The sequence below is a fragment of the Ciona robusta genome, chromosome 2, assembly GCF_009617815.1.
Source record: "Ciona robusta chromosome 2, ASM961781v2".
Classification (NCBI taxonomy): domain Eukaryota; kingdom Metazoa; phylum Chordata; class Ascidiacea; order Phlebobranchia; family Cionidae; genus Ciona; species Ciona robusta.
The window spans coordinates 8,324,649-8,438,287 of record NC_143236.1 but is presented as its reverse complement, the minus strand read 5'-3'; the positions used below and the strand labels follow the sequence as shown (position 1 = coordinate 8,438,287).

At 36.3% G+C, this 113,639-nt stretch overlaps 12 protein-coding genes and 1 pseudogene across 20 annotated transcripts; 8 read left to right on the top strand and 5 right to left on the bottom strand.

The window, feature by feature from the left end:
* The first annotated feature begins 488 nt into the window (after window positions 1-488).
* LOC149740891 (importin-9-like) lies at window positions 489-4,560 on the top strand. The gene has a single exon (XM_089873455.1). The coding sequence runs from the start codon at window positions 767-769 to the stop codon at window positions 3,830-3,832; it is 3,066 nt and encodes a 1,021-aa protein (XP_089729581.1). The 5' UTR covers window positions 489-766; the 3' UTR covers window positions 3,833-4,560.
* Window positions 4,561-4,614: 54 nt separating this feature from the next.
* On the top strand, window positions 4,615-17,062 carry LOC149740890 (condensin-2 complex subunit H2-like). 2 transcript variants are annotated; one of them, XM_089873469.1, is made up of 15 exons: window positions 4,615-4,750; window positions 6,817-6,974; window positions 7,371-7,443; window positions 7,727-7,857; window positions 8,392-8,528; window positions 8,908-9,056; window positions 9,381-9,437; window positions 9,804-10,011; window positions 10,539-10,612; window positions 10,900-10,945; window positions 11,345-11,500; window positions 12,125-12,300; window positions 12,662-12,811; window positions 13,087-13,224; window positions 16,924-17,062. In XM_089873469.1, the coding sequence occupies exons 1-14, from the start codon at window positions 4,640-4,642 to the stop codon at window positions 13,219-13,221; spliced, it is 1,761 nt and encodes a 586-aa protein (XP_089729595.1). In that variant the 5' UTR covers window positions 4,615-4,639; the 3' UTR covers window positions 13,222-13,224; window positions 16,924-17,062. The 2 variants fall into 2 exon arrangements, with proteins under 2 accessions (XP_089729595.1, XP_089729593.1); XM_089873467.1 differs by lacking the exon at window positions 16,924-17,062 and having other exon boundaries at window positions 13,087-13,523.
* LOC149740889 (paxillin-like) lies at window positions 14,413-26,602 on the bottom strand. Of its 3 annotated transcripts, none has more exons than XM_089873481.1 (11): window positions 26,443-26,602; window positions 22,336-22,448; window positions 19,893-19,992; window positions 19,082-19,214; window positions 18,640-18,757; window positions 18,224-18,338; window positions 16,979-17,091; window positions 16,458-16,631; window positions 15,884-16,114; window positions 15,165-15,285; window positions 14,413-14,914 (listed from the first exon to the last, which is right to left on the bottom strand). In XM_089873481.1, the coding sequence occupies exons 1-11, from the start codon at window positions 26,453-26,455 to the stop codon at window positions 14,754-14,756; spliced, it is 1,392 nt and encodes a 463-aa protein (XP_089729607.1). In that variant the 5' UTR covers window positions 26,456-26,602; the 3' UTR covers window positions 14,413-14,753. The 3 variants fall into 3 exon arrangements, with proteins under 3 accessions (XP_089729607.1, XP_089729606.1, XP_089729608.1); XM_089873480.1 differs by lacking the exon at window positions 26,443-26,602 and adding an exon at window positions 22,961-23,117; XM_089873482.1 differs by lacking the exons at window positions 22,336-22,448; window positions 26,443-26,602 and adding an exon at window positions 20,515-20,651.
* A 2,440-nt stretch (window positions 26,603-29,042) lies between these two features.
* On the top strand, window positions 29,043-42,739 carry LOC149740888 (EF-hand calcium-binding domain-containing protein 6-like). 2 transcript variants are annotated; one of them, XR_016384445.1, is made up of 22 exons: window positions 29,043-29,230; window positions 30,137-30,278; window positions 31,381-31,556; window positions 31,888-32,035; window positions 32,274-32,383; window positions 32,676-32,813; window positions 33,855-34,007; window positions 34,249-34,310; window positions 34,581-34,699; window positions 35,245-35,387; window positions 35,712-35,825; window positions 36,214-36,367; window positions 36,646-36,824; window positions 37,224-37,346; window positions 37,685-37,834; window positions 38,491-38,627; window positions 39,184-39,326; window positions 39,609-39,810; window positions 40,281-40,469; window positions 41,287-41,373; window positions 41,798-42,414; window positions 42,592-42,739. XR_016384445.1 is itself a non-coding variant. In XM_089873016.1 (21 exons), the coding sequence occupies exons 1-21, from the start codon at window positions 29,145-29,147 to the stop codon at window positions 42,046-42,048; spliced, it is 3,006 nt and encodes a 1,001-aa protein (XP_089729142.1). In that variant the 5' UTR covers window positions 29,043-29,144; the 3' UTR covers window positions 42,049-42,739. The 2 variants fall into 2 exon arrangements, 1 of the variants encoding a protein (XP_089729142.1); XM_089873016.1 differs by having other exon boundaries at window positions 41,798-42,739.
* A 2,533-nt stretch (window positions 42,740-45,272) lies between these two features.
* On the top strand, window positions 45,273-66,635 carry LOC149740887 (uncharacterized). The gene is made up of 14 exons (XM_089873021.1): window positions 45,273-45,480; window positions 49,811-50,060; window positions 50,545-50,664; window positions 51,964-52,108; window positions 52,961-53,225; window positions 54,375-54,470; window positions 54,741-54,896; window positions 61,382-61,507; window positions 63,081-63,163; window positions 63,503-63,671; window positions 64,045-64,168; window positions 64,463-64,561; window positions 65,258-65,390; window positions 65,721-66,635. The coding sequence occupies exons 1-14, from the start codon at window positions 45,403-45,405 to the stop codon at window positions 65,824-65,826; spliced, it is 1,950 nt and encodes a 649-aa protein (XP_089729147.1). The 5' UTR covers window positions 45,273-45,402; the 3' UTR covers window positions 65,827-66,635.
* LOC149740886 (carbohydrate sulfotransferase 14-like) lies at window positions 66,052-69,767 on the bottom strand. Its single transcript, XM_089873025.1, has 3 exons — window positions 69,418-69,767; window positions 68,272-68,708; window positions 66,052-67,644 (listed from the first exon to the last, which is right to left on the bottom strand). The coding sequence occupies exons 1-3, from the start codon at window positions 69,535-69,537 to the stop codon at window positions 67,065-67,067; spliced, it is 1,137 nt and encodes a 378-aa protein (XP_089729151.1). The 5' UTR covers window positions 69,538-69,767; the 3' UTR covers window positions 66,052-67,064.
* Window positions 69,768-72,326: 2,559 nt separating this feature from the next.
* On the bottom strand, window positions 72,327-75,023 carry LOC149740885 (N-acetylated-alpha-linked acidic dipeptidase 2 pseudogene; annotated as a pseudogene). Its single transcript, XR_016384446.1, has one exon. The product of XR_016384446.1 is annotated as an N-acetylated-alpha-linked acidic dipeptidase 2 pseudogene (transcript).
* A 317-nt stretch (window positions 75,024-75,340) lies between these two features.
* LOC149740884 (BET1-like protein) lies at window positions 75,341-78,176 on the top strand. 2 transcript variants are annotated; one of them, XM_089873030.1, is made up of 4 exons: window positions 75,341-75,515; window positions 76,340-76,431; window positions 77,431-77,487; window positions 77,542-78,176. In XM_089873030.1, the coding sequence occupies exons 1-4, from the start codon at window positions 75,497-75,499 to the stop codon at window positions 77,707-77,709; spliced, it is 336 nt and encodes a 111-aa protein (XP_089729156.1). In that variant the 5' UTR covers window positions 75,341-75,496; the 3' UTR covers window positions 77,710-78,176. The 2 variants fall into 2 exon arrangements, with proteins under 2 accessions (XP_089729156.1, XP_089729155.1); XM_089873029.1 differs by lacking the exon at window positions 75,341-75,515 and adding an exon at window positions 76,048-76,195.
* A 493-nt stretch (window positions 78,177-78,669) lies between these two features.
* Window positions 78,670-81,699, bottom strand: LOC149740883 (SANT and BTB domain regulator of class switch recombination-like). Its single transcript, XM_089873017.1, has 2 exons — window positions 79,604-81,699; window positions 78,670-79,274 (listed from the first exon to the last, which is right to left on the bottom strand). Exons 1-2 carry the CDS (start codon window positions 81,472-81,474, stop codon window positions 79,028-79,030), a joined length of 2,118 nt encoding a protein of 705 aa, XP_089729143.1. The 5' UTR covers window positions 81,475-81,699; the 3' UTR covers window positions 78,670-79,027.
* Window positions 81,700-83,138: 1,439 nt separating this feature from the next.
* Window positions 83,139-92,561, top strand: LOC149740882 (potassium voltage-gated channel subfamily KQT member 1-like). 3 transcript variants are annotated; one of them, XM_089873018.1, is made up of 16 exons: window positions 83,139-83,811; window positions 84,020-84,156; window positions 86,852-87,025; window positions 87,419-87,509; window positions 87,919-88,045; window positions 88,122-88,200; window positions 88,355-88,425; window positions 88,880-88,990; window positions 89,572-89,642; window positions 89,705-89,815; window positions 90,105-90,205; window positions 90,514-90,798; window positions 91,097-91,172; window positions 91,302-91,452; window positions 91,767-91,846; window positions 92,344-92,561. In XM_089873018.1, the coding sequence occupies exons 1-16, from the start codon at window positions 83,533-83,535 to the stop codon at window positions 92,407-92,409; spliced, it is 2,010 nt and encodes a 669-aa protein (XP_089729144.1). In that variant the 5' UTR covers window positions 83,139-83,532; the 3' UTR covers window positions 92,410-92,561. The 3 variants fall into 3 exon arrangements, with proteins under 3 accessions (XP_089729144.1, XP_089729145.1, XP_089729146.1); XM_089873019.1 differs by lacking the exons at window positions 83,139-83,811; window positions 84,020-84,156 and adding an exon at window positions 85,778-85,893; XM_089873020.1 differs by lacking the exons at window positions 83,139-83,811; window positions 84,020-84,156 and adding an exon at window positions 85,818-86,002.
* On the bottom strand, window positions 92,491-98,615 carry LOC149740881 (uncharacterized). Its single transcript, XM_089873024.1, has 10 exons — window positions 98,338-98,615; window positions 97,033-97,170; window positions 96,589-96,676; window positions 95,867-96,088; window positions 95,201-95,397; window positions 94,713-94,758; window positions 93,761-93,944; window positions 93,181-93,377; window positions 92,773-92,945; window positions 92,491-92,707 (listed from the first exon to the last, which is right to left on the bottom strand). The coding sequence occupies exons 1-10, from the start codon at window positions 98,439-98,441 to the stop codon at window positions 92,584-92,586; spliced, it is 1,473 nt and encodes a 490-aa protein (XP_089729150.1). The 5' UTR covers window positions 98,442-98,615; the 3' UTR covers window positions 92,491-92,583.
* LOC149740880 (peroxisomal biogenesis factor 19-like) lies at window positions 97,049-102,787 on the top strand. The gene is made up of 2 exons (XM_089873028.1): window positions 97,049-97,135; window positions 100,996-102,787. The coding sequence occupies exon 2, from the start codon at window positions 101,012-101,014 to the stop codon at window positions 101,852-101,854; it is 843 nt and encodes a 280-aa protein (XP_089729154.1). The 5' UTR covers window positions 97,049-97,135; window positions 100,996-101,011; the 3' UTR covers window positions 101,855-102,787.
* On the top strand, window positions 102,786-107,546 carry LOC149740879 (E3 ubiquitin-protein ligase PHF7-like). Its single transcript, XM_089873022.1, has 6 exons — window positions 102,786-102,983; window positions 103,301-103,423; window positions 104,151-104,233; window positions 105,093-105,320; window positions 105,597-105,796; window positions 106,682-107,546. The coding sequence occupies exons 1-6, from the start codon at window positions 102,818-102,820 to the stop codon at window positions 107,415-107,417; spliced, it is 1,536 nt and encodes a 511-aa protein (XP_089729148.1). The 5' UTR covers window positions 102,786-102,817; the 3' UTR covers window positions 107,418-107,546.
* The last annotated feature ends 6,093 nt before the right edge of the window (window positions 107,547-113,639 follow it).

The following is a 113,639-nucleotide window of genomic DNA, read 5'->3' as shown; positions in this document are numbered from 1 at the left end:
TATAATCCAATTTTAGCGCAGAACAAACTTCGTCCAAGCAGTCAAGTAATGTAATGGCTGATTTAAAAATGCGCGGTGTTTTATGTGCTGCTTTAGGGTAATCAACGAAAAACGCGGACCAATAAACAGTGTTTACGAAATGGAATTTGCACGCTTTGAAATGGGATTGCATGTGTTTCCCATTTTTCTGACCTATAAGCTTTTTTTCATAATAATACAGCTACATTTTACGCACACTTTTACAATTTACACTTTAATTTATTTTAATTAGAACTTGGGTTTTTATTATATTAAACCTGAATATGGGTAAACTTGTATTTTAAGTTTAGCAGCCACGCTTTTTCTATTAATTATTCGTTTCAAATACATAGGTATTCAGCAAAAGTTTAAAATTTGCTTTCGATAATTAGGTCTGCGATTTTTATGTGAAACTGCACATGTTCGCGGGAAAATATGTTCGTTACGGCCGAGTGCACTCTATTTAAGATCATGCTGGAAAATTTTGTTTACGTTTTTTAGATGTTTTGCTTAAAATGTGTAGTTTCGGTCTATTAAAAGGTGCAATCTTTAAAATTACGTATATAATATTGTTGTTGATTTGTATTGTAGGTGTCTGCTTTATATCATAACATTTGTTTTGCGTTTTGGGGGTTAAAAATGTTTAGTTATGGTTAATTCCAATTAAAGGATGCATATCGTTACGTTAACGTGTAAATTGTTATTGTAGATTTTATTCTAAGTGTCTGTTTTATATTAGCAGATTAAAATGTCGGCTGACGGCGATTCAAAGGAAAAATTACGAGTTCATGTTCTCGAACTTCTGTCGCGAATCTTAGCGCCTGATTATGACGTCAGAAACGCTGCGGAAAAACAAATTAAAAGTTTGGAAGCAATTGACGAGTACGGTGTCCTACTCGCTGAATTGACGGTTAATTCTCAAAACGATTTAGCCATACGTCAATTGTCATCGTTGATATTAAAGCAATATGTTGAAGTGCATTGGATTAAAATAGCTGACAAGTTTCAGCCACCTGAGACTTCGCCCACGTCCAAGTCTTTGATAAAAGAGATTTTACCTCATGGCTTGGGCGATGGCAACAGCAAAATACGGTCAAGTGTTGCATATGCAATATCAGCCATAGCGCATTGGGACTGGCCCGATGAATGGCCTCAGTTGTTCCCACAACTCATACAAACTATCACAAGTGGCCAGCCCGACCTGGTGCATGGGGCTATGAGGGTTTTAACTGAATTCTGCCGAGAATTGACAGACACTCAAATCCCCCATATAGCACCTGTTATATTACCTGAGCTGTTAAAGATATTTCTACAGCAGGATCAGTTCAGTATTCGTACACGGTCCAGGGCTGTTGAAATATTCAACACTTGTATTTGCCTTATACACTCAACTGGGGATAATGAGACAGTTGGCCATTTACTTCCTTCTGCTTTTATATCAGAGCTTACCCAAGCCCTTACTAGATCTTTACAAGTCGCAAATGGCCCTGCTTCAGATTTTGGTCTCAAAAAAGACGTTTTAAAAACGTTAATAAATCTTGTTCGAAACGTCCCAAAACAAATAGGTGAAACTGTTCCGCTCGTGCTCACCACCGTGTGGCAGGAATTGATCCACGGCGCTGAATATTACGTGAGAAAGGAGGTTAATTGCTCCGAGGATGATTTAGAAACAGCGACAGATTCTGACGGTGAAGTCCTGAGTTTTGGAAGTTTGGTTTACTCAATGTTTGACTTCATTGAGAGTTTGTTGGATTCACATAAGTTTCGAAAGGTCGTGAAAAAGTCACTTGAGGAGCTGATTTATTACCTCATCATGTATATGCAGGTGACTGAAGAACAAACGCAAATCTGGATGCAGAACCCGGATCAGTTTGTAGAAGACGAGGAGGAAGAGACTTTTTCTTTTAGTGTCCGGATCTCGGCTCAAGATTTGTTCCTCGCTTGTTGTAGGGACTTTAAAAAAGAGAGTTCGTTAGCCCTTGTTTCCGCGATTCAACGACATTTAAATGAATCTCAAACCAAGCAGAGAAACGGGGACGAAAACTGGTGGAAAATAAATGAAGCGTGTTATCTTGCTCTTGGTTCTGTGCAAAGGTTGGTACTGGAAGCTATGGAGAAGTCGTTCGTTCAGTTTGATTTATATTCATTCCTCAGCCATGTTGTGTTTAACAACTTGACATCTGCTGATCTATTAGCAGGCAGGGCATTATGGCTTGCAAGCAGGTTCTCTAAGATAATGCCACAAGAAACCATGAAACAATTTCTAGAAGCCACAGTGCATGGTTTGGATGAAACGCATTCACCTCTTATTCGAATATCAGCAGTCCGTGCTGTATTCGCTTACTGTGAGAATCTATCAAACACAGATTTGGTTCAACTACTCACTCCATATTTATCTCCTCTATTGAGTGGCCTTCTTAGCATAGTTACTCAAGCTTCAGTGGAAGTATTAGCGCTTGTGCTCGAAACAATTCGAGTCGTCTTATCTCTCAACACAGAAATAACAACCCAGTATCAGGACAGGGTAATTCCCCTCGCTATAGCTGTGTTTTTAAAATACAGCAACGATCCTTTAGTTTCCTCCCTTGCTTCAGATCTATTAACAGAGCTTGCATCGCATGGAACTTGCAACAAACAGCTGCAGGAAAAACTTCTTCCCACCATTATAAGTATATTTAATGCTCCAGTTGGTAAAGTTACTCCAGCTCTGGTGTCGACTGCCATGGATATACTTGCTAATGTAATCAGAAAGATGAAGCCGCCGTTAGAAGACCTGTTTGTGCATTCAGCTTTTCCCGCTATGGTTAAATGTGCAGTTAATTCCGATGATAACGCAATTTTACAAAACGCTGGCGAATGTACGCGAGCTTTTATATCTGTTTCTATGGATCAATTGTTTGTATGGTCTGATTGTGATGGCAACAGTGGCGCTTATTACATCATACAACTCATCTCCTTGTTGTTAAGTCCGAAGTTAACTGAGCACAGCGCAACTTTCGCTGGCAGGTTGGTCTCCATGTTTCTGTGCAAAGCTGGAGACCGTTTGTCAACTGAAAATGTTGAAGCAATTCTTCGTTCAGTTCTTTGTAAACTACAGCAGTCTGCCACTCTCACAGTTGCTCAGTCTCTCATATTGATCTTTGCTCATTTAATCAACTTAAAAATTGAATCTGTCGTCACTTTTCTGTCCTCTCTCCCTACTGCCTCCGGTGACACAGCGTTGCATTACGTGATGACTGAATGGTGTGAGAAACAAAGTATGTTTTATGGAAGTTACGACAGAAAAATGAGCATCGTAGCGTTATCAAAATTGCTCGAATACGGGATTTCGTCGAACGACTCCCGTCTTATGAACATCAACGTGAAAGGCGACCGGATTTTCTCGGAAGGAATTCGCACTCGGTCCAAAACCGCAAAAGAGCCAGAGCGATGGACCGTAACGCCTCTGCTCGTTAAAATTTATAAACTTCTTCTTAACGAACTGCAAAGCCAGTTGGATTCTGATGGGAAAGAGAAAGATTTCTTCGAATGGGAAGATGAGAGTGATGATGATGGAAGCGGGGACGAAGAAGTTGACGGAAGACAAACTTTATCTGATCTTCTTAACGAGAACTCTGTCTTCGGAGTGGAGAGCGAGGAAGATTTTGACGATGATGATGAAGATGTGGCGAATGATCCTGTCAATCAAATCAACCTCAAAGATTTTATTTCAAACATCGTTCGTCAGTTTGCTGCGAGCGAAACTCATAACCAACATTTTGTTTCACATTTAAATGAAGAGGAAAAAATGACTTTGCAAAGGATTTCAACTTAAGATACAAACAATTTTAATTGGTAGGCTTACAAAATATGTATTATAAAAAATTAAAAATAATACTTAAAACATGTTTAATTTAAATAGAAATGTTTTTTTTTATATTGGCAAAATATTTTACAACCCAGTGATTATAGCAATTATTAAATCAACTTTAATTTAAATAGAACCCGTTTTTTGTTGTGTTTTTTTAAGAAAGCTGCAATAAGAGTAATGCTTACATTTGTTTATTTAAAACAAGTTTATATTTTATTGGAAACATAATCATTTTACAATTTTGAAATTCAAATGCTGTTCAGTTGTTAAAAATAATTTACATTGTTTAAAAAAATAGATGATTTCGTATTGAGCAGGTGAAAGTATTTTAATTTATTTTGCTTTTGAATGATGAAACGATATAACGCGATTTGCAATTGCATGAAGTGCTTGTTAAAATGCTTTTAGATTCATTTCTACCACCAACCTAATGTAACTACTTAACTGCATAACATTTAGATTTAGTAACTGCAGCAACCAAGGGACTTAGAACAAAACAAACTTATTTGCCCAAAACTGTTACATCTGTTCACAATTTATGTTTTATAACCAATTTGACCTTGATATTTGAATTTCTATTATTTTCCCAATTTTTTAAAACTAATGCACCTATAAAAAGGTTTACTGGTTCAGTAAAACCCCAAGTTCATGTCCTTGATTTTAACTTTCATATTGTTTTGTTTTCCAACAGACTATATAGATTTATAGTATATGCCTATGGTGTCAAATTAATTTAGTTTGTGTGACAAGAACCAACATAGTGACATCATAATGGGTGATCTCAATCATCAAAGGTTTGAATTCCTCCTTCATCCAATTAAAGATTTGACCAAGAATTGGAATATAAACATCGCTAATGTGCTTGAAGATTATTTAACTGAGGTGAAACGATGTTTTAAAGTATTGTAACTTGGAAGGTTTACAACGTTAAGATATTTTCAAAAATGAACTTGGAAGATGGGACATCAATTATTTTCATGTCCCATTTGGTAGTAAACAACGAACATTCAAAGAATTAGTGATGTACCGAATCGTTAAAAAAACGATTCGGCCGAAACCGAATATTCGGCCATTTGTGCCGAATCAATTCGGCCGAATCAACCGAATCGTTTATGACGTCATCCGAACCTACGGCGACGAGCGGTCGGTAAAAACGACATAAAGGAAAATACTTTATCATGGCACCGTGTCACGCACAAGTATCAACAATTTCAATATAAGTCTTTAATGTGGCAATAAAGCGTTGTGGGAAACATTAGTCTCCTAATAACGCGCGTATTTACGAACCAAAACTACAGGGAAGGTAAATCGTTGGGAGAAAAGCACAACGGTGACGGACGGGCGTGGATTAGATAAATTTAATTTTATTGCAACACGGACGAGCAGTTAATTCGAGAACTTAAAAATTCTTTACTGTAACGGCGTAACCATTGACAAAACCTGTGTTACGCAAACAAAAAAAAAATTATTTACTTTTGTGACGAAAATACATTGTGTATGAGCGTCCCATTTTACGCTCTGCGTCGGCTTGGGAAATAAAGGAAGACGCATGCGATAGCATACTTTCAACACTTAGTAAGGGAAGCAATCGTTGTGAATTTGTTCTTGTAGAAACCGACGAAATGCTAATCTCAGTCTAATTTGCAAGCAGCCTGTGCCCTGTGGTATATAAATTGTCGGATTTATATGAAATGTTTTTTGGATTTTGAATGTTACATAACGTAACATGTGTATATAAATTTTAAATTTAATATTTTAGGTGTAAAATTAATATCTTGCAACTGGGATTCACGAAACTCTGATTTTCGCGCGGTGCCCAAGACCGACGTTTTTGGCTTCTGTCCAAGCTCGGCCGGGACGATACTTAGCAATATTATATGACATTACAATTTGTGTTGGTTCTAATTTCCTGATAGCTTCGCTCCTCGCACTTATATTTGCATCAATTAAAATTCACATAATCGTGATTTACCTGCATTTATACTACTCACGGTTACTAGCTTAAAACTATACCGAGAGTAAAAAAAATATTCGAAAACTTTACTTTTACATTTTGTATTCTGCTTAGTGCTAAAAATGTGCAGGGGGTCGTGCGCAGACGCGTGCCCTATTTAGAGAGAAAAAGCGAGTGTTTCTTTATCGACGACCGGGAGCAGACGCGTGCACTATTTAGAGAGAAAAAGCGAGTGTTTCTTTATCGACGACCGGGAGCAGACGCGTGCACTATTTAGAGAGAAAAAGCGAGTGTCTCTTTATCGACGATCGGGAGCAGACGCGTGCACTATTAAGAGAGAAAAAGCGAGTGTTTCTTTATCGACGATCGGGAGCAGATTCGGTCGCGAATGTGACGAAGTTTATCAAAGTGCGCGTGTGCCATAGCCCATAGAACCGTATTCGAAATGATTAGCATTGCTATAAAGCATGACGATTAATTGAATTAAACTTATTTGTTGCAAATAGTCTTTAATTCTTATCTCACAAATTGCGCAAGTTCTTGCTAATCGTATTTATATTGTCTGTGAAAAAGTTCGGTTTTTGCCGAATCTTTACGCACGATTCGGCCAAAACCGAATCTTTGTCAAAATCGCTGATTCGGCCGAATAAATTCGGCAAACCGAAACTTCGGTACATCACTACAAAGAATCATAAAACTGTATTCTCACATAGACTGTTGTTAATTGTTTAAAACACGATCAGGATATTTGGATATTATGTGCTAAAGGTGTCCCATATTACCCCACCCCACAATGTATTATGTTTACAATCTATCACCTCAGAACTAATACTTTACATGGTATGAGAATGTCATAAGCAACTATTATAGTAGGGTGGGGGAAGATGGGACACTTTTTATTCTATTTTCTCATCATTTTTTTTACAATCTTAATACCACAGTTCGAGAAATGACTTTTTTTAATGACGGCAAAACAATATTTTATTTATTACAGCTGGAGAAAATGACGTTTTCGTTCGATGGGGGCAAAACCACTTTAAACTTTGCTGAAGCTTCCCTAATGATCCAGGGTACGGCTTGTGTTTGGGGGAGAAAGGTGGAATATCTTCATTCACTTGTTTATCAAACACTGGAGCTGATCAGGAATAATAAGTAGGTGGTGTTTATGGTGTGAATGTTTAATAAATGCAGAGATGGTTAGACACATAGTGTTTCGCAATTAAGTTTTATTTATAAATACAGTTCTGAAATGCTAAAGCTGACCTGCCCACCCCGCTACCCCACCTTTTAAAACTTTTGATAAAAATTACAGATTGCAAATTAACACTAGCATTTTGATTATCCAGAGTATTATAATGTATAAAAGATGATTTTCAAAAACCTAACTTTTAGTATGCACTTTGTAAAACAATTTGAAATGTTGGCTATTTATCGGTTTGTAAAAATAATAATCATGATTTGATCTATCTTGATGTGTTGTCCACATAAATTAAGATATGGAATATTTGTTCTGTAGCAATAATTTTAATTCTCTGTTGTAATGTAAAGGAAAAACACACATCATGATACAAATGAAGATCAAACGAATCAAACTCGTGTTTGTGGGGAAACTGAAGATCAGGTTAGTGTTTTGTTGGTTCATCAACATGGAAAACGTGGATAGAGAACAGTATATGGCTACCCGCAGTGGCGCAGCCAGAAAAAAAAACAAGAGGGGGGTTTAATCAGAAGATTTTCAAAAATTTTTTTTTTGATTAATTTTTTTCGGGTTTAAAGGGGGGGGGGGCGCGACACCCTAAACCCCCCTGGCTGCGCCATTGGCGACGCATGTCATATAACTACATTACCACATATACCTGTTCTATATATGCAATAAGTCAATAACAATAATATCTTTCCATCAGTTTCTCAACATGGATAACCTGAATGAAACCCCAAAGGAAGCCCCTCACCCTGATGACGTCCCGCTACTTATTGTGGGTTTATGTTTGCTTGGGGGCCCAGATGTAGATAATAGGGGTACACCGTTCAAAAAGTGAGTGACATTTAATGTTTTGATTTTTCTATATAATGTTATAACATTATGCTTTAACTGCTTAAGTTGGATGTTTATCTAGGAGAGTTTGAAAAAGCGTTTTCAGTTGTTAAGAACACAATTAGAAAATATGGAATATTATATTCTAACAAAAAGTGGGTGACACTCAATATTTTGATGTTCTTCTATTTCAATGTTTTGAACATATTTAGATATTTGTATCAAAGTATTACTCTGCCTTTTATTTGTGATTTTAATGGAATAATAGAAAATTGCCAAAAAGCCTCTTCCGGATTTATAATGTTCCTGACAGCCACACTAATGCTTCTATTTTGTTTCTTTGTTCTTGAAACTTGTCTTTTTAAATTTATATTCGTAAAAACAAACTCAATTTCTTTTTCCCTTTCTTTTAAAAGCTCCTGATATCGAGTTTGTTATAAAATGTATAAAAAAAGTAGATTGTTCAAAGTGAGTTTGTATTCTTAAATATATTCACATTTTATGATGTAACAACACCTCATTATGACATCACAGCACCCAAGGTGAAGTATTCAACTATTACAACGACTTCTGGGCGAATCAATCGACCCCAAACCTTACAGAAGGCCGAGCATTGTTGGAACAACCAAACAAACTCAGCAACAACGTGGTTCAACTACAAACCATACATGGTGGGTTCTTCTCGTTGTTTTTATTGTGTTTGTAGTTTTGTTGATTGTAGTCTATAAGTTCTTATTTGTTCTTGTTTTTTTGTTATTGTTTTGTTGGTTCAACTACAAACTGTACGTGGTGGGTTCTTTTTGTTGATTTGTAGCTTTTTATTTTTTCTTGTGCTTGTTCTTAGTCTTGTTGTTTTTATTGAGTTCTTCTTGTTTTATTGTGTTTGTAGTTTTGTATTTTTTTTTTTGTTCTTAGTCGTGTTGTTAGAACAGTTTTATACATTAGTTATTCTTGTTCATATTTTGCTTATTTATAAATTAATATTTTAATTTGTCAAACAATTCAAAACAGCAGCTAACTTGATTTTTTTTTTCTTTTTCCCACCCTTAGAAGCTCACAATGTTGATGTCACAATGGGAGATTTACCTGATGTAAGTTGTCATAGTGGTAATGATGATGTCATAAACGATAATGATGATGTCATAAATGATGTCACAATACAACCTGAACAACCTGTCAATGATGTCATAGAAGAAATAGTGAGTACATATTTACTAATTAATAATCATTATTTATATTTTGAGATATTTTGTCAGTTTTATCTCTTTTTATTTTAATGTTTTTAGAAATAATCGTTTTGCAGGATGGTAGACGAAATGTCGAAAGTACAATACATTTTTTTATCACCTAAGGCAGAAACAGGAGGAGTCGCTAAACCATTAATTGCATAATGCCTAGTAGCAGAAGTAGCAAAAAAAGAAAAGTCAAAAAGCACTCTGTTTTTTATACCAAATGGCTGTGAAAAGTTTATTTACATTATTCCTGGTGGCAGAAGTAAAAGAATTTTATATTTCTATGTTCAGGTTGAAGTTCGTCAGTTGCGACAACGATTCAAGCCTACAACACCGGATGTCGCCAATGTAAGTTTTATATGATGTTTGTGTGAGGCCATACATTATTAACAGCCCCCCCTCGACATGTTCAACAAATTTTTAGGGGTAATAGGCCAAATCTGGCCTAAATTCTAGCTTTTTAAGGACCTCATCCATATAGAATAGAACTGTTATACTTTTCCCATATTTCAGATCGTTTATCATTACTATTGGAGTGTTTTCAATTCCTAAACCACTCAGGACAAACCTAAGCCATACACCGTTAGCAAACCCCCAACCAGTACAACAAACATTTAATTTTAGGCTAATGGGCCAAATCTGGCCTAAATTCCAGCTTCTGAACGACCTCATCCATATAGAAATAGAACTGTTACATTTTTCCTGTTAATTTAGGTGGATACACCAATTGCAAACCCCCCGCCCTCCCAACCAATGTTGGACCCCCACACCCCATGCCCCGAGTCGCTATGGCAACCTAAACCTTTCAAGAAAGGTAACTGCTCTCGTCTGCCACCCGGTGTAAGCACTGGAAAGAAGCGGAAGAAGGCTGGTTGTCATGACAACGATGCTTCTATGCTGGGGGAGTTTATGGAAGACATGAGTGAGTTGTTATTTTTGTTTGTTTTTTTGGGGGGTATGTTTGCCAGGGTGTCTTTTTAATTTTTTTTCGTTCTTGTTTGTTATTGTTAGGAAGATATGAATGAGTTGTTGTTTTTGGGGTGTGTTTGCTTCTACTTGTTACTTGTTTTAGTATGTTTGTTTTTGTTGTTTTCCTGTTGAGTTGGTTGTTGTTGAACTTGTTGTTGCTTGCGTTAAAATATGTTTTATGAAAAGTATTTGTTTTGTTTTTATTTTTGGTTTGTTTATTCCTTATACTTGTTTTAGTGTGTCTGTTTTTGTTATTTTCTTGTTGGTATTTTTAAGTAACAAGTACGTGTTTGTTGTTTTTTCGTAGTTTTTGTTTTTGACTATTCTTGTTACTTTTTCTCTTTTTTATAAATTTAGTTTTAAATATTAATGTATGTTGTTAGTGACACCTCAAAAAACCCCTTATGTTACTCCTATGTTTACAGTGCGGTTTGCTATACGACTTACCGCAAATCTGCAATTGGCATTATTTATTTTTAGTGAAGAAACGTCAGCGATTTGTTTCAAAAGCTGAAGAAATTGAAAAGAAAAGAAGAATGTTGTGTTGGAGGGGGGTGAGTGGGGTGTTTGTTGTGTGGGGTGAGGTTCCACGGCTTGTGTGAAGTGCCACGGCATGTGTGAAGTGCCACGAAATGTTTCATTATTTCGCCTGGCATTAACTTTTATCTTTTAAAACTTTGGGTGCCTTGACTCGCTAAATAGTAGGTGCTTACACCCTACCCCCTGCCCCATCAATAAAATACTACATTTGTTTTAACATATTTATGTCTCTTATAAATGTTGACCACTTTGCAGCTTTGTTGTGTAACCAATTATTACAACATTATAATTTTTTATTCAGCTTCGTGAAAAACAAATTCAGAATAAAAGGAAACATTCAAAAGAAGGTAAGTCTTCGGTGCAACCGAATTTTAAAAAAATTAAATAGAAAAAATAAGGCAGCTGTGTTGAACTGTCCAGCTATTAAGTGCAATGGAAAAAAATGTTTTCTATTTTTCTATTTATTTTTATTTTTTTTATTTTTATTTATTTTTTATTTTTTATAAAGCAGCTGTGTGGGTCTGTCCAGTCATTTAAGAATTTAAACATAGTATGGACTGTGGTTTGGCTCTGTTTGTTTGGCTACGCTATCCCTTACCAAGGTACGAAAAATCTATGGATAATCTGAGGCTTGATATGGATTTTAAACTTCTTCACAATTATATGAAAAAAACTCGAAAATAAATAATAAACTTCATTAGTGATTAAAATCAAGAATTTCTGAGATATTAAAATTAAAATTCCAGTTTCATTGGTGGACGAGGTGTTTGCCACGAGTTTCCATGACGACCATAATGATGATGAGCGTTGCCATGGCAACGATGATGTCACTGATGATGTCATCAATGATGCGTTGGGGATCGATGGCCTCATGCTCGATGTCGAGGAGAATAGAGGGGGAGGTAAGAGGGTGGTTGTGATGTCACAATAAAGTTTGTTTTTGTTAGTTTTTTTATCCTGGGTTCAAGGCTCGACGCTGCCACCTACATCTGTGTTTATAACGACAGTCGTTTTCCGGCCACCTAAGGATAACTAAGTCAGATAAGTTAGTTTATTCATACGTTACAAATAAACCTTGTGTTTATTTAAGGCACATTCATTTATTTGCATTAGATTTCAATATTTTTATATAGTAGGGTGGGGGAAGATGGGACACTTTTGACTGTATTTACTCGTCCCATTTAGTAGTAAACAAAAAACATTCAAAGAATTATAAAACCGCATCCTCACGACTCCCATAGACCCGTGTTAACTGTTTAAAACATGATCAGGATATTTGGATATTTTGTGTTAAAGTTGTCCCATCTTCCCCCACCCTACTGCACATCAGGCTTGTTCTTAGCACACAAATAGAATACTTTTATTATTAGTACAAATAAATACAAAACCAAAAAATTTTACTTTTTTACAAATTTCCCTTTTCTTCCGTATCTGTATTCGACTTGTGTTTTTTAAGTCACATTCATTCACCTCTTACTTGTCTATTACATTACATCTTTTTATTTACTTTTTCCACGACCTTCCAGACCCCGAGATCGAAAGACTTCAAAGTTTCGTCGGAACTTTGGAAAATTACGAGGATCTTGTGCGACACCATGTGGAAAAGTTTTACGCATCAGCAAAATCTTATCGTAACGAGTCAGCGCTTTCACAGCGAGTCGTAGAATGGGAGAAATCGATCGCCCCCTCCTTGAGTGAAGAGGTTTGTGCTGCTTGCGTGAATTCATATTTAAAAGCGTGAATTTATATTTTGCGTGGATTTACATTTAAAATCTCTTGATTAAACTTTATTTGTCTATACGTTGTCGTTTCTATTCAATATGGGTGAGGTCCTGCAGCATGGCACAGCATTGGGCTGTATATAATATTAAGACCAGGATTGGCCCATTTCCCTAAAGTGGGATTGCATTAGTTTTAGATCTAAAATGTGTTTGTTAAAGAAACCACACAGTGGGAATGTTTGACTAAACTACTTGTTGTTGTACCGGTTGAAAGTTACGTAATAAAACCAGGACTATGTACGTATATGTATCCTATCTTGATATATTACCCCCTTTCCCCAGGACAAACACCCAGAGTTCGACATTCACACAGAAGGTGACGAGATGGTCAAACAATTTAATATTGTTGGCGAGACAAAGTACTTCTGCGATGTCATAAAGAGGGAACCCGTGTGGTCGATTTGTAGAAGGTTCTCCGCTACTTTGCAATTGGTGAGTGGATGGTGTTATTATTAAAACCTATATAACATATAATGAGCATCTGTACTCGTTTTAAAGCCGACCTAACACACTGTTTTTACAAATATATATATGTTGGCCACTGTCACAGTAAGACCACATTGTAAACCACCTAACCCCCCCCCCAAATCCACGCAGGCGAGTGGGAGAATTATTTTTTAGGTTTATTTTGAAAGTCATACACCCCGTGTCAGCTTTGTGGGTGATTATTTTCTCAACCCCACCTAACACCCCTCCCCTCCATGCAGGCGAACGATTTAAATTTCCTCCTCCAATCAGAAGGCGACCCTATTATGATGTCATCAGTCAACACATTGTCCCTCAAACTGCTGACTCAGCAAAAATCACGACAGCGACTCGACGGTTATTTGCCCGCTGCATGACTCGTATGTTGAACATAGAAATCATATTTTAGAATTATTTTGAACTGATTGTTTTTCGTAAAAAATGATATAAAGTTTGTATACGAAAACAGAACACCTGTGTTCGCTTAGTTTAACATTTTAGCTACGTGTTATATTACAGACATATAAGTACAGTGTAGCACACCATGGAACCTGGGATTTAGACCAGAGTTGGCCCATTACCCCAACATTGTATATGCACATTCTATTCTATATGGGTGAGGGCCTACAGTAAGGCATGCCATGGGACCTGGGATTTAGGCCAGAGTTGGCCCATTACCCCAACATTGTGTATGCACATTCTATTCTATATGGGTGAGGTCGTACAGTGAGGCACGCCATGGGACCTGGGATTTAGGCCAGAGTTGGCCCATTACCCCAACATTGTGTATGCACATTCTATTCTATATGGGTGAGGTCGTACAGTGAGGCACGCCATGGGACCTGGGATTTAAACCAGAGTTGGCCCATTACCCCAACATTATATAACCACATTCTATTCTATATGGGTGAGGTCCTACAGTGAGGCACGCCATGGGACCTGGGATTTAGACCAGAGTTGGCCCATTACCCCAACATTATATAACCACATTCTATACTATATGGGTGAGGTCGTACAGTGAGGCACGCCATGGGACCTGGGATTTAGACCAGAGTTGGCTCATTACCCCAACATTGTATATGCACATTCTATTCTATATGGGTGAGGTCCTACAGTGAGGCATGCCATGGGACCTGGGATTTAGACCAGAGTTGGCCCATTACCCCAACATTATATAACCACATTCTATACTATATGGGTGAGGTCCTACAGTAAGGCATGCCATGGGACCTGGGATTTATACCAGAGTTGGCTCATTTCCCCAACATTGTATATGATATGCACATTGACATTGTATTCTGTATGGGTGAAGTCCTACAGTGAGGTAAGCGGAACATGGGATTTAGGCTAGAGTTGGTCCAAAACCCTGACACCCAGGGTTCTACAACCCATTAGTGACCACTGGGTGGGAACAATTTCTGTTCACTGTCTTGCCCAAAGACATAAACTTATGAACCCTCACCCTAGCACTAATAAATGTGTACAAGGTATATAGACCATTCAAAGTTCACAACAGAAACCTGTGTTATAAGTTCTAATCTTTACCAGTCATAAAAATGGCACGTACGAAAAGCAGATTTTGATTTATTCAGGTTAATATAATTAAGCAATAATACATGATCACCGTAAAACACATTTCATCGCGAGTTTTTACAAAGTTATCATTCCAGTCTAAAAGAGGGGGCACCTAAAAAGTTGTGCAAAAATATTTTTGATTTAAATTAAAAATAAATAACTGCGAATTCTATTTTAATGGGTGTGTTAATTCGGAAGTTTTTAGGTGCTGAATTGGTAATATACAAAAGCATATGGTACGGTGTAATAAACTTAAAAGAAAAAAAATGTTTTTTTGGTAAAAACTTTAATTTCATTGGACAATTATAGGTCCAGGGGGAGTCCCAGATGGGGATTACCCAACATTAGGAAGGCCATAAAGCTTGGAGAAACATTGGTGGCAATATGGTTTGTCGTTTTGTTCTTTAAAAGTTCCCTTGTTGAGCTGTTTGAGACAAAACGCGCAAACAAAATGCTCGGGGTGGAATTTTTTGCCCATGGCTGTGATGCATCGACCTGACGGGATAAGTTTGATATTTAATTAACAACAAAAACTTTTTTCAATGACCCACGTAAATAATTAGGTTGTTAAATGAATGCAAGTTATTTTTAAAAACGAAACAAATTAGTTGGCCCATTACCTCGACACCTAGGAAAAAAATAATGAACCTACTTTTAAATTAACTTTTTACAAATTTACACGATTAGTCCAATTGAAATACACCTTAACAAATAAAATGTATGAAAAAGCAACGACAAAACAAACCTGTTATTGGCTTCTGGCATCCTGAACATAGAGATCCTCTTAATAAATGGTAATGTGTCTCGCAATAAGGCTGGCCATCTAGCTCAAAGAAGCTTCCATTTGTAAATGGAGCGAGGCATTCCTGTATAAAGGGGGGTCACTTTAGCTGTTGTAGCTAACTTGTATAGTGTAGATATTGTGAATTACCCAGTTTCAAAAAACATACAAGGGGGGGGTTAGATGTTGTTTTTACCTTGTAAAGCATTAACCAGTTTCAAAAACCAATATTTCCTGTTTTACCCAACACCTATATTTCCTATTAGAGGAGGTGGGGTATTGTTTAGCTGATGTTGCTACGATGTGAAGTTGATAAAAACTCAGTTTTAAGTTTCATTGTTTGTTTTGTAAAAGCCTATTTTGCTACTGCTGCAATGCACGGTATATTTTTCTTGAATTAATCTTTGGCTTAAGAGTTTTGAAATGCACGCTGCAAAACTTTATAGCAAGCTATGTTTCTATTTTAAAATCGTTAGCTTATAAGTGTGAATTATGTTGGCCAGCTTGTCAGCAACAATTTTAATGTAAAAAAATCAATATAATAACAAATGCACACAAAACTTAAATCAAATGTTTTGTTTTAAAAAAATGTAAAAGAATTTTTTGAGTGCAGGTGAATGCGTCAAGCTTCGCAGCAAAAGATTTATATCTTTGATTTAAAAATAAATTAAAACTAGACTCACCCTGCACACGAAACACTCTGGATGCCATTGTGCATTAAGTGCAGATATATAGTTGGTTAGGATTGGTTTCATGCACCCTCCACACTTAGGGGCGAACATATTATAGTAGTCGGCCCTGCAGTAAGGTTTTCCTTCAAACTCATGGAAGCCTTCATCTCCAAAGAAGTTGCTACACATGGCGCAGAAGAAATGCTCGGGGTGCCATGTCTTGTTAAGTGCTGTCACGCATTGCTGTAGATATATACGGGTTATCACTTATTCGTTACAATAAATGTTTAGAACATGTTGATGATATATATATATATAAGTTGGGTGAAAGTGTTTGTTAGTTTCGGATGTAATGGGCAAACCTTGGTTTAAATCCCAGGTTGCATTGTTGCAGGACTCACTCACATAGAATAGAATGTTACCTACCTATGAGTTTTAAGGCTAATTAATCAACCCTGCCGCATGCAAATGTAATTAGATTTAGAGTAATCTTGGTAACCTATCCATGCCCACCCATGTTAGGCGCTTATAAGATATACAGAGATGGTAAGATACCACAGTACTACTTATAAACAGACCAACTTACCCCCAACACCGGTTGCACACAATATGCGCACGTGGGCGAGAATAACTTATGATAATCCTTCTCGCAATAAGGTTTCCCATCCCTTTCAAAGAATGTCTTGGTCCCGATATCATTATCGCACACCACGCACACAAAGTGTTCAGGATGCCACACTTTACCCAATGCTGTGGTTACCTGTGATGTCATAAATATGATTGTTACCTTGTAGTTTAAACTGTGATGTTAACACTAAATATCAGTCTGTAAGATTTTTTAGTCAAATTTGTCTAAAAAGACCTTAACTTGCATTAATGGGGTCTAAATGATTACCCTGGGTGTTGGGGTAATAAACCTACATCTCAGGTCTCAGGTGTGCCTCACTGAAGACCTCACCCTTATACAATAGCATCTCTATTATTGAGTGTCTATAAACTGCCTCAGTGGGGTCTAGATGGTAGCACCCTGGGGCAATTCACTTATTTTACAGGATACAAAGAGATACAACAAATAAATAGACACCACACATCTCACAATATACACACCTCCCCCATAACTGGCTTCCCACATGCGCCACATATTCCTTTAGAAGCTGCTCGTATTCCTTGTTTAACAAGGTCGGTGTTCATGTCTTTTAACATCGCATCAAGATCGTTTGCTGTGGAGAATCAACATTGTTTGTTAATAATGGGTATTGTTTTTGCTGAATATTGCAGTAAATAGTAACTTTCGTAAATCCCAGGTCCCATGGCATGCCACATTGTAGAACCTCACCCATTTTAGATAGAATGTGCATATACAATGTTTGGGTAATGGGCCAACTCTGGTCTAAATCCCAGGTCCCATGGCGTGCCTCACTGTAGGACCTCACCCATATAGAAACGATGTTTATTTTATTAAATACCAGTTTTATGCACGAGATCACTACGTGCCTAATTATTTTCATTCAAGTCGTCATATTTGTTTATTGTTTTGTGACATCACAGTAGCTTTCTACTTGATATAAACAGCATTGTGACAAAACAATGAGTCATTGTATACAACAATCGATGGTTGATGAAACGCACTCGAACAAAAATAAATAACCAACCAACATAACAACATAATATACAGAGCTATTGGTTTATTACTTTATTCAATAATAAATTGTCAAACTGTTTTAAATGCAAGGAAACAGGAAGAGTTAAACACATAATTCCGTGAAATAAAACCAACTTTTCTAAAGTGTAATCTTAACTGATTAATGCAGTGTAGAAATCCAGGGCTGCCAGCATGGGCGCCAAACCTGGGGTGGCAGGGTGGGCAGGCCAACCCTAAGTTTTCTGCACTGCATTAATCAGTAAACATTACAGCCAAAAGTTAGATTTGTTTCATAGGATTATGTGTCTAACTATCCCTGCCTCCCCTGTGTTTCATAGTTTGGTGCACATGCAATGATTTACTTGTTTTAAACCCTTGGTCTTACAACACAAAACCACTAATGCTTTGGACACAAAAATCACATTATTTTGTAACCCACACAATTACAATGCAGTGTTACCCCTAATATTTGTGAGTATGATATTGCATCCTCAAAATGGGCATGTAGGAGTGATATACTTCCTGAAATTCACCTCCGGTCACCGAATGCCCGTTAATATCATACTAAAAAATATTATCCATGGCATTGCATTGTAATTGCAGGTTACAAAATGATGCAGTTTTTATAATGTTTTCTATGCAAAACACCATTTGTGGTTTGGATACACAAAATATTTATATTTTGTCGCATAAATATTTCTAAAACTTACGATTAGTTTGTTTTGGTGGTTCAACTTCAGTGGGTGAAGTCGGCTTTGATCTGGATTTATCCGGTTTGGCATAAGGTGGATCACTCTTGTCGCTACTTGTGCTTACTGTGGATGTCTGTGGGCGAACATGGGTTATTGTGGGGTTAGATATGGGGGGAGGGGGGGGGTTAGAACTTTACTCGAAAGTATTTACCAATTTCATTGACATAGAAACATCATAATAGGTTGAGTGGGGAAAATGGGACACCTTAGGGTGGGGGAAGATAGAATTATAAAATCGTATCCTCATGACTCCCATATACCGTTGTTAACTGTTTAAACGTGATCAGAATATTTTAATATTATGTGCTAAAGTGCCCCACCTTACCCCACCCTGCTATGTATACCACTAGCACAAACATAGAAATCATATTTACCCTTTGATCGACCTGGAACCCAACCAAGGAAGCCATGAGGTCATCAAGTTGTTGCGCGGCCGATGTTGCCGACACCGTGGGGGAACCACGATCAGATTTCTCACTTGAAGCTTGGGTTCTGTGATGAATTCAAGTTTTTAGTGGACTGGTAAAGTGCATTATAAGACAATGGCAGCGATATTAAGCAGGTTTTGTGGTGGTTAATGGATGGGAATTCATTTTAACTAAAACTGATTTTTGTTTAACCTGCTCCCTCTGTAAATATAATACCTGGAAATGAGCTTTTAGTACATTAAACCGGGTATTTTTGGTTACCATGTACATATATGCACAATGTTATTTGATAGTGTCTCTATTATTTCTCCATCAAGAGATAATACCTGAAAGTTTCACTTAACAATTTAAAAAAAACAACTAAAATGGATATCAATATTAAACTTACTTCTCGGGCACTTCCTCGGTCTCTTCTAGTTCATCGAGTATATTATCGATGTCAACCGTCTTTTTCTTAGGGGGTGGGGTAAGGGGTTTGTTGATAGGGGTGGTGGTTGGGGGGTGGGACTGGATGGTGGCTTCTGTGGAGGGCAGGGGTTAAATAATGGGATGTAGTAAGTCTTCGGTATAATAAATCTAAGACAATTAAGTTATAAAAAGGATAATTAAAGATGGCTGTACACAGTATCCGGAATTCGTCCGTTTTGTCCGGATTTCGCTGCCGCATGCGGAACTCAGTAATGGGTTTGCATACGATCCGGAATTCGTCCGTTTTGTCTGGATTTCGCTGCCGCATGCGGAACTCAGTAATGGGTTCGCATACGACTTCGCATGCCGGATACTGTGTACAGCCACCTCAAGAATGGAGGTTAGCTAATATCTTATATTGCAATTATGATTAATATACAAATTACATAAATCCTTCTAGGTTTACAATGGGGTAGTGTCAGGCCCCAGGTGTTGCTTACTGAAGGAGTTGTCAAAATTGTTAGCCATACTAACTAAATGATACTGGTCCAATCATGCAGAATCTGTATTATTTAGGTTTTGTCTAGAACTGTATGGTAGCACCCTGGGTGTTGTGGTAACGCTGCAACGGACCTTATTTATTCTAAAGATCTCATAGGTCTCTACAGTACAGATATAGAATAGAATCTATATTGTTGAGTGTCTATAAACTGTCTCAATAGAGTCCAGATCTAGGAGGTGTTGGGGTAATGGAGTAAGATAAAAAGATATTTATCTAAACAATAACTTACTCTGAGGCACGGGTGCTTCTGTCATGTACAATTCCTCCAATAGCATGTCCAGTTCATTTAGATTAGGGTTGTTCATTGTACTGCCGCTCGCGTTGTTGTTCTGTTGATTTAATAACTTGTTAAGTATTGTATGCACTATTACTGTTGCCATTTCTATTATATATGGGTGAGGTCCTTACTCCTTAGGAATTTAAGACCTTGGAAAAAAATTGACCCAACTGTTGGCATTTAGCAGTACTTGTAAAAGACTGAGTTAGACTTGGTGAAACATCTGCTTTATTATAATAAGTCTATACTCGATAATTGTAACCTTGATATTCATAAATAAGATTTTGCACAACAGACATAAAACTGTTTGCATTACCAGTGCTTGTAATAAACAGACTAAGTAGGCTTGGTTTGGTGAAACACAATAGTAAAATCTACTTAATGATTACGTTTTCTTACATACAAAACACAACTACTAATAGTTCTTTACTTCTGTACATTATTTTACAAAATAAGCCAAATAAATTATCATAATTATTATTTTTTAATATTAAGATTACAATTTTTACATTATTCTGCTTTTCTATATAATTCTTTACATTATTTTACAAAATAATAAGAAGAAGTAAATTACCATGGTGCTATTTAACTATCCTAATGCAAAGTGACACTTAACAGCAAACGCAGGTGTGGGCAGCTATATGCATGAATGGGTTTCAATACAAGCCACTTCCTTAAGCTATTTCTATCAAGTTAAACCTAACGCACTTCAATTCAAGCTAGGAAAACATAAACTTTTAAAAAAAGTTTCAACTTAAACTTGTATGGCTTAATTTATTTAGGGTATTTTAGACTTTATGTTAAAATAGATATAACCTAAATTTAAATTATTTTTGAAAACTGTTCTTTCTAAAGTTTTTGTTTCCATTACACACATGGAAGTACTACGCACATTTTTGTCATTGTTTACTATCTACTTTAAACTTATATTATAACTAGGTAATATTTATTTAACAGTATTATTTATGTATTAAAAAATTCTTTTCAAGTTAATATTATTTCTATATATAACACATATGATACTGTACTTTTGTCTAGTGGCAGTAGTGTTATACACATTTTTGGTATTATTTGTCTTTTATATTTATCTTCTTAAACTTATATTATAACTATGATATATTTATTTAACAGTTTTGTTAAAAAAAATGCCCAAAATATTAGCAATAGCATAAAGCTGAACACTAAACCACCTCGGCTATTACAACTACTTTAAAATTCCATTAAAACACACAACTTTTTTTAACAAAAACAAGATTAAATTTTTTCTTGCCGAAGTCCATAATATAGTATACCAACAAGCTACTACAAAATTTCATGAAAAAACTTATTTTTACATGATTAAGTAGAACAATGGACAATATGACAACAATGAACATTATGATTCACTGAACCATTTCCTTCATTTTATAAAATATGTCGCGAAATATAAAACCTTAAAACTAGCTGCAGTATATCACTGAGTTTGGCAGATATGCATAGCTACTATAAAGTTAGAATTCGCAATCGCAATTTGCACTTTTTTAAATTTATTAGTTGTTAAGATTTATTTATAAGCATAGCTACTATAAGTTAGAACTAGTGGACAAAATTTCCTTTTTTTTTCGTTTTAACAGTTGTTTAGAATTATTTTTCTGCTGCTAATTCATACCCTACCATACAACACTGTGCTGGACAGATATACATAACTAATTAATACCACAGGGTTAGAATTAGCAGGTGGAAAAGTTTGTTTTTTTGTTTTAACAGTTATTAAGATTCGATTATCTGCTGCTAATTAGTAACCTGCACTACCCTACAGCTTACAACACTGTGTTTGTAAGATATGCAAAGTTGATTTAATTCTAAACAGAATTGTAAAGGACGTTGCACACAGGATGTTATGATGCTGTTTCAGAGAAACTTTAGCATTCAGAGTAACCAGAAATGAGTTGTAAGAAAAAGTAGGGGGTTTGTATTTAAAAAGTCAAAAGCAGCAGGGAGTTTTCTACAAAATTCCAAGAAATAAATTAGGTATTTTAAAATATGCCAATTTTTAAATTATCATAGCACCCATAGTTATATCGTATACCTCAATTTTTAAATTTTGACCAGAGGTGACATGGTTAAAACACAGGTGATTAGAACACAACATATGACATGTATATGCACATAGAGAAGACTATATATACATTGTTGTGTGCATAGACAGGTGTTTTAATCGCCTGCGAATTAAATAATTAACAACGGTCTATGGGAGTCGTGAAGATACGGTTTTATAATTCTTTAAATGTTCTTTGCTAACTACCAAATGGGATGAGAAAATAGAACAAGTCCCATCTTCCCCACCCCACTATACTTATATGAAGTTAGCAAATGGTTTTCTATTAACCGAATATTTTCACACCTATCCACGCACCTGTTGTTTTAATGAAGTCTCAGGGGGAAATATGACATCATCATTCGTTGATTTTGTCGGGCTGTATCCCACTGGGGGAGGTATGGTCGCTTCTAAGTCTTGCAGTAATGCATCTGGTGGGTAATTAGATATTTAGTGCTCTACTAATTATACGTGTATATACTTAAATACAAGTTTACAATTTAAAAGCAGTCAATTAATTATTCTACAAGAGGGGGATTATATTGCATGGCAAGCTATGGGACCCATGAATTAGACCAGAGTTTGCCCATTACCCCAAAACCAAACAATGTTTTAACTATTAGTGAGGTCCTTTGGCAAGGTAACCATGGAGCCAGGATTTAGGCCAGAGTTAGCCGATTACCCCAACATTGTATTTGTATATGCACATTCTATTCTATATGGGTGAGGTCCTACAGTGAGGCATGCCATGGGACCTGGGATTTAGGCCAGAGTTGGTCCGATTACCCCAACATTGTATATGCACATTCTATTCTATATGGGTGAGGTCCTACAGTGAGGCACGCCATGGGACCTGGGATTTAGGCCAAAGTTGACCTATTACTCCCAAACTAATTAGATACTTTAATTAATTAATGTTTAATTAATCAACAAAATACATTACCGGTCGGCCTGTACATTTGTGTTGTAATTATCCACAAACAATCCTAACTATGACGTCAACAATGAAAGGTTCATTGATTAATATTAATCTGCATGACGTAACAAACAACATTCATTCACGATACTTCCAGAAATCGAAGTCGCGGTTTTACGTTTATTACGTCACAGTCATAACGCCAAATTCGGTAAACTCATCTTTTACGCTCAAAACAAAGCGGAAGTGTGACGTCACAATTGCATTGGAACTCAATTCATGACCTGCCTTCCTGTCGCTTTCTTTCTATGACGTCACAAACACTGCATATGTGACTCACGTTATACGTTTATTACGAAATAAAAACTACTTGTTACGAATCTAAATAATTCAGAAAAAACTCAACAAAACAATCATAAGAACAAACGGCATTATCGCGTCAATAAACAATCTCCTATTGTTAACTTGAATCGTTTATGACGTCATACGCAACGACAATCACGATTGTTCATTGAATTCTAAAATCTATCACGGAAAAATGAAATTCGCGTAACTGACTTCGTTCCTCTGTTACGTTAAATTACGTCACAATACGTGTATAATAAACATTGTTTAGGGCGGCCAAGATCTTAAATACGCGACCATACGCTATATTGGATTCTGCGGTTTCAATTTCTAACAAATTTAAATAAAATCTCGCCTTCAAAGTTATGTCTGCCGCTTTAGCTTGTAATTTAAGCTAAGCTAAGTAACTGTCAAGTTACGAACGAATGTTTAAAGTTAGAACTTCGCATACCGCATCGAACCGAGAAATATTCGCGACAAGGTACAAGAATTTTACTTTTTCGAGCATTTCCAGTGTTTCCGGGCGATTTTTCGCGGCAGTGTTGACAGTTTAATATTTTTTTCTATTATTCGCAATTTATTTTATGCAACTCGAATTGCATTCGGCAACACTGTCATAAAATTCCAGCTACGAAAGCCGAGTAAAACTTGTTCAAATTTGTTTACTTTTTGGTAAATTAAATGACGTTGAGTAATGTGATGACGTAATTTATGACGTAACGACAATAAAATAATACTAAAACCAAAAAATGAAATTTATTATTTATTTGGGCACGTGATAATTAATCGAGATTATTCTTTCACGCGATTAATTATTACGTCATAATCGTGAAACGCGACATCGGGTCAGCGCCTTATTTGGTTTAGGTTGGTTCGTCTGCCGTGAAATTCCGCGTGTAAGACGAACCGTGACGAGGCATGCCAAGAAAAAGACAACGCCGGTAAACAAATAAAAGCGCGAGAGTACCGCGAAAAAAATTAACAATAGTTACATGCATTATGGTTTTGTAATACTACAATATACTAACTCACACACAATTACAACGCTCGCTAAAAGTAAAATACTAAAACTTTAAACAACGTCGCGTATTTAGGCATATTTTAAAACGTAGCATGCCCCAAGCTTTATCAACACGCCAAAAACTAAGCGCAGATTCTTGAAAGTACTAGCAGTACACGTCTGTATTACGTTGAACTACGTAGATAAAACGCATTGAAAAGCAAGTGAGACGAAATCGGTCAAGGCGATAGATGGGCATACCGCGGAGCAACCATATATGGTAGGGTGTGAGCAGCGGTGGTGCCTTGAGCCACGATGGTCACACCACGAACATAAAGGACGCATACAACGGTATCGGAAACTACAACGTGTGTTGAAAACATACGTGTTGTATACAAGTGTTTACATTGGGATGTTAACTGTAGGATTTGTGGTTTAGCTTGGCTGTATTTCTGATAATATAGTAGGATGGGAGAAGATGGGACACCTATTAATTCTATTTTCTTGACAAAGAACATTCAAAGAATTATAAAACATTCTCACGACTAACATAGACCGTTGTTAATTGTTTAAAACACGATCAGGATATTTGGATATTATGTGCTAAAAGTGTCCCATCTTACCCCACCATACTAAGTTGTAATTAAGGGGTGGTAGAAAATATATGTTGGAATATAAAGAAATATTTATATGTAAACCTCATGCTCACTGTCAAGTTATACCATGGGTATTTTTTAATGCACCAGACACACATGGTGTATTCATACACCTTAAGCTTACTGTCAAGCTGTAACATGGGTGTCTTCTTATACACCAGACACACATGGTATATTCATACACCTCATGCTCACTGTCGAGTTATAACATGGGTGTCTTCTTATACACCAGACACACATGGTATATTCATACACCTCATGCTCACTGTCGAGTTATAATATGGGTGTCTTCTTATACACCAGACACACATGGTGTATTCATACACGATACACCTCATGCTCACTGTCGAGGTATAACATGAGTGTCCTGTTATACACCAGAGACACGTTTATACTTCTGTATTAAACTGCTTAAGATCAAAGAAAACAGCATTTAGTTTAAACAAACAACCACAGACTCAACAACAATGTGTTTTCTTATCTTTGGTATTCATTTAAACATTCCAATTGCCTCATAATGTTTTTGTAATCCCCATAGACAGGAATTCCTATGTGTTTTCACTGATAATAGTATCTTGTATCCTCAATGGAATAATTGAATGGAAATTATGAACTTTAATGTGGCGTAGCTTGCTATGTATTTGAACAGCAAACAATCAAATACTATGACATGTTTAAATATGACAACACAGTGTAAATTAAATAAAATTCAAGATATATTATCTAGAAACATTATAGGCACCAAACCTGGGATGGTAGGATGGTCAGGCCATTTTCTACACTACAGTAAACACTAAACAACAAACATTACTTATAACCAAATTTAAAAGTTAAATTTGTTTTACAAAATTGTGTGTCTATCTATCCCTGCCCTTCCCTGTGTTACTGTTTATACATTGGCCCCACACATAAACATAAATTGTTATTACAATTCTTTACAGTTGGACTTTAACCTGGTAAAGCTCATGTGACAGATTGACATTAGAAGTTTTTTTATAGTATTTTTTACATAACACCATACTCATCACTCAACAGATAAATTCTAATCAATCATATTTATATAAAAGTTTAGAATTATCAGCAAACCAATGATTACTAAACTCGAAGTTACAAACGTGGTGCAAGCGGGCACGAGGTTTATAAAACAGAACACCTGTGTTATATTGACTGTCGTTGCCCGCCATGCGAGGATAAATAAGTTACAAACGTGGTAACTCGTAAGTGGGGGCATGCGCATATTATTAAAATACAGAAGTAGTTATATCTAATATGAAATGGGTTCTTTTACCCCCTCCCTCACAACCTTATATAAATAGCCCCCCCCCCATAATATTAGATTTATCTGGAGTTCGGTCAACCCCGGTTTTGAATGCGATATGTTAGGGGTTGGTGGGGTAAGATTCTTCACTCAATAAGTTTTGTAATTTTGCTACTGCTATAAAATAAATGATCAGGTAACATAAAGAACATTAAACTGAAGTACAACAAACACAAACACCCAATCTTACCTAAGTCATCCATTTTGGTTGAGAACCTTTAATTTAAAGACACCAGATAAGATTTTTGAATTTTTCTAAAACAACGTATCAACAAAATAGATTTATGGTTACCTAAAATACTAATCTCTGATAAAACAGTGATTTTTTTAAGTTCTTTAAACTAAAAGTTTCATAAAATATGTGAATTTGAACTATAAATGTTGTCTAAAACGTCTATAATTCAGTAAAATCTCTACAAAATGTGTCCAAAACCTATTAGCTGTTAACTTACTCTAACTTCTGTGTATTGATCAAACAACTAATTTCTAATAACTGACGTCATTTAATCGGATTACGTATCCAGTGACGTAAGCCTCCTGTTGCTACCGCACTCCCCTGCGAAAAATAAATAATGACTTAAATATGTCTATGTCGGTGTATTTATACCCAGCATAGAAACTGTATAAACTAATTTGTGGTATTTTTAATAGAATTAAAAAAATAATTTTATATTTTCGTTGTTTTTTTAGCGTAAAATAAGAACTAAACGCTAGAACACTTTACAATGCTTTAAAATACTATTTGTGTTGTTATATAGCTGTTTATGTGCTACAAACTACTGGAATCGAGAGGTTAAATAAAATCGGCGTCTTAAATACGATAGATTAAAAATTCTTTTTTAAGGCCATGCATGCACCTGTTAAAATTTGTAAACGATTGCTGATTTAGTTTCATTAAATTATTCGTATCGGTGTTTTATATGCTAAAGCACTACCAATTCAAGCAAGCAGCTTCGTCGGTGTCTTTCTGAAAAAAACGTCTCAAAAAACAGCTATTAAAATGATACGATCATTGGCTTAAAGCCTTAAAGCCTTAAAGGCCCAAAACAAATGTAAAAGTTTTCTTTTCGGCTAATTGTTAGATACTGTTGAAGTGTTCACATAAATTCCATACCTGCTTTGTGGACCACACAGCGGGGGTTAGTATATAGCTATGGCGCAACAATAAGAGAAAGAATGCATGGATAATCTTATCCCAAAACGTACTATATATTTATATATAGCAGGGTGGGAAAGACGGGACACATTTAGCACATAATATCCAAATATCCCGATCGTGTTTTGAATGGTTAACAACGGTCTATGGGCGTTGTGAAAATATGGTTTTATATTTCTTTGAATGTTCTGTACGTTTAGATAGAACGAGAAAATAGGATGAACAGGTATCCCATCTTCCCCCACCGGCCCACCCCACTATATATGTAGGCCTATATATGTGTATATGTATTCATGTAAGTGTATATTCGATAACATTTCGCTCATCTTTTATCTTCGACAATATCACTTGTGACGTCATAAACCTCGATTCTTTCTTCGAAACCTGAACAAATACTTGGAGTGTATGAGATGTCTAGACGGTGAAGGTTATAACAGGGGATAGGAACTTGGAGTTTTAAGGTATTAGGTTCAAAACCAGGTTAAGGCAGTGGTAGGCGTTGTGTAGGCAATTAGTGCGGAAAAATATGATAAAATGTGTAGTATAGGGCGGGGGAGATAGGACAACTTTTTTATTCTATTATCTCGCCCCATTTGGTAGTAAACAAAAAACATTTAAAGAATTATAAAACCGTATCCTCGCGACTCCCATAGACTGTTGTTAATTGTTTAAAACACGGTCGGGATATTTGGATATTATGTGCTAAAAGTGTCCCATCTTACCCCACCCTTCTTATATATAAAAGACATACCGTATGTAATTAGTTAAATTGTATCTATGGGCACGCTAACCGCGTTGTATACTACAGTTCTTATGTCCCATGATTTAAAATCGATCCAGAATTAATGTCTTTATAAATGGTTTGGTGCGATGGACCTGTTGCACTCTGAGACATCGGATCTTTGTTAAATAACAAGGCATAGGTATTCGGGAACAATGCCCCTTTACAACGAAACAATGGCCTTTAATTACGCGCAGTGTTGGTAGAAAAACTGTAGAACGACGTGCTTCGTGATAGAACAAGCCTACTGTCACTGGATCCCTTTTGTTTTACGTTCCCCGTGTAAAAGACCGCTCGCATAATGACCTTAGAGAAATCTAGATAGGCCTCGCGCCACACAAGTGGGTTAAGTATTGCGCGTTGCCAAGGTTTAGCTGGTGTAACTCATTAGCTGAGAGTTACTTCAGTTTTTAACCCGATATTTATTCTTCTCAATTACAAAGGTAAACATTGAGCTCGTGTTGAATTGTTTTGCAAATATCGCAGCTGTGACGCAACAATGTTAGTGAATTAGTATGGGGTTCAAGAATAATACATTACACAGGATGATTGTTACGTCATATAAGGCAGTTGTTGTGAGATATTAAAGTGGGCAATATGATCAATCAATATTGCCTCTTTTAGAAATTAACAATAAATGTTATTTATAGAGTTATACGTATATAGGAATTAAAACACGGCGATGTACGACTTATTTACTTTCTGATTATACTGCAGTGTAAAAAGCATGGCGTTATTTATTAAAGGAAACTGCTGTTTGTTGTATTAAAATAATTAAAATTAATATGGGTTTATATATACGCCTGGTTTCTACATTTTACTATGACTTTTTTTTGCCACATCATAGCGTTTTCATATCTCGTTGTATTAGGTGGTTAGGTTAGAAACTGTAGTCAAATCTTCTTCTTAATATTTGACGTCACCGTTTCACCATATCTGACGTCATCACGTTGCCATGGCACCCAGTGTAGCGGGGAAATTCCCTTCCATATCTCACCCGTTGTCAAGACTGGGCAGCAGAGAACAACTTTCTATCAGCGGGTAAGATGTTGCATGAGAGTAAGGTCCTTTTCGAGGGCCTGAGATTTAAATCAGAGTTGGCCCATTATCCCAACACTGTATATGCACATTCTGTTCTATATGGGTGAGGTCCAATAGTGAGGCATGCCATGGGACCTGGGATTTAGGCCAGAGTTGGCCCATTACCCCAACATTGTATATGCACATTCTGTTCTATATGGGTGAGGTCCTACAGTGAGGCATGCCATGGGACCTGGGATTTAGGCCAGAGTTGGCCCATTACCCCAACATTGTATATGCACATTCTGTTCTATATGGGTGATGTCCAATAGTGGGGCATGCCATGTGATCAGGGATTTAGGCTAGAGTTGGCTCACGAACAGTGTGACTAGTATTGTTCGGATAATACTTTTGGAACAGAACAGTGTTATAGAAGAGTGGGGAAAGATGGGACACCTTTTCATACTATTTTCTCATCCAATTTGGTAGTAAACAAAAAACATTCAAAGAATTATAAAAACGTATCTTTATGACTTCCATAGACCGTTAAATGTTTAAAACACGATCAGAATATTTCGATATTATGTGGTAAATGTGCCCCATCTTCCCCGGCCCTCTATTAAACGACTATTGTTGCCTTACCACGCGGGAATAAATAATTTTAATTTGCTGCGTGTTTTATATGTTCTGCTTATTCTCTTCTTTTTTTCGGCTCTGGATAACTGTGAATTCTTACCAGTTACGAATAGATTATTTAAGTTAATTACACGGGCATAGTGGCAGATAAAAAACAGTTATTTTTTACCCGCGAAGTGGCGGTAGAGATCTATTTTCTACAGCAAAATTACGATTTCGCGCTAATTTTGAAAGATCTTTCCTAGAGTTCCAAAACTAATTTAAGTATACTGGAACGTTTTTTTTACGAAGGACGTCACGTGATGGAGCTCAGTCCGTTGATTGGTCGTTCGCCTCACCGTCTCCGCCACCCGTGAGGAGCCGAAGTGTGGCGGGTTCGAATCTCAGCGAAAGGACTTCTGTGGACGGTGGAAGAAAACTTAAAACGGAAGAAGTTAGTAGTTATTATTAAGTTGACTATTTTGGGTTGTAATACGTTTCATTTTTGGCATGGGAGTGGCAACCATGGATAAGTCACTCAAGTTCCCTCCCACAAGGATATAAATGGCCAAACCAACCAAAAGTCATGTCTGCTTATCCCACACTGCAATAGCTTCAGCAACTTGACTGTGGGCATGGGAGTGGCAACCATGGATAAGTCACTCAAGTTCCCACTCACGAGGATATAAATGACCAAACCAACCAAAAGTCATGTCTGCTTATCCACACACTGCAATAGCTTCAGCCACTTGACTGCGGGCATAGGAGTGGCAACCATGGATAAGTCACTCAAGTTCCCACCCACGAGGATATAAATGACCAAACCAACCAAAAGTCATGTCTGCTTATCCACACACTGCAATAGCTTCAGCAACTTGACTGCGGGCATGGGAGTGGCAACCGCTAAGTCTAAAACACTCAGAAAAAACTATTGAAATATCAAATGTCCTGTAATTTAAATGTTTTCAGAAACAAACAGATTTGTTAAAACATAATCCACCAATTGTAATTGTCTCTTTAAAGTGTTTGTAATTACATCAGCTTATAAATAGGAACAATACAGGTATCAGTTACAGAACAGTTTAACCATTCTTACATAACAATAGACTTTGTTTGCTGATAAACTTGTACCAAGCTTGTAAGAAACAATAATGTAAAAAATTTTAAAAATTGTAAATCTAAAATTTAAACTTAAAGCCTAAATGGGAAAATAAAATATTAATATTTTATGTGTTTGGTGTATTACCCAGTATTACACACACATGCTATAACTGGACAGGGCGCATGAGGTATTTAAATAAAAAAGTAACATACATAGTAACTCGTAAGCAGGCACGAGTTGTATAAAATGGAACACCCGTGTTATAACGACTGTCTTCCCGCCAAGTGAGGATAAAAAAGCTTCATTTATTTGTTCAAAAATATCAATTATAATACCTTAAAGGCCCAAAAGATAATTAAATAAAAATAATTTTTGTATCTTACTCCAAAGTGAATAAATTACATTGATTTCTCTAGTATATCAGTTTATTTAAAGAACTAATTCCTCCATTTAGATAATCGCGACACTTGAAGAAAAACTTCGTTCAAATAATTTTCATTCTGTCCGAAAATTGTTTCGATCTAACGACCCTAACGGTGAGGGAAAAGTAACGAAAGAAGCTTTTTGTCGGATACTGTGGCATTTATGTGGGTACTTGTCTACAAGGCAGATTAGCCATGTTCTAAAAAGGTTAGGATTGTGAAAGTAGAGTTATGTAATTCCTAATTGCAATAACTTAGTTACACTAACTCCTATTTAACAAAATAAAAAAATTATGAATAATAAAATGATTGTAAAAGGAAAGTTACGTAATTGGGAAAAGAATGATTACAAACCGGCAACTCATAAGCGGGCACAAGGTGTATGAAACAGAACATCCATGTTATTTTGATTGTTGCCCCCCACTCCACGATAACTAAGTTATATATTCATTTATTTAACAAAATATATGAAAAACATCAACTAAAATACCTGAAAAAATGATTTAAACAAAGATAGTTATTTTATCTTGCCCCACCAGGTTATCTTTGGATAAAAAAACCTCGATATCGTTCGAAGATCTTGTTGCTTGTTTTCGTCAATCGGTGTCACAGGGTGGAGCTACAGAGCAGGAGAAAAATGCCCAACTTTTCAAACCGCCATTTTCGGCCCCAGATCGACTTTATGAGGTGGGACCATTAATGTTTAGGTGGTGCAGTGTTTTCAACATACTATGGGCAGTTTATCGATTTTTTTTCACGAAAAGTCTTGGCCATGTACTTTTCTAGAAGCTTGATAAATATTTCAATTTAAACTGACCAACCACAAATTTATATCTTTTTATTAAGTCTATTTATAAATAAAATTTTTATTTATAAAATATATAATTATTTTTATTATCAAGATTTGTATATTTTTTTTTCATAGAGATCCCATTCCACCCCCCAACCCTCAAATATCCGCTCGATGGCATCAGAGAGCTTGGCTAATGAAGCGGAACATTCTTGGAACGAGTTGAAAAAGTTAGCGAGCACTGGGTGAGAGAATTAGAAATATTATACTGGTGGAAATGTTTTGTATTGTATCTATATTGGGTTCAAATCCAGGCCAGGGTTGGAACACCAGGGATCCTGGGTTCAAATCCAGGTCATGGTTGGAACACCAGGGATCCTGGGTTCAAATCCAGGCCAGGGTTAGAACACCAGGGATCCTGGGTTCAAATCCAGGCCAGGGTTGGAACACCAGGGATCTAGTGTTAGATTTAAAGACTAATTGATCATTTTTTATACCAAAGGAATCTGACTAAAATTTAAATTTAATTTTTTTTAGAAACTTGGATTTTCATGATTATTTTCCCCCCATGTGTTTTGGTGAAGGAGCTTACGTAATACCTGGTCAACTAAGGGAATGTTTGACTAAACTCAACATTCTGTCTTCTGATGCTATTTGTGCAAAAATATTTCGAAGGTTTGGAAGTAGGGATGCACATTACAGAATAATTAGGTATTCTAGGATATCCTAGAATACTTTATTTCGAATCTAGAATTCCGAATCTAGAATTTCGAATCTTTTTATGTTTATAGGAAAAAATAATTTCACCCACATAAGTCAGTTTATTGACTCTTTATTAGTAGCCTTGTTGGATCATGAGCTGTAAAATGACCAAAAATTGTACTATTGGGGAGTTTTTGCGTCACGAAACGTATAGCAGGCTATGAAAAGACGTTGCGAAACGTTTACTCTCGAAAGTCCCACAAACACAAAAATATTTTTTTTCAAAATTAATAAGTTTTAAAAATTGTTATTATAGTATATGAGATGACATATGATGACGTCATTAAACAGAATACCGAATCCCGTAATTAGATTCGAATACAAAAGGATTCGAATCTCACGGATTCAAAATTCTGTAATGTGCATCCCTATTTGGAAGTATATGCTTTATGGAGATTGGTTGCCAATATTGGTGTCACATTTGCCCGGCGCCGTGGCGTAGTGGTCAGCACGCCTGCCTCTAACCCAGAGGTAATGAGTTCAAGGCTCGTCGCTGCTACCGTTGTAGGCGTATGTGTCCTTGAGCAAGACACTTAACGGCAATTGCTCCAACCCAGTGGTCACTAATGGGTTGTCCAAATTATCAGCCATACATAAAAATGAAAAAAAAAAAAAAAAAAATCTAAAAAAAAATAATCACCCACAAAGTAACATACTTGGTAACTTGTAAGCTGGCGCGAGGTGCACACACGCGTGTTATAACGACTCTCGTTTTCCGGCCACGGAGATAAGGTGAACAATTTTGTTCCATACTAAACTGAAAAGTCATAATTTTAGCTGCAGTTAACAAAAAGTCACAAGTTCCCTTATGTGTCTATCAATGCAAATATAAAACAGTATTCTAGGATTTCTCTCTTCTATATTACTGCTATATTAGTAGCCCCTAAGTAATATGCTAATATTTTATCACTGCTATATTAGTAACCCCTAATCAACTTTAAATATTCCCCACAGTAAATTTGAGGGAGGTAGCCCGTACGCCGTCCACACAAAGAAGTTGTTCAATATGTTGGGGTTGGACGAACATGGACAGTTGGTTGTCATGGATACATCGAGGTCCGTTGCCATGGATACGGGGCGTAAAGAAACAACAAGAAGTTTAACTAGGTTGGTTATAATAAGTGGTCCCTTTTTTTTAAAAAAATGAATAAAAATGGAGGAAGTTATAGAAATGTAAAATAATTTGAAAAAATGCCACATTCTGATACTTTTGCTACTATGTATAATACAATATAAATCTTCTGGTTTTTCCAGAAAAAACCTTAATTCAGTTGTGTGTTTTATTCCAATATATATCTGTCATGAAACTTTGACCTTTTCTTTGCATAAATAATTACTTTTTTCCTAGATCGAGTAAACCAACAGTGATTATGACACCTAAGCCACGTCCTGTGACATCACAATCACTTGGTAAATTATTGGTTTCTGCTTTTTGGTCTGTTGTGTATATATATATATTTGTTAATGGGAATATGTTGCCCCAAGAGAAGGACTTTTGGCCACAACAATTAGCCGTCTTTTGGCCGCACCAATTAGCCGTAAAATTATAGTTTATCATTAGTTTATGTTTAGACCAATGTAAAATGTGCTTTCCCTAATCTTGGGTTCCTTGGCATGCCTTGTCCTAAAATTAATTTTTTCTTTTAATTGTTGTAAAAAATAAACTTTTTTTCCCTATAGATTACTCTGCCAAGAAACGGGACCCCACCCCCATTATGACATCACATATGCGACCGAAAACCTCGTTAGAAACAGTGACGCAGTTCGACGGCGATGTTGGAGAGTTCGTGGGAAAGATGGTGGGAAATTTATATATGGTTACAAATATCTGAGATTTATTTTATTATGAAATATCTGTGTATGTGTTGGTGTTAGGGTTGTATGAAACAGAACACTCGTGTTGCAATAACTGTCGTTTTTACCATGCGAGTATAAATAAATAAGCTACATATGTGGTAATTTGATAGTGGGCACGAGGTGTATAAAAAAGAACACCCATGCAAGGACATACGTGGTAACTCATAAGCGGGCATGAGGTGTATGAAACAGAACACCTGTGTTATAACGACTGCCGTTGCCCCGCCATGTGAGGATAAGTAAGTTACATACGTGTTAACTCATAAGCAGGCACGAGGTGTATGAAACAGAACACCCGTGTTATAATGACTGCCGTTGCCCCGCCATGTGAGGATAAATAAGTTACATACGTGTTAACTCATAAGCAGGCACGAGGTGTATGAAACAGAACACCCGCGTTATAACGACTTCCGTTGCCCCGCCATGTGAGGATAAATAAGGTATATTCATTTATTCAATAATGAAACCATCTCAACTTTCCACTCAGCTTGAAGAAAGCAACATCAGTTTCATCCGAGCTGTTGAGATTCGAGAGAAGAAAGGATTTATTTCCAAACCCGACTTCAAGGAACTTTTAAAGTTTCTTAGGATTTCGTTGAAAGCGATAGATCTTGAACATTTTCTCGCAAGGTGATTATGATGTCATAGAATCTAATGTGAATATATCATAGTGTGAACATTGTTTATCTTTGCATGGCGTGGTAAAGACAGTCGTTATAACACGGGTGTTCTGTTTCATACACCTCGTTCTCGCTTACGAGTTACCATGTATGTAACTTTGTTTATGATTGTTTTTATGTATGGCTGATAGTTTAGACAACCCTTTAGTGACCACTTGGTTGGAGCAATAGACTTAAAGTATCTTGCCCAAAGAAACAATATCACTTTTACCTTACAATTCTTCACGTTTAATACTAGAACTATTTAACAACAATCCCCATTGTGACATCATAGGAATGGACTTCGTAGAAATGATGGTTTGATTAATTCAAGGCTTCTGATTCGTCGATTACAAAGTCGGTCGTCACGAGGATTGCTAAATAAGGTCATGAGGAATCAAGAACATTTGTGAGTGTGACATCATAATGAATATTGTTTTGCCTTTTTTCATTATTTGTGTGGCTGACAATTTGACACAGTTGTTTTGTATGATACACCTCATGCCATCTTACGAGTTACCAAGTATGTAATTTTGTGAGTGATTATTTTTTCTGTATGTATGACACTTCAGATAACTTGGGGAAAAAATAGGTGTTTTGGCCTTTGTTAGACCTTTGGGCACTCGTTGTTGGCTGTCAAACTATATTTAACAATAAAACTTCACCATTAAATTATAAAATCTATTCTGTATGGGCAAAGGCCCATCGCCACAATACCCTTGTGCGTCCTAAAGTGATGCGCTTTTGAAATCCTTTAAAATTTAATTGTGACATCACAAACCAATAAACCATTATAGATTCCATGCGACGACCCCGCCACAAACACCTCTAGATGGCGCTAGTGCGCTCCACCTTGAAACGAAACTCGTCGAAATATTTCAACGAGAATTTCTTGCTTTGTTGTCGGCGTTCCGGCAGTTTGATCCGAACGGAACCGGATTCTTAACTTTGGTTGGTTATGTGTTGATGCTCTGTGTGGTTTAGTGGGGCGGGGCAAGATGGTTCATTTTTTTTGTCCCATTTGGTAATAAACGATAATATTTACAGAATTGTATAAATGTTTTCCCACGACTCTAAAAAAGCGTTGTTAATTAATAAAAACACAATTGGTAATAATGGGATTTAGGTGCTAACGATATCCACCTTATCCTACAGTACTATACGTTCTATACTTGCAAGGTAAAGGTTTCATGGGAAACTAATAATTTAAATCTTATTTCCACCACTAGGAGGAATTCCGCGTAGCGTTAGAACATCGATTCACGACGCGCTTCACCGACCAAGCGTGGAACAACTTCGTTAACTCCTCGTTCGTGCGTCTCGTGTCGCCGCCCTCTAACGCCACCCAGGGACAACTTGGTTACGTAGCTTACAACGATTTTCTCGCCAAGTATGATGTCATGCTGAGGTAATAATGGGTGTTATGAGCGAAACAATAAAATAGATTTTTACCAAACATGAATTTATTTTTGCTATGAATTTATTTTTGTTTTGTTGGGTCACTCAACAAAGCACACCATGGGACCTGAAGCTTAGTCCAGTATTGGCTCACTACCTTGACAGTCAGGGTGCTACAACCCATTAGTGACCACTGGGTTGGAGCAATTGTCGATAAGTGTCTTGCCCAAGGACACATACGCCCACAATGGTAGCAGCATCGAGCCCTGAACTCATTACCTCTAAGTTAAAGGCAGCCGCGCTAACCACTATACCACGGCGTCGACTGACGGATAAAAGCACTTTGAACTTCATCCCATATCTCGCATTCCTCATAAAGTTATGACCCTTGCATCATTATGTCCTCCAGACCATCCACTGCGGATGAAGATGATCCTTGGAAGGAGCAAGAGGTTGATGTTGCAGCATTGAGAGAACATAAGGATCGGTACACCAAGAGCATGGATGTTGATCCTAAGAACCATATGCATAGGTGGGGGGTTATAAACAAAAAAATGCATCATATTATTTTCACATTTTGGTGTAATGACTGTTATAACACGGTTATAACACGGCTGTTCTTGTTATAACACAGGTGTTCTGTTTCATACACCTCATGCCTGATTACGAGTTACCACGTACGTAACTTATTCATTCTCGCGAGAGGAGCAAAATTGAGTTGCTATGCACGAACAAAATGTGGCCACCATGGGCGTTAGCAACATTATTTATATATATTTTTTTTTATTCATGAAATTCATTAATAGATATCATTTTAACAATATATATATATATATTTTATACCATTTATTGATAACATGCCACGCCCAGACATGAACCACGCCCACTCGAGCAGTTAGAGGCAACCCTAGTGGATGTTTTCGTTTACAAGTTCCATAACTTCAAGAAGGAGTATGACATCATAGTGAGAGAGGATTTCTGCAGAGTTGACAAAGAGAAGTTTGATTATATTTTATTCAGGTATTTGTTGTGTATTATTAATGTATTATAAAGGGAATATCCATGTAAATACATACTCTATATAATAATGTAAAGAATTGGATTTTGTATTTCTACTTATTTCTGATATGTTATATGTCATAGCAAAAATCTGAATTAAAATATGAAATGTGTATTAGGTCGAAAAGTAGTTTTGTTCAGGTATTTGGGGCTTTGCTAATGTGAGTAAGATCGTTTCAAATAAAACTTTTACGCTTGTAAAATACAAGCTGTGTGTATTGTTGTAAAGATATGGATTTTATACTGTACATAATACTGTTTTTGGATTGAGCCAAAATGTACAAAAAAAGTGTTACCCATTACCATTAAGCTAACTAACCATAGAAAATATATTCATTCTAAAAATCTTCCATAAAACCAACCAATCAAGTTTTGTTCTCATAGGTTCTTACATCACATAATAAGAATATTCATTTTTAGTTGCTTGGCACTACATCACATTAGGAAACCTGGGATCTAGGCCTAAGTTGACCCTATTTCCATTAGGCTTTATATTTTGGTTAATCTTCACTTACCATTGGAAACATGTTCCTTCTAATTTCATTAGGAGTCACATTTAAGCCCACCAACCATAGGCAATGGAATTAGACCCTTTTTAAACACCTTTATACAAACAGATGTGGTTTTGTTCTCACCCCAAGTGAATTATCCCGGCTCTGGTTAAGTATGCCCATCACCAGGCCGATGGAATCACTATCTATACCAACCATTCTACAGCATGTGATGAGGCTTTATTATTCAACATTGCTGCCAGGTTAGTTTAGTTACATATGCTTATCTTATGTTCTCTGTAGATTGGGTGCTATGGTAAATGTCAGGAAAATTTGGATTTAGGCAAGAGTTGGTTCATTACCCTAACCATAATATGTTGTGTTTTATATGGGTGTGGTCCTACAACGAGACATGCCAAATGGGCTGAGATATGGGCCAGAGTTGGGCAATTATATTTGAAAATGTCACTTACAGTTTAGTGTTGTTTTCTTTGTCTGTTTGTTTTGTAACTTTGCCCTGACTCATTGGTCACTACTGGGCTGTCTGAACTGTCAGCTATACAAAAAAGCAATTAAACACAAAGTTACATATGTGGTAACACTAACTTGTATGCAAGCACGAGGTGTATGAAACAGAACACTTGTATTATAACAACTGCCGTTATCCGCAATGTGAGGATAAATAAGTTACATACAAGGTAACTTGTAAACAGGCATGAGGTGTATGAAACAGAACGCTTGTGTTATAATGACTGCCCGCCATGCGAGGAAAAAAAATTTACATTCATCCGTTTATTTAAAAACAATAATTTTTTGCAGGTAAATTCAGCAAGACATCCCGCGATAGCTCGATAGTAAGCCATGTACTGGAGAAGATAAGAGAGCCCGTGGTGTCGCACTGGTCGGTGCTGAAGAAGAAACTAAGGTTCCTAGATCCAATGGGGACTTCCAGGATTCCAAAGGTGATGGTACTATGATTGTTGTCATTTTAGTCAGGTGCTATGGTTTAATGGATAAGTACTAGCATTCTAATTAAAGAGATACCGTCTTCGATGCTTAATACGGATAAATATATTACAATTAGGAATTAATTTTTCATATCATTCATTCATAGTTTTATATAAGTAGTCTGGGTGTTGGGATAATAGGCCAACTCTGGCATAAATCCCAGAGCACCTTAACCAATAACCATATAGAATAGAATACGTTATTTTATTCATTATCATCTCTTTATGACATCACAGGAAGACATACTTACGATATTAAGTGGTTTACGACCGAATATTCTCGACATGGAACTGCTCTACCTGGTGGAGATGCTCGAATCCAGGGTACCAGGGAAAACGAATTATTTTCGACTAATGGAATATTACGCTAAGAATCCGAAACGTAAGAAACCAGTGGAGGGGGCAAGAGAGCCACTGTTGTCGTCGGACTCCATGAGATGTAAGTTGAAATGAAGGTTATAAGATTTCTATCTTACGGTTAATGCATTGTAAAAAAGTTGTGACAAACTGATCTGTAGATATTTGTAAGTCTCTTTTTTTTATGAGATGTAAGTTAATATAAATGAATAAATGTTATAAGATTTCTATATTTGGATATATATTATAAAAACCTTTGACAAAATGAGTCCTAAATTTAATGAGTCGTAAATTCGTAAATTTATCTTTTTTGTAAGTCTCATCTTCTTATGAGATGTAAGTTCAACATGAATGTAATAAAATATCTAACTCTTTGCATGAATGTAATATAGAAAATATAGGTATGACAAAATAAGTTGTGTGTGGTTTTAAAACTAAATCACCTCTCACTGTTTAGACTAGTTTGGCCACTAATCGGTGGTCCAAATTATAACCTAAGCTATTGTGTTGGTACAAATAAACAAAATTTATGTTGCTCAAATCCCTTACCAGACAGCCATGATGACCCAGTTAAAGATTTCAATCGACCGAAACAACATAACTATTGTCACCCAAACCCGGTTAAACCAGACTTCATCTCGCTTCGTAACGCTCCGTCAACTTCTCCATTCAAGCGTGTAACAATGCATCCAACTATGACCAAACAAAGAAAGTTGAAACCTGGGGAGAAAAGAAATGAAGGTGTTGATTGAATGAGTGGATGTAACTTTAATAGCTTTTCTCTAATGCTACTTATTTATCCTCGCATGGTGGGGCAACAACAGTCATTATAACACGGGTGTTCTGTTTCATACACCTCGTGCCCGCTTTCAAGTTGCCACATATGTAACTTATTTATCTTTGCATGACGGGGCAACGACAGTCATTATAACACTGGTGTTCTGTTTGATACACCTCGTGCCCGCTTACCAGTTACCACTTATGTAATTTATTTATCCTCGCATGGTGGGGCAACAACAGTCGTTATAACACAGGTGTTCTGTTTCATACACCTCGTGCATGCTTCCAAATTACCACGTATTTAACTTTGTGGGTGAATAATTTTATATGGGCTGACAAATATCTACATGGTACTGAGAGTTGTTATTCTATGTAACTTGTTTAATATTATAATCTGTTTCGTTGGTGCCCTTATGATTTACTACGTATGTATGTGATTGTTTGTTCTTTGTTTGTTGTTTTAATGGCTCCTGATGTAAGTGGTAACTCTCAAGCAGGCATGATGTGTTTAAAATAGAACACCCGTGTCATAACGACTATCGTTGCGCTGCCTAACCTGTCTGCCACTATGCCAGGTAGCTTCAAAGAACAGTCATCCACAAAGTTACATAAGAAACAACTTGAAAGTGGGTACAAGGTGTATAAAACACACCCATGTTATAACGACTGTCGTTGCCCACCATGTACAAACATGGTAACTCTAGGAGGCGCAAGGTGTATGAAACAGAACCCCCGTGTTATAAAATATAAACTTACAATGTTATTTCTATTTTTACAGCTGCCGAAGCAAACCCGAATTATTCATATCGAGGTAACTACACAACCCTTCAGCGCCACCCACTGTCTGCTGCACCATCCAATGAAAGTACGTATTATGATGTCATGATTCGTGTATTATGACGTCATTATTTTTGTGTCAAAACCTATTTATGTGTTGTAAAGATTAGTCCTGCTACTTGTAGCTGCTTGTGTCCTTGGGCAAAACGCTTAACCTGCAATTGTTCTAATTCAGAAGTTACTTATGGGTTGTCCAAATTCTCAGTCATACAAAAATAATTACCCACAAAGTTACATACGTAGTAACTCATAAGCTGGCACGAGGTGTATAAAACAATACGATCAATTATAACAAGTGTGATTGCCTGGACATGGCGAGCATAAACAAACTACGTTTATGCGCTGAACAACGCAAGCAGGGGCTGTATAAAACTAAACACCCGTGTTATAAGGTATAGCGTTGCCCTACAATGCGAGGATTAATAAGTTACATTTATTTAATTCATTTCCAGGCGAAGACACTTTGGTTTCCAGACGTATTAAACCGCAAGTGGGCAGCAAAGATCTCCCGTCACTTACACGCGCCCTACGTAAAGAAGATACCGATGACGTAGGCAAAATTCCCGTCCAAGCATTTCGTAAAATTCTCTCGGCTTATGGCGTTAACTTTAAGAGCAACGATCTGTACAAGCTACTCAGTCGCTACGATAGAAACATGAGCCAAAAAGTCTCATATGAAAGGTTTTTAAAGGCCATGGCTTGAGTTGGAATGGTAAAAATGCTAATTCGTTTATTTTATCTCAGCCAAGGCCTACTGGAGATATAGTAAAGTGGGGTAAGATGGGACACCTTTAGCACATGATATCTAAATATCCTTATCGTGTTTTAAACAATTAACAGCAGTCTTTAAAAGCCGTGAGGATATGGTTTTGGAGTGTTCTTTGTTTACTGTACCAAATAGGACGAGAAAACAGAATGAAAAGGTGTCCCATCTTACCCCACCCTTCTATATCTCTAGTAGGCCGTGGCTTAGCGTGTTGTGAATGACCGTCGTTTTGCTGTTAATCAAGTCGTGCTAATGTGTTAACTCCGCATTAAATATCAGATCCCATGACGGGCCGCATTGTAGGTCCTAACCAGCATATAGTATGAAATGTTATGTAAATTTAATATGGAACCTTTTTTGGGTTAATAGCGTGTTGTGAATGACCGTCGTTTTGCTGTTAATCTCTTCGCTATGGTATTAAATCGAGGTAATGTGCCAACTCTGGTCAAATATCAGATCTCATGAGGGGCCGCACTGTAGGTCCTAACCAGCATAAAAAAATGTTATGTAAATTTAATATGGAACCTTTTTTTGGGTTACTGGACCTTTGATCTAAATCCCAGGTCCATGTGTGCCTTTCCATACGACCCCACCCATACAGAATAAAATACTCGTAAATATGTTTGTACTTACGTGACCTGTTCATTCTTTAGGCTTTAACAAGGAAAAGTAGTAAGGATAAACCACCGGGAAAATTTAGTATGGTAATATGGGGTAAGATGGGACACCTTTAGTACATAACATCCAAATAACCTGATCGTGTTTTAAACAATTAACAACGAGCTATATGGATTGGTTTTAAAATTCTTTGAATGTTCTTTGTTTACTACCAAATGAGAGGAGAAAATAGAATAAAAAGGTGTCCTATCTTTCCCCACACTACTATATTTACTATATAACTGATAAACAATTGCTTTAAACGGATTTATCGTTCGCGCGTTTTTCATAATCCATCTTACAGATTTAAAATCTCGGAAACAATAGGCACTGTGATGTCATATATATCCGTTTGTTACAGCACAATGATGCAAACAGGTGCCATAACACAATATGTGGAAACTGCTGTAGGTTACTACCAAATGAGAGGAGAAAATAGAATAAAAAGGTGTCCTATCTTTCCCCACACTACTATATTTACTATATAACTGATAAACAATTGCTTTAAACGGATTTATCGTTCGCGCGTTTTTCATAATCCATCTTACAGATTTAAAATCTCGGAAACAATAGGCACTGTGATGTCATATATATCCGTTTGTTACAGCACAATGATGCAAACAGGTGCCATAACACAATATGTGGAAACTGCTGTAGGATAAAGAACGGATAATCACCCGACAGACAATATTTTAAATAAAACGTCACCTAAAGGTCCATTTTAGTTACAGTTAGAAGAGCATGTAAAATTATATACTGATTAACGTTTGATTCAGAACGACTGTTGTTGTGTATACTGTATACGGATAGTTACCAATAAAGTTTACAGTCCAACTTTTCCGCTATATGCCGTTAACAAATATGTGTATTGCGGTTAGACCGCAAGAGGTTTTACGTTTTAGCAACCACGCGTTTTAAAGGGCGCTTTCCTTAAGTTTTATCAGGTTTTAACGACTTTCGTTTTGTTGCTGGTTTCCATATTTTCGCTGTTTTATTGGTATGTTTTATATAGGGGAGTGGGGGAAGACTGGACACCTTTAGCATATAATATCCAAATATCCTGATTGTATTTTTAACAATTAACAGCGGTCTATGGGAGTCGTGGGGATTGGTTTTAAAATTCTTTGAATGTTCTTTGTTTACTACCAAATGCAACGAGAACATAGATTAAAAAGTGTCTCATATTCCCCACCCTACTATATATCAGCACTCGTACGCTGCGGATAAACGAAGCATACGGCTGAATAGTGTCTTAATTTAAGACCAAAAAGGTCGTACAAAGGCATTCTGTGGTATGTTTTACGATTGTGTATAAGGTCCAATATAGACTAAAGTATTCGCGTATATGTAGTAGGATAAGGAGAGATGGGACAATATATATAACGTCCAATATAGACAGGGTAATCTAGGTTAAATTTACATATAAACGTCCAGGACTTAGAGAGGGATTTTTCACAGAAACTTAATACTGAAATAAACTAAAGTGAACATGTTATTTCTTTGTTTAAAAGGCCTATCTTTTATTTAGGGGAATCTAAGGTTACTAAATAGCGCTGGGCGTGATGGGAAAACGTAATCTAGAGTCGAGCGATCTCGTAAACAACAAAACAGCCGGGGGCGATTAAACTACTGTTTCAGTCGTTTTTGTATTTTAAACTAAACCGTCTCGACTTTTGTTTGTCGACCGTTGTAATTGTTACTGTTGGCTTCAAACGCGCTTGCATTGTTATGTCATAATAAAAAGATCCAAAGGCGGTGTAAGCCTGTATCATTATGTAACTAACACAAACAAAAGGAAAAGATTATGCCGTAGTTCTGTTATGTAAAAAAACTAGATATCTCTTTCGAGGTAAAAAAAAAGTTAAAAAAACTCCAGTACATGTAACTTAAAACCAATATTTATCGCTATATACGCTTTATTTAGAAAAATAAAACCGGAGAAAAGGAATTCTAATGAATAATGATATGTTTGTGACGAAACTATTTAAAACTCGGGATTTTTCTTTGTTTTTTACGCATCGGCGCTTTCGTTTCGCTCGAACGTATCCTGTTTAAAATAGGAGAGAATAAAAGAAAAAAGAAAACGAGAGAGGAGAAAAATTACGTGAGTCCAAATTTCAGTCCGCAGTCTAGACTGTAGGAAGACGGTGTGTATTTTTGCGGTGTGCATTTGCAGGTTTTTAGCAATTTATTTCGCCTAGTTTCTTGGTGTTTTAGGTTTTACTGATCGCGTGGAAAATGTAATTAGTTCCAGGCGTTTTGTTTGTACATGATGATGTTAAAATGCAGTTTCATATATTCATGATGTCAAACATAGAGAACCCCATTGATTAATGTGGTGAATGCAATATACTTTGGCTCTGCTTGTTTATAGTTACCTAACAGCACAGTGAAAGCTGTTTTAAAATGTAAAACTTAAACACTTTAAAAGGGCTTAAACACTTTAAACTTTACTTGCATAATCATGAATCAGCTTGATAAATGCAGTCTTTGGAATATATAATATATTTATTTCCACAGATATAATATATAGTATATATTTATTAATTTATTAAGATGAAATATTAGTCAATTGTTTACAAACAAGAATTAAGGATAACGAACCTGGAACGGAACCGACCTTGATTTTGAACAATGACGTCATTACAAACTGGTTTATTTGACGACAAGTCTTGTGTGGATGATTTACTGGATTCAAACTACCTGAAACTGGTCAGTTTTGTGAAAATATATAATTTTTGTGCATTATAAGACATGGAGAAAAAAAATATATAATACACTGTGTATCTATAATTGAAAACTCCCTGAAACTGGTCAGTGTTCGTAAAAAAATGTAATTTTTTTTTTTTTTTAAAATGTAATTTTTTTATTTATCTGGTTTAAAATGTTTAGAAAATATTTTTTATTTAATCCTTTTTCTATTTATATGCTACTGCGTCTGGAGAATGAAAAATCAGCTGAATTTAGTTTTTTCTTTTCTTGCCAACATTGTTGCTGTTTTAGAAGAACTGTCCGAGTACAGACAGTAATCAGTATTGCATTATTAATGAATAAATTATAAAAAGGCTATAAATGGCCCAAAATTTCTTTGTGCAACATCCACACAAAAATGACAGATTTAAGTTTATGCTTTGAGTTTAAAGTTTCTAGTTGACTATTGTGTATAAACAAACCTTATTTAAAAAAATCGAATTTAAAAATGCAACAATCATAAAATAATGTTATTGGTTCTGGCATAGTAAGCAATACAACAATAGTGTTTAATATTTGTGGTATTTGGGTTTATGACACAATAACAGCCATTGTTTAAAACCTAGATATTGTTTCCTGTGTATTATATTATTGTACCTTGAACCAAGGTTTATCTATTTAACTGGCATTAAATAGAAAATATTAAAATTGTGTAAAATTACCATCCAAAATATGCTATAATTTTGTATTTAAGTAAGAACAATTTAGAAATAATAAATATTTTCTATTCAAAATATTTTGGTAAAATTTTGTTTCTAATACTTAAAAAAAAGTTTGTTTTTACATCCAGATTTTTTGTTACATTTTCCCACCCCCTGTAAGATAAATTTTGTCTCTGAATATCCTGGTTCTTGAACAGGATGTATTTGTTCATGAGCTCGTTGAAAATAGGATGTTTATTTTATTGTTGCGTCATAAAACGCTTTAACCTCTTACACTGTATTCTTAACCTTTAAAAAATATTTTTTTTAAAAATCCTTTTATATTTCCAAAAAATGTTCAAATGAATTCAAAATTTATGATAATTTCAATTAATAGTATATTTATGGTGATAGGTAGTAACAGTATAGAATTACTATACATATACAGCGTATTCAGCAGTGGTTTCACCAACAATAAAGGCCTAAAAAGGTGGAAAAAGTATTATAACACAAATATAATGATAACACCATTTTCCTCCAATATTTTTGCATTTCTTCACCTACAGAAAGTTCTAAATATATTTTAACAATCCTTTCCATCCATGTTCCATGATCTGTAAAACCACTGTCATTGTTCGTTTCTCCTCACGCATTTTATTCACAATCACATTCACATAACCATGCAGACAACTTGAATATCAAACAACACTCCCATTTATGCTTGATGTTGCATATTTGAAACTTCTTTAAATAACTGCCTGGTTCATTTAGTTTTATCCTTAGGCGTAACATAAAAAGAATGTTGAAAAAGGGAAACTAAATTTAATATCCCTTAAAAAAATTTTTTTGTTTATTAAATAACTATAATATTCTTAAAAAGATGTCTGTTGCACGTTTGAAAGTTTTTTTAATAGCTAATGTTGTTATCAAATATTAAAATATGATTTTTTTTAGTTTTATAGCTCTAATAAAATTGCATTAGGTTTTTAATAGATGATATCATTTACTTTTTTTATGCATTTTAACATTTAACATTGTAGTAATAAAGTTTGGTATTTATTTATTCATTACTATTTATAAGACTTTGTTTAAAGTTTCCCAAATTTTCTGTTTGTTTATTTTTTTTGTAGAAGCATTCATTAGAAAGTAAAGTGGTTTACTAAATAATAGATAAGCTCGCCTAGCACCATTACACCACCTTGTACATGCATAATAGCTTAAATATTTCAACATTTGTTTTATAATCTTATCAGTACATGAGTGTACTATAGCATAGATAGGGTTATAATATTAACACTCTATAAATAGATGGCTTGCGTCAATTGGACAGATGGGGTTTTACACACGGTTGCCACACCATATTGAAAGTGAAATTACTTTGTTTTACAATACCGTATGTTTCCCAACCTGTTATAAGAAGAGTTGTGAATATATAAACACATATATATAGCCCTAAATTTTAAATTCTGTGTCCAATCCTAATTGAATAGGATTATGTTTTGAAGTCAAACTAACTCTTCCTCTACATTTATAAAAGTTTGGTACCTGCATTTATATCAATTACATTTGTATTATATATACATATGCAACTAAACTTCAATGCCTATATTATAATATAGTTTAGATCAATTATATCTATATACAGTAAATTATATATAGTTTATATATTTATATTTATATAACTGATATACAAAAACTATGGATTAATTTAATTTTAAAAGTAATAAAACCAACCCCACTTAGTTATCATGATGTTAATTGTTTGATTATTGTTATTCCAACAGCTCAGATATCTATTAGTTGATTAGAGTGTCATACATGTGGTCTTACACACGTGCTCGTAAAATGTGCTGTTCAGCACTCTACATCCTGTTTCTCACATTATTAATGACAAGCTAACTAGCTACAAACTGACACTTTCATTTTAATAACCACATCTTCCATATAGAAGTATTAGGTGTAGTGTAATTACCACCATGAGCCAAGATATCTCAGCAAATAAGTATATGTGATTACTGTAGCTCAGGTCAGGCAGGAAATAATAAGCAACAGATAAGTGTCTGTTTTGACTTGTAAAAGTAAAATTAATATGAATATTTTTGATCAAACCAACTTTTAAAATGGACAGTATTATCGTAAGTCTGTAATTACTTTATAAAGTCTTAAATACTAGTGATTTCATTTCATAAAAAATTATATATATATATATAATATATATATATATGTCTTTTTATGATGTCTAAAATGGGCAATACATTTTAAACTTGTAACAAATTAGTAAAGGGTTTATTTTATTTTATTTCACAAGGAAGTTGATAATATGCATTGTTGTTTTACTCCTTATAAAGTCCTAAATAGTATTTCCCAAGAAATTGTATGTTCTTTTTATGAAGTCTAAAAACAGTCATTTAAATTTTGAACTTCTAATATGTGTATATAATATAAATCAAATTGTCAGTAAGTGTTGATATCCTTCCACAATAGTAAGTGTCTTGGTGTAAAAATTTAAATTCTCATATCCTGCTGTTTTGTTCGTTGATTCGTACACAGCATAGTAAACGAATGTTTAACAAAGTCTTGAAAAATAAACAAAGTTTTTGCGATAGTTAGTCGAGAGAACAGTACATGGTGGTACATCCTTGTTTGTTTTGTCCCTGACCAATGTTTGTTCGTTGTATTGTTGGGCAGGAACCCGGCGTCTTTTATTTAACGAGTCTGGAACAATTGCGTTTGTCGTTTTTTGGGGCGACAGAATTTATGTTTGTTCTCACCAGGTGTTGGGGGGCTCTTTGTAACATGCAGGTGTCGTTTCACGCAACACAACGGGTTATGCGTTAACAAAGGATTAAAATTTTACAACTTTTTTACTGTCTGGGTCTTAATAAGATTGCATATGGGTCCAAGTTAAATAAACTTAAATATTACAATGGTTGTCCTTTACTTACAGCATATCAACGATTAATCTTTTAAACACTGTTAAAATTGTTCTATAGGTTTTTTTTCCATAACACAACGGTAATGCGTTAACAAAGGTTCAAAAAATATATTAGCATGAACTCAGGAAGCCAAGAATGACTTTTTACAATGTGTGTCTTAAGTGAACTTGAATATGTCAAATGTTAACCTTGAATTGGTAACTAGTGGTAAATCAGTGGTTTTTACACTTTTTAAAAATCTGTTTGAAAAGTTATGACCCATGGTATGATCATGTTAAAAATCTGATTCAGCATGAGTTCATGTAATACAATTTAAATAACCCTACTTAAAAGCATGGAAATATTTTGTGTTTTTTTGTCCAATAATAATTATATATAAACAGATATATATATATACATACATACATATATAGTCTATTAAAACAGCAACAAACTCAGAAAATGAAAGTTATCTTTCAAAAGAATTTCTCATTTTAATCACATATAAAATACACAATGTCGAATGAAATTAATAGAAATTATTTTCACACAGATTTACAGATTTAACGCTTAAACTAATGAAATAGTTCAAAACGTTTATAAAGTAAAATACAAATAAAAATCAAAGATCAATTTTCCTTCTAAAGAGATCATAAATATTAACAAAAATCAAAAACCATATTTTTTTCATAAGTTTATAAAATAATGTAATTTTAAACTCATATTTTCTTCCAGCCTTTCTGTGATGAGGACTTAAAAGACTTCAAAGAGCTAGCCGGACAATTCTGGGGCAGCGAGGATTTAGAAGACGACACATACGATATCCAGTATCACCATGGCCTTGCTTCCCCTGCTTCCGAGTCGTATTGTCTCTCTCCCACCAGCTCGACCTCTAGTGGCCAAACCACGGACAACACACACTCGTTGTTGAACGAACGACCTGACACCCCACTTATGGCTGTGAAGTTTGAAGATTTTTCCAACGGTTCGTTAATTAAATGTTTTTTGTTAAACTACTGGACTATATATGAAATATGACTATAGGTCATGAACTCATCAATGAATGAATATTACACTAACACCAAGGGTACTACCATCCAGACCCCACTAAAGCAGTTTATAGATATTCAATAACTATATATATAATGGAGAGTCCATAAGGTTAAGTACTAAAGTGAGGCTCACCTGAGATATGGTCTATTACTCCATTACTCCAACACCCAGACTGCTACCAAGTTACCAACTGAGACAATGTATAGACGCAGTGAAGTTTCTGTATCTAAATTCTATTAAACCCATCTAGTGGTGCAGCCAGAAAAAAATAAGGGGGGGGGGAAGATTTAATAAAAGAAATTTATTTTAATTTTTTTTTTTTTTAAATTATTTTGTTTATTTTTTTTGGTTTAAAAGGGGGGGTTGCGACCCCCTAACCCCCCTTGCTGCGCCACTGAACTCATCCCTATTTACAGATTATGGTTTAAATGCGATTGGATTCCCGAGCTTTGAGAATGATACAGACGGCCAAGAAGATTCGATTGGTTTGAATTTAACAATGGAACCAGTGGATATGATTGTCTCTAAACCCACAAGTAAGTACCTGCTATCACAATGTTAAGTTGTATCTTGTATACATAGGTTTCTACCTAAAAGGGGAGTGGCAATAACAGTAAAACGCAAAATCCTGAAACCGAATTTCACCTTGATGGTTGAAATGTTTTTGACTGAAGCAGCACAGAAATTGTATTTATGCCATATTACTATATATATATTATAATATATATATAAATATATTAATGTACTGAGCCACCTGGGATTTGGAGCTTATGTTTGCAATTACTTAATTAAAGTAATGCTACAGCCAGCCTTAAAATAAAACCTGCCAAACTGAATATTGGTCTGACATTAGTCATAAACGTGTTTGGCAAAGGACCATGTGTCTAACCATAGAGTTGATACAGTGAGTCATAGACTTACTGATTAATATGTTACTTTCTATGTCTCTTATTTCGCAAACATTTATTCCCTTGTGCTTACCATGCAAGATTAATGCAAGCTTGGTATTTGAGTTATTGTATAAACAGTACCACAACTTCCACAAGTAACATGGGTGTAACCAACGTGTTCAATAAACCTGAAAATCCAGTTCATCATGTTTCATGCTGTCACTTATGCCGGCATTTCTTGACATCCAACATCTAATACTGATAATGTAATTAGATCTTCTGGATCTTTTAGCGACGCATTAAATTCCTTAAGATTCATAATTATAATTTATAGGTCTATATTGTACTATATACAGTTTACAATTGTACACAGTACATTACTACATTTTCAAACTTTTTTTGTGTTATTCTTATGCTTCTAATGTAATTAGATCCTTTGAATATATTTGCGGCACACCAAATTCTTGAAGATTTATATATATATATATATATATGTATACGTATTAACATATATACTATTTAAAGTTACAATTTTACACAGCAGATCCCAATAGCTCAAAACTTGTTTGTGTTTTTGTTGTTAATTAGTCAAAGTTCCATGGCATGTCAAACAATGCACACATGCAAACAAACAAGTTTGGCATGCTAGACAAACCAGTGCACATTATGGTACATAAGCTTACTGTCATGGTACAGTGCTAGTCTGTTGTTTCTATATTTAAATGTTCTGTTCTGTGGGGTTGATGTCCTTTTTGAGGAATCTGGGATTTAGGCAATGGTTGGCCAATTACCCCAACATTGTATAACAACCAACATTCTATTCTATATGTGTTAGGTCCTACAGCGAGACACGTCATGAGCCCTGAGATTGAAACCAGGGCCCATTACCCCAACAGAAAAAATTTATTGGTTTTTCTATGTTTAAATTAATTCTTCTTGTTTTAGGTGATTTGAAAACCGGATCTGAACGAACATACGATTGCAGTTTTGCATCTAACGTGACAAACAACAATATGATCACGATTTCTAAAGCTGATGATGGAACGGCATTGATCAAACAACCGAATAAGGAAACACCAATGGAATTTAGGTAAATAATAATTAAACTAGTAAAATGATGAACTAATAATATAATATTAAATGGAAGTTCAAATGTTTTATTTAAAAAAAAAAAAGCTGTTCAAATAGATATTATAGTTATACAAATATAATATTTATACAAAAACAAGTTCAAATATATTATGGTTTCCAAGAAATAGAAAAATGATGAATTAACAATATAACAATATTTAAATAACAAAAGAAAGTTTGAATAGCTATGTAATAATAGTTATACAAGAGAAAGTTCAAAAAAAAATTAGTATAATACAATATAATATTAAAACTTCCGAAAGCATTATTTTAAGTTACATTCATAGTCATATTTATTTTGAGCTTGTATTGCCTTTAGGGGAATAATGAAAGCAAAAAAATGATAAATAAAATATAAAATTCAAACTTCTAAAAACTGTTAGGATCTGGTGCTACTAAAACGTAACAGACAAAAATTAAGTCCAACTAATTTTATAACAAAGAGATATATTCCGCCAAATTGGCATCGTCAGTCTTTTATTCAAATAGATTTGTAAACCTACTATTTCTTATTCATTCCTACTCATATGTTACACTGCTATTGTTGCCAGGCATAATATGGTTTCCAAGAACTTATCTTCTGGCACAAAAATTAGCGTAATATTATATTGGAAATTTGAAACCATCGTTTTATCTGCCTCCAACCAGACTTTGTGAGGGTTATCTTTGTGAAAATCATTTCTTGGAAAACAGTTGGTTTATTGGTTTAGCAGCCGCACTTTTACACCGACACTTTTACTCAAGTAGTTTTTACCCTAACAGTGTGTTTTACGATTTTATTTATGTTAAATGATTTTTTACTCCTGAACAGCGTTTGTAGTGAGACACCTAGTGTTGAAGTCATTGACACCCAATATATAACGGACAAACCAACGAGCATAAAACAAACGACCAAACCAACAGCCGATGAATTGATTGACATCAGTGATCTTATCAAGATACCAACAGTCACAACTGCACAGAAACTAAAGCTATCACCGACCCAAACAAAGTTGGCTACTAATACCTTCACACACAAGGCTCAGATACAAATACCAACTGCAGCTTTGCAAACTATACTGAAGAATGGAAGATTGGTAAGTACTTATAACTTTGTGGGTTTTATATATAGGGACCTATAAGATCTGGAGTTATAACTTTGTTACTCAAACTATATGTATATAGTGTATATAAGCAAAAAGCATAGGCACCAAACCTGGGGTGGCAGGGTGGGCAGGCTACCTAGATTTTTCTACATTGTAATAATCAATATTTATTACAGCAATGAGGTGAAAAATGATTTTGTGTCTAGTTTACCCTACCTTACTGCCTCCCATGTGTTTATATACTACCTATGTGTGTAAAGGCAGTTAATTGGATAATGCGCCAACTATGGTCTAAATTCTAGTTTGTGCAAGTTTTGAATGTCTTTGGATAAAAATACAAATATTTTTAGCAGTTTCGAGCATATGGTAACTTAGATATTTAGACACATTAATACACCACAATAATCTTTGTTTTGTCGCATTTATACGATTGTTATCTGATATTTAATCCATTGTTACAACAATGCAGGTAGACAATGCTCATTATCTGGAATTATGATTCAATAGAATAGATAAAATGGCTATTGTTTTGTCATAATCATTCGATTGATAATATTTGTAATAAAATAAATAAACACATTTAACCATTGTTAAATAGACAATGGGTACTATTGTTAACTAATAATTAAAACAAACAGATCCATCGTGTTTTAATTATAGTCAAAACGTATCTGTTTAATAAATTATATTTAAATAAACAAGCACAATATGCTTAATGTATGTATAATGTGTTGCTTATTTTATTATATTTCATTTTTAAATAAGTATTTACCTGTATACAGTATTATATTATTGAAGGATTTAAATTTAAATTTGAATTCTGCTTAAAATTTTGCGTTTTTTAAAAGAAGATCTGTTTACTTATATATTACATTAGGCCTGGCAGCAACAATAGAAGAACATTTGTTATTGTACTGTGGGGTAAGATGGGACAACTTTAACACACAATATCTAAATAATCGGATCATATTTTAAACAATTAACAACAGTCTATGGAAGTCGTGAGGATACGGTTTTATGATTCTTTGAATGTTCTTTGTTTACTACCAAATGGGACAAGGAAATAGAATGAAAAAGTGTCCCATACTCTACCACTCTACTATATACTACTACTATTTGTTATTATTTATTTGTTTCCAGGTAACAACACGTTTGTCGAGTGACATCACAGGTTCGAAGATTAAAATAAAAAATGAAATCGATAACGATTTGACTTTGAAACTTACTTCTGTACGGGTGAGTGGCAACTATATATGTTTACTAGATATCATATTTATATTCAAATGTTTAAGTTTTTTCTAGAAAAATTTGAAGTGACATTTTTTAAATGTAGTTACACTCAAAGTTGTCAAACATACGGAACCACAATGATCAATGTGATGAATCCAATATTTTGCCTCTGAAAACACTTTTTATAGTTTTATAATACCAAGAAAATGTTACCTAAATAAATATAACTTATAAATGATGTAACTTGTGTAAATATAACCCCTAACCCCTATACAGCATGACCTCCCCCCTACCCCGCCTAGCAGCGCCAGCAGCGACACAGAAGGGTCCAACAGCCCCCGATCGGTGGGTACAAGCGGGTCACCGGTGTGCCATCTTCGTGTATCGCCTCACTCAACCAGTTTGACAAGCCAACTTATCTCTTCGACTCAGGTTTGTTGATATGTAAACTAATCGCTCACTGCCCTGGGGCGGTTGCTTTCTAACTTAACTCATGCGTTTCCAAGGTTGTCCCATTATTGGCGCTGATCAGGTATGCCCTGAAAAGCTTATATGTATTTCCATTTTTCCATTCTTTTTTTAATAAGAGACCGTTGATGCCATTTAGGCGAAATATACACCTCTTATACAAAAATTGGTTGGACTTGATTTTTGTCTGTTACGTTTTCGTGTACCAGCACCAGATCCTTACTGTATTTCTTTACACAAGAATCGTTCAACTGTAAGCACCAGATCAGGGTCAGATTGGCGGAATTTATTATAAGTTATGTAAATATGGTTGCTTTTGTTAAGAAATATTGGGTTACTAAAATAAGATACAAATTGGCCACTTTATGAACGATTTGTCCAGTTTATAATATCTGTATCATAATTATGTTGTAATATAAATAAGAATATTGTTCCATTCTATATGTGTCCGGTCTTTTGGCAAAGCACAGTACGGTTTAAGATACAGGCATTAGTTGGTCCATTATTTTTTATAATAATTACAAAAATATGAGTTTTTGCACTATGGCCCTGACCCTAAAGAGTTTAACAACCCCTGTATATTTCCCCAATTACTTACATTATAATAGCTATATTGTATAGTGTTTCTCAAATAGTATGTCGTAATCGTTAAGTTAACGAATCCAAAGATTTAATTAATTATTTATATTTGTGTTTTAGTTGAAATTTAACATTGTTAAAATTGGGTAATGGTCCAACTCTGGCATAAATCTTACTATATGACCTCACCCATATAGAATAGAATATTGTTAAAAGTTTGAACTTTAGACTTAATAGGTCAACTTTCCAGGTTTAACAATATATCAGTACTCTGCATTGATAGATAGCCAGTTATAATAGTAACGCTTAACCACAGTCTGGCCAGTGGTTGCTAATTTTCCTGTAACCCAGGAAACGGGATATTCTATATGTTATAAAATGTCTCCGGTAGTTTAGGATTTAGTTAAAGCTGTCGAAATTATTTGAAGTACTAGTGTCATGCAACCAGAGGGCAAGCAGGGCCACCTTTAGATAAAGAAATATTATTTAAAAACTTTAATTTGCAAATGAGCAAATCATAAAACACAAAAGTTTGATATAAACATAGACGCCTAACCCTGGAACTTTATGCACTGGTTTAATCAGTAAAAATTAGAACAAAATTTGTTTCATATGAATGCGTGTCTAACTTTCCCTGCCTCCCCTGTGTTTTAAAAGTATGGTGCCTATATGGATATTCATATAACATTCCCCCTAATTGGTATATATATATATATATGTATTGGCGCCCCACAATAATTTAGCGTTTATCTGTCGTTATGTAGCACTTAAAGTTAGCTTAGTGAGCCTGCATTGATTTTACGAGTACTTTGGATGGAAAACAACTATAGATTGAACATGGGTTACTCTCAGGCCACTTTAACCACTCGTGTTCCCGTCGAACTATAAGAGGCTACTGTTGTTGCCCCTTCACTAGGGGTTACTGTTGACATAGTGTGTAAAATGACAAGCTATGTTATACTATTATCAGATATCTTTGTGGGTAATGTTAAATACCTTTAGTGGTCCAACTTGGTAAAGTTGAAACATACAAATAAATACTTCAGATTCCTAATAATACAAAAACCGGATTCATAGTAATACAAATGTATATTTTTAAATTGCAAAAAGTGGCTTTGTGGTAATGTTATATAATTATAACAGTTGTTTTGTTTGCTTGTTTGTTTTGGATTGTTCAAATACCTTTTTTATGGGCTCATTTCTGGCCTATAAAATTTGATTGACAGAAATTGTTTTTCTGCAATGTAGCAAAACTGTAATATGGTTGAGTTTTAAATTAGATCTTGGAAATTATATTATGCGTTGTAGCAGTAGCTGCATAATAATAAATTTGTTTGTATTTCTACTGTATTTAAATATATTCAATGCTTAATGCAGATATTTTGCATTACTATTTTAATGAATAATTTAAATTGATTAAAATATTGAAAATTCTTCTGTATGATTTAGGATATTTTGTGTAGATTCTATAACTTAATAAAGTTAGACTGCATTTTTCTAATTCCTGTACAAATTCCCACCTATTAATTTGCATACACGTGTGTACTTCAGCGTATGTTATAACGCTGGTAAAACCATATTATATTTGAACAGCTGGCATAAGTGCTGTGGAATAATGGAGTTTGAATGCTAAAATGCTATATATTTGTTATTGATATTTAAATAATGGCAGAAAATCTGTGTTCAAACTTTTGGGCCTAATTGAATGACTGTAACTTATTTATTCTTGTATGATGCAATGTTGGGGCAGTTCGGTACATTTGAATTTGTCGTTAAAACCAAGACAAACTGTATATTACAGTATTTTAAAAGTTACGGTTAAAAATTTAAAATTTGGTGTAAATCTTTAAAAAAAAACATACAAATGCATTTAAAACTAGTTCTAAACCTATAGTGTTTCACTTCATATTAATTGTACCTTGTGCACATGCACATTAAATACAAAAATGAGAAGATTTCCGGTACATTTAAATGTACACTAAATACAAAATTGAATGCTTCTTTAAAAACCAATTTAAACTTGGACCAAACCCATGAATAAACATATAAATTATAAATGTATTTAAACTTGTTTTAAGCATGTTTAAATTAATAACTGCAACTTGTAATCGATGACAAAATAAAAACCAAGGTAAAAATTTAAACACATGTCCAAAAATTACGACCATGAGTCTAAAGCAGTTACTACGCTCATATAATTTACTACGCGTAGTCTAATCCCATAGTTCGCAGCCATAAGCACGTGGTGGATAAGATACAGGATGCGGCTGTTACTATTTCCATGTAACTCTACACTTCATTCCATAGCATGCAGCAATAATGGACCAACTATATCTCGGGTTGCCAAGCTTTTCATAAACACATTGTAAACACATACAACCAGTAGACTAGTTTGCTACAATATATGGTCAAATTTGTGAAGTAACAGCATATGTAAACTAACTATATATAAAGTAAACTTTTGTAAATGAACACAAACTATTATAAAAAACAATATAGTTCAATTTAGTGCAGCATGGAACCCACTATATAACATGTTACTATTTTTTTTAGCTAATACAACAATATAAAGTTATATTGTTTGCTTTAATTGGTGCAATGTAGGTTGGCATTGTATAAATTTCAACTATAAACCATGTTTCAAGGTTTTGAGGTTGATAAACATATTGTAAAGTTATATAACACATATGATTTGGGTGCACTATAAACGATGCTGTTTATTTCAGTGTAATATCTGGTAAAATTGGGTATACGTCTTTTAATACACCAAAATGTATATATTATGTTTCTAAACTTTTGCAGATAACTACTGCATTCCAAAGCAATAGTTTAATTTGCTGCTAAATGGGTATATTTGTGTTCTATATATTTCTATATAATTGTGTATGGTGCATATTTTATTTGTAAATGGTAAATTAGCAGTTTTGTTCCATTCAATTTAAAATAGGTTGTTGTTTTTTCCCGAATTGGTGAAATCTCCGATATTCTGTATAATAAATCGTCTGCAAATACAATATTTCTGTTATAAACACCAAACTTTTATTTGTGGTTTATAAAAATATACACGTTACCTTAATTAGGAGACATTCCCTTTAAATGATCACGTTATCCGCATTATACTGTGTATAGGAATTCTAAAATGCTTTAATTCAGTGAAGTAGGTTTCCGTAATTTTCGCACTTTACCCTGAAGGCGTTTTGACTCCCGTGTTATAAATAGAAACGGGGAATCGCGTCGTTTTGCTCGTTCGTTTATTTGATGATAATTCAACTTATCTGACGTTTCTAAAGGCTGTGTGACGTCACGGTACCATCTATTACGTTTAACAGCAGAATTCCCCCTGATAAATGTCCGCCAAACAATGTGTATATAGGTATTTTTTCTTTTAAACGGCGTTTACACTACAGCGTAATTTGCCTCTGTGTAAAAAGAATAAACAAAGAAAAATATCTGCACCAAGCGTTGTTGAGCGCAGGTCAGTGTAAATTTTTCTTTGTTTGTTTTTGAAACTACAGCGAGCCACGCTGTAAGGTAATAAACGCCACTTAAAAGAACAAACAAAGAAATATCTACACTGACCTGCGCTAAACAACGCTTGGTGTAGATATTTCTTTGTTTGTTCAGTGCGTCCATTGTTATTATACCGCGTTTACCACATGTACTGTAGATTTACACCCGGGAGTTATAACCACAAACCCCATTATAGCGCCGCGTTCTAATTTCAAATACGCTTGAGGTAAACACAATCATACACTGTGACGTCACAATAACATGTTGGCACGAAAGTCCTTTGTTCGTTGAATAATTACCATCGTTACGTCACAATGTTACTTCTTGTTTATGTCATTTCAAAATATTTTGAACTCGATACGTAACAACCGCCATTCTTCGGTGTTATGACGTAACAAAGCTCGATCATTGTTTCTTTGTTTTAACTCAAAGTTTTAGAATTGAATCAAAATAAACAATGGTGAATCGCGCGTTTCGCTGTGACGTCATAATACCGTGCTGAATATTTTACCACGTGACTTGACAGTGAGGAACCGGAAATCGGAATTAGCGCCCTCGTGCGGGTTGTTAGTTATTTTAAGAAATCGATTTGTTCGGCATTTTGATTGTTACGTCACACATTCCTCTGTTATTACAAACAAACCGATTGATTGTTTGAACGTGAGCTTCGTAGACATGATCTGATTGGTCGAGCGTAAACACGTGAGTTTAAGGCTCGTAATTGATTTGTCGTGATGTGACGCATATTGTGACGTACTACAAGCCGAACTTTGCGGGTTGGGGTAAGATGGTCCATGCTCCCATTCTCCTTTATAGTCCTATTTTGTTGTAAACAAAAGTATATTTACAGAATTATATAACCGCATCCTAACGACTAAAAGAGCGTTGTTAATTGTTAAAAACACGATCAGTTTATATGGGATATAATATGCTAAAAGTGTCCCTTGTTTCCTCTGTCTAATATTTTATATTCGTGTTTAGCTCGGTCAGAGTGGATATTTATATCCTAGGTTCCCGGTAATTACTTGCTTTATCCTAAAATATTCCTCCGCGATCGATGTTCGGTGTTAATGACGTCATTAATCGCGAAACCGCGCTTCCCAACCACGTGACAATTGATGGTTCCTTGAATAGTCTTTATTACGTCACAAGAAATCAATATTCGCATATTCGCGAAACTGTCGATCAAACACGGCTGTCATTGTCTAGACGTTTCGAAAATTCTCTGTGTTTTCATGAAATTTCTTGGCGTGAGTCAATTTCGTGAAATATCACATTGTGAGTGATTGTCGGCGTGTTGTGACGTCACAAACCCCATTCAAGACACCGCTACAAACAACCTGCCGCGACATCGCGAACTTTTTATTCAAACTTTCGAACTGAATCGCTTCCGGCTATTTATGACGTCACAAGAGTTTCACGAAACCGCTTTTAATCGCGTCCCACCTTGACACGCCTCAATGGTTGACGCACCTACGTAACAATGCACGTGTAGCTATGAATAGTGACGTAACAATGCATGGGACTGGTTTAGCGTTAAATAGCGCACCCCGCTCTTTGTTACAAGTTGTAGAACAACGTAAATCGAAATGTTTATTATGACGTCATAATATTCGAACGCCAGGTCGCCTGGGGACGAAACATCGCGAACTTTGATTCCAGAAACTCTGTAATTCTTTGTTCTTCCGGATTTCATATATTCGGGAATTCCTCTGTTTGTTAATTCGCTTTGACGTCACAATGTACATTGTTGTAACTGATTTAGGAGAATTACTATTATGACCTCACTGTGGTAAAAATCGAACCCGGTCTCTATCTCAAAGAACAATGATTGATTGTTACGTATATGTGACGGATGTAACCTGTACTTCTATAGGGACACGTATAAAAACTGTATTATTACGTAATAATAGTGTTTTCTGTGACCGTCTATTTTAAACAATCCGATAATAACGGCGTATCGTGGATTCCCAGCAGAGATAATTTAAAAGTCGCTCCTTGTCTGACTGCATTACACAGTAGTACCGTAAGAATATAAGTAAAATGACCTATATACGTTTGTTAAATTGTTATAACATATTTTGGACTGTTATTTTATTCACCACTTTCCAGCAATTCGCCTCTATAAGTATTAAGGTCATAAGCGGAGGTCTGATTGTGCCCATTACCCCCAAAAACCTTTGTGTTCTGGCCTAATTTTTAGGCTAGAGTTGCCCCATAGGCCCCCATTACTCCGACCTTACTGTTACAACAATCTTGAAAAGGTAGATTGCCTTATTTCCTTAATTTTTAATACAACTTTGAAAGGACGTGTATTACAACAATCACCACAATAACAATTATAACACCCTCTCCTACAGCGTTACACCCAATCGCATGGCACTCTTATGTTAACGGAAGATGAGAAAAGGACGTTGGTCGCTGAAGGTTACCCAGTACCTGCTAAACTACCACTCACTAAAAGTGAAGAAAAGTCGTTGAAAAAGGTGGGTTAACTATGTGTATATATAAATATATAAGTTTGATATTGTTATATATGTATATATATGTTTGTACAGTTCGTTATTGATGTAGTGGGTTGGGGTAAGGTACGTGTTTTATTCTCTTTCCCCCCTCTAGTAATATAAAATGATATATACATATACTATATATGCCAACGGTAGCCATCTTACCCTACAGCACAAAACAGTTAAAAAAAATTAATAATAATAAGCGTTGTTCAGCGCTGGTCCGCGTAGATATTTCTTTGTTTGGTCATTTAAGCGGCATTCACACTACAGCGTAGCTCGCCTTAGTGTATAAAAACATACAAAGAACTATTTACACCCAGCGTTGTTTAGCTCAAACCAGCGTAGATGTTTCTTTGTTTGTTCTTTTAAGCGGCGTTTACACTACATAGTCGTAGTTCAAAGTAATACATACACCCAACGTTGTTCAGGGCAGGTCCATTATTACAGCTTGAAATAAACTGATTACGCCTTTCACGCTTTTGCATATGAATAATGATCAATTAAATAATGAAGCTATTTAAATAAAACTTATAATACAATTCAAATGGTCCGTATTAAATTATCGCTATCCATTTTAATAGAAGCGTGTTAAACCTACTATATTGTATGCAACACCTGTGTTATGAAAATTACGATCAATTAATTATAGGAGTTGTAACAATATGTATAAGGGTTTCGGGTAATTGGCCAATGTGGGGCGTCGGGTAATGGGCCAATGTGGGGCGTCGGGTAATGGGCCAATGTGGGGCGTCGGGTAATGGGCCAATGTGGGGCGTCGGGTAATGGGCCAATGTGGGGCGTCGGGTAATGGGCCAAAGTCCCATAGCATGCCTCACTGTAGGACGTGTAGGTTGTAGGACTTCACCTATATAGAATAGAGTGTGCATATACAAAGTTGGGGTAATGAGCCAACTCTGGTCCAAATCCCAGGTCCCATGGCTTGCCTCACTGTAGGACGTGTAGGTTGTAGGACTTCACCTATATAGAATAGAATGTGCATATACAAAGTTGGGGTAATGAGCCAACTCTGGTCCAAATCCCAGGTCCCATGGCGTGCCTCACTGTCGGACCTCACCCATATAGAATAGAGTGTGCATATACAAAGTTGGGGTAATGAGCCAACTCTGGTCCAAATCCCAGGTCCCATAGCATGCCTCACTGTAGGACGTGTAGGTTGTAGGACTTCACCTATATAGAATAGAATGTGCATATACAAAGTTGGGGTAATGAGCCATACTATAACCTAAACCCCAGGTCCCATGGCGTGCCTCACTGTCGGACCTCACCCATATAGAATAGAATGTGCATATACAATGTTGGGGTAATGAACCAACTCTGGCCTAAACCCCAGGTTCTTTGACTTGAATCATTGTAGGACCTCAACCATATAGAATAAAACGCACTGTATGTGGTTTAGGGTGATAGACCAACTAAAGCCTGTACCCTACTGATAAACTTCACCCATGTAGAATAGGAATTCGAAGGTACCGGGTTTCAGCCCCACCCATGGTATAAAGAAGATGTCTTAAAAAGTTGTTTTAACTCCCAGGTTCGACGGAAAATCAAGAACAAGATTTCCGCACAGGAAAGCCGACGGAAAAAGAAAGAATATGTGGAGACGTTGGAAAAAAGGTAATTACGTCATTAAAATACGTCACCGTTACGTCATCTAATTTCGTCTGAATACTCAATGATAATGTTAATATATAATTTAAGCGTAATGTGCCAACTCTGGCTCATCCTTTGTCGTAGAACTCATATATGTATATATAGAGTAGAAAGTGCATATTTAAATTAATATCGTGGTAATGGAGCAACTTTGGTCTAAACCGCAGCACCCATGGCGTATATTCTAGTAGGACAATATGATCTTAAAGACGTTTTAAAATGAAACAATCTAACCTCACACACTTACTCTAATTGTGACGTCACAAACTCTACCATCACGTCATAACCCACTCATACACGCAGGATGGACGTATATAACAGGGAAAACACCGAGCTACGTCACAAACTTGATTCACTTGAGAGCAGTAACCGATCTCTATTAAGTCAATTGAAGTCCTTACAAGTGTTAGTTGCCGGCAGCATCCCGAAACCTTCCAGGACCGTTAACACTCAGACCAGCAGTTGTTTAATGGTGGGTCGTGTTAAGATAATTCAATACGTTGTTTTTAATATGTGTTATGCTTTATGGTTTCTATACCGGTGCATTGGGTCAGGCACATACTGTTATTGGCGCCGTGGCATAGTGGTTAGCGTGGCCAAAAGGTAATGGATTCAAGGCTTGTCGCTGCTACCATTGTGGTCGTATGTATCTTTAGGCAAGACACTTAACGGCAATTGCTCCAACCCAGTGGTCACTAATTGTCTAAATTGTCAGCCATACAGAAAAAACTCTCGTTTTTATCTTTGACTCAAATAAATAAATATATTTCGGTGCTACATTTTTTCATGTACTGCATCATCATCTATCTTCTATGACGTAATATTTAATGACGTCATACACACAGATGCTTGTTCTTTGCTTTGCGATTTTCCTCGGAGGGTGGTTCCCCCATCTTTCCCCCATAAATTCGGGGTTCTCCGCGATTACGTCATTTGGGAAAGCTTTCAACAATCAACCTGAACCAAATTGTAAGTTGTGACGTCACTTTTATACTTTATACGTCATATAGTACTGTGGGGTAAGATGGGATACTGCTAAAAAAAGGAAACATGACCCACCTTACCCCAACCAAATATATATACGTTATATACGTCATGTCAAAAAAAGCATTTTCATTAAAAAAATCTGTTTTTGTCTATTTTTTATTCTTTTACAAATACGCGATTCGTCCCAAAACAGCTACTATTACGTAACACTCGATTTCGCAAAGTTTCGATTTTTTATCACGTGATATCGATTATCGATTGTTATTATGACGTCAGGGAGGTCACGTGTCTTGATGCCGGAAGTCAAGTGTGACGGTTGCCATGGTTACGACAAGTGGAGCAACGGAGACCAATCAGCGATCGATAAAAACGCGGGTAAATTTAAATTTGAATTTGAACAGTTATTATTATTGTTAATTACTATTTAAGTGGCGCGCCATTTAATAAGTGCCATTTATGTTGGCATAATATAAATATTCTTTCAGCGGCTTATCTAGTATAAAAAACGTAACGTATTTCTGTTTTTTTCCAACATTTCAATCCACATTTCCTGATAAAGTCTTGCAGGATGGCAGACGAAACGTTGAAAATACATTACGTATATCATACCAGATCAGCCGTTAAAAGATTATTTTCAAAGCCCAGTTTTGACGTCCTGTTTTAAATCTAGTAGATACCGTGATTAGCTTTACATATATGTAAAAAACAATGCATTATCTACCTGTTTAATACAAATGCAAATCACAAAACCTTTGATTGATTTTAAATTAAAATTAAACCTTTTTATATGCATATGCAAGTTATGTTGTTCAGATTGTTGTTTTTAACCACACTATACGTCTATTGATGCCCCACAACGTGAGGATAATTAAGTTACATTTATGGTAACTTGTATGTGACCACGAGGTGTATGAAACAGAACACTAATGTTATAACGACTGTCGTTGCCCTGCCATGCGAGGATAAAAAAGTTGCATACGTGGTAACTTGTAAGCGGGCACAAGGTGTATGTTGTTGCACTGCCGCACGAGGATAAATAATTGACAATATTTAATCATTTTTATTTCTTAGATGCAATCGAGCCGGGTGACACATACGACGAACCGGCAGGTGGCGGTAGCACAACAAACGATACTGGTGACGAAACAAGCAAGATTATCGCGAACACAATGGAAGCGAGGACAGCTGCTGATATATTAGCAAGGTAGGGTGATGTTAGTGTATTGGGCACGTAAGTAGTGAGATAGTAGGGTGGGGGAAGATGGGACACCTTCAGCAAATGATATCAAAACATCCTGATCGTGTTTTATATACTTAACATCGGTCTATGGGAGTCGTTAGGATACGGTTTTATAATTCTTTGAATGTTCTTAGTTTACTACCAAATGGGACATGAAAATAAAAAGTGTCCCACCTGTGTATTACGTGTAATATTTTCGACAAAGTGCCACGAAAACGTAACCAACAGGAATCAAGTCCAACGCTTTATATTTTGTGTTTCGCCAATTTTTACATTTGAGTTATTTTTCCGCAGTCGCAAGGTAGCGGTGCAGGGCAGCAAAATGAAAGTTGTCGGTGACGTAGACGGCCCGTATGACGTCACAAAGAAAGTAATCGCGAGTCACCTCGTCGCCGAGTGACGTAATCAACCTATGACGTCACCACCCTCTGTACAAATGCTTTTATCATAGGTTGCCATAGCGACCCATGTGTATACACCTGTACAGACGATTTTGTTTTTGTTTCGAAAGTTGCTTCGCCGGGCCTCGAACCCGGTAACTTTCGACTTAAACTCGCCAACGGATTTCTGATTTGTCGAACCTGGACTAAAATATCAATGTTTAAATTTACTGACCTTAAACAACTTTTATTTCTTTTATTTTGCGTCGACCATTGCGCATGCGCGAACCCTATTGCGCATGCGCACTCTCGCTATTGTTATTTTGCGCGTTTTCTAGTTTTGAAACAAAAATCCATTTTTTGTTTGACGGGCCAAAATACCCTTTTGTTACGTGTTGCTGGTTAATTATGACGTCATACTCGTTTATCGCATAATAAGGCTTAATAATTATGATGTCATAATCGTGTAATAGTGCCATCTAAAAACTCTTTGTAATTGAACAATTAATTTCTCGCCCTCGCTTTTATTTTTAGAGTGCCTTTTGTGACGTCATTGCAAATCGTTTGCAACTGTCGACGAACGTTGATGACGTCATATTAACGTTAATGACGTCATAATACTGTTTTTCGTTCGAGACCAGGGGGACAACCGTGCAATGAAAGTTATAATGTGTAAATAATAATCCATAGATAGTAACTAACACTGCTATGTAGTTCAGTTCAACCAAGTGGTGCCTTTGTTCGTTCACAATGTATTACTACGTCATACGGGAATTCCCCACCGCCAAGAGACTGGCTTCGTGAATAAATAAGCTACGTATATTGTAAATTTTCTGTTTTATTTGGGTGGAAAAAGTGATTCACGTAAGATATAGTTGTGACGTCACATTCAACCACAATTGTAGCTTGTGGCGTCATAATTGATAATAATAGCAATTCATAAAGTAACTTTAAAAAATCTGAGTCATGATTAGTTGTTAGAGCTTCAACAAAAAAAAACTAAAAGAGGAAAAATACAGACTGGTACGCAGCCATCCCTGTTGATAACGAATCAAATTTTGGTTACGCTTCGGTTGGGGGTTGTTTTTTTGTGACGTGATTGGTACAATGCTTGGACATGCATCTTGTAGAAATACTCTGTCAATGTAAGGTTATTTAGTTAAAAAGGGAAAGACTGCGTAGCAGTCTATATTTTCCATATTGGCCAACGGTAAAATGAAAACATTAATAACTGAAGGGTGATGGGTTCGATCCCTGATCAAGGTACTTCTTGCCACGGGTTTGGATATCCAAACAACGAATAATCCACTTGATATTTTTCAACAAGTTTTTTAACCAGATCTTCTGAAACCTCATTCTCTAGCTCATTGTCGTAATTTCCCGTCGGTTTTTGTAGTTTATCGAAGGGAAATTTAAGTTTTTGTGCTTTTATCCTACGTAGTATGTAACCTACGTCATCACCCATATTTTCCTCTCTACCTATGAAGTCATAAGGGACATTGCAAGGCGAACAAAGCTCATTATAAGTTTGAAATAAAGTTCGTTTAGCGCCTAACAAGCCAGTAGGCGGGTCGACTAAATATTTCACAAATTCGTTCATACGCGCGAATTTAGTGTTATTCCGCCGCACTATAGAATAAAATAGATCCGGATCATATCTTCTTCTTATATCTCGTGACAATTGTAGGTAATTATCGTGCAGCTTCGTTATATCGTCTGGTGACAAGTAATTATGAAAGTTACCAACAAGCCGAGATAATGGCTCACGCACAAAAGTAAACTTGAAGTAATTTTCGACTCGGTACCGGATCGAATTTTCGTTGTATTGCCATAGGAGCCTGTGGAAAAAAATGTAATGTTTGGTAATATTTTAGCAGCTTAAAATGAAGGCATTCTACCAACCATTCTAATTGTAGCTACTAAAAGTTTTAATGTATTTGTCGTGCGTACATCTATATGGTACTGTAGTGGTGGTCCACGAATCCCTATATTTCCAAATCTTGTTTAACAGTTAACAACACCAGGGATTTGTGTTTTAAACAAGAGTCATCGCTTTATCACAAACCATATCGTTTTCTATTCTATATATGAATAAGCTTCAGTGAGGCACGCCAAGGGTCCTGGGATTTAGGCCACAGTTGGCCCATTACCCCAACATTGTATATGCACTTTCTATCCAAAATGGGTGAAGTCCTACAGTGAGGCATGCCATGGGACCTGAGATTTAGGCCACAGTTGGCCCATTACCCCAACATTGTATATGCACTTTCTATCCAAAATGGGTGAGGTTCTACAGTGAGGCATGCCATGGGACCTGGGATTTAGGCCACAGTTGGCCCATTACCCCAACATTGTATATGCACTTTCCATTCTATATGAATAAGCTCCTACAGTGAGGTACGCCATGGGACTTTAATTGGGATTTAGACCAGAGTTATCCCAATAACCCCACCACCTTCACTCACCTTTTAGTTGGACCTCCTGCAAACCTTAGATCCAAATAATCTTTACCCGCCCCTTCCTCCAAACTAACAATTAAATTTTCCCAAATATCAGAGTTTACGCCTTCCATTGAACAATATATAACTTGATGCTGATCTGACACCAGTAACCGTGGAAGTCTTAAGTTTTCTTGCACCCTCTTGGCTTTCCAGGACCAAAAATCAAACAACTGACTCTCTGTAACAGTTTTAGTCGACAAACAACTTGAACGAAGGTGTTCCTTTCGCAAGTTTCGTATTCTTTCATTCTTTTCGTCCCCTACAAGATAAACGCTGTTTCGGATTTGCACTTCTTCGCCTAAGATTGATTTAAAATTGAGTTTTGAAACTTCTTTGCCAGTCCAGTCTTTTAATTCTTCCGATTCTTTTTCTTCGTCTTTAAAATCTAACCCAGAGTTGACCTTTAAAGATAGAAAGATTTACTGGTTTACCCTAGCAACAAATACTTGGGTATATGTATTTAATCACTGTTTAACCTAGCAGCGTGTTAGGCATAGTACAGTAGTGTGGGGAAGATGGGACACCTTTAGCAAATGATATCCAAACATCCTGATCGTGTTTTATATACTTAACATCGGTATATGGGAGTCGTAGGGATAAGGTTTCATAATTTATTAAATTTTATATGCTTCCCACCAAGTTGGACGAAAAAATAGAATGAAAAGGTGTCCTATCTTCCCCCACCCTACTCTACATATTACTGTGGGGTAAGGTGGAACACCTTTAGCACATAATATTCAATAATCGTATTTTAAACAATTAACAACTGTCTATGGAAGTCATGGAGATACAGTTTTATAATTCTTTGAATGTTCTTTATTAGAAAATAGAGTAAAAAGGCGTCCCATCTTTCCCCACCCTACTATACAACCCGCTGAAAACATAAGTGAAAGTGCGTTGGTTATAAAGTGGCTCTTTAACTTAATAAGAAGCAACTTACAGTCGGTTGCAGCTAGTTAATTACACCAGATTACTTGTGTGTTTAAAATACCATTCTAAATTGTTTTTACATTAAACGAAAACGCTGTTGCTTCATCGAGCTTCGAACCCGTAACCCTTCGCCCTTTACTCAAAGTTGGTACAACAGTCGCAACACATAAACATATTTACCTGCATTTGCGTTACGTAATACTTCATCATTAACGATGCTAGAGACAGTACAACACATGTTAACGTTAAACATTTTAAACTAATTCGGATTCTCATAGTTTGATTGGCCTCCACCACCATTGGTTCTAGATATACGACACATATAGTATTACGCTTTATAACATGGATGTCTTCTCATACACCAGACACACATGGTGTATTCATACACCCCATGCTCACTGTTGAGTTATAACATGGGTTTCTTCTTACACACCAGACACACATGGTGTATTCATACACCCCATGCTCACTGTCGAGTTATAACATGGGTGTCTTCTTATGCACTAGACACACATGGTGTATTCATACACCTCATGCTCACTGTCGAGTTATAACATGGGTGTCTTCTTACACACCAGACACACATGGTGTATTCATACACCTTATGCTCACTGTCGAGTTATAACATGGGTGTCTTCTTACACACCAGACACACATGGTGTATTCATACACCTTATGCTCACTGTTGAGTTATAACATGGGTTTCTTCTTACACACCAGACACACATGGTGTATTCATACACCTTATGCTCACTGTTGAGTTATAACATGGGTTTCTTCTTACACACCAGACACACATGGTGTATTCATACACCCCATGCTCACTGTCGAGTTATAACATGGGTGTCTTCTTATGCACTAGACACACATGGTGTATTCATACACCTCATGCTCACTGTCGAGTTATAACATGGGTGTCTTCTTACACACCAGACACACATGGTGTATTCATACACCTTATGCTCACTGTCGAGTTATAACATAGGTGTCTTCTTATACACTAGACACACATGGTGTATTCATACACCTCATGCTCACTGTCGAGTTATAACATGGGTGTCTTCTTATACACCTGACACACATGGTGTATTCATACACCTCAAGCCCACTGTCGAGTTATAACATGGATGTCTTCTCATACACCAGACACACATGATGTATTCATACACCTCATGCTCACTGTTGAGTTATAACATGGGTGTCTTCTTATACACCTGACACACATGGTGTATTCATACGCCTCATGCTCACTGCCAAATTATAACATGTAGAAACTCAGTGTAAACAGGGAAACACAAAACTCTAAACGCCTGGGTTGTGTCTCGCTACTATATTAGTTTCTTGTCATATAAACGGTAAACATTGTATCTGAACAAAAGGCGCGGGGTTCCCCACCGAGCTAGGCCGTAAAGTACACCTTCACTCTTATAATTTACATTTCCTATTTAAAACCACAGAACTTTGAGAAAGCTATATCTACACAAGTGCTAAAACCACTGCTCGTCTTAGTTTAAAACTACAGAGCTTACGAGATGGCACCCATCATGCATGGTTGACCGTCTGAAAAAAATCATTCAATCGAAAAGTCGGATCTATTCTATTGTTTAAACCCGCAACTATTCTCGTACGCCAGGCCCCGTGTCGTCACAAGACGTAACAATAGATACTGTGACGACATAATGAGGCATTGTACCTAATCTAGAATTCTAACGTTTCATATAGTGGTCTAATAATGCTGTTCCATAACAAACTAGATATACTTTTTACTTTAAACATATAGGCCTTTTATATAGTGGTAACCTATACGGAAATGAGATTAGGATGTGTAGGCGTAACGGTTGCAAGAGGGTCTTTTCAGGTTTATGTTTAGTTGTTTATTATGGCAGTGTGCGCTCTATTGAATATAAATACATGGGACTATACAAAGAAGACGGAAAATTTTTTTCGCTAGAGGCGGTAATTATTTAAATTAAAAAATACGGAAAAACGAACAAAACACACTACAAAGCGTTAATAAGTGTAAAACAAATTAATTAAATAATAAAAATACCTTTCTAAATACATAAAACACTAGTAAGAACATATTTCCCACATTAGGTCGGTTATATACGCTCTTTCGTTGTGTTTACTGTCGCCGAGTCTGTGGTGTAGCGGTTTGCGTGCGGTCGTAAACTGTCTTTGTTTCATTTTTACCGGGTTCGAGTCCCGCACAGTGGAATACTTTTTTATATTTTTTTTCAAGTTTTTTTTGTTTGACGAGTTTGGGGTTAGGAGTTGGGGGTTAGGGGTTAGGGGTTAGGGGTTAGGGGTTAGGGGTTAGGGGTTAGGGGTTAGGGGTTAGGGGTTAGAGGTAGGGGTTAGGGGTTAGAGGTTAGAGGTTAGAGGTTAGAGGTTAGAGGTTAGAGGTTAGAGGTTAGAGGTTAGAGGTTAGAGGTTAGAGGTTAGAGGTTAGAGGTTAGAGGTAGGGGTTAGAGGTTAGGGGTTAGGGGTTAGGGGTTAGGGTTAGAGGTTAGGGGTTTATATCTTATGTGTATAAACCGTGAAACTAACTGCTCCCCATAAAATAGAGAAACGAATTTGTCATCGCCTTCTAGCGGAAAAATTTTTCCGTCTTCTCTGTATAGCTCCATGTAATATAAATTGGTCGAAGTGGCATTCTTCCGGCGATTTCGACCGACTAACTTCATTAATTAATGTACAGAAAGTTAGTCGGCCGACTGAAAAACACGGTAACCAAACCAATACAAACCGCGACCGACTAACTTCAGTCGGAAGCCGAGAACAAAGAGAATCTCTTTGGCCGAGAATACCACCCCAGTATCCTAGGTCCTAGCACGACAAGATAGTAATCCTCCCGCCGTTGGCCAGGTAAATTAGTTATCAAAATGTTCCTCATGTCACCCGTATATAGGTGTGAATACCCGCCAAGGGACCTTAGGATTTAGCAGAGTTGGATCATTGAATATCATTGTAACTTTTTAATATAATTGCCACCAAGCTTTAAATTAATAAGTTGCGTGTTTATTCTTTTCGATCCATAAAATTAATTGCCACCAATTATTACTAATTGCCACCAAGTTTTAAACTAGTAAGTTGTGTATGTGTTTATTTTAGCTCCATAAAATTAGTTTACGGGTATCATAAAAGGGCATAGATAAATGCTGGATAAAATATCAGTGAAAAATAAATGCTGCTGAAAAAGATTGACATAGAAATATTAAATTACAAGAAAAAATGAAAAACAAACGCATTTTAAAGCTGTACCTGAAAATGATTCGACATATTTTTATAAAAAAAAATTAGGAAAAACACTATGATAAAGTGTGCATGAAAAATGAAACAATCTTTGTAGAAAAGTTTAATCAAAATGCGATCATTAGGTCGGTGGCTGATAGGATTTTTAAAGTAAGAACTGAGAGTTGTTGTTTTACGTCCTCCCAGGACCCTGAGTTATTAAGAACATTATAAATTGCATCGGTAACACCTGGAAACCCACTGGCACGATAGGCATTGTGGCTCGATGGGGCAAATATAACATGGCGCCATAAGCGTCCAGGGAGACCGTTAAAATCAAGAAAACCGCGATCGATTTGAAAAAGTTGGTCGTTAACTATTCGTATTGAAGATTCACTTGACGCTAGGGTTAAACTTTGCGCAACGTTGTTTAAATTTTGTGCTGCTTTTCCAAACTCCCAAATAGCAGAGTTTAAGTCTGTTAACTGAATTCCATTTGCAGCTAATAGTTTTCCATTTGTGGTTTCTAAACTTTTAAACATATACCTTAACTTTGCAGCATAATCAATGGGATTAAGTGGTAAAACAGATAAACTGCTTAACTTTAACATAACATCTGCAGCGACTTGACCAATCGCTTTGGAATATTTGAATTCTGGATCTATAAAATTTTCCATGTATTTAAACGTGTCATGTAGAGAGTGATACACAGGGTAAGATGGGATATGTTCATCAAATGTGTATCTTAAATCAACCGAAGCAACTCCACATCTTTGTAGGAATGTTGTATAGTCGCTACCAGAGCCTAGATTTCTAATGAAAGGCAAATTGTGATCATTCGGATTTTTATGCAGCCAAGTGTCGTAAACTGTCGGCCGATTTTTTTTCTTTTCTTCTTCATTTGGATTCTGTACAGATTTTGTTGAGTTGTACAACAGATTATGAAGTGTTGGTGTCGACCCTGCTCTCATTGTTGCATTACCTTGCACTGCAATATCTATATTAACATATGACACAGCACGAAGTAACAACCTTTTCTCCAACTGTTCCGTCCACTCAGTAGATCCTATAAGACCTGGTTCCTCAGCTGCCCAGTTACAAAACACAATAGTTCGCCTTGGTTTCCATTTTCCTTGCTTCACCACAACTCCCATAGCTCGTGCCACTTCCATTACCACAGCTGTACCGCTTGAAGGGTCCAAACCCCCAAATGCCCAAGCATCTCTATGGTTCCCAAGTAAAACATACTTATCAGGGTCTTGCCAGCCCTTTATGTAACCAATCACGTTATGAACTTTCTTTTGTACTTTGTAATTTCCAACATGGATCCTTACTTTGCAGTTTTTATGTAATGCTTTAAAAGAGCCTCCAATCTTGTAAGTTAGATTCAAACCACCCTGCCATTTCTCTGGTGCGTCTTGGCCGCCTAAAATGGCCATGTATTCATAAGCTTGCTCATAGCTTATTGGTTGGGCTTGTATTTTAGGTAATTTAGCTTTAGATTCATCAATTCTGTAGGTTAAGTTCAATGAAGGGTAACCTGGGGTTAGTGGGTCACCTAGCATTTGGACTGAACCACGCTGAAACCCACTTGGGGGTAACCACCATGTGTTTGGGTAACCAATACTTGACTTCTCAGGACTCCAAGAGTGTATAGCAATACCTCCATAATCAAAGGGGTCTGTAAATATAACGATACCTGTGCAGTTATACAGCTCTGCATTTTTAACTTTCTCCCCGCGAAATATTCTCCCATATCGTGCCATGCAAATCGAACCAGAAACATTGACATTTAACTTTAAAAGTTCTTCAAAATCTTCAACTCTTCCATAGTTGACATAATATAAATCCCCAGATGCTGTACCATTAGGTGTGTGGGCAAGAAACGAAGGTAAAACTTTAGGTTTTTTCTCATTTTGATCCAGAGGTACCTCAGTATAGTTCGTTTTTAAAGCAACTGACCCGTTTGGGAACACCAGTTCAATGTAGTTAGGGTCTGATATGCTTGGGTAAGACAACAACACACTGTATGGGTAAACTTCTACTTTATCTAGATGAGTTTCCCATGTTTCTTTAACTAAGTTAGTGAGTACAACTTCATCTTGATAAGAGCCTGCCTCGTGTGGTAGAACTGTTAACAAACGCAAATTCTCTTTTATATTCGATGCTTTTATCTCATTGAGCATCAAATCTTGGATACCGGCATCAAAATCCCATTGAATGGTATCTGAAATCGTTTTAACGTTGACTACACTTTTGCCAATCAGTATCCCAATACCTATTGCCAAAGCAGCTGCGAGAATGGAGGCCATAATAAACAAAATCCTGTTTAATCCAGTAGATGTTCTCTTCGCTCTTACATGATCTTCCCCTAACAAACCTTTGGCCCCAGAATCCATTGCTGATTATTATTAAAACATATGAAACATGGTCTAGTTTTAGCACAAAGAAACGTCTTTAAATAACTACGTTCTGCAAGTCAAACGGGGATTAAACAGCAGGGCCAAAAGTGCAAACTATCACAGATGCAGTCTGCAATGGTGTCACTTTATACCCAATATTACAACTAAACGGCACAACCAGCTGTACAAATATACAGGGATGCAGTTTTTTTAACACATTTCTTACACAGACTTTTAATTTTATTGGCAATACGCAAAGGAAATGAGCATATCGTGTTTACATATTATTCTTACCTGTTCAGCTGTCCTAAACCTGAAATACTGGATAGTGGATACTGCTATTTAAACCGATACCGCTCTACCGCAATATAATATTGTCGTCTTAATTTATATTCCCAATTGCATATTTAGCTGATAGCTGTCAAAACTTGCAAAAAAGCTTGAAATCGCAAACATAGTAGCTGCAAAGCTAAGTTGCAGAAAGCATTCACTAAATACCACATTCGACCTAGCGATTATCCACTTTAACTGGTTTGTTATGACGTAAAAAGTGACACTTGTGTCAATTTTAATATTGTCGATGGTGGAGTTTTTGGAAGGAATTTTGAAATATAACAACAAAAATGGCAAACTGGAATAAAGGTATGTTTGTAAAAGTACTTAAACTAATTCGTCATGCACACATATTTCTATACTGTTTCATAATTTATTATTAATTCATAGACGTAATAAAAATATTGACAGATTATCATTTTTTTAGACAAGCATCTTTATAATCATGTTCCAATAAACATTAGCATATGTAATATTAGTTTAAATGGTGTTGGGGTAATGGGCAATCCCTAGCTTTAATCCAAGGCTTCCTGACATCGCAATAATTTCTTATCCATATACCAGACTGCAGAGTATGGCAAGTGCACGAGCGATTTTTTTACAAACTTTTGGTTATGTACGCCATCATTTTTCCCACGCACGCCAACTAATTAAAAATGAAAAAATGCGTAATAAATTAAGTAGGATTTCCTATTGTGGCTTGGAAATGTACTTGGTTTGCATGCCGATTTTTGATGTTAGCACGCGCGCACGCAAATAATAACCGTCTTGCACGCGCGAGATCTCGTCCGGAACTGCCATACTCTACAGACTGGTCCATATATTCTATTTCTACAATATTTGTTGTATAAATGGGTCCCTGTAATTAGTGCAGGCATGCCACATGCGATTGTCCACGATGTCTTAATGGTCAAATTCCCCAACCCCTATTTCATAGGACATGGAGTACATACTGAATATTATGAACATAGCACTAGTTAAAAGGGCTGGTATGTATTATTTTAGGAAAGTTTGAACATACATTTGCCTTTAAGTAAACCTCATCCTCATATATATATATTGGCTGGTATGTAAGGATTTTTTTTCACTTAAACCAATTTTCTTTATGAATTAATGTTTCATTTTCATTTCAGGAAGTTCAGTTCCAGACACCGAGCAGATAATGGAAGCGGAAAACAACAGACTTGCCGACCAACTCGCAAGCAAAGTTTCAAGGCTTAAAATGGTCGGTTAAACCACCGCGTTTGCCGTGTGCACTGTTGCTTGATATTCACACACACTTATAACAAGTTCTGGTTAGTGGCGTAGCCAGGGGAAAGGTTTAGATGTTAAGGTTCTCCTCCCTTCCCTTTTATTTGGGAGAAAAAGAACATTATAAAAAAATATTTATTTGAAAAACCATGCCCCAACTTTTTTTTAGCCACGACACCAGTTCTGATTATTACTGTACTTTATGATTGAAATGACTGGTTTATGAGTAGGTTTATCAAGTCCTGCTAATGTGAGGCACATGGTAATTAGTCAAAAAAAGTAACAATCAGGTTGAGGCAAAGTGGTTAAGGGTTAACAAATGGGTGTAATAGGATTTTTTCTAGCGCTGGGACTTAACATGTTGTTTTTCACCTATGTTGTCCAAATGTAAATCATCGTGATTGGTTACTCAGAGTGAAGTTGTTTTGCTTATTTCCCATCTATTGGTAGTTTAGTCTCATATTGTTTCCTTTAGCTCTTCTGGTTTGTTGTGGTGAATGGTAGTTTACGGATTCCAAATATTTTTTTGGGTTTGTTTAAAATTGTCTTTATGTTGTCTAACTCTAACATTCCTGATGTAAATTGGTGCTTCGCGTTACAATTTGAACTAATATGAAGAGAGTTACTCTCAGTGTCATGCCAATGTGCATAGTGTATTCTTTGTAATTTTACATGCACTCATCTGGCTCATAGTATAACTTGGCAGTGGCCATGTTATTCTACACTGTGTGGAGCCATTGACATCTTAATATTTGGGCATAAGAAGGTGTAATAACGGGAGACATAATTTTGACCCTATATAATTAAGAGGCTGAAAATGCAATTTAGACGAAATGTATATCTTTTATATTATACACTTTGATAGATTTGATTTTTGTCTGTTACGTTTTCGTAGTACCGGATTCTTACATCTGTATTTAATTACATCTTAATTTCTTTCCCTTGAAGATGTTAGTTTTGCATTTCCATCTAGATATCACTTGACATGAAAGACGGTGTGGAAGATGACAATACTTATCTGGATGGAATGGTTGGTTTGTTCTTTATATTCCCCAATATTGTCCTTACATGTCATCTGTTTTAGAACTCTGATTTTATGAGCACCACCGGTCTATTAGGAGGCTCGGTCACTCGGTTTTCTAAAATGATGGATTCTGGTCGTGGGAATCGTAAACTAATGTGCTACATCATTGCCTTCCTTGTTGCTGCTTTCTTTATATTGTATTTTATTCTTACAAGGTCTAAAACTTGAAGGTCATTTCTGATGAATTTTATTACCTAATAGTAATACATAACATGCCAGTACTATAATATACGCGTAACTGTATAATATAAGCCAGAAATTACATTGTTTTGGAAACCAGTATATTTGTGTACAACATAGGAGTAATGTGTAGGGTGTTATCCAGATATTTTAAACACAAATAGCACAAGTGAAAATCGAATGCCATCTTTTATTTTTATTTATACTTAAGCATTGTTTGTGTCTATAAAGTTAATGTTACTTATATAGGTGTTGCTTTTTAGAAAATATGACTTATTTTACTTTTGTTAGGAATGCAACAGTTGTTTTATCATTTGTGTTATTACAAGTTTGGATAAGTCACTTCAAAATAGCCAATGAACCTACCATGATAGTAGTGTGTAGAATGGCTTAGTAGTTAAAGTTGGTAATTAACCAGTGCACTTATTATTGCAATAAAAGTCAATACAAAGGAAGTATTTTGTTTGTGAGGCTTTGTATTTTAATCTAAATAATGAGGATTGTAGGGTAAAGGTTTAGGAAATATATATTTTGCTCCCACTGGGAATGGTTTAATATTTAAATTGGATCTATTTTTATGCCAAGGAGCCATTTTGCACGGTATATGGTATATTAGGCTTTCCCTTGGGTGTAAGTGGACACAGGTAACATGTCTTAATGTTAAAAACAAAATGATATCAGCTGAAACACTGTTTGGTCCTAACACTAGTTAGATATCTGTAATATAGCGCGTTTTTGTTTGTTTTCGGTTAAAAAGGTTGAAAAACAGTTTTGCACCGTAAAGGTTAAATAAATTATTTATACACAAGTGAAATTACAGTGGTTAACCTCAGCTTAAAATGTGCAACACAAATATTTATCACAAGATATTTCTCTCACGTGAATAAGAAATGGATATTCTTGCCAGTTGAAATACAAACTTGACACTTTACTTACACAGACCATGTATAATTTGAAGGTAGGCTATATTACTGCGGGGGAAGACGGGACACTTTTAGCACATAATATTTAAATATTCTGATCTTTAAACAATTAATAATGGTTTATGGGTTCTTGACTTTGTTTTAAATATTGTGGTTTAAAAACTAAACTATTTTTAGTGATGTTGAATTATAAACCAATCGTTTCAAATGAAGAGAATTGTGTCATAAATATTGGCCCATTGCTAGTTTTCCCAATTTAATTTTTTTGTTTGTTAAACCAAAAGCCTTCAGTGATGTCTGAAGCTAAAAAATGTTGGTTATTAAGAAAGTTGGTAGTTGTGAACTGTAACGTTAGAAACTAAATTCCCAAAGGTATCCTTTCTTCACCTTCTCCCTCTTGTTTTAAAATCTTTTAGGTTCCCTTGCTTTCCTTGACCTTGATTTGCGTTTGTCGTTCTAAGATTGTTAAAAAACGCAATTTCCAATTTTGTGAATATCCCACCAGGCAACCCCCTCAAATCCTTAGTTTTCGTTTTCTCCGATTTCTCTCCGCTTCGTTGTTTAGGGAGCTGCGAGGCCATCGTGTGGAAGCGACGGCGATCTTCTTCACGTTGAGTGTCCTGGTTCCATCTGGAACAAAAAAATAAAATAAGTTAATTTCTGAAATTCATAAAAAGGCAAAAATCACAGCTTATTTCTGAAATTTATCCCAGAAAATTATTTTATTTTGTGAAGCCAGAGCCAACTTTAAGTAGCCACTGGTTTGGAGCTATTACCACCAGTGTCTTCCTGAAATACACACAAGGCAACAATGGTAGCATCAACAAGCCACGAACCAGTAATATAAAACCAACCTAATGTTTGACTTTCACATTTTTATGACAAAAAAAACAAATTTTCGTTTATATTAGAAAATTATCATATTATGTGAATTTAATTTTACCCGATATCGAACCAACCTTATTGATCTAGCCGTATCCCATTTCTGTTTGCTTGGAAACTTTGCATAAGCTGTGATATCGGTAGGAATCTGGATTTTCTCTTTGCGCTTAGGGGCCAGCTTTTCTACGATGCTACCAGCAGAATAACTTTGAGACCTTGGAACAGAGGGCAACTGTGACATCATAACTGACTTCTGTGGTGCAACAAACATCTGTTTCATCATTGTCTCGTCATCAATTGTGTCCTCCTCTGTTGAATCAGGGGCGCCTTGTAATGAACTTTGGAAAGTTTTCGAAGTTGTTGGGCTAAGTTGTACAGGTGCTGGGGTTAATATCGAAAGTGGGGTCGAAGTTGTTTCTTTGATGCTGCACTGCGTCTCTTCAGCTGAAAAGATGTTTAAGTCTGTATTGCTGTCGTTAGGCTTGTATGGGATTTTTATCAATGCTTTATGGGATAGCATATCGTCTAAACATTTCCTATGATTTGAGTCAGTTGTTGTGACGACATGGTCACGAACATGGCAGCCCTTGTTGAGGCCGGTGGGGTCAAACCTTAACACTGTTTGGTTGCAACATAAGTAAACCCCTATTGGGTAATCTGATCCATCTCCAGCTAAGTTTTGAAACTGTGCACGTTCAGTATGGTATCTGCAATGCCCAAATTCACAAAGCTGAAAAGTCTGGCTGCAGCGTGAGCATTTTAAATGGTTCACTAAACCCCATAACCTCCAGTAAACCAAGTTCCACTTGCGTAGTTCGTCATATAAACTGACCAGGTAAGCGTTTATATCCCAAGATAAATCGGGCGAATGTTTAAACGTCATTCCACCATGTTTATCAACAGTCAACCTGTTATTAGAACATGCCATGTAAGGACTTTGTTGTTTGGTCATAACTCTCTCACAAACTGAGCATTTAAAAAGATAACAAGCTTTTCCAACTGAATCCTCATCTTTTACATTTGGGTCGAAAAGCTTCTCAATTTTTTTACAGAAAAGTTTGCTTTTAAATTTATCTTTTCTATCCTTTACGTCTTCCAGTTCTGAATGGGAAAACTTGGCAGCGATTTGCGACGTAAGGCGGTCGTTCACACAATTCATGTTACAAGGTGTTGCCACGATGGCTGACATGTTTTCTTGACAGTAATTCACGCATTCCTTCACCAGGGAATCCATTTTTAGAAAATCAGAAGAAATTAGGATAGAGATAACATTACTGGGTTCTAGCTTCGGTAACTCGTATTCTTCAATTAGGGAAGTCCCCCGCTTTACATACCTCATTAACCAATCGAAAATATGGATGTCGCAATGAACAGAAATATCAACCTCTTCTAAACGTTGCGACTCAAATGATAAATACTCTGCAAAATATTGCATCTCCTGTACCAGTAAGTCCCTCGGACAGTTGAAATCTTGCTTTAAATTTTTGGCCTCATCACATACATGTATCACCATGCTAGGGCCTTGGTCTTTGCTTATAACAGGGTCAGGTGTCGAATCTAAAAACCTTTCAACTTCTGGAGCATTTCTATCATGTTGTATTGGTTTGTATTGCTTAGAACTACCACTGGCCTGATTCTCTTTCATCTCACTTGACAGTGACGCACATAAGTATTCATAAACCCCCCCAGCATGAGAAGTACTTTCAGATGTTCCAGGGAACTGTTTCTTTACATTGAAGTCGTTGTTTGTTAAATGTTGTTTGGTATATTTACTTTTCATTATTTTAAACTTTGCTTCACACTCACATGGAGTTGTATGGGGAATTAACCTGGATATTGTTTCCCAGTTTATTGGTGAAACTTCTTCATTTATTTGAAGACAATTCTTTAATATTTCTTGCAGTATCACCTCAGAATTGGAGATGTTACTTTTATCATTTTCATTCATGTTTTGATTCTGGCAAAACCTTAAAAGAAATTTTAAAATTATATAAAATAGTAAACAATTTAGAAAAGACACCACTTTTCGGTTTTGTTTATTACTTGTTTTAAAGTGTCAAAAACCAAAGTCCTTTTAATGTTAAGCTGTTTATAAATTACAACTAAATACTGATATAAAACTTAAAACATAGTGTATAACCGTCGTTCTAAGGTAAATTAATTGTATAATTACAACATTAAATGCCTAAACCGCAAAATTTGTATTTAGCTTACGTTGCGTTGCTATGGGATTCAATGTTCATTCAAGCAGAACGAGATTCTTAGGCCATAGACATGTTTTAAAATGTAATGTACTGGGTCGTATAAATAATTTACTCTCCCAAGTGCTTTATTGGCCTAAATTATTCCTGTTTTCAGTTTATTTAGTTGTAAGTCGACCTGTCGAATGTGTAGCACTTTCCAACTATACAAATAATTTATGGACTTTTTACCCCACGGACGTTAAAAGCGTCTGTGTTTAGAAAAATACAGGAGCGAAAATTATAGCCAATTAAAGGTAAAATTATAATTGCTTGTAGCGTTTTAGCTTGCTAATTTTGCGACCTTAAACGCTAAAGTTGCTATCAGTTGCCAAAATGCCGGTCAAGAGCCTGACGTGTCGCTGACGAGACGCCTTATTGGAACCGTTTACTGTCATATGATATGACACCATTGTCGGCGCTTTAGGGAATAAGTAATAAATAATGTATCCCGTGTCTCTATGAGTTTGGGGATGGATGTATACGTCATCGAGCGTGTTATATGTCGTCGTAATTGAACATTTCGATGACTGCGGGTCGATGAAAGCAGGTTCATATTTAAACGCAGAAAGTGGTTTTCGTATAGAAGTTTTGCTTATTTTCATCCGACTTAAACTTATCAATACGCAGTATATACAGCTATGTACAACTCTCGTGTGCTTTAGATCGAAAAAATCCGCTGTTTTTCGCGTTATGAGATAAATAGCAGAAAGGGCTCAGTTTCTAACACCAGAACTACAGGAAGTATAGGTTCATTCAAATAACAAAGATATTAATTTTTTTGCAATTCGAGTTTAAAGTCTCGCAAATACCAGATCGTCGTACCAGTAAACTTCAAATATTTGTCGAGCCTCAGGAACGGCGTTCTTTATCTGGTGGAAATCCAGATCTCGTTATATTTGATCAGTATATAATGTTTTAAATTTAATCGTTAACACTAGGCAGAATATATATAGTAGGGTGGGGTAAGATGGGACATTTTTTCATTCTATTTTCTTGTCCTGTTTGGTAGTAAACAGATACCATTCAAGGATTATAAAACTGTATTCTTACGAGCACTATTATACACTGGTGTTAATTGTTTAAAACACGATTAGGATATTTAAATATTGTGTGCTAAAGGTGTCCCATCCCACCATATATAAATAACAAACGTCGTTAAATACGCATAAATTAATTTATGAACTGGAATATTTGTGAAGGCTTGCAAGGATATTAAAAAGACATTACGACAAAAAGAAGCTACGGGAATCTATTTTTATTTAAAATGTTGGGTTAACCATGTAGTTTGACATTTATTTAAAACGGCCGGCAAAAAAATGTAAAAAACGTCCAAATTAAAAAAAAAAAAAATGCAAATTATTAAAAATATGAAATTTCGGTTAACCTTATTTTAGTTATTCGGGGTTTAATGTCTTCAATGTTGCTTTATTGAAGACAATCGCTACCATTCGTGTGTAAGTATATGTAGCTGTACCAACTACGACGTAAGTTATATATAGTCCAGGCCGATGTACTTGAGGTCGCTTGGCATTCTCTTTGTGGTGAAAGTGGTGGTGAATATACGTCGCTTTGAAGCAGCTGCGCTACGTTTTAAACCATTCGAATCAGCTTGCGCGATATGTTTGTTCATATTCTGTTTTGTCGCTACACAAAGAGATATATCGATCATATAAACATGTATCAGCCTGCCTTCGTTATAAGCAACTCTACCAGAACCATAGTATTCGGATTTTATCTTTTTTTAGATAATGCTTTAACTTGTAATGAGTGGCAGACCTAGATTCTCACGCTCCGTCGGGGACTCCCCTACGTGGGACGCGTGGACAAGTGACGTAAGGAGAGGGAGTCCCCTAAATAGGGAAAAGCACTTATCAGGAGTGTACAGTACCAATATACCTGAATCTAACTACAGCGTTCAAAATTCGAGAAGAAGTTCCAAAGTGACGTCGACAGGAAAAAACACGTTGTTGCGTCCGTACAACAGCGCACCTAGCGGAACTTACGGGAGAAATGACGTCACTGGATCGTATACAAAAAATGGGGTAGGTCTATTTCTCTAATATATAATTCAATGACGTAACACTGCAACAAAGTCTTACATTTTTATGCTGCGACAACTTTGTATATTAAAGAACATCAAATATATTTTTTACCAGTTCGTTTTGTGTAAAAGGCTGGAAATCGTATAAATTTAGAATACGTAAAAATTGTTTGTTTGTTTTGTATTATTTTTTAATTATTTTTTCGCAGAAAGATTTTTCGACCGGAATTCCTGAAGAAATTCCTTTTATTCATTTTGACCCATGCTCACCCGATTCATTGTCACGTCATAAAACAGAACAAAAACCAGATGATCAGAGTTTTTCGGTTAACTACAGACTTTGTCGGTGAGCTCTTGTTTAATTTCCAGTGTTTCCAGCTACTTTTTCGCAGATATTTCGCAGTGTTGCCAATCATAATTCCAACTTTAATTTCGCCGCTTCTGTGACTTGACCATTTTGAAATTAAGGAATTAATTTTAAATCTGGCAACACTGTAATTCATTATTCATAATGCATATTTGGATCTGGTCTGCAGAGAGAAAAAGCGTCGCGTTAAACCTGTCGCGTAATTACAACGCGCAAGAGCCTATATAGTGTGAGCCGACAATTACTATACTTCTATGATTTATTACGTCATAGGCTGGAATCGCGCGGTCGATTTTCGAAGCGTTTGCAAAACTAAGATTGCGTTTTGCAGATCACAGTCAATCCTCTTTAAGCTTCTTTGTGATGTAACAATTGATTCTATGACGTGGCAGACATAGGACATATGTTCGGCTGCAGGCAGGTTTATTTATTTATTTAAGGTCAAGTCCAATCTCTCCTAGCAAACGTAATAAGCAGTGAGTGTTTTAAAGCTAAAGTTTCAGTTTACAGCATATAGCATAGATATAGACAGTGTTACAATATAGTTAGTTTTTAATTAGTTTCCAGGTATAACATGTTTATATTTCTGCAAACGCGCGTCTATATTACAGCTATTATAGAAAGGATTGCATTCTATATTATAGCTAGTATAGAAAGGATTCTAATGTATGTTGTACGGTACGGCGGGGAAGATGGGACACATTTCACTCTATTTTCAGGTCCTATTTGGTAGTAAACAAAAAACATCCAAAGAATTATAAAACCGTATCCTCACGACTTCCATAGACCGTTGTTAATTGTTTAAAACACGATCAGGATATTTTTTTAATATCTGGTAAAGGTGTCCCGTCTTCCCCATCCCCATCTTACTATATGCATGTATTTCAGTATACACCGCGAATAGGAGTCATATAGAAAGGGTTATGATACGTATTACATATACTAATATCCTAATTATTTTTTCACGTTTAAAATATGGATATTACTGTGGGGTAAGGTGGGACATATTGTCCAAATAGGACAAGAAAATAGAATGAAAAGGTGTCCCATCTTTCCCTACACTACATATGCCTATATTTCAGCATACCGGACGCATGCAACCATATACTATAGAAAGAGTTATAATATGTAGATTTATGCACCACAAATCCTAATTACATTTTCAAGTTTATCATGTGTATATAACACTTCAGCATATACGCATAGAGCTAGTTTCAAATACGCTTAGGTCTGTATTATATCTCATGTTATACAAACGCATGCCAGTGTAATATTACAAACCAACTGCCAAATGGCACGCAATCAACTAATATATAACAGCTTGCAGCATACGAGTATAAATAGATACCAAAGTTGAAACAAAACTTAAGTTTCCATTATTACAGTTTCTCATAAATAACCGAAGTATTATAACATATAGAAGCGCTGTTGGTTCAAAACACATCAATGTTTAAATGTTGTCACGTTTTCAACAAATACTTTTAATTTATGTGTTATATCGAATGTTGTTTTGCTTTCTTCGCTGTGTTAACTATGGCCTACTAAAGATATCTTTAGTAGGCCATGTGTTAACTAATATGACTTTTGTTATTGTAAACAAATGATTAAATAAGAGTTAAATTATATCCAGGTTTAGTTCAAGATTACGTATGTTTCAAATTAGAGCTCAACTAATTGAATTAATTAAACCACATGTTTAATTAGTCGTCAAACAAAGTAAGGAAAGATTTTGCTCAATTATTTATAAATCTTCTGCATTGTGGAGGCGCTACCTTTACCGGGAATCGAACTATGTACATTCGGGCTTTAAAACTTAAATACAAACGTATATACTCAAATAATAGACCTACAGTAACCGCATTGGTTAATGTTAAATAACTCTGTAATATGACAAAAGGAACTTTTTTTCTCATGGTTTTTAACTTATTTTGTTTCAAACAAAGTTTTTTTAAAAAGTTGTATATTTTGTTACTGTCCCCGCAAGTTAAATACGTGGTAACTCTTAACGGGCACGAGGTTTATGAAACAGAACATGCGTGTTCTAACGACTGTCGTTGCTCTGTCATTTGAGAATAAATAATTTACATTTACAGTCCAATGTATGTCTTAGTCAACCCATAAAAAATAAATCTCATCAAAGTATCATACGTGGTAACTTGTATACAGTAGGGTGGGGAAAGATGAGACAACTTTTCATTCTATATTTTTCGTCCAATTTGGTAGTAAACGAAGAACAATTAAATAATTATAAAATCGTATCCCCACGACTCCTATAGACCGTTGTTAATTGTTTAAACCGATCGGGATATTTGGACATTGTATGCTAAAGGTGTCCCACCTTCCCCCACTTTCCTAATATTTTATAAGTACCAGTTGTATGAAACAGATCACTCCCATAATATTAAACAAATTACATGGAATAACAACGCCCTGTACCATGTAGATATTTGTCAGTCCAAAAAAATTAATCACTTCCAAAGTTGGTTACATACTTGGTAATTTGTAAGCAAGCACGAGGTGTATGGAACAGAACATCCGTGTTATAATCACTGTCGTTTCCCTGTCGCGCGAGGATAAATAAGTTACAGGTGTTTCTCGTAAGCGGACATAATTGCATGAAACAGAACTATATGATATTAAACAAGTTACATATAATAACAACCTCTTTACATAGGAACCCGTATCGGCAATCTACTTTATCAGCCATGATCGGACCGGACGCAAGAACGTTAAAAGCAATTAAAGATTTGAAAGAAACTAAAACAAAACACCGTCATTTTCAACAACAAGCTTATAATTTCCTTGAACGTCCAACTGGAGTCAAATGTTTCGTTTATCACGTCTTAGTGTGAGTGATTATTATATTAATTATATATAAAAACGTATAGTGGGGTGGAGTAAGGCGGGACACCTTTAGCACATAATATCCAAATACACTGATCCTGTTTTAAGCAATTAACAACGGTCTATAGGAGTCGTGAAGATACGGTTTTATAATTTTGCAAATATTCTTTGTTCGTCTTACTCCAACCTGCTATAATAAAACAGCTTTTATTCCTTACTAAAATATTCTCTATTACGTAACAGTATTCTATCTTTGATTATAATCGACTATCGTGTCGTAACAATGGGGAAATATATAAATCAATACTCAATTATTAAACCTCATATAGAGCATTATTAATTGATGGTGACGTCATAAGCGTGTTTCATATACGTCACAATATAATTATTATTGTAGATTCATGATGGTTCTGATATGTTTGATATTCAGTGTCCTGTCAACAATCGAGGGGCAAGAACGTAATAATGTGAAGCCATTGTTAGTCATGGTGGGTATTGTGACGTATTGGTTTACTCATACTCAATTCTGACAATTTTCCAACCCAGTGGTCAATAAAAATCCTATTATATTAAAACATACACAATAATATTTCATGGAATTGCTTTATTTTATGCTGTGTGCTTAGCGCTGGCTTTTTATTGATTAGCGCGTCTACCTCTAGTCCAGAAGGTTCCGCCTCGAGGCTCGACGCTGTTAAGCTTTTGGACTTTTATGTGTCCTTGAGCAAGACAGTTATCGGCAATTGCTCAAAAAGTTTCATACGTGGTAACTTGTAAGCGGGCACGAGGTGTATAAAACACAACACCCGTGTTAATGGTTGTCATTGCCTCGTCACGCGAAGTTTAACAAGTTACATTCATTCATTTAAATTTTCTTCGTTTACTCTTTTTTCCCAGGAAGCAATTCTCGTCGTTGTTTTCACCATCGAATATTTTGTCCGCTTGTGGTCAGCAGGGAGCATTGGTAAATACAGGGGTTGCCTTGGTCGACTTCGATTCGCCAGGAAACCAATTTGCGTCATAGGTACGTCATAAGTATACGTCATTGTTTAAACAATTCATAATGTGTATAGCGCCCACTAACGGATGTTAATTTTTAGACCTTATGGTGGTTAGCGCATCTGTTGTTATATTGCTCGTCGGGAGAAATGGGAACGTTTTCGCTGCCTCTGCTATCAGGTACGTCACAATGACGTCATTAATATGAGGTAGTTTGACCAGCTTCATACAGAAAACAAAATTTGTAAAAAAAGAAAGACGGCAAATTAAATTTAATAAAAATATTTTTTTCTCAAACAATTTAAATTGATAATCGTTCTTTATTACGTCACAGAGGCATCCGATTTCTCCAGATATTACGTATGTTACATGTTGATCGACAAGGAGGAACATGGCGGCTGTTGGGTAAGTTTGGTCATAGTTATGTTTTATCTTGTTATAAGTTATTAAATAACTTTTATCCTTTGGGAGTATGCAACTTTGTGAATGAATTTAACTTATTTATCCTCGAATGGCGGGGCAACAACAGTCGTTATAACACAGGTGTTCTGTTTCATACACGTCGTGTCCTTTAACGAGTTATACCACGAATGTAACTTATATTAATCCTCGCATGGCGGGGCAACGACAGCCGTAATAACACGGGTGTTCCGGTTCATACACATCGTGCCTGCTTACAAGTTACCACGTATGTAACTTTGTAAGTGATTGTTCTTCTGTATATAATTCTCCATAAAGTTACATACATGGTATCTAAACAAGTACGAGGTGTATGAAACAAAACACCCGTGTTATAACCATGCAAGGATAAACAAGCTACATACAAAATACCAATTTCAAAGTTGATACATTAAACCAGGTAGCGTCGTTTACATTCACCGACAAGAGTTAATCACCACTTTATACATTGGGTTTCTTGCTCTTATATTTTCATCTTACTTCGTATATCTGGCGGAGAAACCGGCACCAGGTAATTTGAATATATGGTACTGGGTTCGAATCTCACGGTAGTGGATCGTTGGGTTTGTATAAACGTTAGTCGTTTTTTTGTGTGCTTTTGTGATACAGGGTTCGAATCTCACTGCAACGGTTTTGGCATGGTTTTAAACAGTGTCGTTTTTTTTGCACATGTGAGTTGCATAAGGTTTTGCTTTGGCGGCGTGCAAGACCTTTTATTATAAGATCACCTATCTATGTCAATCTATACTGTTATAGTTACAACATATAGTGGGGTCGGGGAATATGGGACACCTTTAGCACATATTATCTAAATATTCTGATCGTGTTTTAATTATTAACAACGGTCTTTAGAATTGTGATTCCAAAGACCGTTGTTAGTCGTTGTGATAGTCTTATAATTCTTTGAATGTTCTTTGTTTACTACTCAATGGAACGAGAAAATAAAGCTAGAAGGTGTCCCATCTTCCCCCACCCTACTGTATAAATTTAAAAGCACAAACTCTGTATAAATTTATGTCTTGCTAACTATGTAGAATTATAACTTGTAAAAAAATTAAAGAAGTTAATTGATTAATTGTTGTAATTTTATAGAATCTTTTAAGAACGGTACTTCCCCTACTGGTAAATTCCGGAGTTACGCCGATGCTTTATGGTGGGGTGTGGTAAGTATTATAACGTCATAATCAACTCTCTTACGTCACAAAACTAATCATGTATATTTCAGGTCACAGTTACTACGATTGGCTACGGTGATCACGTGCCGATCACGTGGTTGGGCAAAGTGATTGCGTCATGCTTCTCCATTTTCGCGATTTCTTTTTTCGCGCTTCCAGCTGTAAGTCTAAATAACCTTGTTACATGTAGTAGGGCGGGGTAAGATGGGATACCGTTAGCTCTTAAATCCTATACTTCCCGATGGTGTTTTAAACAATCAACCGCGCTCTTTTAAAGCGGGAAGGATACGGTTATATAATTCTGTAAATAATCTTTTTATCTACAAAATGTGAAGATAAGAGAGAATGAAAACATAAACCATCTTACCCCAACATAGTATATGTAAAAATATCCTTTTTCCCTTAAACTGAGATATTAGTTCAGACTTTCACTTATATTTCTTGCTTTAGGGGATTTTAGGATCCGGGTTCGCTTTAAAAGTCCAGCAGAAACAGAGACAAAAACAATTTAACCGACAAATACCGGCGGCTGCTGCTTTAATTCAAGCAACGTAAGAGTTAGTGTTTTATACTTTTAATAGTTTGTGTTAAACTAATAATCCAACTTCTACCCACCAAACTCTAACCTTTAACCGGCCACGCGAAGATAGAGCAAGATAGATTTACTCATTTATTTCTATGTTTATTCAAAATTACAAATTAAACAATGTGTGCTAGTGAAGAATCTCCCTATGCTATCTAACAGCGGAAAATAACCACCAACCCCTAACTGCCAACCGACAACACTTCCCACCAGCCTAATATGCAATGTACCAGAGGATTCTTGGTGCCAAACTAATTGTTCTTTATAATCCTCTAGATGGCGTTGTTACGCAACTTCCGTCGGCACCAATTGTTCCGCTACGTGGAGGTTGTTCAAGATAGCTGGTAACCATCGCAACAGTGACGTCACAAATTGTGATGACGTATTTATCGAAGAAACACAGCCAAGGCCAAATACAACAAAAAAATCTCGTTGCGCCCTCTCACGGTTGCATTTAGATATTCCAATATTCCGCACGAGGCCGCCATTGAGTAAGGAAGATAAATCGCAGTCGATTCCGTTCGAAATCGGGATCGACGTTGATGAAAACCCCGCAGATGGGTGAGTGACGTAGCTATGACGAGTCATGACGAACCCATGACGTACCGATATATAATCAGGTTACATAATGTGATGTAAAAAACCATGAATAGTTTACCAAATATAAGAAAGTGCAAAACGAAAACCCGTGTTATAAACGACTGCCTTTACCCCGCGATGCGATCAAGTTACATACGTGGTAACTCGTGAACGGGCACGAGGTGATGGAACAGAACACACATGTTGCAACGACTAACACTGCTCCGCCAGGCGATAATAAATATGTTCCATTTATTCATATCTGTGCAATTCATTACAGAATGCCCGAATCTTATAAGAACGTCGTCCGCGCAACAAGACGACTTATTTACTTTCTTGCGAAGAAAAGGTTTCAGGTAAAATTATTTTACGGTGTTTACTATCCATGACGTAGCTTGTGACGTAATATATGACGTAACTCGTGGCGTAATAGATATGACGTAACTTATGGCGTAATATATGACGTAACATGTGACGTCACACAGCGATCTCGGAAGCCATATGACGTACGTGACGTGGTGGAACAATATTCACAAGGTCACGCAAACGTCATGATGAGAATAAAGGAGCTCCAGCGAAGGTTGGATCTCACGTTGGGGAAACCTTCGTCGTTTACTGACTGCCAATTCACAGCAGGTTAGTTATATTATAAAGGATGTTAGTTTTTGATAAATGCAATGAATCTGGCCAAGTTATAGTGTCATTACAAGTTGGATGATTCTCAACTATATAATACTGCTTGAAAAACAGTTGTTATAACACGATGGTTCTGTTCCATACACTTCGTGCCCGCTTACAAGTTAACACGTATGTAACTTTAGGGGTGATTCATTTCATACAAAATTTACCATCAAAATTTATCAGTTCTTCATAACCTTAATGAATGTAACTTATTTATGTGACACAACAAACGACCGTCGTTATAACACGAGTGTTTTTTTTATCACTAGGCGAGCTAGGGAGTAATTCTCCAGTCAACGATCGGCAGAGGTTAACCACTGGAGGTCGTCTTTTACGTCTTGAAAAATGGGTACGTAAGTGATTAGAATTTAACTACATTTGACATAGTTGAGCTTAGGCATCTTACTAGTAATTAATGTACTTATCTATAAAAGTTTAATATATAAAAAACTGTTGTTGTCGGCAATTTACTTTTGTTTTCTGAAACAGCTTGTTATTTATTTGCCTACGATGTGGGTGATTTTTTTCTGAATGGCTGAAAGTTTTAGACAATCCATTAGTGACCACTGGGTTAAAGTAATTGCCGTTATAAGTGTCTTGCCCAAGGACACGTGTGTGTAACTTGTAAGCGGGCACGAGGTCTACGAAACAGAACACCCGTGTTATAACGACCGTCGTTGCCCCGCCACGCGAGGATAAGTTACATACGTGGTGACTCGTAAGGGAGCACAAGGTGTATATGGAACAGAACACACGTGTTGTAACGACTGCTGTTGGTCCGTCAAGCGAAGATATATAAGTTTTTAGGTAATCTTAAGTCAGATCAATTTTATTTATTTTCAACAGACTGAAACAACCGACAGAAAACTCGACGCCATTTTTAAACTTTTGGAAAAACTCAACGAGAAATGAGAGAAGTAGAAGCAAGGTGTTACGTCACTGTTAATGGCGTAGTAATGACGTCATCAGATTTTATATTCATTCGCAAAGAAATTCAACCAAGCGGACACTTTATTTTGCACTAGTTTTCACGATGACGTAATAAAGTGTTTATTATGTAACAATGGAAGCATTATTGAAGAACAATCAAGTCGAGCAACACCGAATCTTCTTTGTTCGATTATTCGACGTCACTTCGATTGTTTCTCCCAACGGCGTTCCGGTAGAGGGCGGTATGCCCATATCTCCTTCTTCACGCTCCTTTAATATTCTAAAATATTTGATTGTTTAATTATTTATGACGTCAATATGGGGCGTTATTACGTCACATTTAACCTGGTTAAAGCCTCAAAGGCCTGAGGAACGTTTTCACCACTTTTGGCGCTGATTTCCAGGAAAACCGCTTTGCACTGTAGCGCCACCGCGTGTCCCTCCTCCCATGTGACAGTTCTCTGCTTATCCACCTTGTTTCCAAGCAACATGATCACCGCGTTGTTTCCCGCCGATTCCTGACGCGAGAAGTCATTATTTATGCAACCAACAGAGATACCCAACCATAGGCGCCACGTAGGGGTGTCTTGTGGTGGCATGTTACCCCAAACATATACTTTGGCAAACCATTTTAACAACAGCTTTTACGCTGGTGTTATGTAATTACATTTCAACAATGTCGCCCCAGATTTCTTGAAAATTCAAACAACAGCGGTTACGCCCATATTCCCAAAACCTTATGACGTCACAAACCTTTATGTTACTTATCCAACTGCGAACGTTCTTTAAACTCGTTTCGTTTGTGACGTCATAGAGGAGCATCACGCCGTCGGCTTTCCTGAAATAAAGTCGGGGAACGCTACGGAATCTTTCCTGGCCCGCTGAGTCCCAGATCTGTAGCGATGTTACGCCCTGGGCCGTCACAATCGTTTTCATCTGGTACGTGATGTCTGGGAAAACAAATCAATGACGTCACTAGGTGTGACGTAATTAATAACGTTTTCTATATGGCTGAGGTCTTCGGGAAACATGTCAGGGACTTGGGATTTAGACCAGACTAAGTCCGTTACCAAAAACTATAGCGTGCTCTATTCTATATGGTCGAAGTCCTATGTAGGACAATAGTAATGGGTGGGAGATCTTCTCATAACGACTCCGACAATAATAGGTGTTCCCGTCTAGTGTTAACGCACAGAACACCAACTAATTCTTGAACCCCAAACTAGAATTGCTTATATATATAGTAGACCTAACCAGTTTTAATGATATAGCACCCCGCAACTCCTATAACACTTCTCGTACTCCTGTTTAAATGGTAACAGACGGTTCTTACCTAACGTGGGTCTCCTATCTTCTGAGAAAGTATTGAAACAGAATCGTTGAATCGCGCTACTCTTGCCCACGTTCGAATCACCCACCAGGATCACTTTAAAGATTCGATCTGGCGTCTTCGCTACTACTGTTTCGTAGTTCGGTTGTTCCCATTCACATTCGGTGGCTCGCGCGCTTAATCGCGCCTGTAATCATGACGTCATTATCGTGATATTTTGTATTTTTTGCAATTTTTTTTTGGACACAGAAGCAAAATAAAAACTTGTGACGTCATTTATTGACGTCTTTATTTGAGTTTTTTTGTCTGGCAGCACTGAAAGCAATCAGTGTCTTGTGAGGAAAAGCTTGAAGCAGACACAGAAGGACGTTTGGTTTTAAATCGGGCGTAGGTTTTACGTTGTGTTAGTTATGTGAGAGCTGTAGGTAATATTTATAACTTTAAGTGTATATCAGTTTTGGTGGGAATGTTACTAAGTAGAAAACTGCATATGAGTTTAGTAAGCTGTGTATATACGCGAAGACTATATATGTGTTTGTTATATATGCACCGTAGTGCAGCTGTTTATAATGTCTATATACAACAACAGTATGAAGGTGTATATACATAAACCTGGTGTATAATGTAAGTCGACAATGCCTTTTATTTGTCGTTATTACAAATCGTTACACTTTACCTTCTAAAGTCTAAACTACATGATACATTCGTCGTTTGTGGATATTTATTTGTCCCTGGCAGCATAGTGGTTATAGCGGGCCTGGCTCTGGCCTGGAGGTATCGGGTTCAAGGTTTGTCACTGCTAGTAATGTGGCCATATGTGTCCTTGGTCAAAACACTTAACGGCACAAAGCAACATACATAGTAACCTGGCACGAGGTGTATGAAACAGAACATCTGTGTTATAACGACTGCCGTTTCCCGCCATGCGAGGACAAATCTAAGTTGTTTTACTCACGTGGTAAGGCGAATGTGTCGTTTGACCAACTTCGTCCAACTTGACTCTAGAAATAAAAACGAATGTTACACAAAAGTTAAAGAATTCTTTCTGTTCATATATTTTTGGTATGGCGTAGAATCTGCGTCGGAAAGTAAGAACTAGAATCAAAAACGCTATTTTGTGCTTGTACCTTTCGAAATCTATGAATAAACGTAACTTAATTTATACTCTCGTGGCGGAACAATATATGACAGTCATTATAACATGGGTGTTCTGTTTTATATACACTTCGTGTCAGCAAGTTATCACGTATGAGTTTGTGGGTGATTGTTTCTTTTGTCCGACAATGGCTGTACACACTACCCGGAATTCGTCCGTTTTGTCCGGATTTCGCTTCCGCAATTGGACACGGGTTAGCATACGACTTCGCATACCAGATACTGTGTACACTGTGCAGCCACCTTTAGACGACACCTCAAGCCCGCTTTTAAAAATTTATCTCTTACTTAAGGTTTTCAAGCTCCAGTTCCAACTTTACAGTTTCTCTTGTTTGTTCGTCTTTTTGTGCAATCGCCGATTCGTATTCGAGAAATATTTCTTTTTTATCCGATTCTGCTTTTTCTTGCAGCCGAACGCAAAGTTCTTGTGTCCGCTGCAAACTATCCATGGATTGCGAGAGCTGCATTTGTAAGCGTTGGTTCTCCTGAATAAATGTAAACAAATATTTCTCGGTTTATGTATACAGTGGTGTGGGGGAAGATGGGACACCTTTTAACTCGGTTTTCTCGACCCATTTAGTAGTAAACAATGAACATTCAAATAATTATGAAACTATATCCCTACGACTCCAATTGACCGTTGTTAATTGTTTAAAACACGGTCAGGATATTTTGATATTATGTGCTAAAGATGTCCCATCTTCCCCCACCTTACTATATATATATTTATCATTTATGTTTGTTTTGCAATAAGGTCGGTTTATACAGCATTCGCGTTTTGTTTGTACACAGACCAGCGTTGAGGAATAAGTTGAGGGGAATCCGGGATAGGTTCAAATCCACGTATGAGTTTGAGAACCAAGGATCCTAAGTTCGAATTTGGGCGTGTGTTAAAGAACCAAAAGGTCCTGGACCTAAATCCACGCTAAGATTATGTAATTACAATTACATTACCTGCTGCAAACTATCATTGTCCTGTCTTAATTCCGTCTCCTTGCAACTCAGATCTTTCACCAAGCCGCTTAAACTTCGCAAACTTTCGCTTCGTTTTCGTTCGCTCGAATTTAAAACCGCTAGCTGTCGCTCAAGGTCCTTCTTCCGCATGACGACGCCATCGAGCTCTTGTTGTTTTCCGTGGATTTGCCTCTCGAGTTCGGCGCGATAGCGAACTTCGTACTAGAATCGATTTTCGAACACGAATTGTTAAGATTAATGACGTCATAAACAAATCGAAATATTGATTCGAGAAATTTCAAATAAGAAACCGCCACAGTTAGCAAAGTCTCGTACATGGTCGGGTTGTGACGTAATAATGAGGTTAAATGTGACGTGGGACTGTAGTTCGACAAGGGACCATAACAATGTTGTTACTGATAACTTTCTATACCTAGGATTCAAATTACTTTGTAGCGATACTTATCTATGCTGCAGTAAAAAAAATGAATAAATGAATAAAACTTATTTATTCTCACGTGGCGGGGCAACGACCGTCAGTATAACACGGGTGTTTTGTTTCATACATCTCATGCCTTCTTAAGAGTTACCACGTAATATAACTTTATGTGTGATTGATTTTCTATAGATTTCACATAATATAATATATGGCTGACAAACTAACTTATCAGGAAATATTTGGCTAAAACAATTCAGGATTCTCATTCCATTAAAATTGTCACCTCTGCTTTTATGCGGGATCTTTCTTCCTCTAATATTCTTTCAACGTCGAAGAAAATATGCTGCACCTCCCGTTCGCTGTGTTCTTTGCTGGTTAAGGTTTATAGTATTAAGATGTGAATCACCCAAAAGTTATATATACGTGGTAACTCGTAAGCGAGCATGAGTTGTATAAAACGGAACACCAGTGTTATAACTACAGTCATTGACCCGTTATGCGAGGATAAATAAGTTATATACGTGGTGACTGTAAACTGGCACGAGGTGTATGAAACAGAACACCCTTGGTATAACAGCTGTCGTTGCCTCGTCATTTGTTTGCATTCACACACTTATTTACTACTGTTAAAATAGCTAGAATATTTATTGTCATTTATTGACGAACGCTAAAATAGCCACTATACTATTTTATATTGTTAGAACAACCAGCAAAAACAACATCTCACCTTTTTAGAGCGACGTCTTTATCTCCCCTTATGACGTCAATTTCTCGAACCGCATTGTCCAGGAAGAATTCGAAAGTATCAAGAAGTTCTGGTTCATTGTTACGTAGGTGGACCCATAATTGTTGTAGTCGTTCCTGTCTTGTTTAATTAGGGTTTAATTAATTAATTAGCAACATTAATTAATATAATTAATTAATTAAAGTAATATGGCATACGGTCATAAAAGTGGGTTATTTATAACTTACATGAAGTTAAAGACATTTATGTAGTGTTTTATTTATAAAAAATACAATGAAACAATACATTCTAAAAAAAGTATAATTTATATTGATATAGTAGGTTGGGGGTATATAACACATATTTTTTTCCATCCCATTTGGTAAAAAAGTTTTATAACCATAGTCCAGCGACTCTAAACGTGCGTTTTAATTGTTAAAAAACATAATTTGAAAATATGGGGCAATACGGGCTAACGGTATCCCATCTTACCCCACAATACTATATAGCGTTCGTGGTGTAATTACCAAACTTAGGCCTACAGTCCTGGCAGTGTGACGTGCCTAGCTGTATGCCATTAATCCTAAATAGAGAACACAAGGCTCGTACTTATATTGTATAGCTTAAAATACAAAACTAACTAACAGTAGATTCAGGGCCCCCTTTTCCCTCAAAGCTTAAGAAAAGTGTTTATTTCTTGATACATGCATAACTATAGAGGGGTTCAGATTGTTATATGGTAGAGTGGGGGAGACGGGGCACTTTAGCACATAATATCAAAATATACTGATCGTGTTTTAAACAATTAACACTTTTTTATGGAAGTCGTGAGGATATAGTTTTATAATTCTTTGAATGTTCTTTGTTTGCTAGTAAATGGGGCGAGAAAATAGAGGTATAAGGTGTCCCATCTTCCCCCACCCTAATGTATAAACCCATAACATTGGAACACGTATGTGCTGTGTGTACAGTATGGCCTTATTACGGTTTCTGGTTTATTAATATTTTATTCGTGGTTATAAAGTATTCTGAAAACTCGCTGATAAGCAGAATATGTATAAGCCGTTTGTTTTTATGGTTACGTCATTTATATGACGTCATATACTACGTCAAACTGAATAGGTTTTATACATAGCATGTTTTTAACACGTTGCTGCTAATTTCATTTTCTTTGCTATATTTTAATGAACCTGTTCTTCGATACCGGCTTGTGTATTTGAAAAAACAAATTATAATTTATGTTATATACTAGATCTTAAAATACGTCACATACTACGTCATGTATACATATAATACGTCATATCTTACTCGTGTAGCAAGGCCTCAGCTTTTATCGTGTATAGAAAGTTGGACCATTCCTTTTGCGGCGATTCCCCGCTCCCTTCGTACACCGTTCCCTCGTTCGAATACATTGGGTTTAAATTCGAATCTACTGTGAGTCCCGGTCTATACTAACTCTGTAATGCATATTTATATCTTGACGTTAACAGCATACATTCTGCTTTCGGTGTTGGTTTATTTTGATTTGCACCTCCTGTTTTCTGTCGAACTATTTATACACTTCATGCTCACTGTCGAGTTATAACATGGGTGTTTCTTATACACAAGACCCACATGGTGTATTTATATACCCCATGCTCACTGTCGAGTTATAACATGGGTGTCTTCTTATGCACTAGACACACATGGTGTATTTATACACCTCATGCTCACTGTCGTGTTAAAACATGGGTCTCTTCTAATACACCATGGTGTCGTATTGCTGGGTGTATTCTTAACATGGGTGTCGTATTAGTCCATTGCTACACTCGTAGTATTATTTATTTCTATTTATTCATTTCACCTCATTAAACTTTGGCACCGCTTACTCATAGCCCTGATGACGTAACTTGAGCTTAACCGAACTTAACGTAGCGTGCCGTATCCCACACATTAGCTACACATACTCAAAGGCGTGAACGATTTTTCCGCATTGCTTGCACTAAATATCTCCACACATTCGATCGATAAATGGCGTTTTAACGAACGGCTGCATCAGATTCGTTTTGTCAGATTTGCCTGCGCGCTGGGTGGGCCGTTTTCTCTTCATGAATTTTGCATGGACCTAGCCGGCTATCTCTATAGTTGATTATGTTTCAACGCTAATAACATGTAGGGTGCTTTAAAACCTGGAGTAAAAAACTGAACAAAATTAACATGGTTGAAAAGTCAACTGTAAAAAGGCTCGTCGCTGCTACCATTGTGGGCGTGTGTGTCCTTGGGCAAGACGCTTAACGACAATTGCTCCGACCCAGTGGCCACTAATGGGTTGTCCAAATTATCAGCCATACATAAAATAACTCGTAAGCTCTTAAAACCCGTGTGATAACGACTGTCGTTTTCCGGCCACGCGAGGAAAAAGTAAGTTACATTCATTCATTCATTCATTCATTCATTCATTCATTCATTCATTCATTCATTCATTCAAAAGGTGTTTCATTTGGTAGTAAACAACGCATATTTACAAAATTATGTAACCGTATCCACACGACTGTAAAATAGTGTTGTTAATTGTTAAAACACGATTAGAAAATATGGGGTATTATGTGTTAACGGTATCCCATCTTACCCAACAGTACTGTATCTAAAACAACCTATGCGTGTGTTTACAAACCTTGATTCAATAAAGGTAAAGATTGAATTAACTAAAAATAGAATTTAAATGATTTAGAATTTAAATGAGGGGGGGAAGATGGGTCACCTTTTTATTCGATTTTCTCATCCTATTCGGTAGCAGAGCCATAGAAATACCGAGTAGTCCAACCCATTGTTACGTAAAACACAAATTGAACGGCAATTTGGGTCCAAAATAACACAGTAGGTATAGGGAAAATGTATGTTTTTCGGTAAATTACAGAAAAACTTGGGCCTCAAAACAAATTTAAAGGTTGAAAAATGTAAAAAACATGTGTTATTTGTTTTCTGTGTCAAAAAAAGTCAAAAATTAGAATTAGAAGCGGTTGATTTGCGACATTTTAGCCATTTAATGCGGCTAAATTTATACATTTTTTCTAAAAAATGTTTGGTAAGGTAAATAGAAGCTGTTTTACACCTCCCCACAATAGGAAAACACAAACAAAACTTAACAAGTTCGTTTAAACCCATTGGCAAAGTCACCACTTTTGCTCTATTTTGGACACACATAGACGCAGTTGGACTACTCGGTGTTTATACGACTCTGTTCGGTAGTAAACAAAAACATTGGAAACATTTTAAAACCGTATTCTCACGACTTCCATAGACCGCTGTTAATTGTTAAAATACGATCACGATATTTGGATATTATGAGCTAAATGTGTCCCGTCTTCTCCCACCCTATTATACCCATTATAAGCCGTGCTACACAATCTTGGCCAATGGATAAGAAACCCGACAGTACTATTACATAGGTTTATTTGTCTCTTCGAATACGACAGCGAAAATGAGACGAAAACATGGGCCATCTCACCCCACAGTATATCTTTGATCTGTTTTTGTTACTCTTTTTTTTCTACTCAAGCCCAGGAACCCATGTCATAACGTATAAACTTTAATAATGGGAGCGGCAACCATGAATAAGTCATTCAAGTTCCCACCCACGAGGATATAAATGACCAAACCATCCAAAAGTCATAAGTCGCTCTGTAATAAACAGACATTAGATATCCATGTTCGGTTAAAACAGCTCATGCGTATCAATTTTGTTTTTAAGCAGAAGCGCAAGATTCCAAAGTTTAGGTCGTAGAAATTTGCATTAATAGGTAGTACATGACTCTTGTTTATTAATTACCGTTTATCTTGTTATTTATGTTTGTTGTTGCGTTTTTTAACTCTTGGTGCTAGCGGAGAATACCCCACTAAATCCAAATTATATTCGTAACGTATTGCCTAAAATATGAACTAAAGAGTAAACATGCATACCTTACAGTTTTTGTTTTATTTTTAAAGGGAGACAATATTTGTAATGGACGCTGATTTAGATAATTTGCTTGATGATGCATTAAATGATTTCGAAGCAGTTTCATTGAATGAGAATAAACCACCTGCAGCAAAGCCTGTAAAGGATGAAGCTGTAGAAGCTGCTGGGACTTCTAATAAAGATGGGGATGCATTGAAGCAAGGGGGAAGCGGGAAGACAAAAGTTGCTCCGGATGAAATGGGGAAATTATTTGAGGAAGAATGGATGAAGTCAATAAACGAGTTAACGGGCAATGCAGGTGGTGACCCTGAACAAGCTGCACAAATGCGAGCGTTCCAGAAAGAGATGATGAAAGGGTTAGATCCGAACAACCCTCTTTTTGCTCCGATGGATGGGAGCAAGGATCTTCCCAAGAGCTACGAAGATGCGATGAAAGAAACTCTTGAGTTTTTATCGAAAGGTCCGGATGCAACTTCGAGCGGGGAGGATGATCCTTTGGACAAGATCTTCGATGAGATGATGGGGGCAGGTGGGGACGGGGAACTTGGGATGATGGAAAACATGATGAAGTCTATGTTATCTAAAGATATGTTGTATCCTCCCATGAAGGAGATGTGTAATGAATACCCTGTATGGCTGGAAAAGAAAGGGAGTGAACTACCAGTTGATGTACGCTCAAATTACGAACAACAATTATCGTTTTTGCGGCAAATCTGCCACGAATTTGAATCGGAAAAAGACTCGGACCCTGAAAAAGTTAAAAATCAACGTTTTCAAAAAATAATGGAACTAATTAATTCAATGCAACAATATGGGCAACCTCCAACTGATTTAATGGAAGGGAAAAATCCATTAACGCCCTCTCCTGACGCATGTGTTATTGCGTAATATTTGTAATTTTTAAAATGGTATTATTTTTAATTAGTCAATTTTTCTGAAATAGTAGGGTAATGAATTTTTTTAAAGAATACTGATTTAGTTGCATAAAACGCACATTTTCTGGTCAGTTTCAATACACACATGACAGCCAATGTATGTCATGTTTATTTAGATTCTTTTTTGCTGAAATAATAGGGTAATGTCATATCTTTCTAATCACGTAGCAATTGTTGACTGTCTTGTTCTTAAATCATGTACGGAAAAGCTAATGTGTATTAATATATACAATTAATTCAACAACTATTTTCAAACTTCTTGCAAACTTTTAATTTTTGTTTATTTAATATTAGATAGACTTGTATTTTTTTCTTTGCTTTTATTTTCCTTGTAATTTGTGTATGAAATTTGTACAACAACCAAATTTCACTATAAATGTTGCTGACAGACACAGTTTAAATCTAACAAAGTCCCTTTAAAAGTAATTATGCACAAAAGTTTCTACTATATTTGTTGTCGTTTTCTTTTTATTCCATATGGGTAAAGTCATGTGACAAAAAGCATAAGATTTATGCCACAGTTGGCCCATTACCACAACATGGTATATGCTCATTCTATTCTGTATGGGTGAGGTCCTACAGTGAGGCACGCCATGGGACCTGGGATTTAGACCAGAGTTGCCCCATTACCACAACATTGTATATGCTCATTCTATTCTATATGGGTGAGGTCCTACAGTGAGGCACGCCATGGGACCTGGGATTTAGACCAGAGTTGCCCCATTACCCAACATTGTATATGGACATTCTATTGTATATGAGTGAGGCCCTACAGTGAGGCATGCCATGGGACCTAGGATTTATGTCAAGGTTGACCTATTACTGCACCACTCTATATTTATTCTTCTAAATGATTTAAGAAATTTAAAATACCTTTTAATTCCAGGCTGTATACAACTAGGTTTATAAAATAGGAATGTCCGAAACAGCTAAAGTTTCTGACGCTAACCCACATTACAATGTAACCTGGTGGAAACAACTTCGAATAAAAAAGGTTGTTCTTCCTGATAGTTGTATTTTCTGCAATTCTTCTGTGGATTGTGAGGATAAACATGGAGAATACTTACAGCATAACTTCTCAGGTTAGTAGTTTGTAATTATAATCGTGAATATCAAAGTCTGCATTCACATAGCCTAATTATATAACAAATATATATAAAAAAGTGTTTTATATTTGTAAACTCTGTATATATTCTTTGTTTACTACAAAATGGGACAATAAAAATAATGAAAATATGGATTATCTTAGCCCAAACTACTTTGTGTTAATTGTTGCTATCTATTTTATTATACAATGTTCCTAGCCATCTAGGATCAGTGATAATACTATGAGTGAGCTAAAATATATAAAGTTAAAGCACCATAAATTAGCAAGATGAAACCTTGTTATTTTTCCCAGGTATGAAACTCCATTACTTCTGTTTGTTGCTTGCAAGCGGTCTCAACCAAACTATAGATGTAACTGATTGTACGACTGAAAAGGGTTCAATTTATGGCTTTAGGATCAAAGATATAGTAGCAGGTAAACATTAATAAATAAATGTAACTTATTTATGCTTGTGTTGGGGGTTGGGGCTACGACAGTCGTTATAACACAGGTGTTCTGTTTCATACACCTTGTGCCGTTTACAAGTTACCATGTATTTAACTTTTCAATACATTATAACAATGTGTATTTAACTTAACTGTAGACTCTTAACTATATTATTATGTCACTTATTTGTTCTCACATTTATATTTTAAGAAATAGTTGTAAAATGAAAACCTATGTTGCAAATTGACAGTCAGCATAATAAAGCAACACGTTACAATGTGTATTTGATAACTGAGATAATTCTATGTCATATTTACACTTTGTGTTTATTTAAAAGGCGTAAGAACTTAGTTTGAATTTTAGGTTCAACACCAGTAATATTAAACTTCATGCAAATATAAGGCTTTCTAAAATTGATTAAACTTCTCATTAATTGCAGGAAGAAAACAATGAATAATTAATTTCCTTTTATAAAATATTTGACAAATAATTAATTTAAAATTACATCCCGTTTGGTAGATACTAGATACACCACATTTTTATTCTATAATATTGGTTTCATTGGCATAGCGTTTTTTTTTGTATTTGGCGCAAAACCACGTAGTTACACAGCCTAAAATGCAGTTACACAGCCTAAGAGAAAATATAATGAAATGGTGACCCAACTTCCCCCAACCTACTATAAATGAACTTATTAAGTCTTCCCATTTTTCAGAGTACCACCGAGCTTCAAGATTGAGATGTTCGTTCTGTCACAAGAAGGGAGCTTCAATTGGATGTGCGGTACCACGGTGTAAAGTGAGTTTTCCAACATTCTGTACATATGATATCATTTATACCAGATGAGCCGCTTAAAGGTTATTTACATTATGCCTGGTAACAGATGTAACAATATATGCTATCGACCTATCGTGTTTATATAATATGCACCCTGAGATGTGCCGTCGCACGACTCGCACCCTGCAAGGCAGTGGTTCACTGGTTCTTAATCTTTTTTGTATGCTTTACCACTTTAACAAAGATGCTTATCAGATTTACCCCCACCATGTTACATGGCACTCATTTATAAAAAAGCGAAAACAATTAATTACATCAGTTATATTTATTGCGACGGATGCTCCAGCTTTTTGGCAACGGGTTTTTCAATGTGGGGTAAAGTACGACAACTAGATTATTTTTCTGTATAAACAGATGTGGATTGTGATTGGTAGATCATTTACCATCTAAATATAGTAGGATGGGGGAAGATGGGACACCTTTTCATACTATTTTCTCAGCCCGCATGGTAGTAAACAAAAAACATTCAAAGAAATATAAAACCGCATCCTCACGACTCTAATAGACCGTTATTATTTGTTTAAACCCTAGTCAGGATGTTTGGATATTATGTGTTAAAGGTGTCCCATCTTCCCCCACCCTACTATACAAGAAATTTACCCCTGGGAGAAATTTACTCCCAGGGGTAAATTTACCCCAGTTTAATAAATGCTTGTGTAAGGTAAATAACTCAACACTTAACCATATGCTATGGAGTTTCAGGTTCTACAGTGTGAAACACAATCATATTTACCCAAACAAACATATGCTAAAAATTCCTTTACTTGAATACCATCCTAATTAAATTTTTTACCTTGACTTTTTAACTTCCTTTTTTTAGGTGAAATTCCACCACCCGTGTGCTGAAGGAACTGTGTCACAATTTTACGACCAATTCCCTTCATTCTGTAAGTTGCATCGACCAATGCAAAGTGCAGAGAAAGAGGGAGGGACGACGACCTGCCCCGTCTGTCTGGATCCTGTGTGCTGTTCCGTTAAAACTATTTCCTCCCTTAAAACCCCATGTTGTCATGATGTTTGGATGCACAGGGTGTGTGTGCAACAACATGTAAGAGCTGGTTACTTTTAAAATCATTTTTTCGCCTGTCATTTTAGTCTCATTTTTTGTGACTTTTTTCATAAAAAATAATTGACACCCCTGTCTATGCTTTTGTTATAACAGGGCAACTCATCTGCATAAAACACAGGTGTTATTACTATACACAAGAACAAACAGGTTACAATGTATATTGTATATGAAACGTAACACTCATGTTAGAACGACTGTCTTTACCTGTCACACAAGAACCAACAAGTCACATCATATGATCATACCCTCACCCAGGCGAACTCCTCGGGCCTTCACTTCTTCCGATGCCCTGTCTGCAATGATGGTGAGACCTTCACTGAGGAGATGAGGAGGATGGGGATCCACATCCCGGAGCGTGATGCTGCGTGGGAGATGACGCATGATGCTTTCACCGATCTTCTGCATCGACACGCAGAGTGCGACGTGGAGGATTGTGTGTGTCCGCACGGGAGAGAGTGAGTCGTGTGATGATTATGGTTATCATGTCTACAGTACAGGGATATTTGCCCTGTGTATCTAGTTACTGTGTGGTACTTTTTTATTGCACTATATTTTAAATAAGAGCACCACACATAAACTAGATAAATAATTTATATAGCAAGTTTTTATGTGTTTGTTGTTTATTTTTCCCTATAACAAAAACGAGAGTGGTGTATTGTTTACTGTAGTATAGTATAGCATAGTGGTAAGTTCTGTATTTATATACAAGTTTTTTGTATGTCTTTGTTTGTTAGTGTGATTTTGTTGTATAGTGTCTATGAAGTGGCAAAAGGGGTGTGCTGTTTACTGTTTATTGTATTACAGTGCTTGTATATGCCATAAGTGGCAAGCTTTGCACGTTAGTTGTTTATTTGTAGCTTCTTGTAAAGATTAGTTGGTGTTTAACTTGTAAGAGAAGAGAGGGGAAATTTTGTATGTTGTGTTTTCTGTTATTTGTAGCAGTAAGTTTGTAGGGTTTATTGTGACAACATAGCAACAGCATCTTGGCAAAGTTTAGCATGTAACAGATAGTTCAAATTCTGTTGGTTATTCAATATATACTACCTAGGTTTTTTATATATAGCAATTTGTTTTGTGATTATTTTATTATTTTGAGTGCTGTTTTTGTTTATTTTTTGACTGTCTTTTTCAAGGAACATATTTATTTACTTTGGTTTTTGTAGTATTAGTAACATAATAAGTTTAAAAAATATGCTCTGATTTAAAAAAGTGTTTTGGAGTCTGTGGAGTTGTGATGTTTTAGTATTTATTTTAGTTAGGGCTTTGGATGGAATACTGCTAGATATTACTATTTGTGTTTATTGAGCAAATAGGTTTGTAAATTGTGGATATTTTTACAGTTTCAGCCTTAAGGGAAGCGAATGGGCAGTTGTTTTATGCGATTTGTGCGGATCATTCGGTACACACATCGGTTGCCACGACGATGTCGACTGTGAGAATTCTTACTACGCGTGTTTGAACTGTGAGCGAATTCACGGCCGCGAGGGGGCGCGAGAGATCGCTGTCGCTATGGGCGTGATAATACCCGAAGTAAAGCGAACGCGAAGGTCGGAGCGAATCGGATCACCGCGTTCGAAGCGAGCGCGGTTGACGCTTCAACTAAGTGATTGTTCGACAAACAACAAGAGTTCAAAAATGACAAAGAAATCGCCTTCAAAGTCGGAAAGGTCGGAAAGTTTGGATGCTGGATCAACGAATTGTGACGTCATAAACACCGATTCAGGTTGTTCTAGTAACATGACGTCTGTTGGAGTGAATACGTCACAAGTACCTACCAAAAGTACCAGAACCATCGGTGTCAATACTGTTTTTACCTGCCTACCCTCTGATGACGTCACACGTATAGTTAATGACATCACTGCACTGCCAAAAGGTGACGCATCAAAAGTAGATAAAGTTGAAGTTATAAAACCACACGACGCAAAATTAATAAAAAGTGACGTCACGAAACAAAAGAGTGACGTCACTGCTATTACGTCACAATCCACCGACAAGAAGCTTCGTTCAAACCATTTTCGGACAAAACTTCGTAAAATAAACAAAGGATCAAAAAAAGCTATAAAAAGAAAAAAGTAAAGAAGTAAATGACGTCATATTATTCATTCATCACGTCATACTTTGTTTGTTTTTATATTGTTCACAAATGTTGTATATTTACTTTATTTTCGGTTTGTTATAATAAAATATATTGGGTTCTGTATTCTATTCCTTGTTGTGCGTTTTCTACTAGCGGTTGTTTATTTTGGTATTGTTTAGCCGCTAGAGAGCGCGAGAGAGATGTAAAGTATAATTAATCTTAAAACCGTGGCGTGTTATTCGGTTAAGTTTGTATATATATACGTAAACGATATAAGTAAAACCTACATTTGTAAATCTGCTGTAAAGCTGGTGTGAATAAATGTAACTTATTTATCCTCGCAGGGCAGGCCAACGACATTCGTTATAACACGGGTGTTCTGTTCATACACCTCGTGCCAGCGTACGGGTTACCACGTATGCAACTTTGTTGGTGATTGTTTTTCTGTATATGTCTCGCATTTTAGACAACCCACCAGTGACCACTAGGTTGGAGCAATTACCGCTAACTGTCCAGCCCAAGAATACACACGCATACAATGGGAGCAGTGGTAGTAAACTACAAGACCATATAACACATATATTTGCTCTTCTTATATCCTGATGAAGTCTTACCGCATGGCAGACGAAACGTTGATATGATAGTTAAAGCTTTACATTTTTATACCAGAGTAGCAAATTTGTTTAGTAGGTTGGGGGAAGATAGGACACCTAAACATTCCATTTTCTCGTCCCATTTGGTACTAAATAAAGAATATTCAAAGAATTATAAAACCATATCCTCACGACTCCCATAGACCGTTGTTATTTGTTTAAAACACGATCGGGATATTTGGATATTATGAGCTAAAGGTGTCCCATCTACCCCCACCCTACTATATTATATGATAAAAATTTATATGCCAGAGGAATCCATCCATATATTAAACCATGCCCGGTAGCAAGAGCATCAGAAAACCAGTAAAATTTGGTTTTCCATTCACGTAAACAACATCTTTAGGTACATTCATTGTATACGTAAGTTAAAACAAACTAAACGCGTGTTTGTGTTATTGCATTATATATATATATATATATATATCCTTTGCACACGGCACTACTCTCATGTGAATTGATAGGAAGGAAATATGTTTCAATGGTCTTTCCTCGTATGCGATTTAAGCAGACCTACTTATTTAAGAGTCGTTTCAGTGCAAAACAGTTTTACCACGCTGTTAATGTAAACATTATTTTGTAAGATTTCTATGACGCTACGTCACGGCACTATTTACGTCACAATTACACGCTGATAGATAAACAATCGTAACTATTCCAGAACAAAGACAGCAGCGTACGCGATTTTAAATTTCCTTAAACGCGGTATAATTATGTTTAATATTCTTCTTTATGACGAGACAATGAAAACAATTGAGGCACTGTGACGTCATTTAGTGTATCGTAATGTATGGCACCTCTATCTGACTATTACGTCACATACTCCCCTGTGACGTACTGACATTACACAATTGCCAGAGAATTCGACAACGCACGGCGCTACTTAGCCACGATGACGTCAACATAGAGTCACGCATGAGTAATTCTCATGCATTTGCAAAACTTTCAGAATAGACATGACGTCACGGGACCGATTAATCTTCCGTTAGATGCTATCTCTTCCCGGTACTTGGGTCAACAATCATTCTTTGTTAGGTAGACAGTTGACCATAGTTATCACACTCACTCAATCTTTAACGGGGCCACGCATGACTGATTATGCACGTGATCAGATCGCCAGCTCATTGACCAATCACGTAAAATAAACAATGATGGTAAAAACGGGTCTATTCTTACGTTCAATTTGTCTGCCATACAAAAAAAAACAATCACCCACAAAGTAACAAATGTGGTAACTTGTAAGCGGGCACAAGGTGTATGAAACATAACGCACCAATGTTATAACGACTGTCGTTATCTCACCATGCGAGGGGAAATAAGTTACATCTATTCATTCATGACAACAAACGACGATTAATGCTTAAAATCGCGATTGTACCGGAGCATTTAATTATTACGTCACAAAACCCCAGCATGACGGACGCGACCACGTGTTTAGCCGCATTGTACGCAACATAAGTGATTGTTTCGTCATAAACAACCACAGTTTGTTGGCAAACGTAGAAACTATTCGTTCATTGATTGGTTCGTCTACGTCACGTGTCAATCTACGTCACCTTGATTATGACGAATCGTTTCAACGCATGTTTGTGACGTAATAAAGGCTTTTCTTTTGGTAAAAAAAAACTTCTCCGGTCAGCGTCGAAAAACTTTGGCATCTTTAAACCGATTGTTGTTTTACAAGATTTCTATCTACTAAGCTGCTCGACATCAATCGTTGTCAAGTTACCGAGTTCTATTTTTAGAACCCACGTGGCCGTTATTTCCAGTTTGACACGGATGATTTTGCGGTTACCGATGACGTGTTCTATATATATGCTCACTGTTTTGAACTATTTCGATCGTGACCATTGTGGTCACGTGTCCTTGGCAAGACACTTATCGACAAGTGCTCCAACCCAGTGGTCACGTTATCACCCACAAAGTTACATGCGTGCTATCTTGTAAGCGAGTACGAGGTGTGTGGAACAGAACACCCGTGTTATAATGACCATCTTTGCCACGCCATGTGAGGATAAAGAAGTTTTAATCATTTGTTCATTCACAAATAACATTTATGTAGTATTCGTATACTAACCGCGTGGTGGCGATGGTGAGTTGCATTGTTACGTAGCTTTGATTTCATAAACGAATGTAAGTTATCGCGATGTGAACTTTGTCCTATTATTACGTCACAATGTCTATGTATTCTGAAACACTGACGGAATTTTTAAATCGAGAACGCTATAACTATTTCCCGCTTACAAGTTCTATACAACGACAACCGAATTTACTCCCTTTCGATTATCGCTGCACTTCGCGCTGTTAACTATGTCATTATGACGTCATATGCCCGATGCACGCGTCACAACGCGCCAAACGCGAAATAGTTTAAGGACTTGGAATTCTGGGAATTCTCGCAGTGTTGCCGTATCGAAAACGATCCCTATTCGTTTGTGTTGGGGAAGTTTCCATTGTGAAACACTGGTGATGTTTTTGTAACGAATCAACAACCATTAGTTGGCCAAGTGCCATCTTAATTGAACCGTAACGACCCTGTCTCTGTTAGATAACAATTAACATTGTGACGTAGCAATTGAATGTATTAAGAATGTGTGATTGCCACTCGAACCAGGGGTATAGGAATGCAGGATGAATCCTCCCCAGTATTTGACCTTGGTCACGAATAATTAGTGATCCGTGTAAACCAGCCATGCGTAAATCATGTTTTATAAGTTGTCTATTATCGTGGTATGATAACGTGAATATAATTTTGAAAAACAAATATTGAATTTGTATTTACGTATCTTTATCATTCCAAAGTATATGAAAACTTCAGTATGCATGCTGTAATTGAGTTTCTGTTACGGTTTTAATAAAAAAATACGGATAGCTCGACTTTTGTGGTAATCGCCTTTGGCCTAAATCCCAGGTCCCATGGCATGCCTCGCCGTATAACCTCACCCATATAGAATAGAGTACTATACCTATTCTAGGGGCATTCGTACAGTATTATAACCTATTTTTGGAACTCTTGTGAAAACATATATTTCAGACACTTACTCCTATTCATATTGCTGATAATGTTGGCAAATCTTTAGAGCAGCGGATGTATACATATGCATGAATTGTTGTAAATCTCGGGTTTTAGGTGCTAACGGTATCCATCTTACCCCACAGTGATATAGTAGGGTGGGGGAAAGATGGAACACCTTCCGCACACAATGTCCGAACATCCTGATCGTGTTTTAAACAATTAACAACGGTCTATGGGAGTCGTGAGGATACGGTTAAATAATTCTTTAACTGTCCTTTGTTTACTACCAAATGAGAAGAAAATAGAAATAAAAGTGTCTCATCTTACCCCACCCTACTATATTTTGTATCTAATCTTGTCGGGCGATTAATCAAACCAATTAAGTTGATCTGTATGACACCTCTTGTGTGCTCGAGTAGTTATAAGGGGCTGCTTTTCTAAAGTGGATACCACCAAGGCCCATTGAATAAGCCTCAAGTTTGAGAATTAACCGAGAGATTTTTGTAGCTCATGTACCTTATGGTAGCAAGTCGAGCGTAATGTTATTCTTAGATTACATCTAGAATTCTTAGGCTAAACTTTCCCCATTGAGCTAATATCTGATCAAATTATGTCCGCGCCCATACGTGCCCAATCATGTGCACCCTTACGTGCCCATTGATGCGAGGCATTACAAGGAGCTTGATATAAAAACTATTGTGCCGGATATAGACGGCTAGACATGAAAATGTTGCCAATTGCCTCGCACCCTTTACCTTTGTGTATTGCTGTAGGGAAAAACTTATCGCCCGTTATTCATGTTTCATTTAATAATTTAATTTTATGAACTGAGTTATACTCCATGTGTGTTCCCAATAGGCGAAAATCTGTTGGGAGAATTCACAAATTTCGTAAAAGCTTCCTAATTCGATTTATTACGTTGCTTTGATTGTTGCGTTACAATATGTTTGTTTCGTCATACTAAATACTTCGTCTCAGTTAACTATGGGGTTCAAAAGCAAAGATTAAAATTTCAAAGCTATAGTGTTGCCAGATTAGAAATCCCCGTGTACTAAAACACTGCGTTTTGTGGATTTCTTCAAAATTAGGTAACCACTGTGGGGTGTGGGTGGCGCGTTAACGGTTTGTTTAGGGGTTAGGTAGGATCTGACCCCTCACCTTACGAGAATACCAAAGATTTTGAAATAGTTTAAGTTTCAGGCAAAAAAATGAAATTTTTTGACGCCAAACACGCGGGCGAGTCATTCGTTTCATGTTACAGGTTATTGGTGTCGAATTATAGTTCACAAAGTGCTTTATTAACTCACAAAGTGCTTTATTTCCTACAAACACCGTATACTTGTTTTGATAACCTGCAGCCCTATTGCTGAAGCAATAAAAATATTTTAAACGCAAATGTTTTCGCTAAAATAACGAAAACTTTTAATAATGTCGTTATTTTGAACCAAAATAACCAAATTAAACTAAGTTCACACAAGTTCAAAAGTATTTTTCAAATATTTCCGATTTCCCGCCCATTTTCTGCCATTGTTTCATCATATTAAGCGATTATAATGCGATAATGACCAAACAATGGTTTTTATACTTCCTGAAAAGCCTTGTCGGTTTCCTCATTACTATTTATGGAAAGTACTTTGGATTAAAATACGATAAATATCTCGTTAAGTCAAATTTTGGCAACTTATAAATCAAAATAACTTCCGCACTTTATTTCAACTCTCAATATCTACATATGTGGTGTAATTAGCTTCCCAAGGCACCATGCAATGCTTATAAAAGCGAAAATTTGTTTTAAAATCTTGTTTTAATTGCAAATGTCAGTAATCGCGTCGATTATTCCATGTGTGACGTCACAAATTAACTTTGCTTGTTTGATAACGTCACAAAACGATTAAAACTGTTGATTTCAAATTTGAATGTCTATAATTTCAAACTTCCTCATCTTTTATTGTTTCATGATTTATTAAAAATTCGCTTGAAACGCGAAAAGCCAATTTTTTTATAAAACTCCTTTGAACGGAATGCCAGACAATGCGGTTAGCGTTACGTAACAATGGGTTATTCGAGTTTACAAGATTTATATCCCAAAACGATCTCTCTACACCGATTGTTATGTCACAAACAAAAGCTAACCCCAAATTATGACGTCACAATGAACCGTGAAAATACTCCGCCGCTTAAAACCTCAAATATTCACCCGCGATATAAGGTCATATGAGGCCGCTGGTTAAACCAGATGATCGAAAGGTCATAAAACCGATGACACCTGGGCTCGAAGCTGATTAATTTAATATAGGCAGGATATTAACACCTATGTGTGCGGATTAATGACTCGTATTAAATCTGTCACCGCTTAAACCGCTATTAACAATGAATATTAAATTAATCTAGAACCCGAACAATTAAGCTTTAATTGTTTCAACGCGATCCGTCGCGATTTTGGTCACGTGAACCCCTTTCCTATTGGGTTAAAGGTCAGACTTGTGACGTCACAGAGTCTATTCCGCACGCGTCGCGGTGAAACGCGCAATAGAGCGTAGCGTTGAATGTCG

Bases quoted from the DNA above. Each gene is read 5' to 3' on its own strand.
- LOC149740881 (XM_089873024.1), bottom strand. From the start codon at position 98,441: ATGTATTCGAACGAGGGAACGGTGTACGAAGGGAGCGGGGAATCGCCG. The intron at 94,759-95,200 runs GTAAGAGATAAA...TTTTATTTCTAG, and splicing joins CTGGAGCTTGAAAACCTTAA to AGTCAAGTTGGACGAAGTTG. The intron at 92,946-93,180 runs GTTTGTGACGTC...TTCTCGCGTCAG, and splicing joins GTTGGATAAGTAACATAAAG to GAATCGGCGGGAAACAACGC.
- LOC149740890 (XM_089873469.1), top strand. From the start codon at position 4,640: ATGGGTGATCTCAATCATCAAAGGTTTGAATTCCTCCTTCATCCAATT. The intron at 4,751-6,816 runs GTGAAACGATGT...TATTTATTACAG, and splicing joins TTGAAGATTATTTAACTGAG to CTGGAGAAAATGACGTTTTC. The intron at 8,529-8,907 runs GTGGGTTCTTCT...TCCCACCCTTAG, and splicing joins TCAACTACAAACCATACATG to AAGCTCACAATGTTGATGTC.
- LOC149740891 (XM_089873455.1), top strand. From the start codon at position 767: ATGTCGGCTGACGGCGATTCAAAGGAAAAATTACGAGTTCATGTTCTC.
- LOC149740883 (XM_089873017.1), bottom strand. From the start codon at position 81,474: ATGAATGAAAATGATAAAAGTAACATCTCCAATTCTGAGGTGATACTG. The intron at 79,275-79,603 runs GTTGGTTCGATA...TTTTTGTTCCAG, and splicing joins GATACGGCTAGATCAATAAG to ATGGAACCAGGACACTCAAC.
- LOC149740879 (XM_089873022.1), top strand. From the start codon at position 102,818: ATGTCCGAAACAGCTAAAGTTTCTGACGCTAACCCACATTACAATGTA. The intron at 102,984-103,300 runs GTTAGTAGTTTG...TATTTTTCCCAG, and splicing joins CTTACAGCATAACTTCTCAG to GTATGAAACTCCATTACTTC. The intron at 104,234-105,092 runs GTGAGTTTTCCA...TCCTTTTTTTAG, and splicing joins GTGCGGTACCACGGTGTAAA to GTGAAATTCCACCACCCGTG.
- LOC149740887 (XM_089873021.1), top strand. From the start codon at position 45,403: ATGACGTCATTACAAACTGGTTTATTTGACGACAAGTCTTGTGTGGAT. The intron at 50,061-50,544 runs GTTCGTTAATTA...CCCTATTTACAG, and splicing joins GTTTGAAGATTTTTCCAACG to ATTATGGTTTAAATGCGATT. The intron at 64,169-64,462 runs GTAAGTTGTGAC...TTATGACGTCAG, and splicing joins CAATCAACCTGAACCAAATT to GGAGGTCACGTGTCTTGATG.
- LOC149740888 (XM_089873016.1), top strand. From the start codon at position 29,145: ATGGCACCCAGTGTAGCGGGGAAATTCCCTTCCATATCTCACCCGTTG. The intron at 32,036-32,273 runs GTGGGACCATTA...TTTTTTTCATAG, and splicing joins CCCCAGATCGACTTTATGAG to AGATCCCATTCCACCCCCCA. The intron at 35,388-35,711 runs GTGATTATGATG...GTGACATCATAG, and splicing joins CTTGAACATTTTCTCGCAAG to GAATGGACTTCGTAGAAATG.
- LOC149740882 (XM_089873018.1), top strand. From the start codon at position 83,533: ATGAGTGGCAGACCTAGATTCTCACGCTCCGTCGGGGACTCCCCTACG. The intron at 88,426-88,879 runs GTAAGTTTGGTC...ACATTAAACCAG, and splicing joins AGGAACATGGCGGCTGTTGG to GTAGCGTCGTTTACATTCAC. The intron at 90,799-91,096 runs GTGAGTGACGTA...AATTCATTACAG, and splicing joins GATGAAAACCCCGCAGATGG to AATGCCCGAATCTTATAAGA.
- LOC149740886 (XM_089873025.1), bottom strand. From the start codon at position 69,537: ATGGTGGTGGAGGCCAATCAAACTATGAGAATCCGAATTAGTTTAAAA. The intron at 68,709-69,417 runs GTAAATATGTTT...CTATCTTTAAAG, and splicing joins ATTACGTAACGCAAATGCAG to GTCAACTCTGGGTTAGATTT. The intron at 67,645-68,271 runs GTGAGTGAAGGT...TTTTTTCCACAG, and splicing joins GCAGGAGGTCCAACTAAAAG to GCTCCTATGGCAATACAACG.
- LOC149740880 (XM_089873028.1), top strand. From the start codon at position 101,012: ATGGACGCTGATTTAGATAATTTGCTTGATGATGCATTAAATGATTTC.
- LOC149740884 (XM_089873029.1), top strand. From the start codon at position 76,147: ATGGAGTACATACTGAATATTATGAACATAGCACTAGTTAAAAGGGCT. The intron at 76,432-77,430 runs GTCGGTTAAACC...ATTTCCATCTAG, and splicing joins AAGTTTCAAGGCTTAAAATG to ATATCACTTGACATGAAAGA. The intron at 77,488-77,541 runs GTTGGTTTGTTC...CATCTGTTTTAG, and splicing joins ATACTTATCTGGATGGAATG to AACTCTGATTTTATGAGCAC.
- LOC149740889 (XM_089873480.1), bottom strand. The intron at 19,215-19,892 runs GTAAGTTATTGT...TGCCCTCCACAG, and splicing joins AGAAGCACCCGTGCCTCAGA to AAGCCACCATCCAGTCCCAC. The intron at 18,339-18,639 runs GTAAATATGATT...GTTCGCCCACAG, and splicing joins GGTTCCAGGTCGATCAAAGG to ACATCCACAGTAAGCACAAG.